A 137102-nucleotide genomic window follows, 5' to 3' on the forward strand; every position below is an offset into this window, starting at 1 on the left:
AAATACTGTTTCCCCTTGAAATATTTTCCATTTGATGGAAATAATAATTTCTTCTGGAAAACGATTTCTTTCAAAAGTTTACTGAAAGCCTATATTTAGGAAATGGTATTTTAAAATCCAGTGTCTTTAAAATAACAATAATATGTCAGGACACAAATTTGAAATAAACGACAGAAAATAGTGCCAATGTGTATGTATAAATGAATATGTGTGTCTCTCTCACATATGTATTTGTTAAGAGCACGGATATATATATGCATATACATACATATACATATATATACACATACACATGTAGGTAGCATACCTACATTTTAATACACGTACACACACATACCACTTCGCTGGGCCTAAACATGCACTAGCAAGTTATTTTAGGGCTTCAACTCTTCAGAAAATCTCATTATGTGAGGAGCGAAGTGGCTCTGCGGGGAGCATTATGGAAATATCTGGGCTTGATTTAATGAGGCTGTTCACATTGGTGGAATATCAACTTAACAGAGAAAAGTCTACCCAGGGCGTCCAAGTTACCAAAATGAAAATTGGCAATTGAGATGATAAGAACGTGGCTTTCTTCTGCGAAATCACTTCAGGTAACAGAGATAACATTAAATAACATACATTCTATGCACCAAGAACAATGTTTTATGTACCGAGTCTCTTATCCGTCTCTCCTAATGACTTCCCTTAGCGGGTTGTTAGTACTTGACAGCAGGTCTCCGTGCGGGGAACTTTTCTCCAATTCCACATTCAAAGGAGGTCCATCAGAGAGCATGATTGGCAATTTTCGTCATAATCTGCACATTATTAGCATCAAAATTGACGTGGCAGTTAACACTGGTGGGTTTTGATGTACCTTTCTTCAAGTTCAAGGAAACCCCTCCAGTAGCCGGGTTGGCAGAGCAGGTCTCAGCAACCCAGCGGTGGCTTTGCAGAGGCGAAGGCGCAATAGACATGCGACAGAAATATGCCAAGAACCATTTCACCCAAGGAAAAGGAAAGCGAAGAGGGAAGGGGGACGAGGGGCATAGAGAGTTCGAACTTAGAAAAGTGTCTAAGGGAATGCTTTAGGATAATATTACTATATCTAGAGATTCAAGTATTTCCCAGATGGAGTGGAACCCGGTAGTTGGAAAACTGAGCTGAAAACGCCTCTCCAAATACTACAGCGATCTATCAGTCTTGCCCCCACCCCCACCCCCACCCCCACCCTCACCCCCACCCTCACCCCCTTCCTGTCCCTTCCCTGGCCTGGCTGTGGCAACCTCTTTTGCCATCATTTTTTGCATAAAATATGCAAGATGCTTCCATTCCATCAGCACTGAAACCAAAGACCAAAAGAGGGAACGGTGTAGGACCGAGAAGGAAGCACGACGGCCACCCCTTCCCACTTCAGCTTTGTCCTTCCCAGGGAAGGCGGCCACAGCCCTACCCGCCTTGCTCCTGAACGCAATAAACAATCTCACAAACACATCCGCCACTGCCCACCCTCTCCATCTGCCCTCCCGGCCTTCTCAGACCTCCATTCTCCCGCTCTCTTCGGGCAGGGTCCCTAACGAGCTCAGGTTGAAAGAACATTTGCCACCTCCCCCACCCTCGTTTAAAGAAAATAAAGGAAATATGGAATAAAAAGAGCAGCAGCGAGAAACCTCCGGGACGACTCCTACCCCGCCTCCAAACACCAGCGCACAGCATCCCCCCCTCTCTTTGTTGTGGTTCTCCTTTGCTTCGGGCCACGCGGTGCAGCCGAGCAACCCGGGCCTGAGAGCGCACAGCCAGGACTATCTTAGGGGACAAGGGGGATTGTCTTTGGGGAGTCAAGCGCTCAGGACAGAGGTGGAAAGTGCGGCCTGGGAGCCAGAAAACAGAGAGAAGGGTAGACGGCTGGGTGGCAAATACAAAAATAGAAATAATTAGGGGGACCCCCACCAGCCTTTTGCGCCGGCTCCTTCCCCTCCAATTCGGGGAAGGTTCCCTTCGGCCTCCCGGGCCCTGGGACGCCCCCTGGCGGCAGCGGTAGCAGCGGGCAGCGCACGGAGGGCGCAGGGGACGCACAGGGGACTCCTGGGCACACTCAGAGCGGCGGGCGCGGCCCCCTGGCGGTGGCGACGTAGTTATCTGGTGAGCGGAGCCTCGTCCCTCTGGTCCGGCGGGCTCACAGCCGTCTTACTAAGCACAGCGGCCGAGTAGGGTAGGAAGCCGCTCTCGGAACGCGGCGCCGCCGCGCTGCAGCCGAAGTCCGAGCCTCCCCCGGCACCTGCGCCGCCTCCACCACCACCACCGCCACCACTGCCACCCCGGGAGCCCAGGGCTGCGGCAGCTGCTGCTGCAGCTGCTGCCGCCGACTGACTGCTGTGGCAACTGAGGCACGAGCAGGGTGCGGAGCCGCCGCTGGGGGGCGCTCCGGCCGCTGCCGCCGAGGAGGCTGCAGCCGCTGCAGCTGCCGCGGCCGCTGCAGCGGAGGCCGCGCTATTGAGCCCGGCGGCTGCCGCGGGAGCCTGGTAGAGACTAGGGTGGCGGAAGCTACACAGCAGCTCTGGCCGAGAGTAGGGGTGCGAGAGGGCTCGGAAGGTGTCCAGCGGCCGGATGGAAGTAGCGAAGGGCGACGAAGCCGCGGCTGCTGCGCCGGAGGCTGCAGCCGCAGCCGCCGCCGCCGTGACGCCCACGTGCGGGTAGTAGTGCAGCGGCACGTGCGAGTGGAAGGGGTAGGGCAGGCTTCCGGTGGCGGCCGCGTGCGTCATCATGTAGGTGTAGAAGCTGGGGTCGGCTGGGTGCGGCCAGGACATGGCCAGGCGCTGCCGCTTGTCCTTCATGCGCCGGTTCTGGAACCACACCTGCGGGGAGAGACGCGCCGCAGCCGAGTTAGGGAGCGCCCCATGTACACGGCCCCTATCCCGGGACCTCTGCCCCTCCCGGGCCTCGGAATGGCTTGGCCTACTTCTCTTCGACCACCCCAACCCCGAGTCCACTCTGCTCTCCCAGCTGGGAAAGTGTGGACGGCAGTGTGTGGACCGCGGTGGGCACACCGTCCTCAATGAAGAGAGTCTTCTCCCCCGCGCCGGGCTGCTGGGGCTCATCCGGCTTTTGCTCCCTTACTTCTTGCTGTGCTTTCTTGTCCCAACCCAACCTTTCCCCTCCCGCCACCCACCAGTGCCGGCCTCACCGAGCAACCGTCTCTCAATCCCAGGATTTGCACGGGGATTCTGGGCAGCCTTTGAAGAGAGGCTGCAGCTCAGTTTTTCTGAGAGGTCGCCGCGCGAAGTCTTGAGCCCTCCGAACCGCAAGGACCTGCCTCTAGGGGCACGGGTCCGATTTTGATATCGAAAGGATGATTTTGTTGGAATCGTTTGCCTTAAATGAGTGGCTAGACCAATGTCTCCATAAACGGGGAAGGGGACGTTTCCACTCCTCCCCACACTCTCTAATAAAGACATCATTCGTCACAACTCTAAATTAAAGAAAGCCCGATAAAACCAGAGGGAGACTTCCACACTCCCCCCCTATGCCGTGGAGTTTTTTCTTTTTCTGCAATGTGGAATGCTCCATGAAGGGCTCACCAAATCGCCTAACCTCCCGACTATCTCTGCCAGACGTATAGTAAAATTAATCACCTAAAGTTATATATATAAATAAAGACAATTTCGTTGTGCTTTTTCCCCCAGGAGGTTGCCCTTTTCCCATTGCCCAAGAGGAAAATGTTTAGGAAACTACTGTCTCAAACCAATCGATTTAAAAAATATAGTATCCTTTTCTCCATGTAACGATTTATGCGGAAAATAAATCTCCAAGATCAAGAGCAAATGAAAAGTTTCGCCTCTGGTTCCTCCTTGAGGAACAAAGACCAGCTGGGTTTGCCGCCTAGGAAAAAGTGGGGCCATGGGCATGGGCTGGGGGCATCTGGGCAGGCGTTGGGCACAGTGGAGCAGAGGCGAGCGTTTTCTGCATTGGAGCCACCATTCAGGGGCCTTCTTAGATTCGTCAGGCCGGACAACCGTTCGTATTCGGTAGCCAAGAAATAAATAAGCAATTCCTTTGGTGACTACCTCTAGCGGATTTCCAGACCCTCAGCTAAATCTAGCCACCCTGAAAGGGGAAAGGGGAAAAAGAAACAAATCAACCCAGATGCCCCGGGGGAGGCCAGGGCAGGCACGCACTGGAATCGATACCTTGATGGTGGTTTCGGGCAGGTTGAGCGCCGCGGCCAGCTCGCACCGGCGGGGCCGTGACACATAGTTCTCCCGGTAGAACTCCTTTTCCAGGCGCGCGATCTGCTCGCGGGTGAACGCCGTACGGTAGCGCCGCACTTGATCCGCGCCGGAGCCGGAGCCACCCAGCGCCGCGCCCCCGCCGCTGCCGCCGCTGCCTCCATGCAGGCTGCCGAGGCCTGAGCCCGACGCCGACGTCGTGGTGCCAGCAGCCGAACTGCTCTCTGTGTACCCTGGCAAACAAACGGCCAACAGCGCATGAGTCGCTGTAGGGCCGACAGCCCTGCGCTGGTGCTGCGCGCGGATCGGGAAGCCCCGTCAGGAAGGAGAGTCGCTGTCGGAATTGATGGGGTCTGTCATGCTTACAAATTGCTGCCGTTAATGGAATCAATAAAGTTTGGGGAGCCTTTCATAAGCAAATAATAGAAACGGAATTAGAAGGTTTCTTTTTAATAATTAGAAATTTTCAACCAAGGAGGAAAAGTGGCTTAGGGAAAATGCCTACCTCTGGGCGCAGTTTGGGAAGCTCTGGGTTTGCCATGGTCTGGAGAACGCAGGGCGGCTTTCTGTACGCTTTCTAACCTTTACTTGAGTCTTCGGGGTTTCAAATATTTTAAGATTTTCGAGACAGCAGCAGCTCAAACCCGAGCCATTAGGGGGTGAAATCTACTTTTCAACTCTTTCTCCCGCTGACCTAAGCAGAGACGCCTGGCAAGGCTTCCTCGGATTTACCCTGAAGAATGCCCCCTCCATCTGGCCCTGAAGGTTCAGGGTCAGCGGAGCTCAGAGCAGTTGCCCAGGGTACCTTTCTCAAAAGCAACTTGGCTGCTGACTAGGGGTCTACCGACTCGTTCGGACTCTTAGACACGAGCGCAGAAACGTTTTCTCGGACTCAGGAGCGAGGGCGGTGGGCCTGGTGTTCCAGCCTCCGCAGGCCTGCGCCTGGTTGGAAAGCTTAAGAAGCAGGACCAGAAGGCAGGGTCCCAGGCACACGTCCCGCCCCCGCCCGTGCTAGCTCGAAGTAGCTTCTTTTGGAGGGTCTGAGAGGGGCAAAGGCCCGGTGAACGGCCGGCGGGGGCCGCGGAGGAGCAAAGAGGTTGGGACTGGAGAGCGCGGTGCGGCGGCGCGGTTACCTTTGCCATTGTTTTCCTTGAGCTGAGAGGCGCCGAGGCCGCCGGGGGAGCGCAGCGCGGAGCAGCCCACCTCCACGTCGCTGCTCATTTCGGCCTCGGCGGCCGCCTCTGAATAATGACCCTGCTTCTTGCGGCTCTCGGCGGCGGCGGCGGCGGCGATTTCGGAGGAGACGGTAGTTTCGCTGCCCGGGTGCTGCAGGTTGAACAAAGTGTCTATTTCGAATTTGCCCTTGGCGGGGAGGTCTCCCAGAGCGCCGTGCAGGGGGGCAGACGGCAGGCGCGGGCTGAGGCGAGCCGGGTGCTGCGAATTTTCCAGGGCCTCGAGCACAGCATTGCCAGCCGAGTCGGACAAATTGGAGAATCTCTTGCCGGCCGTAGGGCTGTGCAGCCCTCTCTCCATCAGAATCATCTCTTTTCTTATTCTTTCCATCATCTCAGCTTTCTTAAAAATGTCACAGTGGCCCTGCTGTCCCGTCCTAATGATGGGCTGCGCCTAGGGCTAATTCTCATTCAGCCCCAGCGAACGCCTCTAAATATTATTATCTCTTTCGGAGAGAGGCGGAAAAAATGTGGGATGCCAGAGCGAGGGAATGACTGGTCAAAATGACCCATACATCCTTCCGAGCCCGAGATGTCATTCATCAAAAAGTAGCGCCCGCTCGTCATTAAGGTACGAATGACGCTGTTCGAATAATCATTTATTGTAACAGGTTTATAAGCAAATAAATACACGCTCCTGTCAGTGGGTAATGAAGGCAGCTTCAGAGCAGACAAATAGATCCAGGTAGGAGGCGAGAAGAGACAAGTGAGGAGGAAGGCTCCGGTCCTTTGCCCGCTCCGAGCCAGCTCTGCTCGCCCGGGGGTTTGGCCTCGGGGGTGAAATTGACAGTCTGATTAATAGAGCGCGCGGCGGCACATTTCCCCCTTCATTTAGGGGCATCATTACGCTCTCAGTTTGCTGGGTTGCCCCTTAGGTCCTAATCATGCAGCGCCTTCCTCATTTTTCCTCGGACACAGATAGGTATTAAATAATAGATAATGCTTTGACTTTCCAGAGTAGATCCTCAGGAATGGTTTTTTTTTTTTTTTTTTCTAACATTTACAAGCTGGGGGCGTAAGTGGGGGGGGACAAGGGGGAGGATGCAGGAAGAGTTGCGTAAGGAGAAGACCTTGCGCCTTTCCTGTCTGGATTACTTATCTTTCGGATTTCAGAACCAAATATGTATTTTATTTAACAAATAGGACGCAGGAGTTCTCTTCCTCCCTATTTCTTCATCTCAGCCTGAATGCTCTCCTCCCATCCCGAGAGAGAGAGAGAGAGAGAGAGAGAGAGAGAGAGAGAGAGAGAGAGAGAGAGAGAAATATATCCTAGAGTTCTGAAAGCGCTTTCTTGCTACGTGGCCGCGGAGGTGCATTGGGCCCGCGCCTCCAAACGGAAATCATTAGTTCCTCTCTGATTTTCTAACATCGTTTGCAGAGTGAGCTCTGAACTCGAAGTCCCGGTGTTTTACTTTTATCATCCTGCTGATAGGAAGCCTTCTAGCCTACTCATTTTCCCGAGGGGAAACGAACTAGGCTAGACGATTTGATAGCAGAATTCGACAGCTAACTTTAAACACAGTGGAGATTTACAGCGCCATACAGGCGCTCCGAATTCACTTTCACGTTGCCAGATTTGCCCCTCCCTCCTCAAATAGAATTATTTGCGGCAAAGGCGCTGGATTTGGAGGTCAAAAGAGGAAAGAGGAGACAGCCTTCTTCCCTTACCTCCCCGTTGCCCTCCCTTCCCCTTTGCTTTGCTTCCTTCTCTCTTTCCTCCCCTCATCAACCCCAGCCCTTACCTGTGGCCACAGGTATTCCCAGCGCTGAGTCCGGGCGCGGAGAGTTGCCGAACAGCCTTACTGCAGCTCCCTGCAGCCTGAGCTTGGCAGCTGAGCCTCTTGGCGATAACTTTGATAGTCATAATGACGCCGGTGGCAACCATTTTAACGAAGATCAATCTTCACTCAAGGCCGCTCCTCATCTCCCGCGGTTGAGCCCCACCCTTCCCTGACCCTCCAAGCACTGTGCCCACTCGCGGGCCTGTGGCCCAGCGAAGGAGAAATTCGCGGACTCTGGTGGAGGCGAGAGAGGACAGGGACGGGACGCGCAGATCCGCCCGTGAGCTTCTGAAGAGGCTGAGAGACCCTGACAATCTGGACGCTGGGCGCGGGTCCTGCATCCCCGCCTTTAGCGTCAACCCAGACCCCAACCAGGGCCCCCTCCTCTCCTCTCTCCCGACACACCCAAAACATTGGGGTGTGGAAGGGGCAAACCCGAGATCTATTTGCCCGTGGCTCTTGGCTCTTTCTTTTTAACCTTAGATCCGTTGGGGGCGCGTCAGGAATGTAAGGGGAGGCGAGGTGTGAAGTATATTTATATACACATATACACACATATAGTCGATGCCAAAAGTTTATCTTCTGTTCCCCTCGGCGCCAACTTATTTCAACAACGCAAGCTTTGCTTAGAAAATCAATTCCACCTCTTTAAGGTAATAAATGGAAAGCTCAATAGGCGGGTGGTGCCTGGTGGGGAGCGGGCACGGGGAAGGCAGCAGGGAACACAGAGTGGGCCTCCGGCACTGGGACTGGGACTTGACCCAGCGTCCCCTCCGCCACTACCCCATTGAACACCCAGCAACGAGCTACCTGAGTTCTCATTAGCGCGGCGGGAGCCCAGCCCTGTCAACGCCCCCACATGCTTCCTCCCTGCTCCACAGCCCGAATGCCCAGCTCTACTATTTATTCCTTGCAGTCGCTTCCCCCATGACCTGGAAAGTGTCCCCCAACCCAGTCCTCGCTTGCTCCAGGGACTGAATGGGACACCTTTGTCCAGGCTTCGGTCGTGGCGGGGGGCTGGGGTGCAAGACCCTGGCGGGGGGTGTGGGTGAGCCATGGCGCTGCTTGGGCGGAAATTCGTGGATGCCTTTATTGCTGTCGTTTGGCGCCCCCATCTGTTTTCCTCGCGGTTTTGGCTGCTGTAAGCTGGTTTTCAAGTCGAGAAAGCAGTCACTAGGGGTTAAGGTGAGAACTGATGACCCCTTCCTCTATCATCCAGCCCAAGGGTCTCCCACATCCTCCCTTCCTCTGGGACCCGACGCCTCTGGTCCCAAAGGCTGCGCCAAACCGGACCTCAGTCTGTTGAAAGGGAAAACACTATTTCTCAGCAACACCTTCATTCATTAGTGGCTTTGAAAACTATTTTTGCATCTTTTAAATAACACTGATATTGCATTTCTAGCACGTTTATTTCAAAAAGCATGTCAGAGACCACGTCAGCGAAACTATTCACAGTAAAAAACACTATAATGTTTCCACTAACCTGGGTGTAGCAGATAATAATGTTTCATGGGGTACAGTGAGCATTCCATTCCAATATTTAATGTCCCTTAATTTATTCAGAGATTCCACATCCACTAGTAGTAATATTGGTTAACTTATATTAAGCTCTTACTATGCAATTCCAAGTGCTTTTTACATGTTATCTTGGCTAAGGGTCACAGCAACTCCATGAAATTTAAACTATTATCCCTTTTCCAGGGATTATGAGCCAGAGGGGTTCAGGGACTTGCTCGTGATTTTAACTTATCTCTGATTATAAAGTCACAAGAGTTGTTTAAATCCTCAAGCAGCATTTTTTAGGTTAATACTCTCATTTTGCATATGTCTTATGTAAATACAGGCCTACCTCAAAAACCATTGAACCTATATAGAGAGTAGCAAGAAGAACGCAGTTCTGTTTACGTGTTTTGATGAAATACTAAAACTTGCACAGGTCCCAGAATGTGAAGGCCGAGGCTGGGAACAGGCCTGTCTAATGTTCCGGGTGGTTAGATGCAGCCTCTGGGAGCATCAAGGTCTCTTACCCACTACCAAGGTACAGGACCCACTAGATAAAAGAAGACAAGTATCCAACCCACGCCCGCATGCTTTGGCAGAAATTTTTAAGATGGGGCAGGAAGGACTTTTTCGCATGGACTGAAAAGCACTTTTTGTTCTAGAGGAGTAACGACTTAAAAGAGGCCTAATTTTTTGGTTAGGCTTCCAGACTAAATATTTGTTTCTTGAGCAGCAGCGGGTCCTCTGAGGTGAAGTGGTAAACACTTTTGGCCTATGGCTGCGGGCAATAAAAATCTGTCCAGGCTGCCTGAGGGGAGGGGCGCCGGTAAAGCCGGAGCTGCAGCTAAGCCCCGCGGCTGCCGCTGCCGTGGCCTGGCTCTCCGCTCACGCTGGGGGCTGCGGGACGCTGGGGCCAACAACCTGCGGGCCTGCCGTGGGATGCGTGCTCGCCCAAGAGCTGGGGCTGCAGGGTGCGGTGGGACGATAGGACCGCGAAAGCCTGGGCTTTGAGCCTCGGGCTCCCTGTCTTTAGGCAAAGTGAGGTTTCCACGGCTGCAGGTTTCGCTGCATAAGGGAAGAGCGGATTTGGCGATTCCAGTCCTCACCTCGTAGTGGCAACTTTATGCTGCCATCCCTCGGCAGGCCAGCCTCTAGCTATCTGTCCCATCCGAGTCTCTCCGGTTGCTTCGGTCTTTCCTCCTCCCTCTCCAGTCGCAATCCCGCGCCCCACGGAGGACGGTCGTGGTGCGGGCGTTGGGGAGTACTTTCTTCCTGAGTTCTGGGGCTTCGCAGACCCTAGCTCCAGGGCCCTCAGACGCCACGGGAAAACTTGCAGGGACATCTAGTGCCAAACGTGGGGAACTGCGCGCTGCCGGGCTGGGAAGCGGAGCCGAACACTGCCCCTCTGCCTCCCTCTAGGCTCCCCCTTCATGCTTGGGAACTTTCCTCACCTTCATCCCTTTGCCCGGCCAATGGGGACAATGTGGATTCCCCATAGAGACTATGGACTCTGCGGAATGGAGATAGGTAGGTAGACAGACATTTTCTTTTATCTCAAGCGGCCGACAGAGTGAGAATTTGCTGGACTTAAAAATAGTTTTGCTAGTGAAGTGTATTCCAAGGACAACCCCTCACCTTGAGATGTAGGATAAAACTACAGCAAATTAGGGACCCAGCTTTTATTTTTCAAAAAAGGCTACAAGTTACTCAGGGCCTCCGGCTCTTGCCACACCCTCCTGCTCCCTTTCACAGTGAGATTAGTGCTTTTCAATGGAAGAGATCCTCACTGTGTTTAATTCTCTCCAAGGCTAGAGAAGTCCTCTCCATCCCAAACAAGGGCCCGCCGTCCTGCATGAGGCAAACCTGGTTTCACCAAATAATGTTTCTGGTTTGGAGGGGGTTTGGGGTTGTTGTTGCTGCAAACGCTTTTCATTTGATAAAGCCTAATCGTGCTGTGAAACCCAAATGGAGTATGTCTCAAAGGTGGAAAGTGCTCAAATGCAGATTCCACTGTCTGGTTGTTGCTGGAGTCCCCTTTTTTCACCCCAGGTTTGGTTTGTTGTTGTTGTTTCTTTTGATTTCGCCAGCCTGAGTAAAACTGGGGTGTTCCCTGGAGAGGGAAAATTGGCTCCAAAGTTGGTGGAACACAGATTTGGTTAAGAACGATGTCCAGCCAGTTCTGCTACACATCAAGAGTTTACTTTGGAATTAAGACTCTATTTCTACATGGAATATTTGGCTTCTTACAAGTTAATTAGGAGGGTGTCCTGCACTTCCTGATCATGGCCATCAAGACAAATGCTTTCAAAGGAGTCCGCAGGACCCTACTCTGATAGAATCCTGTGATCCTGGCCTTAATGGCCACCGATTATGTGGTTAATTGAGCTCATTGCTGCCTTGGCAAGCAGAGCAACTTCAATAAATCTAAATCACAGCCTATATCTGCCCATTCCTCCAACCCAGGACAGGAGGAAATTTTGAAAGATAATCTACTAGGATGAAAAGACAGAATGTGACTTCCAGAACAGCACTGATGCTTAAAAAGGGTGCCTCTAGAGGAAAAGAAGGAAGAGAAGCAAGTGATGGGATAGTAAAGTGAGACTTTGGGTACCAAAGGGCCATCCTGAATTTTTCACCAAAATCAGGAAGAGTGGCAAAACTGGTTTCACTGAAGACATGAATGTTTGGAGACCTGTGTGTTCCCCAAGGATTTTCACTTAACAAAGCCTGTTTCTGTTGTTAAGACCCCTGCATCACACACCCACACACAAACACAAGGCTTAGTCTGTGCTCCTGGCCAGCTAAAGAAACTGATTCCTGCTAAGTTTAAACCAGAATGAAATGTTTCTGCAAATTCAGCATCAAAATTTCTCCCCTACCTGGCATCCCCAGCTTGTAAACTATGTGTCTTATTTGTTCATAAACAAAACAGTCTTGACTTTGCCTGGTACTCAACCAAAGACTTAGGATTCAACTTTTGCCTTGAGGTGCTGGGCTTGGGGGCCCAAATGGACAGTCAGACTCCCTATTCTAAGGGCAAAGCCCTCCCACAAAGCTGGGACCCCAAAGGCTACTCTGGAAGCAGGTTCGGCAGCAGAATATCCAGAGGCAAAGATCCTAATTCAAAATATTCCTGGCTTCTGAACATCCATTAGGATGAACAGAGAAACCTTTTGTCCTGCTGTGAGAAGGTCCCACAGGGATTTTTGGAAGCAGTGCCACCATTGAGAAATCCCTTTCAACCTGAGTAGTAATTCAGATTTTTCTCCCAGTCCTGCACAACTTAATTTGCTGAATGGAAAATTCAGCCAAAAGTGATGGACTGCTTGAAATCAACAAATCTTGTCACATTCTTTTCATTTTCATTTTACTTTCTTTGTGGTTAAACACATAATTGATCATCAAAATATACTTAGTGAGAAAATGAAGCAGAAGTCCAAGGCACAAAACCACAGATATTTAATTTTAAGAGACTAATAGTTTGTTGGTTCTAGTTATATCTTAGAAATATTTCAACCAATTTGCTTTTTGGAGTCATAAAAAAATTAAAACTATCTCCATGTTTTAACTCTCTGAGGAAGAGAAAAGGAGACATAGGGAAAATAAAAGCATTTCAGAGTAGCCCATGGTTGGTGGTTTGATATCATAATTGTTTGGTAAAGACTCAGCCAAACTCTTTTTAAAAGTTAGCAACCCCGTCGTCTGGCCACGGTTGGCCTTTTAAAAATGCCTGACGAGCTTTCATTGCTGACTTTAGCCTTCTTTTCCTAAATAGTGAGAAAATTGTTCTCATCAGCAAACTTCTATTCCTTATAATTTCCTGTAAAATTCAGGCCCCTCCCATCTCAAATTTGATCATGAACATGTCTAGAACTTCAAAAATGTGAAACAAAGTCTCTTGCTTTTCCTTTCCAACACCCCTCTCATAACTTTCCCCTTTATTTGAGCCTTTTATGGTTACTGCGTTTTGCGTGTCAACACTCCTAACACCAGCAGCCCACCCTGAAATGCCAGGCCAGGCCAAGGAGGGCCTCCCTGGCTCTCTTCCTCATCCTACTCAGGGCGTCTTTGGTCGGGGAACAGTGGTGCTGGGTGACAAGCTCTTACCAATCACAGGCTTAGGGGAGTGATTTTCTTGGAGATGGACTGGCTTGGGGAGTGTATGCCACAGAGCCAAATGGGCTGTGAAGGATCCCATATCCACCTCAGCACCCTGAGCTAATTGGATCTAATATTGTTCCCAAGGTAGAGCCCCAAAGTCACTGCAGGACTCTCATTAGTGCCCCATTAATTGCTGAGATTGAGGGATGGTGGGCTGGATCTCTGAGGCTGAGGAACAGCAGAAAGGGATGATGAGGGATAGGGCTGTAATCCCTAACACCCTGGGAGCATAGTTCCAGAGCTGGCCCTAGCCCCACCAGCACTGCCTTGAACCCACCTAACCCCTTGAAGTCAGACCGTTTCTCTGGGCTGCTCCTATCACAAGCTCAGAATTTGCTTGGAAAAAGCGCCCTCCTAATTTGCCCCTCTCAGTTCTCTGCAGTTGGCAGCTTGGAAAAGGAAGCGAAACAAAGGTCCCTGGGAAAGTGAAGTTTTCAATTAATCTGGTGTGAGGAACGGGCGGGAGTGGGTGGTGACTGCAAAATGCGAGGCCGGTAGGCTGCTAGAGAGACACAGAAGTTTCACTGCGGGCGGCTGAGTGACTTTCTCCCCGGCGCCCTTTACCGGGTCTTTCTGCCGACTGAGGAAGAACCCGGGAGAGCTGAGGAGTCCAGGTCGGAAGCGACTCCCGGCTGGCCCGAGAGTAGAGGCGAATGGCGTTAAGTAGGCATCCATGGACTTTTCTCTCTGGGACAGATTGTCAGGCTCACCGCGCGGACGCCTGCCTTTCATCTGTTTAAGTCTCTGCCGCCAGCCCCAAGGGCGCCTCGTGGGCATTTTCCGGCCGGACAGCCTGTGTGTATAGGAAGGGTCTGCTCCAATGGCTCATACCTTTGTGAAATGCCTTTGCCCGATACCAGTGCGCAAGGTAGGGCAAATTAGCTCACTCAGATTTGGGGTCTAGAGGTCGACTAACTGAGGGATTAAGCAACAGGATCAAAAATGGGCCTGTTTTCACATCATTCTGATCATCTCTGTCCTTCATCTTCATTTTGCTGTGCAGCTCTGGGAGCCGAGGCGAGGTGGCAAAAACAGCAGTTGCCGAGACAAGGCGCAGGCCTCGGCGCCCGCCTCGGTTGCAGAGAGGGTCCGGGATGGGCCCTCACGCAATCAACTCGTGGGGGTGGCTGCAACGCAAACGCCTGGGTAGGCGGAGGCGGGGGGAGGGCGGGAATGGGAGGTGGACCCTGCAAGGGGCAGAAGAGGGGTGGGGGCCAGGGTGGGTGGGTCCAGCCCTGCCTGGGCCGGGAGCCAGGGTCCCCCGCGCCCCCTACCCCCACGTGGCTCTGCGCAACCAATGGCACGCCCCCGGCGGGCGCCCTCAGGGCGGGAGGCGGCCCCCCGACCGGCCCAGGCCCCCTCCCAACCTGAACTTCCTTTTTATAAACGTCTCTCGATGAGCTAACCTGTTGGAGGGCGGGCCGGCGGGAGGCGGGAGGCTCACAGAGGGAGAGACGGCTAGAGGAAGAGGGCGGGAGCGAGCGAACCAGAGAGAAAGGAGAGGAGGGAGGAGGCGCGCCGCGCCATGGTGTCCTGCACGGGGCCGGGGCCAGGGCCCGGGCCGGGCCAGGCCGGGCCATGAGCCGCGCCGGGAGCTGGGACATGGACGGGTTGCGGACGGACGGCGGGGGCGCCGGGGGCGCCCCAGCCTCTTCCTCCTCCTCCTCCTCGGTGGCAGCGGCGGCGGCGTCAGGCCAGTGCCGCGGCTTTCTCTCCGCGCCTGTGTTCGCCGGTACACATTCGGGACGGGCGGCGGCGGCGGCTGCTGCGGCTGCGGCAGCGGCAGCAGCAGCCTCTGGCTTTGCGTACCCCGGGACCTCTGAGCGCACGGGCTCCTCCTCGTCGTCGTCATCTTCTGCAGTAGTCGCAGCGCGTCCGGAGGCTCCTCCAGCCAAAGAGTGCCCAGCACCCACGCCCGCTGCGGCTGCTGCAGCGCCCCCGAGCGCTCCAGCGCTGGGCTACGGCTACCACTTCGGCAACGGCTACTACAGCTGCCGAATGTCGCATGGCGTGGGCTTACAGCAGAATGCGCTCAAGTCATCGCCGCACGCCTCACTGGGAGGATTCCCCGTAGAGAAGTACATGGACGTGTCCGGCCTGGCGAGCAGCAGCGTACCGGCCAACGAGGTGCCAGCGCGAGCCAAGGAGGTATCCTTCTATCAAGGCTATACGAGCCCCTACCAGCACGTGCCCGGCTATATCGACATGGTGTCCACTTTCGGCTCCGGGGAGCCTCGGCACGAGGCCTACATCTCCATGGAGGGGTACCAGTCCTGGACGCTGGCTAACGGGTGGAACAGCCAGGTGTACTGCGCCAAGGACCAGCCACAGGGTTCCCACTTCTGGAAATCTTCCTTTCCAGGTAGGGGCGATGGAGAAAAGGGACCGACATGAGGGAGTGGGAGAGAGAAGGAGAAAAGACAAGACTAGGAGTGTGCGCCCCTACTTAAGAGTGGGTGCCTGTGCTCCACACTTGACCAGGGTTAATCCCGTGGAAGTTTGTCCAGTTCGTGTGAAATCTGTAAATTCCTCCTATGATTTCAACTGCCTCCGTCACTGCCCTTTCCTTTCTCTGCGCAGCGCAAACGCGTTTTTCTCCTAAAGTTGAGGGTCTCGGCATGCCCTTTGCTCAGGCCTCTCCCTTATTCTCCTAAAGAGGCCTTTAAGAAGCCTCACAGAGTTGGGCCCCCACTTTCAAAGACTTCACTACCCCAAGGTGACCACTGAATGCTGTTAGATCAAGCCCACGAGCTCCAAAAACAGGAACACGGGAAATCAAAATTTGAGCAAAATGTGTCTCATACAAAATGAGACACATTTGTATGTGTCTACGTATGTATGTTTTTATGCAACCGACATTTGCAGAAACTGTCCTCATGAACGTGCCCAATAACCACACCATAAAAATGTAATCTTGTTAAGATGCCGGTCTGAGAAACTGTGGTAATCAATCAAATTAAACTTTGTTGTTAAATGCAAATAATCTTTCTTTAATAACAGGTAAGTATTATGTCTATGTAAATAATAAAGACTAACAGCGTGGTTTTTTTTTTTTATTTCCTGCATGCCCTGCAAACACACACACACACACACACACACACACACACACACACACACACTCCTCAGCTAGGTGCTCCAAATATCCCATTCGAATTTTTCTTGTGCTTTTGTTTGTACCAGGAGATGTGGCTCTAAATCAACCGGACATGTGCGTCTACCGAAGGGGGAGGAAGAAGAGAGTGCCTTACACCAAACTACAACTCAAAGAACTGGAGAATGAGTATGCCATTAACAAGTTCATTAACAAGGACAAGCGGCGGCGTATCTCGGCTGCTACGAACCTATCTGAGAGACAAGTGACCATTTGGTTTCAGAACCGAAGAGTGAAGGACAAGAAAATTGTTTCCAAGCTCAAAGATACTGTCTCCTGATGTGGTCCAGGTTGGCCATAGACAGTTTAGATGCCCTTCGGTTATCTCCAAAAGGCCTTTGGAAAGACTTGAATATGTATTTAATTTCCCCCACCCCCTGCCAATGGTGGCAAATTTTGTGAATTGTTTTTCTCTCTTCACCTTATCTGGCTCTAAAATCTTCTGCTGCCCAACCTGACTTTGTAGTTCTGATTTTTACTTATGATTGGTTTTGTTCTTGCCTAGGTTATATATATATATATATATATATATTTTTTTTTTTTTTTTTTAATGTTCTGTTTCTCCCTCCAGGCCAGTATAAAGGGACTTGAACTATTTTTTGAATAATCTCCCCCAAATGAATTTGAGAAGTGCCATTCTGATTTAAGTGTTTTATTTTTAAAAATCACTTTACTTGCTTGTTCCTAGCACTGATTATCTTCATAATCCATTAGGGCAGAACGGTTTGCAGTCATTCATATCCTGTAATTAGGTAATTGAATCGTTAGCTCTCAGCAGTTGCCCTGAAGCAAGTGGAAACAGCTCTAGGCAGGCAGTGTTCTGGGGTCACCCGGAAAGTGTAAAAACAGGAGGCTGAAGGTACTGTGATGGATTTAAAAGTGGCCACCTTATTAAATAGGGTTTGTATCAATATTGAAATTAAGACAAACTTTCCAACTTTGGGAATTTCACTTGCTGTTTTAATCGTATATTTTTATCATTCTGTAGGTTTGTGTTCTGGTAATCTTTAATTTGAAGCTCTTGTGTCCTCGTGGATGCCTTCATTTTTTGAGCTCTCGATGCAGATATTTAAATGGCTGCAATCAGTAGAGTGAACCGTGAATGGCATACATGCACCTCCTTTTCTTGGCCTTGGATCAATGGGTCTGGGATTGTGGCCATCTCCTCAATCCTCAAAAAGAGGCTGAATCAGTGTGATCATGGGTGGAAACTTACATCCAGAACCCAATGAAGAACTTGACTGTCTGATCAAATGCATTGGTTGGGCCTCTCATGGAGTTATAAAGCATCCAACAAACATGAAAAATGTAGAACTCCAAGGTACAAGAAGAAAAGCAGTGATGTTTCTGAAAGTAATGATAAATAATTAAAGTGCTGCATATTTATACAATTGAGAGATTATTTTTGTAGATGCAATGTCTGTGAACTGGGATACGTGGGCAGTGCTTCAGGCATTTAAAAATCACTTTTTACTCCTAGGGAGATGCCAATAAACAGAACTCTCTTGTTTTTCTGAGTCCTTATACATTTGTTTCATTTTTTTCAAGTTTGTGTTTCCTCTTGAAACTATTTTTATTTATTATAAAATCTTGATATCTTGAACACAATTATGCTCTCTATAGATGAGGGAAACTCAACACTAATTCTGGTTTCTGGAACCTTCATGCTCTCCACTTTTGCCCCCCTCCCTCCTGTTTGCTGGTGACTTTAACATAAGTAATGATGTTTTTAAATGCGAATATAATTTGCAGTGTTTAAAATGATATTTTCTACTAGACCAGCTCAAAAAAAATTCTCCAATAAAATTTTACTTTTACTATTAGCAGTTTATTTATATAGTCCTACTTATTTTTTTAATCGATATATATTTGTGTGCCTTTGCTTAGGAAAACTCACTTCCTTGAAAATTTTCAACCTAGAAAGACCATTATAAATACCTGGACTAAGAAGGTTTTGAAATTAGAAAGACATATCCATATTTGGCAATCAAAAAAGAAACATTTCAGGCTTATCCTATATCGCCTTCTCCAGGCGGTCTGCACAGAGCAATTGACAACTGAAAACACAATTATAAAACCCAAACTTCCAGACGCAATTTTTAGACACTAGAACTTTCTGTTTGAGGCCTTTTTGCCACTCAGGGAAATGGCCGCTGAGGAACTGGATGACTCTTAAAGGTTAACTCGCCACACAATCATCTCAGTGGTTACTAACGTTTTCGTATGTAAGTCAGTTACATACTGATATTTAAAACTTCACTTAGTATGTAAACTCTCCTGCTGGGAGGGTTCCCTCACGATTTTGTGAGGGAAAATGCAGAGACCTAAGGCTGGGACCTACTTTCGTTTTCTCTGTCCCAGCTCGATTTCTTTCATATCTTACTGGCGAAAGTGGACTGCTAACTTTGTTTTTGAGGGAGAGGGACAGAGAGAGAGAGGGAGATTTGATCGCGATTCAATCTCTGCAGAAGAAATAAGCCATGTACATGGGGCCAAGCCGTCTCCAACCTTACACTTCGGGAAGTGTAGTTAACATTTTTGTGGTTTTTCTCAAAAGATGTGTTTTCAGCAGAATTTTTTTTTTTTTTTTTTTTTTTTTTTTGAGTCCCACACTCCAGGGCTTCACTCCATTTCCCAGTTCTATTTCTCGGGGTTTCCCATCTTGAGTAGGGGAAATTGCCTCGAGGTTTTCCTTCTATTCTAGTTTTCACGTCAGTTCTCCCGCTCCTCCCCCCAAGAGAAATGGGAGATTTGCTGAAGATTAAAACTGTGCTCCAATGCTCTCCGGCGGAATCTGGATTGAGGGCTAAATCAATAACAGAAGAAGGCTTTGTTATTTATATGAGTTTCCTTTGCATTCCAAATTGCGGAGAAAGGAGAGGAACTGATAAGTGGCGGAGGCACTGGGAGTGAGGCCCTAGGGGAGCCCGGAAGGCTAAGGGGGCTTGGAGAGAGGCCTTTACTTCTGCTGGAGACAGGCCGCAGGGAAAGCGCCTTAGAAACTCGGCAGGTTTTTAGCGCCGCGGGTGGGGGACCGAGGCCCCTGTGTCTATGCGTGATTCTAGCGGCTAAGGAAGCATTGGAGCCGGGACCCACGGCCAGACAAAGGGGCGACTGCAATGCTTCCTCGCCTCTGGCAACCTCCTGGTCCCTTCGGCTCGGCTGTCAGGGGCAGCCTTGCCGCCAAGATCTCTGACTTTCGGGGGCGCTCGGCTGCATCTGAAAGCGGGCCGTGACGGCGCGGGCTGGCGACCCCAGGGCGGCCGCACCGCCCTTCACTGTTGATCTTGACCGTGCGGCTGCGCCTCGAGAGGCATGGAGCGCGCTCGCCATCTCCTGGGCGTTGGGCGGCATTGGCAGAGCTCGCTGTTGGCTCCTCAGCCAAATCCTTTTCCATTCTCTCAATCACCAGCCAAGCCACCTACTGCCGCTACTTTCCACCCCTACCCTCCCTTGCTCCGAGTCCCCAGCTCGCATAAGACTTTGTCTGCCAGACCTCGAAAGTCATAAACCCGGGGGATGAAGTGGAACGGCTGGGCAGGGAGCAATGTAGGGAAAGGAGTTGTTCTTGTCTTTCCTGTTTCTCACTTAGTTCTATTATGCCTCTAGTCCTGAGGCGCAAACAGCTGCTGTAGGGCTGCCTAAAGCTGCGAAGGAGACACCCCTCGGCTTGGAAATAACGAGGACTCGTCATGCACTGAAACGTGAGGAGCAGAGACTGCAGGGACCCCTGAAGCTGGAGCTTTCGGGAGTAACGAAGCTGCAGCTCCTCGAAGATAGAATGGGTTCCCCAAAATAAGAGCTCTTAGGGATCTGAGGCTTGTGTTCCCTTAAGTATCTAGGAACTGGGGTTGCAGCTCGTGCTTGCCTCCACCTCCCAAGAGAGGACGCGAGCGAGTGCCTGAGCTCCTAAGGAAACGCTGGCAGAGCCAGAGGAGCCGCAGACGTCCCCACCCCCAAGTCGTCACCCCCACCTCGCCCCCCCCACCGCTGCAGGAGGAAGAGGCCGATTGCGTTCCCCAGAGCCACCCAATTGGTCGCCATAACTCACACAATAAAGTCGCAGCGCGGTGGTCAGCCTTGCCCTCCGGCGGCGCCTGTGTGGTCTCAGTGCGGGAGTCGGCGGTCTAACCAATTCCAGCTTGGCTTGGGGACCGAGGGGCCTGCTTCAGGCTGAGACTGGCTCCGGTCACCGGGTCTCCAAGGGTCTTGGGATCGGACACAGGAGGGGAGAATCCCTAGTCCGCTGGCCGGACTAGGCAAGAGGGCCTGCCGCGAGGTCTGAGCACAGCGCTCCCCGCTAGGAATTGCTGCCCTTCCCACTTCCCTGTTTGTCAGACCCTTGAGCTCTCTAGCCCCGACACCCCTGGGGGCGCTGAGGCGAGGAACTCTGCTAACCAGCTGCCTCAGAACGCCGCTGTTCCCAGGCCAGGTGTCTCTGGCTCTTATGCCTTTCCACACCCAGTCGCGAGAGTTCGTCCTGCTCTGCCCTCCACTGGGTGGATGGGGACACCTCGGAGTTCTGGTTTGCAGTGTGTAGTACCGGAGAGGACTCCAGACGATAAAGGAATGTAGCCTTTGGCCACGATTGGTGGATCGAGCTGCTGGGTTCCCTGGCGGACATTCTCCATGGACCTGGATGGCAACTGCCCCTAGGATCAGAGTTCTTAGCCATGGGAACAAACCAGGAATAGTGTGGCCTCCTTCCTAGATGCCAAACTTGGGCAGAGTTTGTGATGCCTTTTTCGTGTCTGCGGCCTGGGACAGAGAGCTCAAGCAGCGAATGGGTCTTTGCTGCCAGATTCCCCAGGCAGAGGTCTCTGGAGAAAGCCTTTCTATGGGAGTGATTGGGGCAGGAGTGACATTGTCAATCCCAGGGACAGAGCTCATGGTGCCGCCGGACCGCGCCCTCTCCGGACAAGTGGAGAGGCGCTGGTTAATGGAAAATGCCTCCGCTGCAACTTAAATCCGGTAGAAGCAAGTTGGGCCCAGAAAGCCTGCGGAAAACGGATCGCAAAGCCAATCACCACCAAGAAGAGTCCCAAGGGACACTTGGGCAAAGGCACCCTCTTGCCCGATGCCCCCAGCTCCTGAAGCCGGGCCTGGAAACCCTCAAAGGCTTAGTCTTCACTCAACATGATTTGGCTCTGCTGGCAGCCTCGTCCTTCGCCATAGAACATTGCGGGTGTTATCATAATACTCTGAAGGGGGGGAAAACGAGTCGGGGGGATGTAGGCGGTGCTGAAATGACCGGCTTTGAAGAACCTGCAGGCAAAGTTTCCTCCAATCGTCTGAGCCTGTCCTCTTATTCCCGGTTGTAACTAAATACTGTTGCGAGCGCAGCCGAAGCCCTTTGTTGGAGATGTGTGAGCGCAGTCTCTACAGAGCGGGCTACGTGGGCTCGTTTCTCAATCTGCAGTCGCCAGACTCTTTCTACTTCTCCAACCTACGGCCGAATGGCGGCCAGTTGGCCGCACTTCCCCCTATCTCCTACCCACGCGGCGCGCTGCCCTGGGCCGCCACGCCCGCCTCCTGCGCCCCCGCGCAGCCTGCCGGCTCCACTGCCTTCGGCGGCTTTTCGCAACCCTACTTGGCCGGCTCGGGGCCTCTCGGCCTGCAGCCCCCAACAGCCAAGGACGGACCCGAAGAGCAGGCCAAATTCTATGCACCCGAAGAGGCCGCTGGGCCAGAGGAGCGCGGCCGTAGCCGGCCGTCCTTCGCCCCCGATTCTAGCCTGGCCCCTGCAGTGGCTGCTCTCAAAGCGGCCAAGTATGACTACCCGGGTGTGGGTCGTGCCGCGCCGGGCTCCGCGACCCTGCTCCACGGGGCTCCCTGCGCTCCCGGCTTCAAGGACGACACCAAGGGCCCGCTCAACTTGAACATGACAGTGCAGGCGGCGGGCGTTGCCTCTTGCCTGCGACCTTCACTGCCCGACGGTAAACGGTGCCCAAGCTCCCCGGGCCGGTTTGGGCCGGGATGGGAGGTGGGGTTCAAGGGAGAGTGTAAGGGGAGGTGAACCGCCTGGGGGCGGGCAATCTATAGAGAACGGGCTGGGCTGACGTGGGTCGGGGCTGTGTTGCAGGCCTGCCATGGGGGGCGGCCCCAGGGAGGGCCCGCAAGAAGCGGAAACCCTACACGAAACAGCAGATTGCGGAGTTGGAGAACGAATTCCTCGTCAACGAATTCATCAACCGTCAGAAGCGCAAGGAATTGTCCAACAGGCTGAACCTCAGCGATCAGCAGGTCAAAATCTGGTTTCAGAACCGGCGTATGAAGAAGAAGCGCGTGGTGCTGCGGGAGCAGGCGCTGGCGCTCTACTAGCCGCGCGCGTGGCCAGGGCTGGGCCTGCCCTTTTGGACAGAGGCCTGGTGTGGGGAGGAGGAACTGGCGCTAAGGCTTTTCCTCCGGTTCCTTCTCCGCCGGTCCCGAAGCCACGAAGAGATTTAGAGACCAGGCCAGCTGGGCCGCCTTGCTTTCCTCCGTCCCTGAGAAGCCTGGGAGAAAGTGAGGAAGTTCCAAAGCAACCCTGGCCTTAAGGCTTCCACGTGTGGGGTCTGAGGCCACCTCTCCCTGCTCCAGGCTGGGGCATTTGCACCCACGGCTCATTCTTGCTCCCTGGTACATGGATTTTTCTGTTTCCATTCAATTCGTTCTCTTTCACCCTCTCTCCAGCCCCTTCAGCATTTAGCAGTCGCCCAGTTAGGGCTCAGAGGGAAGGCCTCCTGAGGGAATGGAAAGGACTGTGGGTACAATTAGGTCTCTGCAGCAGAAGCCCTTTGTGGCAAGGCCAAGATCTTCACTCTGGAAAAAGGAAAAGGCACCATACAACCAATACCCTCCTGTCTGCCCTGGCTGATTTGAGAGGACAAAAGCCACACTAGACCTTCAGACTTTGGGAGGAAAAAAGAGAGAAGGGGAGGGGCTGTGTAGTGGGGCAAACTTGGAGCTATCTCAAAATGTGAATGCAAGCTAGGCTGGCCCCTCCAGCTGGGTGGAATAGGGTGGAGTCTTCCTTCTCTGAGATGGGATGAAAAAGACTGGGGCTCCAGACAAAGTGCAATCTCCAGACATGACTGGCAAACATTACCCTACTCCCACCTCCTCATACAAGCCTAGGCCAGGCTCATGAACCCTGTAACTGGATCCCCAGAGCCTAGCTCTGGTGAAAGGAGCTGCTAGTCTGCTTTGAAGCTGTGGCACAGGGAGGAGGGAAAGATATCCAGGGGAGGAGAAGGGAGTGATCAAGAGGAGGAGGGTGCTACACTCCAGCTGTAAATATGGCTTTCCAGGTGAGGTGAGTAAAGGTGCTGACACATCTGACTTTCTTGAATAACCTTAATGGACCCCCACAAGGACAGGCAAAAGATTCTTCTCAAGGATCATGGGGTGGGGAAGGAGATCTCTTAGATTCTCAGCTCCTGCTAGCTGCTCTTGACAGAGCAAAGAGGACCAGAAGTTCCTCTCACCGTCTCCACCATCCGCCAAATCTACCAGTGGCCCAGCTACTGTGCCCCTTCTGAGGCATGTCTGGCTTGTCCCAGTGGAGACTTTGAGGCCCTGGGCCCTGCCAGGCTTGCCTCATGGAGGTGGAGTTGTTCTGGGTGTGCTGGAGTGTCCAGCCTTAATCTCAGTGAACCCAAGCCTCCCTCTGCTAGCTTATTCTACTATCCTCGCCTCTTCTCTCTCTCCTTCATACATGCAGCACCCTCCTCCACAACTCCTGGCATGATGTACAACAGCCCAAGGATTCAGGATTCCTTTCCAAAGTCAGTGATTTCTTTTCAGCGGAGGACCTGGCCCTAAACCTGGCGTGGGCACCTCACAGAGAGCCTGGAGGCTTAGCTCGGCTGACTTCAGTTGATGTTTAGACTAATTTCATTTTCTAGGCTATCTAATAGTTATCATGTATGTTTTGCTTTGATTTTGTTGAAAACAATAGCTTGTATATATCAGACACAATATATATAAATGTTTTGAGTGAAAATAAATATTGAGGTCCGAGCCAAGCTGTCAAGGGGCTGATGTCAATTTTTCAAAATGTTTTGGATTCCCCTCTAATGTTTTTCAAGCCACCAAATTCATTTTTCTTTTCTGGTTGTTGTTTCACTGCTGGTGTTGACTGTTCGTTAAATGAGAAAATGGCTTCCAAGGCGGTCAGGAAATGGTGTGTAAAAGCCTACCAACCAAATATGTTTGGAATATCCAAAAAGGAAGAACCATGGCGGATCTGAGTGTGTCTCACACATTAAGGGGACTCTCAGCTTGTTGCAGGCTGGGACTTCTGCACTTAGCCTAAATTCTCAAACTTTAACGTTTACTGTTATTGGTGGACTGTAAAGGTTTGAGGTTCCTCGGATTTAAAAAAAAAAAAAAGTCTGTCTCCACCAAGTTTTGCTCTGGCTTCTCTGGAACCAGCTATGATCTTGCTAAATCCTTGATTCCAGCAGGTTTACCAGGAGCCCAGCAGACTTCCTTGGGAAATGGGTCCTCAAGACTCCCTAGCCCATATGAACCTCTAGCTCAGTCGGGGAAAGCCAAGTCCTGCTTGCTACTCATCTTCTTGCAAACCCCAGCTCCTAGCTGATAGAGGTGGAAACTAGCTTTTAGCTAGAGGGAGAATTAACAAAATCACTAAATCACTAACACTGAATATTCAACATTCCAACTCCCTTTCCCAGAAGCGAATTTGGTGTATAATTAAATTTTTAATTGTTCTTTGTTTGCACACACATTTATATATACAATATATGTATATATATTCAATGGGAGAGAAAGAAGCAAGAGCTGCCAAAGCCCTATGGCTCAAAAGGTTTCCCCACCTGGCTGGGCACATAGAGGCGATAGTACCCAGAGCAGGATCTCCAAGTCTGAGTCTGCATTCAGAGGTTTGCCTCCTCGAAAACAACTGAACAAAGGCGGAAGCCTCCCTGAGCCCTCGGAAGGCTGGGGAAAGGAGGAGGAAAGGAGACGTACTCAGACTCAGGCCTTAAGACAGACAACACAGAGGCTGTTTCTTTCCAAAATACATCATTAAATCATCGTGTTCTTTCCCTTTAGCCTGGGATGAGTAGGGGGGAGTGGACATTCACGGAGATCACTCCTCAAAGAAAATTAAATTATTCTAAGTATAAAAGCGTATCTCTTGGTTCAGCAGTTTTTTCCAAATCTATCCCTTTTGCTAGTTCACACAAATACAAAGACTCTGGTGTCTCCTTCCACAGCACTGGTTCCGGCAGAGATCTGGAACCACTAGGAAATTCGTAAGAAACAAATGCTGAAGAGAAAGGACGCTAAAATCTGAGTGCTCAACATTCCCTGCAGAAAGACAAATGCGTCCTCTGAAATGCTGCAGTCCAAGCGGGCCTCTTGGCTAAGAAAACGATTTTAAAAGCAGAAAAAACAGCTTCGTCTGGCATTCAATCAGTTGCGAACTCAGAGGGTGGCGGGGGAGGGGGGACACTTTTAAGGCCTGGGAGTTCTCCCTAAGGGAGGTGGGCCGGGGAGGCTTCCGGGATGCCCGCGGGTGGAAGAGAAATCCGGAATCGTTGTAAATATTCATGTGTGTGTGGGAGGGGGAATGCCCCTTCACCCGCCTCTCCCAACTGCATTCCCCCCTCAGTGATAGTGGGGGAAGGCAAGGCGCCTGCCCCACTGTCCTAAGACAAAGGTGATCTCCCCATATTTTTGTTCTCCAGTCGCTTGACTTAAGAAGTCCATTCCGAGGTCTTTCCAGGGAAGGAACTGGCTCTGGGTGTTTTCCCTGCGTTTCTCTTCTTTCGTTTCTTAAAAGAGCATAAATAATTAAAGTTTGGCAGGGAGGAAAAGCTTTCTTGCAGAACTGTAGTGGCAATAAATGAAATGACTCAGAATCCCTTCCCCAGTCAGCTTTTACGAGAGCTGCCAGACAGTGTCTGTTCACGTTCTCCAGATACCAGGGGCGCCCTGACAAAGTTAAGGTCAAGTTAGTGTCTTATCTTGGGTGGCTCAAAATCACCGCATAGCGTCCCGGCGCTGTGCGGAAAGCTCTTCCTCGCGGAGCTGCTGGCTGCGCCCCGAAGGCCTGGTGCGCCTACGTTTCGGGTGGGGCCGCGCAGGCAAGGACGCCACAGAGCCGGGGTCTCCACGGTAGGTTCTCGAGCGGGATGCGCGGGTCCGGAGGCTGCGGTTTTCCCTGGGTTTGGGAAATAGGGGCAGGAACTAGGAGGGAGCTGGGGCCAAAGAGCCTAGCGGGCTGGGACTGGAACGAAAGCGCTCTGGGTTGTGGAGTGGGGAGTAGGGGACAAGGGTCCGCGCTAAGGAGCCGAGATGGGCCGGCCGCCCCTTCCCCTGTGCACAGGTCCGCCGCTGCAGATGGCTCACCCTCCCCCGCCACACTGCTGCTCCCGCCGGAGCTGCCGTCGCCATGTCGTTGAACTTGAATGGTTCGTCCTCCCCAGATCCCTCTTCGGCGGTCAGCAGACTCCACATTGGGGGCGGCGGGCTGCTGGCGCCCCACCCTGTGCCGCCGGTAGAAAGAAGGTGCGAGAATTTTGCGAACCCCCAGACACATAAAGACCCGGATTGAAGTCCTCGCCGCTGCCCTGGGTCCTGAGCTACCGCAGGGCCAGTGGTGCAGAGTCCGGGGAGCCATTTTAGGAGAGAGATCCAGGGGCGTCGACCACGAGCCCGAGCCCGAAAGGGAGAGGCTTGGGCTTGGGATGGAGTTGGGGAGGCAGATAAGTGTGCTTGGGGTCTGGGTTGAGGAGAAGGATGCCAGCTGAAATCTTGGCGGGGGTGCCAGCTGTGGGGAGGGGGCACACAGATGGGTAGTTCTAGTTGGGGGAGGCTCGGTGCCCTCCAGTCGCCACAGACCTATTTGCGCAGTGTTGGGGGAGGGAAGCAGACTGGGAAGGGGCGGAGGAAGGAGAGAGGAAGGGAGAAAGGGAGGGAGGAGAAAAAGAGGAAGGGGGGGGACATCAGCCAGAAAATAGATATTAGCTCAGACCACCCGCCTTTTCTCTGTCTGTCCGCACGGTGGGCAGAGCGCACAGCACCGGCACTGCAGCGGCCCGGGCCAGGGAGGGAACCAGCATCACAGCCAGCGCCGCCTGCCCTGGGTATAGGACTGAGGCCCAGGCCCCAGTGCTGGGATTGCCTGGGCGGAGGAATCTTGGGGAAAGGGGCAGGCTCCTGCCCTCGGTTCTGGGATTTGGGTTTGGGAAGAGACGGTTTACCTTTGAAAAGTGTCTGCTCTCTCTGAGGTGGGAGCCCAGGTCTTGGCTGGACCCATGGGCTAGGAGAGGGTCGCGGCAGGCTGGGAGGAGAGTGAGGCCTTGGGGGAGTGGATGGGGCGCCTCACGAAGAGTCCGCCTCAGTGCGAGGTGATACAGAGGGGCTCCAGTTGGAGAGTCAGGCGCCGCTGAGAGCCCGCAGAGAGGCAACCTATCTTGGGGGAGGGGCTGAAGTGACTGTACCGACCCAAGGGTGCCAAAGGAGCCTCGGGGAAACGCGGTGCGGTTACGCAGGCTTTGCCGAGGCTCCAAAGCAGTGAAGGGTCTGGGTATAAGGCGGACTAGTCCCAAGCCAGGCCTAAAAACAGAAGGGGTGAGGAGGTCGGAGGTGCGAGTGTGGGGGGGTTGTCTCTTGCGGGGGGCCAGCGGGAAGCCGGGCACCGTGAGAGTAGGACTTCAGATCCTTTTGTTCACCAGACTCCCCAGATTCTAGGGAGGCCTGAGGCCACGGGCTGAGCTCCCTCCTGGCTTTAGTGCTGAAGGGGAAGGGAGATGCAACAGAGAGACAGAGACAGTGACACACAGCTTAGGGGAAAGGAGGGGAGAGGATGAGAAAGCAGAGAGAGACAGAAGAAAGGAGACAGGAAAGCAAGAGGAATGAAGAAGGAAAGCAGAAAAGGAGGGGAAGGAGAGAAGTGAAGACAAGAGAGAAGGGAGAAGACTGAAGAGAGACCAAGCAAGGAGAAAGAAAGACAAGAACAGAGAGGGAAACCAGAGAGGAGGGAAGAGAGCCAGGTGGGCACGAAGGCCCTGGCCTGGGTGAGTGCCTAGGAGGTGAGTGGCTTGGGTTTTCCGAGGCCAGCACTAGCACCCCTGGGGTCAGAACCGGAAAGAGCCAAGTTACTCCGTGCTTAACGCGCTGGGCAGAGAAATATGTAAATCAGGGCTCCCTGCGCCCTGGAGAGTAGCGCAATTACTACCGGTGAACAAGAAGCAACAAGCTCCCAGGCGGGTGAGCTGCAGAGGGTGGCAGAGTCGCGGGGGAGGGAGCGGCTGCAGTAAGGGGGGTGGGTTTCGGAACCTCACACCCTCACACCTAGTCCCTAGCTTCTAGGGAGCCTGGAGCCGGGGCTCCCCCCCGCTTCTTGCTGCTTCTTTCCCTTCCCCCTTCCTCCCCCTCCTCCCCCTCCTTCCTCCTCCCCGTCGGCCTCGGTCCGCGTACTTAAAGCCGCGCGGGCGGGCGGACGCGGGCGGGCGGCCCGGTCGGGTGGTGGCAGATGCGCCCAACGGTGGCAGCGGCCAGCGGCGCGCAGGTGACCGGCCTGAGGCGCAGCCTGGTCAGAGGGCGCCCGGGGAGAGCTGGCGGGAGAGGGCAGCCGACCTGCCCCCAGCGCGCGCGTCTCGGCGCCAGGAGCCGTCCCGGGGCTTGTTGGCGAGCGCTGATATAGATATAAGGACATTTCTCTTCATGGCGTCACGTGACATAATTACCACCAGAATCAATCAAGATGAATTGCACGTCAGCGCCCGGTGGGGATTTTTGCTTAGTTGATCCTGGCCCAAGCCTCTTGTGCAATCGATGGCTCAGGTTGGCTGCGCGGGGAGCGGCCAGGGGCTCGCCGGCGCGCACGCCGCGGAGCCATGAACGACTTTGACGAGTGCGGCCCGAGCGCAGCCAGCATGTACCTGCCGGGCTGCGCCTACTATGTGGCCCCGTCTGACTTCGCTAGCAAGCCGTCGTTCCTTTCCCAACCGTCGTCCTGCCAGATGACTTTCCCCTACTCTTCCAACCTGGCGCCGCACGTCCAGCCCGTGCGCGAAGTGGCCTTCCGCGACTACGGCCTGGAGCGCGCCAAGTGGCCGTACCGCGGCGGCGGCGGCGGCGGCAGCGCGGGGGGCGGCAGCAGCGGGGGCGGCCCCGGCGGGGGCAGCGGCGGCGCGGGGGGCTACGCTCCCTACTACGCGGCGGCGGCGGCGGCGGCGGCGGCGGCAGCGGCGGCCGAGGAAGCGGCCATGCAGCGCGAGCTGCTCCCGCCCGCGAGCCGCCGGCCGGACGTGCTCTTCAAGGCGCCTGAGCCGGTGTGCGCTGCGCCGGGGCCGCCGCACGGCCCGGCGGGCGCCGCCTCCAACTTCTACAGCGCAGTGGGCCGCAATGGCATCCTGCCGCAGGGCTTCGACCAGTTCTACGAGGCGGCTCCTGGGCCCCCGTTCGCCGGGCCGCAGCCCCCGCCGCCGCCCGCGCAGCCACAGCCCGAGGGCGCAGCCGACAAGGGCGACCCCAAGACCGGGGCTGGTGGCGGCGGGGGCAGTCCCTGCGCCAAGGCGACCCCTGGCTCGGAGCCCAAGGGGGCAGCGGAAGGCAGCGGTGGCGACGGCGAGGGCCCTCCGGGGGAGGCGGGGGCCGAGAAGAGCGGCGGCGCAGGTAGGCACCGGGCGCCGGGCGAGCGGTGGGCCCGGGGGCCGCGGGGGCGGGGGGGCGGCGGGGGCCTCCCTCTGCTTGCGCCGTTTTATGTGCTACTTTATAAGCATTCGAAGAGGTTTATACATCCTATAAGATTTCCCGGGCCGTTGTAAAGCGCGTTTATGGTAGGAAACCAATTTAGGTGGGCTTAAGGTAGACTTCGAGGAGGACATTAATCGCTGTAGAGAGCTTTTCCCCAGTTTTGGGCAGGGAGGTGCTAGAGACCATGGAGGGAGGGAGGGAGAGTTCAAGCCAGTGAGAGTGCGTACACCCGAGCCTCTTGCTTTTAAGGGAGAGAGGCGGGGAGGGGGAGCTGTGGGGGTAGTTTGATCCTTGCACTGGACTTTATCCAAGCTGCTGGCTGACGCGCGCCGCTGGAGTCAGGCAGATGCTCCGGCGGGCACGCTTGTGTCTCTCTTCCCTCAGGTTCCAGTTCAGAGCCTGCCTTGCCCTCTGCTTCCCCACCTCAGTGCCAGGCTAGGGGTGTGTGTGTGTGTGTGTGTGTGTGTGTGTCCCGGGCGTGAACACATGTCCACGCCCGCACTCTCTCCTGTGCCCGCCCATATATCATTCCCCACCACGCAGGCAGGGCCTTTCAGCCGCGGCAGAGGACGTCTCCAACGGGGCCAAGGCCTGGCCCTCGTTCAGTGGCCGGGGCGGGAGGTTGGGAGCTGGCAGGAAGCGGCCTCTCTCACCCCTTGATCTCTTTGCCTTGCAGTGGCCCCCCAGCGGTCCCGGAAAAAGCGCTGTCCCTATACCAAGTACCAGATCCGCGAACTGGAACGCGAGTTTTTCTTTAACGTGTACATAAACAAAGAGAAAAGACTTCAACTCTCTCGGATGCTCAACCTCACTGACCGGCAAGTCAAAATCTGGTTCCAGAATCGCAGGATGAAAGAAAAGAAACTGAACAGAGACCGTCTGCAGTATTTCACTGGAAACCCCTTATTTTGAGAGCTCCAGGAAGCGCCCCCTCCCCCAGCCCCACTCACCCACCCTCCTCCCCACCAGCCTGCCCTCCGCAGGCCCAATGTCCTTGGGTTTAATGACGCCTCTTCTCTGTGGAACTTCACGATTCCTTCCCACGGTCAACTCGGGACCTCCCAGCGACCACTGCAGCCTGCGGACGAGGCCGGGACTTGGCCGAGCGGATCCTAATAAGGGGAAAATGGTAAATGCAAACGTCCCTTTACAATTTTACCGCCAATATGCTGTTGTTCCCCCTCCCCCTCTCCCAGTCCTCTTGGAGACGCCGCGGGGTCTTTAGGAAGTTAGGCCAGGGGGCTAGAAGGCGCTGGTGTTTTGCTCTGAGTTTTAAGAGAGCCCTTCCTTCCTCTTCAGTGAACGCAGATTATTTAAACTTTGGGAAATGTACCTTTGGTCTGTCATATGAAGGCATGGGTCACTGTCTTTTTGTGTGAATAAATGGTTTCTAGTAAAATGGAGGTTACAGCTTCAATACACTGTATGAATTCTCCTCTTTGAGGTTTAGTGCCTGATTAGAATATTTTAGTGGCCAGAACCCATGCAACTGAAAATCGAATGAAATACCTTTTAATCCCTCTAAAATAGGAGTCGTTCCCTCCCACCACCTCTAGGCTACATTGGTTTTAAAATCATGTTAGTGATGAATTTCTGAATTGACGATATGACCAAGCAATGCTGGCGCTGCCTTCTTCAGGCAATAAGCCTGGGGCAGCAGGAACCTAAGAAGCGAACTCCCACCCCGACCCCTAGTCTAGTGAACTTGGGATTTCTGAAAAGACAACAACCATTTTAAAAAACTGGTTAGAAAATCCAAATTATCTCTTACAAGGTAACGAGGAGCCACAGTCCCTTAAAAGAAGAAACCAAAATTAGAACCCTACACTGAAGGGAGAAGTTTTCAAAAAGGAAGTTTTATCAGTGGGTGGAGAGGGCTTGTGGTCCTCGCTGGTTCATGGTGGATCTGAAGCAGGGAAGGTAAACCCTCCCCACCCCCACTGAAATGGGGCCAGGAGCTGCAGACCCTCTCGCGGCATTTATCGCTTCAAGTTAAAGAATGTGGTGAGGGCTGCACTGCACTTTATGTTTCAGGGCCAGGCCAGGCTGTTTACAAAACCTTGAACTGTCTAGACAATACCATAAAAGTCAAAGTTCTAAACAGCTTAATTGGGTTATATTATACACCTTCTGGTGGGCCCAAAAGAGATTTCCGCAATGTGCAATAAACTGGAGAAGTGAGAAAAGCTTCTCTCTCTCTCTGAAAAGAGTGAAGTGAATCTTATGACTCAACCTCTCCTAAGCCCAAAGACAAAATATAAATCTATAAATGCAGGGTACCCCAGGCATCTTCCAAGGAGTCATGCATTTTAAAATACAATTTTTAAAAATTGCTAAGCTTTATTTGGAAAGGAAAAAATAAGTGCATAAATGTATGCCTTTGAACTTCCAAAATGTCAAGGTCATCACCTTTAACCTTTCTGAATAATTAGGCGCCTTAAGGTTCTTCTTGATTTTCAGCTGCCACCCACTCTCACACATACATGCTCACACATAGCCAGACCCACACACACATTTATGACCACACAGAATAATACCAGGAGCTCACCATAAATCTAAGAAAATTCCTAATTTCAGGATCAATAACCTTAATTTCCCTGCAAACGTTAGTGTAATGCAATAGTAGTCAACTTCTTTTTAAAATATTGGTTAGATTAAAATGCCTGCTAGCTGCTTTCACTACAGCTAGGAAATGCTGCGGATTTTTTTTGGGGGGGTTCTTAAATTGTGGTCCCCTTTGCTTTAATGAAGAACTGCAGTTTTTAAATCAGGCATTTGAAGGAGGAAGTTCTGTGCAGCTTTACACCTTCATTAAATTTGAAAGCAATTTGCCACCCTGTGAAATAAATTATTGCACTTTCTATAATAAGGAACAAAAGAAAATATAGTTATATTGCCTTTAAAAGCATCCTTTGGTGAAAGATGCAATGGAAACAAAGCCTACAATCGAAAAATTTCGTTAAGAAGGGGATTCCTTTGTTTGGAATTCTAGGCATCGGTTAAAACGTCAGTGCCCTAATAGTATGATCGTTTCAGGAGCTTAAACTGTTTTTTTTTTTTTCTTTCTGTTTCCATCTATTTTTTTAACTGCATCTAAACGTAGCAAGCTTGTGTGCCCACCACCCAAGGCACGCCGAACCGAGATACCATTTCCCGTTTGCAGGGGCCTGGAGATCCACACGAGGGCGCGCTCACGTTCCAGAAGCCGCGTTTGACCAAGAGGCCGCGGTACCTATCTGTCCAATACTGGATTCTAATAGGCGACCTCAACCCCTTAGTAACAGGCGGCAGCTAAGGTGTTTGCTAGTTTGTTTGTTCTAAGCAGCCATGAGGTGTGAGAAGTTGTATAGAGACAGAAAATGGAGCAACTAGATTGACGAAACAGATCACCTTGTCTCTTTAAAGATAAAGCTGCTGCAAAAGAGTACCTTGGTATAACTTGATAGTGTGGAGGAGAGTTTTAAAAGATAAATGTATGCATTTTGAAATATATCATAGTCACCGCTAATTAGTTAAATTAGGGAAATCAGTTTTCTTGGTTTCAGTGTGGAGAGCCTCGTCTAGGGTTGGACATTCCTCACTTACATCCCCCTCCCCCCTCAAAAAAACAAAAACCTTCATCGGTTTTGCCGGCTCTCAGACCGCCTGAGATGATTAAAAGGCTTTTGTTTATAACAGATCAGGGCGCGGGCAACTTAGCCGAATGTCTCTCAGAAAAAATAATAATAATAATAAGACTCATGGAGGATTGGGAGAGTCGTTCTGGGTTAGGGAGCCGGGGCCGTGCCTGGCGTGCGCGGCTACCCGTGGCGACCAGGAGGCGCCGGCAGGACTGTGAGTTGGTGTGCCCAGGCCAGGCTGGGCTGATGCGGCCACGGGAGGCAGCAGGCACTCAGGGGGAAACGTTTATACTTCAAGGCGTTCTGGAACGGGGAATGTATTTGAAGCAAACGGACTTTGCACTCAGGGGGAAACGTTTATACTTCAAGGCGTTCTGGAATGGGGAATGTATTTGAAGCAAACGGACTTTGCATTTGACAGAACACTGGCCACCCTTCCAAATTGCACGCCGGTCTTGAGGAGGGGAGTTGAATTTTGGCTCTCAAAAGCAGTTTATTTGTTGAGTGCCCTCCCTTCCCCAGCAAAGCCCCTGACCTTGGGGAGGGCCTGTGTCCCCGTCTGGAGTCAAAAAGAGAGGAGACAGGGCTCCTGAACATTGGCCTCTAAGGGAGGATGACTGCCCCCTTTCCCTCCTCGAAGTTCATTGTGAAGAGCCTCCAACCCCCAGAATTAGCACCGGCCTCGTTGGCTCCCCTGTGTGTCTTCCGCCCTCCAAACCCTGGACCAAAGGCCCTGGGGCCTGCCGCTCGTCTGCCTCCTGGAGCTGGCATCAGCTTTGGCGGGGAGGCTGGGGCGCCAGTGAGCCCCCGGCGAGGCGCCAACCAGTGGCGTGGGTGTTTCCCGTGGGCAACCTTGGCTCCACTAGTCTGACCGCCGGTCCAGCTTGGCTATAGTGAGTCGACCTTACCGGAGTCTGAACCGTACCATGGTCTTTGTGTAGTGAGAACCGCCCTCCCCAAATGTCGTTGTGTTCCCCGTAAGGCGGCCCCAGCGGCTGCACATCTGGCTGTGCGGGGGGCCCCTTGGCCTTGGCTGGCAGCCGCCTGCGAAACACCGCTTCTCAGCGGTCTGCAGCTTCTTTCCTCCCTGCGCCCAAGATGGGCCTGACAAGGGCCGGGGATCAGACCAGGGCCCCTGGGGGCTGAAGACCTCTCCCCACCCCCATCTTTCAGAATGTGTGGGGCTTGCAGACTGTGGCCTTGGATCCTGAGGCGCCAAGGTCTCAGACTCTGAAGTGGAAGGGAAATGCCCGAAGTCTTTTGTGTCTGTGCAGAAAGAGGCTCTCCGGCTGCCCGCCCTTGTCGCACGTCTAGATAGATCCCTTATCACATTGATGGTAGACTCCCCATTTGCCCCCTCGATTTCCTTTCACCTTGGCCTGGAGGTGCACAGTGCAATCCAGAAAAGCACCCTGGGAAGACAGCTTTTAACTGACCCCATTCCCTCTGTCCCCAAAGAGTGGCACAGCCCAGAGGCAGCTCAGGACCCTAATCCGGGGTTACCCTAAGAGCCCACAGGTCCATTCAGGCCCAGGGCTTCAACTCTTCTTCCAGGAGACAAGAGTGCAGCTGCAAGCCACTTTTTGATTACAAATGCTAATTTCTTGCTCAAGCTATCCTTTTAATTTTTCCCTGGAAAGAACTGTGGCTGGGAGAAGGGCGTCTTGGTACAGATATGGGTATCCATCTCCTTTATGGTGCAATATTGATTTATTATTAATGGTAACTGCTCCAACTCAGCTAAAGATGATCGAAAACAGCAGCTACATTAAATACTCATAAGCAAAATAAAGGCTGGCCTTTAGAGCACTGCCTTTTTATTCCATTTGTCTCATCTCAGCCTTTGAGTCTTAGGCACACTTTCCATCCTTTGGGGCCCAGATCATTCTTTTGTATTATTTCTATCTTGCTCAATTTTTTAGTAATAAAATCTCTCAAAATGCTGACAGTCTCTGGTCTCAAGGAGCGGGTCTGAAGGCAGAAATTTTAAAGAGAAAAAAATAGAATTTTGTGAGAACAGATTCAAAATTATATCTGATATACACATTTTTGTCTGTGAGTAAAAACCTATTTAACTTTAACCAATATGAGCGTGACTTTGAGCTCAAAGCCACTGAGAGCTGAAATGGAAAGGTCCCCAAATTCTGAAGACACATCCTGCCTATCCTGGCTCACTGCGGACCTACCCGCCCGCAAGGAATTGCTTGTTTTTAGCCTGGATGTTTTCTTCATGTATAAATAAAGATTATGAAAGGGCATTTGATGGGCATAAAATTCCCGATGAGATTGAACAGTCTTGCCTTGCTTAGGGTAGGGAGAATTGGGCAGACGAGTTCCCGAGGCAGCTCTCCTGGCGAAGAGGCAAAAGGGTGACACGCAACACTGCTGGAGCGCCAAGCTAGTGTCAGGGCGCCTGCTGCAAGTGAGTGCAGCGGGCACATTATCCAGACTTGGGCACGCTTAGCCCTGGCTTGGAACAGGATATCCACCATGTGAGAAAGCAAATTTCAGGGCACCGGTCAGTGGCTGTTAGCTTTGAACAGGACCTTAGCAACCTAGAGTCAAAAGTTATGGGTTTTTTTTTTTTTCTGCCTTCCTCAACCCCCACCCCTAAGCTTGAAAATAGCTACCGCTGTGGAAAGGTAATGTTTAAACCTTGGGCTATGCTGGGATGCCGCAGCCTAAGCTGTTAGAGGCGCCAGGCTTTTAACCTGACAATGATGTTGTATTTGAACAGCTGCGTAAAGGTTTAAAAGGTCTGTCTCATTGCCACCGAGGAGTTTTTTAAAAGAGGTTATTGTTTGGGCGAGGGCACTGAGAGGGAACAGGCGAAACGGTCCCAAGGCCGAAAATAATGTTCAACGCTTGTTTCCACCAGGCCAGGGGAGATTCCTTTTTGGAAAGAGGGACAAAGGGTTTGTTGGGAGAGGTTTTTGTAAAGGAGCGGGTGGGCTACTAGGTCCCCAAGAATGCTGAGGCGCTTTAATGAACATCAGGCCCCAAATAAATGTTCTGTTGAGGCAGAAACCCAATTTGCCCACAAGTTCAGTCTCTGGGCCTGAAATCCAAGGCCAGCCCATGCCCGGCGAGTGTGGGGAAAAGAGAACACACATGCCTTCCCGGCCTGAGAACTGGTTCATGGTCAGAGTTTCAGGGGCGGCTTTACTTTCTTGGCTGCAGGAAGGGAACCTGGCAGGCCGAACGACGGCTCCAAGCCCTGGCCGGCCCCTCACTCAGGGCAAATCTTTGGAAATCAAGGTTAAAGCTCCCTGCTGCTGCCCCGAGGCCCCGGCTTCCGCAGGGCGACTCACCCGCCTGCAACCAGAGAAGGAGGGAGGAAGTTGTTGAAGTTTCTCATAAAACTCTGAGTTTCCACTGTGGTGGTGGTGGTAGTGGTGGTTCTTTAATGAGCTGGACCACAACCCCAGACCATATCCTCTTTATAGAACTTGCCGTCACCAAAGGAAGCAGAGGACTAAGATTCGTCCACCTCCTTCCCCTCCCTTACCCAAGCAAAGCCTTGTCAAATAATTTTAGGAATTGTCCAAAACTATAAAACTTAACTTCTGACAAAAGTGTAGCTTTTAATATTTGACAATTTGTGTTAAAACAAAAATTGACCTTCTTGGTTAGCAGCGAAGGGACAAAAATCAATAGTATAATTTTCAATAATTCATAAAGCGAACGCCATTATGCTAAATTTAACTATTAATCTTATCCTTTACAAAGTCTCGATTGATTTGTTAATAAAGTATCTTCCCGTGTGTGGCAACAGTGGGCATAACTCTTTAAAAACCTTCAGAAGCAAGAAAATTACCAAGTAGCCCAAGAATGTAGATGAGAATTTTATTGATCGCCCTGATTCTTCTTAATATGTATTAATAAATTCCACAACCTTTTGTACCTTGCACTTGTCAGAAACCAATGCTTTTACAAAACCCATAAAAGGAAAACATATTTTTCTTTGCAGAAGAACCAAATGACACCTTTGCATTTCTTTCTGTCTTTCTTGGCCCAGTCAGTTTTCTGGAACTTCTGGATTCTGAGGGTCAACGTTTTCCCCTTTTCTTAAATTTTTTTTACCTTTCTTCCTTCCTTTCTGCCCTCTATTATCAGGGTGTGGGGAAGGAAACCTCGGTTTAGTTCTCCCGCAGGGAGCGGGAGAGACGCTTTCGCGGATAGTGAACTGCTGACACAGAATTGTCTCTGGGCTGAAAGCTCCCGGAGGCCCGGCTCCGCAGAGGTCAGGGTGTGGTTCCTCTGAGAGCCAAAGGCTAGTGTAGCCCGCCGGGGCGCATAGGGACCCGGAGCCAGGCAGGAGGACCAAGGGAGAGTACAACGCCGGGATCCGACCCAGCCACAGGGATCCGGGCCCGGCCGGCTGCTTGGCCTCTCGGCCCTCGCAGCCCTTTTTGCCTCCGCCCTCCGAGAGACACCTTGGCCGCTTCTTTGCCCCAAGGGATCTTTCCTTTGGACCCCTGGGGTGGGATGTCTGAGGGCCGGCGGAATCCGACTCACCTTCCCCGCTGGGCTGCCCGGGACTAAATTAATCAGCCTGCGCCCCCACCCTCTTGTCCTGGACCCGGCCCTCTTAAGCGCGTTCTGCCTGGGTGTGTGCAGGGGGGATGCTTCCGTGCGCTGGCGCCAGGGCACTCTGGCTTCCCTCCCCGTCCGTGCGTGTCCACTCGGAGGCTCTCTCGGGCCGAGCCTTTCCTTTCGCCGGCTGGGCCCAGTGGCCGAAGCGGGGTACGCGAGTGGGGCGGGCTGGCGGAGCGAGCCCTGGAGAGGCGGACAGGAGGGCGGCGGAGAGCGCTGGGCCGGTTGTCTCCAGCGCGCACTATCGCGGGCGCGTAGTAGATGTCGCTGTTGTCCGTGCTTACGCGGCCGGCCGGCCGGGCTCTGGAGCACGTGACCTGAGAGGAGGCTGCGGCTCAAGGCTATTTTCAAATCTCATTGGCTTGGTTGTCATGTGGTCGGCAGAGGCATCCACAATTACACGGGGAATGTTTTCCTAGAGATGTCAGCCTACAAAGGACACAATCTCTCTTCTTCAAATTCCTCCCCAAAATGTCCTTTCCCAACAGCTCTCCTGCTGCTAATACTTTTTTAGTAGATTCCTTGATCAGTGCCTGCAGGAGTGACAGTTTTTATTCGAGCAGCGCCAGCATGTACATGCCACCACCTAGCGCAGACATGGGGACCTATGGAATGCAAACCTGTGGACTGCTCCCGTCTCTGGCCAAAAGAGAAGTGAACCACCAAAATATGGGTATGAATGTGCATCCTTATATACCTCAAGTAGACAGTTGGACAGACCCGAACAGATCTTGTCGAATAGAGCAACCTGTTACACAGCAAGTCCCCACTTGCTCTTTCACCACCAACATTAAGGAAGAATCCAATTGCTGCATGTATTCTGATAAGCGCAACAAACTCATTTCGGCCGAGGTACCTTCTTACCAGAGGCTGGTCCCTGAGTCTTGTCCCGTTGAGAACCCTGAGGTTCCCGTCCCTGGATATTTTAGACTGAGTCAGACCTACGCCACCGGGAAAACCCAAGAGTACAATAACAGCCCCGAAGGCAGCTCCACTGTCATGCTCCAGCTCAACCCTCGTGGCGCGGCCAAGCCGCAGCTCTCCGCTGCCCAGCTGCAAATGGAAAAGAAGATGAACGAGCCCGCGAACGGCCAGGAGCCCACCAAAGTCTCTCAGGTGGAGAGCCCCGAGGCCAAAGGCGGCCTTCCTGAAGAGAGAAGCTGCCTGGCTGAGGTCTCCGTGTCCAGTCCCGAAGTGCAGGAGAAGGAAAGCAAAGGTCGGTATGAGCAGAGTTGCCTCCCCAGCGGGGCGCGCAGCCCGGGAACCGGCAGAGAGGGAGCGCCCGGGTGCCCAGCGCCGAGCTGGCGCCCGACTTGGCAAGTGCTGCTCCGCCTGGCTTTTAGAGGGGTGATCTCAGCCCCGAGATAGTCCCCGCTTCTCCCCTACTGCCCTGGCCCTCCCTGCCAGTCCTGGCCCCACGCTGATGGCGCCCGGGCAGAGGAAAATCTTGCCGGTTTTATTTTTCCTGAGCTAGACCTGAAACACAACAAAAGAGCGCAAAGGAGACCTGCGGCTGGTAAACACGACCCCAGAGCCTCCTTTCTCCTGCTCAGATTTGCAGTTCCAGTTTTGCCTTGAGCCCAATAATCATTTTAAGGTTACCGGGGCACCGTGTTCGTGTTCAAGTGTATGCACCCCGCATCCTGCGAGCTTGGGGGTGGTGAGGAGAACGAGATGGCTGGGCTGGTTGGTGCTTGGGCTGGGGAACAGGACTTCCTGCTTTTGCTGGACTAGGTAACCTTGGCTTTGTTTAGGAAAAGTGCCGCAGGCTTTGCAATCCGTCGCCAAAGAGGGCAAAAGCGGAGGGGGAGAGTGGAACTCGCATTGCCCACTCTGTAAGGCCAGCCTTAGGGCTGGGCTAGGGCAAAGAGCCATGGATCTGGCTTTCTGAGAAGGAAACCTACCCCTGCTCCTCTTCCCCAATGCTCAGAGGTGGGCCACAGTAGGGGGCTCCATTTCTGGGGGAATGCTTTTGTGTGGGGGCAAGAAGACATGAAAAATTCAGGAAATAATGGGGAATGCAGCAATACCCAGGCATGGTGGGGAAGGTGTTCTCGCTTCCCCATGTATCTTTTGAAAGAGAATGGGCACCTATAAACCTGACTGTGGGGCTCCCTGACTGCCTAGGAGAGGTGGAGAAGAAGCAGCAGACTTGGGCACCTGAGGCAGCAGTGGGATTGGTAGGCTTGTCCAGGTTGTGGCTTATTCCCCTCTGGCCCTGTCAGGAGCTGAACCCTTAGAATGTTGCTGGGGAGATCTGGAAAGTTTACTATTATACTAATGTTTTGTACAAGTTAGAAAGTCGAAAGAGAGAGAACCCAAATGCAATGTCCTCCCCATCATGTCATTTAAGTAATGTGACATCAATGTACGATTCCCTTCCATGGCCCACTTCATGTGAGTAATGTTTAATACTAGCATTTTCCAAAGCGGCCTGGCTGCCAGCAGGGTCATGGCCAAGGGTACGTTTGAACAGACTGAGAAAAAAAAAAAAAGTCTTGATTTTTTTTTCTTCTTCTCCCTTTAATTTTGTTAGAGGAAATCAAGTCTGATACACCAACCAGCAATTGGCTCACTGCAAAGAGTGGCAGAAAGAAGAGGTGCCCTTACACTAAGCACCAAACGCTGGAATTAGAAAAAGAGTTCTTGTTCAATATGTACCTCACCCGCGAGCGCCGCCTAGAGATCAGTAAGAGCGTTAACCTCACCGACAGGCAGGTCAAGATTTGGTTTCAAAACCGCCGAATGAAACTCAAGAAGATGAGCCGAGAGAACCGGATCCGAGAACTGACCGCCAACCTCACGTTTTCTTAGGTCTGAGGCCGGTCAGAGGCCAGGATTGGAGAGGGGGCACCCCGTTCCAGGGCCCAGTGCTGGAGGACTGGGAAAGCGGAAACAAAACCTTCACCGCTCTTTGTTTTTTGTTGTGTTGTATTTTGTTTTCCTGCTAGAATGTGACTTTGGGGTCATTATGTTCGTGCTGCAAGTGATCTGTAATCCTTATGAGTATATATATATATATATATATATATATATATTAAAAAACTTAGCACGTGTAATTTATTATTTTTTCATCGTAATGCAGGGTAACTATTACTGCGCATTTTCATTTGGGTCTTAACTTATTGTAGAGCATCCATCCATCCAGCAATGTGACTTTTTCATGTCTTTCCTAACACAAAAGGTCTCTGTGTATGGTTAGTACATGAACTCATGGCATTTTGAATACATCCAGTACTTTAAAAATGACATATATATTTAAAATAAAAGATTAAGAAAACCCACAAGCTTGGAGGGAGGGGGACTAAAAAAGCACATTACAATGTATCTTTTCACAAATGAATTTAGCAGTTGTCTTTGGTGAGATGGAACATTGACGATTTATGCCTTGTAGCCTTTCCCTTGTGGTGCATCTGTGGTTTGGTAGAAATACAACAGCAACCTGTCCTTTCTGTGCATGTTCTGGTCGCATGTATAATGCAATAAACTCTGGAAACGAGTTCGCTCCCTCTGCTTTCTGAAATGGAAATATCTTATGGTGGAAATGAAAGCCTATGGTGAGATTATCTACTGGTTAAACACCCTGTTTGGGACATTTGAGTGGGGGAGTGATAGACTAATAGGGGAAGGGAGATGGGCGAAAAAAGCTGGAGGAGGCCTAGGGTGTTGGATTTTGGCAGTGGTTGGGGGAGAGGAGTGATAAGCCAGCCTGAGAGTGCAGTTTTCATAATTGGGAGGAAGGGGAGTCTCCTGTTTCCTTTCCCAGCCCCCAGTGATAGTAACATAATTGCTCCTCTCAATGGGTGTGAGCTTCCCTCCGGCCTGAGCCTGGTAAGTAAGCCTATACCCCAAGCCACTTTCTCCTCAAAGCTTCCCATTTGTGTGTTTTCTCCTCTTTGGTTTTGGCTGTGTTGTTTTTAATGCTTTCAGTGGCATCTTGGTGATTTCTGGCTGGCGAGCAATCATCAGGGGCTAGGTGGAAGCTAGTCTTGCCCACCTGGAAGCTGCCGGCCTCCATTACAGGAGCAAGGACAAGCAGCAGTTTAGCACTGCAGCGGATCCAATTCTGCCCCCTTTCCCTCAGCCCTACCCCCATCCCAAGTGCAAGACAGCCAGACCTCAGAGAAGCCGAGGATGGGTGAGTTTTCCCATCCCACTTTGCCTTGGTCTCCTTGTGGACGGTTTTTGTGCTCTGTCATTACCTTTTAGTGGCCCACATGAAATTTTTTTAAAGGAAGAAATGAAAAGATTTTCCCCAGTCAGTCTTTCCTTGATTTAATTACAAGATGTTGGTTGGAGCTGCTGCATCTGGGATGCAAGAAAATGCAGAAAGGGTGACTGAAAATTTTGCAAATGAACATGACTTCCCATGAAGTCCAATGTTCCATTTGCTGCCATGGCCCGGGAGACTCCCACCAGCTTTCACCGGTTTCTGCAGGATCCCCACTAGAGAGCCCAGACTTATCTAGTCCTGTTGGGGGAGGGGGGAAGGGAGGAGAGGCCTTTCGGGGAAAAGCGAACAGAAAATTCGTTACCCTAGGTCCGGCCTGCGGTTTCAAACAGCTTTCAGCAGTTTCACAAAACACGTCCTTTCCATTTCTTCCTTTTTAAATATTTCCCTAAGAACAAACTATTTAGGTGCTCTAAGTCCTCATCCAGGGAGTCTCTGGGACAGTGGCCTTCAGAATTTTTAACTTCCTCCCCCAAACCAGGAACATTCCAAGGCAGAACCCTTTTAGGGGGCCATTTCCTGGGGGTGGGGGAGAGGGCTTGGAATCAATGCTAGATTGAAAACATTGGAATAGGTTTGCCCCAGACCTAACACCGGTTGGGCAGGCGGAGGGTAATTTTGACTTAGCCGTTTCTCCGAGCGTGTGGGGAACGCCATTAGTTGTTGTTAGGGGGCCATGTCTCGGAGGAAAGCCTGAGCTGCAAGGCAAAGGCATCCCCTCTGGAACAAAAATTAGAAAGCTATTGGCAAAGGTAATCAATCAGGCCATAAGTAGCCATTTACTCTCTTCCTTTTCGGGGCTGGAGGTGGGCCAGGAGCCCTCCAAGGATGCGCTGGACAACTTGTGGAACGAGGAACATGCCCTCCGCCGGCAGCGCCCCGGCGGCTTTTGTCTCGGCTCCCAGCCGGGCTTCCGAGGCTTTGTACCATGGATTTGGGAGTGACAATGGGCATTTCCTTCAGATTCAAGGCTGCTTAACCTCACCTCTGGAGGGAACAAAAATTCAGAAGGGAGTGGCCCAAGGACCTGGCCATTCGGCCAGATTTTTAGACATTTTGGGAGTCTCCTCTGAGGCCTCTAAGTGCGAACCGCGCGAAGCGGCCCTGCCTGGAGAGACTCACTGAGGCAGGGCTGGGGCGGCGGGCGGGAGCGGGCTGCTCTAGCATTTGGGTTCTGCCTTGTGGCGTGTTCTCTTCCAGGGCCTTTCCAGCAGCACCGGAGAAGATGAGGCACCGTGGCCGCCACTGTCCGTGCTGCACCAACTCGCCCGGCCGGCCGCCCTTCCGAGGGCCAGCAGAAGCCCCTTCGCGTCCGCCACCGCCGCGCCAGGCGGCCCGACTCGCCCCTCGGGCCGCAGCGTGTGCCCAGCCTCACGTCGGGGTGTGTGTGGCCGCGCGGGCGTGTGTGAGTGTGGCAGGGGGAGGGGGCACTGAGCTGCTCCATCCGTCCGTTTTATTAGGGACACATTAATCTATAATCAAATACACCTCATAAAATTTTTATTGAAAGGCATAATATCATTACAGAGGTCTTCCACCTGTTTTAAACAACACGACAAGCTGTGAGCGAGCGTGTGTGTGGGGATGTGTGAGGAGGGGTGGGTTTGGGTAGGGAGAGAGGAGAGGGGAGAACAGCTCCCCTCGGGCGCCAGGGGCCGCCCCCAAGGGCCCGCTTGCCTCGGGCGACACCCGGCCTTGCACGCCCCCGGCCGCCCCGTGTGCCCTGGACGCGCCGCCCGCGACTCGGGAGCTGGGGAGCCAGCGCCGGAGCTTGGACTGCAAGACCGAGGGCCGCAAGAAGCAGCGAACAAATAGTCCCCAGCGCCTCCTCCGGCCGCGGTCGCGTCTGTGGTCTTGGCCGCCGCTGGGCGGGCCGGGCCGAGCCGGGCTCATGGACCTGGGCCTGCAGGCTCTAATTGCGGCTCTTATGTTGATGATTTTTTTTTTTTTTTTTTTAATCACAGCAGCCCCCAGTTTAGCGGACTGATTTACTCCCGGTATTGGTAAATATGATCACGTGGGCCGCGCGACCAATGGTGGAGGCTGCAGCCTGCGAACTAGTCGGCGGCTTGGGCGCCGGCGGGGAGCGGCTCCGCGGCGGACAGTGTAACCTTGGGTGGGAGCGCGGGGCGCCTCAAAATGTCTTCCAGTGGCACCCTCAGCAACTACTACGTGGACTCGCTTATAGGCCATGAGGGCGACGAGGTGTTCGCGGCGCGCTTCGGGCCGCCGGGGCCAGGCGCGCAGGGCCGGCCTGCAGGTGTGGCTGATAGCCCGGCCGCCGCCGCCGCCGAGTTCGCCTCGTGTAGTTTTGCCCCCAAATCGGCCGTGTTCTCAGCCTCGTGGTCCGCGGTGCCCGCCCAGCCCCCGGCGGCGGCGGCGATGAGCGGCCTCTACCACCCGTACGTCCCCCCGCCGCCCCTGGCCGCCTCTGCCTCCGAGCCTGGCCGCTACGTGCGCTCCTGGATGGAGCCGCTGCCCGGCTTCCCTGGCGGTGCGGGCGGTGGCGGTGGCGGTGGCGGTGGCGGGGGTGGAGGCGGCGGCCCGGGCCCCGGTCCCAGCCCTGGCCCCGGCGGCCCAGCCAACGGGCGCCACTACGGGATTAAGCCTGAAACCCGAGCGGCACCGGCCCCCGCCACGGCCGCCTCCACCACCTCATCCTCCACTTCCTTATCCTCCTCCTCCTCCAAACGGACTGAGTGCTCCGCGGCCCGGGAGTCCCAGGGGAGCAGCGGCCCCGAGTTCTCGTGCAACTCTTTTCTGCGGGACAAGGCGGCAGCGGCGGTGGGAGGAACCGCGCCCGTGGCAGGGATCGGGGCCGGGAACGGGACGGGCGGCTCGTCGGAGCCCTCTACTTGCAGCGACCACCCGAGCCCTGGCTGCCCGCTGAAGGAGGAGGAGAAGCAGCATCCGCAGCCGCCGCAGCAGCAACTTGACCCAAGTAAGTGCAAAAGAAATTGCCCCCTGATTTATTGCTGAAACCTGTAAGGCTCGAATGTGCAAAACTGATAGTTTTACTAACCTATAAAAACGTCTAGACGCCTACCCAAGCCTAGGCGAGCAACACGCATCCATAAAAAAGCTCCCCATAACCACGTACCCTGGGCGCTCGGTTTGTACGGTAAACAGAGCGCGGACATTAAGGCTTTTATGATAATTCCCCCCAAGTTGTGAAAAGCGGCCATCCTTGGTGAAATTAATTTAACGACCTCTCTTCCCCACCCTGTCGTCTCTCCCTGCCTCCTCTCCGCCCCTCGCTCCCCGTCTCCAAACCCCCCTCTTTGTAGACAACCCCGCAGCGAACTGGATCCACGCTCGCTCCACCCGGAAAAAGCGCTGTCCCTACACCAAATATCAGACGCTTGAGCTGGAGAAAGAATTCCTCTTCAACATGTACCTCACCCGGGACCGGCGCTACGAGGTGGCCAGGATTCTCAACCTAACAGAGAGACAGGTCAAAATCTGGTTCCAGAACCGTAGGATGAAAATGAAAAAGATGAGCAAAGAGAAATGCCCCAAAGGAGACTGACCCGGTGTGGTGCTGGCCGGAGCGCTCAAAGGCAGCGGTTTTTGTTTTTTCCTTTGTGGGTGCTTGATTTCCAGAAACTCTCCAACGACTTGGACTTCTTTTTTTTTTAGGTAGAAGTGACTGTGTGGTTGGTCTCTGTGAGGTATTTGGGGGACTCTATTTGCTCGCTTATGTGTTGGAAAAACCAAGTGGCTTTGGGGTTTCACCCTATCCCACACCCTCCCTTTCCTGCTCCATTGGTTCCTTAGGAAATGCTATATTTTGTGAGTGCACGCTAGCTTGGGGAGCTCTCTCTTGTGTAAATGTCCCCCATGTTTCTGAAAAGTTCTGTAGTTTAGTCCCCCCACCCCCAGCACTGCCCAAACAGGGGCCAAGTGCACCCCAATTCCAAGAATGAAGGCAGAGCGACAACAGTGCGGACACCCCGGCTGCAAGCCCCTGCCGAAGCCCGGCCGGGTTGCACAACAGTTTCAAAAGCCCCTTTCCTCAGGGAGCCCGCGGCACCTCGGTGGAGATCTTCAGTGTGGCCTAGAGAGGAGCCCAGGGCCTCGGGTGGGTTGGGGTTTCGTCCTCAGTGCATTGGACGTGCTGCTCTCTTCCCCGAGGGCTGGGCTCGCGTGGGCGGCCGCGGGTGGTGGCTCTCCCAGTTCCTGCCCGAGGACCAGTTGTAAATGTTACTGCTTCCTACTAATAAATGCTGACCTGATCAATGGAGCCCAGACGCTGGCCCTAAACGTTGTGCGCCTGCTTTCTCTGCCTCTCTGCAAAATATCACACTCAGGATATTTCTCCTCCACCCCTGGGAGGGAGACGTTGTTAAAAATCCCTGGCCCTTCCACCTGACAGATCTCTCTGATGTGTCTCTGAGCTTCCCTTTGTGTGGGGAGGTGTGGCCTAAAGCACAGACCCTGGGGGGATGTTGGTGCCTCTCCAAGCCTTGTTCCAGCTCCTCTGGGAACTCCGTGCTTGGGCACAGTTCAGCCTACCAGCAGCGCCCAGAGGAGCCAGCAGGCCCCAGAAGCCAGGAACTTTCAGGCTGGGGCTTGGGTACAAAGCGCCATAGCCCTCCCTGGCTCCTGGAGCCCACACCGCCAAACCCCTTTCCAAACAAGGGAAAAGCCAACTCTGCACTCTGGAGCAACTCCTCCAGCTCGGCCAGGCTGGCTGGCTCCTAGAGGTCCCAGCCGGTCAGGCTGTGAGCTTCTGCCCCTCCCCACCAGAGCCCCAAAGTGACCTTAGCGATCAAAATGGTCAAGGCTCTCCTCCCCAGCCACCTCCAACCCACCGCCCCTTCCCCCCGACCCAGCTTCTGTGTATGTTTAGCCCCCAGCTTGGCCCTCTGGGGGCTGCATTCAGGGGCTAAAATGAAGGTCATTGTAAGTGAGGGTTCGGGTGAGCACAGCCTTTGCAGTCCGAAGAGGCAGCGGCGCCGGGTGGCCTGGGCTGGGCGGAAGGTGGGGGCGGTGGCAGAGATCTTGGGGGATCCTGATGAAAGAGGGGACTCGAAGAAAAAGCAGAGGGGGCTGGGAGGGAAAGCCAAGGCTCAGATCCGGCAGAAGGTGCTGCGTACCCCTGCCCCTGTGGTCAGCCCGGTACCTAGGGCTCTTTGAAAACAGGAAGAGCCAAGGTGTCATAAAGCCATCTAGCCGGCCAGACGTCTGGAGGTAATGAGTTTACGACAGGCTCAGCACTTTGCTTTGAAACCATCTCATTTTGATGTTTGTGTTTGTGGGAGGAAAGGAAAAATGCAGACAAAATTGGCTCTTAAAATCTAGACAATAAAATATAAACAAGACTGCGTTGGACCAAGAAGGCAGGGGCATGGGAGCCCCCGGTAAGGTGTGAGCACCTAGGAAATAAACATGAGAGATGTAAGAAGGAAGAGGTGATGAATTTCTGATATTGAAATAAACCGGGTGCTGGAAGTAGCCTAAGGCGGTGGGATTTTATAATATTTTAACTATGACCACGGTTTAGCTGGTTCTTTGGAAACAAAAAAAAATTGGCCTGTTATTTGGGGGTCCAGCGGTTAGTGATCTTAGGACATTTACCCAGGTAAGAGTCTCCCAGAAGTGTGGCTGGAGGGAAAAGATGAAGTTGGATGCCTATTAAGAAGAATTTCTGGCCCTCCACTCCAAACTTTGAAGGAAAAAGATTGTTGGGATGTATGTCTATTCACTTTTTAAAAATATGATTGTTACACCTAAACTGGACAAGAGCACTTTTGAAGATAAGTAAAAAGATTAACAGGGAACACTTAAGCCAATTGAATAGTCATATTTAAAAAAAAAGTTATAGTCAAATTCCCAGTCAATTCAGTTCAATGCCTTTTGATACACATTTTCAAAATCCCATTTATTGCCCGTAGAAATTCAAACGAACACAAACCCAAAGGGACTTTCCAGACAGCCACTCAGAGATCCAGCAAAAAGCTTTTGATTTAGTTTCAATTCCCCCCAAAATCGCCCAGCTAAGTGAGTCCAAAGCATTGAAGTTACACTGTTAAAATAGCAAATATTCATGATTTAATCCTAAAAGCAACAGCTGTGAGAGAAAAATGAAACACAACAATGCTTGACTTCTGTAATTTCTTGGTTGCCAAACTGTCTGGTTCCTCTGGAAAAGAAAAAGCCTCTTGGCAGTTGATATTTAGAAAGTTGTAGGTTTTGTTAAATCTAGCCTGTCCTATAATTGTTTTAAAAGGCGCAGCTGGGCACTTACAGCATGGGGACCTTAGGTATCTGGCAAAAGAAGGGCTGAAAGCTTTTAGAAAAGGCACTACTGGAAGCTGTCGGGAGCACACATTAGAATACCCTAGGCATGCAGGAGCCCCTGTTTGCTGCTCTTCACTTGCTGACAGTCACAGGAATGAAGCATTATTAGTGTCAGCAGTCCAAGCCCCAAACTAAAGAACAAGATTAGAATTGGTTTGAGATGAATAAAAGTTAAGTTAAATTCAGTGGACTGGAGGTGGCATTTGGCCACTAGAGAGCGCTGTTGCTCCACTTTCTGATCTCGTAAAGCCTGAATTGCTGCGGAGGAAGGTATTGATTAAAAATATTTACAATCTTATTTTTAATTCCAAATTAGGATAAATTTAACAAAAATAAACAAGGTGCACTAGTAAATTCTTCGTGTTTGTTGGGCATAAAATTTTGGCTCAGTCAGTGCTTCAGAAAATTTAGACTATGGCACAGCTGAGCCTACAAAACATGATAATGTATTCTAGCAAAACAGAAACCTGTAAAAAGCATAGATCTTTGCTTACTAAGGTAATCGCGCTCTTTTTCTACTCATATTATAAACGGAATGCTTAAATACATGTTAAAAATTGTTTTGTCCAAAGAGGAAATGTTGTGTTGTAATGTTTTCTAAATTTGGCCTGACTATGTATGAATGAATTTTCTGGTGTTCGTTTCTTTTTTTCCCTAAGGAATCACGCAGTTCTAGAAGGTGCCTGGTATTGTTGAGATCCTGGCTCTCTCTTTCATTTTTCCCCCATTCCATTCCAAAATCCTCTCATTTATCCAGGGCTCAAATACGCACACACACACACATATGCCAAACTGAAAAAAGGGGCACAGTTACAAAGGTAGCTCCAAGGCTTTATTGACAATAATAATCTCCATTAGGTATTTGCAAGATTGAAGGACAAATCCTTAACTGTCAGAATCAGTTCGTTCGCCTTCGGATTTAAAGAAAGTGATTATACTTGGCAGTAACCAGCAGAAAAAACCCACAAAAACAAAAAACAAAAAGAAACCCTTGCTCTCCACCTCAACTCTGCATTCCCTACTAATTTAAAATTAAATAAAGCACGTCTTTATCATCTCCAGATTCATTAACGATTCCTTTACCTTAACCACTGTCAGTCATTCCCAGTAGAAATAATTGAGTCAGACATTATCACCTCACTACGTCTGTCCGTCTCGACTTCATTTTCTCCATTTGTAAAAACGATATTTCAGTCCACCCGGACACACGTCAGGATCGCGCTCGCAGGCTGGGCCAACCCACAAGAAGCGAGGGGTAGCTGAAATCGCTCGCCGGCCTGCGGCGTCTCAGAGGCCGTCTGGGGTTTTCGGAAATTTGCATTTGGTGTGGAAAGCCGGCGTGGTGCGTTTAGCTTGAGCGGGGGCGCCTTCGAGGTCTGTTTCCAAGGCTGTGGGCCTGGCGCCCTCACGACATTGTACCTATCCCGAAGGAAATGGGGCTCAGTTATCCAAAGAGCCCACGAAAAAGGCCGGGCAGGAGAGGAGAAGACACACACACACACAACAAATAACCACTGAATTTATTGGACATTGAAACTGGAGCAGAGAGGGAAAGGAAGAGTGTGGGAGGCGGTTGGAAGTGAGTGGGGAGCCAGGGAGCTTTGGAGAGAGCTGCTAAAATCAGGAATACTTTGTCGATTCACATTCGACTGGCCCACATGACTCGGGCTGCTTTTCTTCATCACTGCTCACAAACTAGGCTGAGCCTTCGCTTTCTCTGCTTTGGTAAGAATTCGTAACTTTGAGGCCCGCGCGCTCTCTCGGCAGTAATTTCACAGGCTTGGCGGAGGAAGGAGCGTTAGCAGAAGATGGGCCGCCTGCAGCTGCCTGGAACCGGCGCGATCTGAACGCCGGCCCTCCTGGGGTGATTCGCGGGCGTCGGCCCCCCGCGCTCCTCTAGGAACCGCAGCCCGCCCTGGTCCGCTGCGCGCTGGGGCTGAGACCCGGGAGCCGCCTCCTGCCCGAGGAAATGTCACCCTCCCCAGCGTAGGCCCCCTTTCCCGCCTCAGAACGTTTCTATCCGCTCTTCTATTCACTCTCTCAGCAAGGCTAATGCCCCCTCCTGCATTCTTCAGCCTCCCTCTGCGCCCAGTGCTGACGTCTATCAAGGGTGAAATGATGGAAACTATATTCATGGGCATGATTTCCATTAAATATCAATTAACCTGGGAGCCTCGGCCAGGCATGCGGTGCGTCAAGAGTAAATGTACATCTCATTTCCACAGCCCACTCGGCTGGAAAAGAAGGGTTTTGATTTGATTTGATAACGCCAGGATCTGGGGCCACACTAGCGGCTTTTAATCCAACCACTTCGATATGCCCCAACTCAAATGCACGGTCCAGTCCGTCACACCTCTTGTCCACGTTCCCTGGGTTTTGCCGCGTGTCCAGAGCTGCAAAAGCCACGGGCAACCTCTGCTGGGCTGCCCTAGGAGCTCGGGGAGGGAGTCATTTGCTTCGCAGCCTCCTGGGAGTGGCCTCCTTGCCTCCCCCAAGTCTAAGGCTCCGCCGCGCCCCCTCCCTGCCGGCTGCGGCCCGCGTTCCCGCGGCCCCGGGTGCATAAGGAGCCCTTGGCAGTGCGGTTTTTTCGGCCCCCTTTAAGGCCGGCGGAGGCATCTCGGGCCGGGCGCGGCGCTCCGTACGTTGGGAGCAGCGACTGAAGTGCGCGTGGATCCCTCCGCGGGGTTCCTCGCCCCCGGCACGCTGCTTCTCCGTGCAGTGCTCGGCTGCGAAAATGTCTCGCCGGTGCGCACCGGGGCGGCAGCCTCGGCAGCGGGGGCGAGAGTGGCGGGCAGAGGGCGCGGGGGGGGCGCGGTGAGAGGTGGCAGCGGGCAGAGGGTTTTTTTTTTTTCTTTTCCCTCCAGAGCGGGGGTTTGTAAACCGAGGCCAGAGTGTCCCCGTGGGCCGGCGCACTTTTTTTCTTGTCCCGGTGCGCTCAGGCCCTCCTGGTGCCTGAGAGGAAACAGTGGAGGCAGCGGGGCAGGTCGCCCGGGGCGTCGGCGATTATATTGCGGCCGAGCCGGGGCGCGCCGGGAAAGGCCGGGAGGGCGGCGGCGTGCGGGGGCTGGGCGAGGCCCCGCGACCCGCGAGGGAGGCGGCGCGACGCCGAGGCGGCGGGCGCAGTAGCCGGGCATGAGCGCCCAGTAGCTCAGCGCCCGCGGCTGCCTGGCCTCAGAAGCGACGTGGGCGCGCGGGCGGCAGCATTGACGTAGCCCGGCGGCCCAGGCGGCGAGAGCAGCCGCCCCAGAGGCCCCCGCGGCAGTGCGGCCGAGCAGAGGCGCGCTCCCTGCCTGCTTAGCACCGCCCGGGCCGCCGCCGCCGCCGCCCCAATGAATTCGTACTTCGTGAACCCGCTGTACTCCAAGTACAAGGCGGCGGCCGCGGCGGCGGCGGCGGCGGCGGGCGAGGCCATCAATCCCACTTACTACGACTGTCACTTTGCGCCCGAGGTCGGCGGCCGTCACGCCGCTGCCGCAGCAGCCCTGCAGCTCTATGGCAACAGCGCCGCCGGCTTCCCGCACGCGCACCCGCAGGCGCACGCGCACCCGCACCCGCACCCGTCCCCGCCGCCCTCCGGGCCGGGGTGCGGCGGTGAGGGCGGCCCGGGCCAGGACTACTTTCATCCCGACGGGGGCAGCCCGGCCGCTGCCTACAAGGCCGCCCCCCCTCCTCCTCCGCATCCTCTGCCTCCGCCGCCGCCTCCCCCCTGCGGCGGGATTGCTTGTCACGGGGAGCCCGCGAAGTTTTACGGATACGATAACTTACAGAGACAGCCGATTTTTACGACCCAGCAAGAGGCCGAGCTGGTACAATATCCTGACTGTAAATCGTCCAGTGGTAATATTGGCGAGGACCCAGACCACTTAAATCAGAGCTCGTCTCCTTCTCAAATGTTTCCCTGGATGAGACCACAAGGTTGGGATGCAATTTTTTTTTTAAGGGGAGAGGGGGAGAAATCTGCTTTCATCTCACGTTCGGGCTTTAAAACTCCCCGTCCCTCTCCGTCTCCCCCTCCTTTTCCTTCTTCTGTAGCCACAGTGGCTCTTATTCATAAAGTAATACAGACTTTAAAAAAAAAAAAAAAAAAGTAGAAACCATGTAAAGATGATAGGGACAGAATAATTGTGAGGACCTTCTCTCTGCCCCTCTTGCTTGCACACCCTATATATATCGGAGCCTGTAGGCCCCTCGTTCCACAAACCTCCAGCAACATGCAGAGCCACCATTACATTTTTAAAACGTTTATTTCTCCTGTTTTTTGTTTTAATCAGCAGCTCCTGGTAGACGAAGAGGAAGACAAACCTACAGTCGCTTCCAAACTCTAGAGTTGGAAAAGGAATTTCTTTTTAACCCCTATCTGACCAGGAAAAGAAGAATCGAGGTTTCCCACGCCCTAGCCCTCACGGAGAGACAGGTAAAAATCTGGTTCCAGAACAGGAGAATGAAATGGAAAAAGGAAAACAACAAGGATAAATTTCCCGTTTCCCGGCAGGAGGTGAAGGACGGGGAAACCAAAAAGGAAGCCCAAGAGCTGGAGGAAGACATAGCCGAAGGCCCGACAAATTAACTTCTACCTTTAAAATTTTACCACAGACTATTAAAACTAATGATCACCATATGCTGTGGACACCACCTATTTTCTTTGTTGAAAAAGACTTTACCTGTGTTTCAAGCTACCTTCATATCATTGCTCTTGAGGCTTCTGCGCTTTGAGAGGGATTTGGGTGTTTTAAAAAGTTTCTAGTATCACATAGTAGTCCTTGAGCTGTCCTATGGAAGGGTAATTTGATACTGACCTTGTAGCTATATTTTTATAATGGTTTTTAATGTCTGAGCTGGTGATTTTCCTGAACAACGTAAACTTCCTAATGATTAGCATTTAATAATTGAATATAAAATGCTTTATTAATCAAACAAGTGCACTTGAACATTTAATCTTTATGGTGAGTAAATTAAAAGGAGTCTATTAATTTTTTTAAAAAATTATGTCTGCAGAATATTTACTTTATATTATTTGATTACAATGCATTATTTATGGATTTTTTTTCTTCTTTCTTTTATAATGAATGGTTCGGGTGCCTTTTGTTTACTCCTAAGAAGTTTCTTTGTGTATTTTCTAAATATAATATCTCGGGGAAAAGGCTGGGCCAAATATATGAAAGCACACGTTAGCTGAAGAGTGTAACGTGTAGTCCAGCTCTGCAGCTTCCTTAAACTTCAGGAGAAGATTGGGCCAGTGACAAGAGTTTAAGACAATGTCAAAGTTGATAATTATTTTTCTATAGTCCATACAAATTAAATAATCTAGAGTGAATAAATACTTGAAAAAATTAATTATGACATTTTTACTCATTAACTTTTCACTCTGGCAAGTCGCCTTGTAGAATGCATCTCATTTCTTAACTTGCTTTCGTTTTGAACCGCCCTTGTAATCGCCTGAAATCTCTAGCTCTGTATGCCGTGGCTGCTGCTGTGTTCCGTTTTTTTTCAGTAGATGCCGTATTTATATTGCCTTCGCTTTGTTCGCCTGCTGGTTTTAAACCAGCTTGCTGTGTGCGACGTCAGTTGGTACATCCTCTGCTGTTCTTCAGAAAAGCAATAGCTTCACCTATTTGAAACAAGCCCTGAGAGGAAACGCAGAAAAATCTGAGTGTAAACAACCACTCCAGAATGTCTCTAGCTCCTTAATAAAGAAATGAATGTCTTTCTAGAGTTAGTGTCTTTGAGCGCCGCAAATACCCGTTTTCCCTGAGTCACAAGGCTTCTGTTTAATAAGAAAGGGGTGGAGTTACACACATCTCGAGCTGTTAAAAAAAAAAAAAAAAATGCTGCAGGGGCCCCTTCTCTTTCTGAGAGGGCTGGCTAGTCTATCTTGCTCTAAATAATCTTGCTAAGATACTCTGAAATCTTTGAACCTCTTAAAGGACTCAAGTTGTAGGCCCAGTGGGAGACGACCCAGAGTCCAGGTTACACCACAGCTTATTCCACTGAGCCAGTGTTGATGCTGGGTTTTGGCATCTGTTATTAACAAGATATCCATTTTCCATTGGAGGCTGCTCCTGCAGCTGCCATTTTACAGGGGAAAGTGGGGGGCAGGGAAGAGGAGCAGGGAAAATAGAGGAGAGATTCAAGTAAAGTAACATTTATTCCCGAAAAAGGGAAAGCACCTTTATCAGGTGGTCATCAAAGAGCTCTCTGCTTTCTCTAACCATGTTTGTTTTCAAAGGGGTACATTTTTATTTCCAGAGTTGCTTTTATTACATAGGTAAGAAAATGGAATCCTATAGTTTTGGGCCAGGGTCACCCCATCGGGTTTTTTTGGGCCGTTTGCCTGTGGCTTCCTGGGCCACAGAAATGTTGCCACTGGCCAGGTCAGAAGGAAAGCACTACCTGGCTTTCCATGCTGGAAAGAAGTGATGGCTGTGACATTGTCCAACCTGAATCAAGAAAGATAATTTTAAGTCACACGTGGCCCAAGACTTAAAACATTTGCACTCCAAGAGACAGCTGTAAATGCATATGCTGGATTTGAGAATGTTTTGCTCTGTGCACTGCTTGAGACTCTGCTGTCGGCTGATACAGAGTAAGGATACCAAGGGCCAAGAGGCTGGGGAACAGCCTCCAGTGTAAACCATCCAAAGACCAGTGCTGGCTGAAATCCAGCTGCCATGGATTTAAGGGACTTGGGACTCCTTTGTATATTAGCAAAACTGGCTGTCTCCTGCTCAAGGATGCTCATCAAATGCTTTTAGAACCTTGAAATGATTTGGGCAAGACTGTCACGTGGGAGCCCTAATGTATGGGTGGGTATGGAAATCAAAGAAGGAAGGGTAGGTAAAAATGTCATTTCTTCAGCATTCTGTGCTGGTCTGGAAGTGTACCTTCTGGCCCCACTGGCCCCCTAATCCATGGTAAATTCATAGCTCATGTACAGACAAAGACTGTTGCAATAGCTGGTGTATTTTAGAATATAAATTTGGATGTATACATAGCTTACACACATGCCCAGAGTGTTGATTATAATTGTAGGTAAATGTTTCCTTTTGTAGCTAGGAAAGAGCATAGATTTGTGTTCAAATAAAGACCTTGGGGAATTACACATCACACACACACTCGCCACCTTCCTTCTTACACTGACTAGACATCCCCACCCCCATTATGGTGTTTGGTGCAGACAGACTGGCAGTGACTTGCGCACAAGGTGCCCTTCTAATTGGCTTAAATGTGTCAACATCAGAGCGTTGAGGCAACAAGCAAACATTTTTTTGCTGCAGAAATTTGCATAAACCTTCAGAGAATGCTTTGCCATCCCAGGCAGCACTTTTCAGCCCTGGACTGCGGCAGTCTGCCTGGAGAGGTCTGTAAACGGTTTAGAGAAAAATAGTACTCTCCAATGTTAATGCTGAATGAAAGAACCAGGCCTTCTGAGTGATTTAGGCTCTTGGTTTGCAACGACCAGAAACATACAAAAGAGGGTGTGGGTCTCAGTGGTTTTCAGAGAAGTCAGTTCGAGGATGCCATTTTGTGAGGTTCCACAAAGCCCAGTACATCGCTTACCTCCACACAAGTGGAGAAAATGCAAATATGCCTGCTTTTTCAGTGCAAAGTCTCTTCACGGTCCTCATTCCCCAAGCTGAAAAGGAGAGTAGTAAAGCTCTGCTTTTATTTGGGTAAGACAGGGAGAGGATAATCAGGCAAATTGACTATTGAGATTACTTCTCAGAAAATTTTGGAATTGAACAAGTTATTTGCTCAATTCCATACACACACACACACACACACACACACCAGTATACCAGTGTGAAGTCTTCTGGGCTTGTGAGGGCCCAGTATGAAGCCTTCTGGGCTTGTGAGGGCCCAACAAGCCCCATCTGCTTGTGTAATTTAAAATATTGTTTTCTTCTGCAATACAGAAGGTAGTGCTATTTCACATCCAAGCTTGTGTTCTCTGCTTCCCCGGTGTTTGCTGAATCCTTGGGCATCTGGGGGTGAACATGGAAGGAGAGAGAACATTTTAATTGACGCTGGCTGCTACTGCAGTTCCCTCCAGCAAAGTTAGGGCCCACTGGATTTTTTTCTAGAAAGAATATGACTTTTGCTGACAGATGGCAGCAAAAGTCCTTTAATCAAAAACATCCAAGGTCATCAGAACTTTTTCAAGGGATAACAAATGGCCTGCTCCAGAGGGTGCTGTGCTGCTTCCTGCTTCAGTCCACATATACTTAGGTACTTACTGGGTGTGAGGATGTTAATAGCAGAGAACTTATACACAGATATCCAATGTAAATATTTGTAACATAGTATTGTAAGTCCAAAGATACTGTCTTTAATAGGATGGGGGGTGGTGATACCTCTTTCAGGCAGGTTCTGAAGGCTGGATGGCTACGCCCATGAGGGGAATCTGGAGGCCAGCCAAGGACATTTACCTTCAGGGGGCGTTCTCCAGAGTAGTTCCTGTGAAAAATATAAAGGGAATGTGACACCAGCATTCGAGGAAAAGGAATTATTCTTTTTTCTAGGCTGATCTGAGGAAGTCACTCTTTTCCTGAACAAATGTTACCCCTTTTCTTTTCAGTATTGCATTGAACAAATTTTTCAATGGGGAAACATTTGGGGTCAAGGAGAGAGGGAAGAACTAGAATTAAATTCCATAACAATGAGAATTGTTCTTAGAGGGGGACGTAGACCAAGGAGTTTCAGAAGGAATCCAGAAACCACCATCCTGTCTGTCCAGAAAGATGTTTCTGTGGAGAAAGACCAGGCAGTGGGCTTTCAAAAGGATATTTCGGTGAGATTGACAAGTACCTAAAACCATTTCCAGCCTTTAAGCTGGTTGGTGATTATCCTACGGCAGAACCTCCAGGGAATGGGAGGGACCCTAATTTACGTTGGAGTGGAGGGGGGCACACTTTCTTGGCCTGCAGAGACCGGGTGGGTTTTCTTCCCAAGATCACTGGGGCTAGCTTACAAGGAGATGAGTGGGAGGGGAGAAAACCGAAAGTGGTTGACTGGCTTTGGGGACAGGCCTCTTCCTGAGGGGAGAGGAGGAGAAGCCAAGTGCCTGGCACAGGGTAAGAAATGGAGGGATGTTGCTGTGGGGATCGCTTCCCCAGAGCATGAGCAGTACATTGAGTTCATTTTCCCTCCTTCACAATGGCCAACTGCGCAGAGGTTTTGAGCCAAACCAAAGAAAAGAACACACACACATACACACACACACACACACACACACACACACACATATAATTCCTAGAAAAAGAGAGAAAGAGAAGTGGAGGAGGGAGGGAAGAACCACGAAGGGAAGAAAAAAGGGAAAGGTGAAGAGGAACAGAGAAAGAAAGAGGAGGGAGGAAGGAGAGAGAATGGAGAGAAAGATAGAGGAGGAGGAGAAGAAGGAAGAGAGGAGGCGGGGGAGAGAGAAAGCAAGAGAGGAAAAAACATGGCGCTTGCGAGCTGTATGTGCAAAATCCGCAAGGAATTGCAGTAAATTCCTTTTTGTTTGAAGAAAATTTACAACTTGGTAATAGACCTTTTTATGACCTATTTGCGGTCGTCATTGGCTGCGGCTGGTCATGTGCAGGCGCCGCTCGCCTTCACGGCCTTTTTCCTGATTTCCCAGGCGAATTTCCCCCCGCATTCTGCTGTCCCAGAGCCTCACCCCCTCTTTTTCTAACCTTTGTCTCTGCAGAGGTGGGCTCCAGTCGCCGGCTGCGGGATTGCTGAGTCCGCGGCAGCCTCGGCTCCCGCCCTGGCCCCACCGCCTCTCACTCGGTGTGCACCGCTACCACCTCTGGAGCTGGTGGGGAGCCTGGGGAGGGAGGGCCTGGAAGGGGCCCTAGGCGCCGAGCCCCCCGCCGGCGCCGATACCGCCTGCCGGGAGCAACTGGCCTGCTCGGGGCGACTACAGCCGCGCGGTTCCGACGCGGCTTCTTCTCCAACATGAGCGGGTCCCTGCTGCCGAGAGTGCACGCCTCGGGGCAGCGCCTAGTGGATTACAGCAGCCGCCCGGACCGACCGCCGCCTGCAGCAAGGCAGCCTTCGGGTAAGAGTCCCCTCCTCCCCGCGCCCCAGCATGCCACCAAGAAGCCTAGGGCGCCGACCCCCTTGGGCAGCTCGGGGAGTCCAGCTGCTCCCCTACATTTCCCGGGGAACTAGGGGTCGTTGTCTAAGCCCCTTCCCCCAATCACTTCGTTGTTAGGGCGTCCCCTGGGGCCCCGGGTGGGGTCCAGCTAGCTTCAGAAGTCTAAGGGGATAATAGTATTTCCTCCAGAGATTCTGAGAAACGGGTAGCCACAGACAGGATCCCACTGCCTAGATGGAGAGCCCCTCAATCCCACCTTGGGAAAGTGTGTAAACGGGTTACTCCTGAACATCTGCACTTTGCTGGGGGTCACTAAAGGCATTTTATTTAGAGCTGTGGTTTTTACGGTGGTACCTGGGAGGCTAACAGGTGTTTTTTGAGGGTTGGGGCTTGGGTGGGGGTGGGGTGAATTCTGTGTTCCCAGGATGTGCTTGGTGTTTGAATCTAGGCTTTGGTGACTGATGCTGGTTTATTTCTATGGTTGATGGTTTATTGGGCCTTGTGTTGTATAAGATGGAATTTTAAATATTTTTAAATTTTTCTCTAGTTCTTAGAGAAATTTTTAAACAACTCAAGATAGGTTCTTCCCACATATGATAATCTGTCAGGTTAATTTGGATTACTTTATATCGCAAAACGAATGCGTGTTTTCGGAGGTAATGGTATCAGAATATCCGGTGCAGGTCTTGGAAAAAACCCAATAGGTCTTTCAGAAATACAAGGCATCTCTGTGTTCAAACATCGTGTGTTTCTTATTTGCCAAAGTAGGAAAAGAGTAGATCTTTTTGCTTTCTAAATGTATTGATAGGTTTCTCTCTCTGTGTTTTTTTTTTTGTTTTGTTTTTTGTTTTTTTTTTTGCCTACCAATAAATATTACATTGCAACATCCTTCCCTTGACTTCAAAACTACTGAACTGAAACAATATGCATAAAAGAAAATCCTTTGCAGAAGGAAAAAAGCTATTTTCTCCCATTGATTTTGAATGGCAATTGAGGATGCAGTTCGCAAATCCTATTGCCTATTCCCTCATGAACATTGTGAAATGAAACCTATAGACAATCTGCCGCATTGCGCATGAGACTGGCCTGCGCAAGCCGAGGGTATGGTCCCCAAAGCACCCAGTGGTAAATCCTAACTTATTTTTCCCTTAAAATTCCAATGTAACAGCATTGGCCTTAAAAGCGTTTCTGAACAACAACAACAAAAAATGTCATCTTTGTGAAAATTTTTTTTTTCTAATTAATGATGGAATCATGCTTATTTCAAAATGGAGGTCCACGACTTGTGGCCAGTTGATGCCTGCAAATTCTCCTGGATCACTAACTCTGATCACTTACAAATAAGAAACTTGTGTGATTTGGTTTTTAATTTGGAGTGTTTGTATTTTGTAACTATTTCTCTACTACAGTTCAATGGCCTTTGAGATAATTCTTTGATCGGAGTAAAAAGATATTCCCCATTGAAAAGCAGGCACCTGGATCATGGCTTCTAGGCCCTGCCGGGTAGATCCGGAACAGGAAGAGTCCCTAGATCGGATGGGACCCAAGTGGGGCGTGGGGGTGTGGCCCTGATGGCCAAGCTCTAGGTTCAGAGCTTCATTGCTTTTCCCTGGGTTCTGTAGCCTAGCGCGCTTGGGTAACTGAAAACCTGGGTTGGCTGCTGGTCGGATTACACAGCACAGGTTGATGTCATGGGCAGATGTGGAAGACTGAAGGGCTCTTTGTAAGCCCCGTGGTAGCATTAATTCTTATTGGAACGAAATGGTCGATTGCATCTAAGGGAAATAATCCGCAAATCACAGGAACTTGGGCCATTAGTCCACAAGGAGACTAGTTCGTGCTGTTGCCACTGGCGGAAATAACCCCATTGTTTCTGTTAACCTAACAAAAAAACAAAACAAAACAAAACGAAATTTTAAAACGCTGGGACCCTAAGAGCTGAGAAGCCCGGAAGTGTAACTCGCAGCGTCCTTGGCCCAAACCTCTGTCCTCGTATAGATCAGGGAGCCGATATCATGTCCCGGCCTTGGTGACAACGGGTCAGGCCATGAGCTGGGCTTGAGATCTCTTCGAGGACCAGGAGAAAGCGAAGCTCGCAATGATAAATGTAGCCAACCACGAGGGCTGAAAACGAAGCGTATTTTCCCGTCAGATGTTTCTACAAATAAATACATTTCGCCAGAGTTCTGTTTTCTGAACCCGAGAGCCTAGGGAAATCGAACAAAGACAGTATTTCACCCTGGGCTGGCAGGCAGCTGTTAGAGGTATTTACGGCCTTGCCGCAGTGCGGCGACCAGGCAGCGGAGTAGGGATGCGGGGGCACCGGAAGCTGGGAAGAAGCCACCAAGAACTCAGAATTCCAACTGAAATTCAATTTAGGGTCATGTTTTCTGAAATGGCGTGAACAGATGCCCTCTTTCTAGGGACTGGTCCTTTAGATTTCATAGTTTTGCAGAATAAGGGAGAAGTTGTGCTCTCTGGATGTAGGGTGGTTTTCCCCGCCTTGAAGAACGACTCAGGGGAAGCAGTGCCCTAGATGTGACATTTCTGATCCAATGACAACGTTTAGAGTGTTCATTGGCAACGAGGAGATGCTGCTTGTTCGGCGGAATAGGGTTTGCAAATCAGAAAGGACAGTTGAGGCTTTTAATACAGGTTTTCCAGAAAAAGAAAAGTATGCTTCCTGCTTCTTTGAGATGAGGTTCTCAAGCTCCTCTGCATCCAGGCCTAGAAGCGGCGCGCGGTGCCTCATCCGCACTGCGCAGTGCCCGCCTCCCGCACCGCCCAGGGCCTCACAGCACCCTCCGTACACACGCGCACCAGGCATCCAGCGCATGTGCAGTGAAACGACCCAGCCCGGGGATTCCATCGGCCAAGCGCGGGTTGGGGGAGTGGGCGAGTGGACTCGAGCAGGAAGGTACACCCGATCTTTCCATTCCCCCTCGGCCAAGGCTCGCTAGTCAAGGCTCGCTACTCATCTTGCCTTTATTTCAGCCTTCCCTGTATAGCTGAACTGTTCGACCTTTGGCTGCATTTCCAATCATCATGACTTATCACCTCACCCCAATTTAAATCTGTATGCTAGACACAGGCTGCAAATACGAGATAGGGGCCAAAGGAAATACTCTTCTTTCCAGTTGTTATATATACACACACACACGCATGCACACACACACACGCATATATCATATAGTATATATTTGACCCTCGGGGAAGGGTCTAGATATTTTTTCAGCCTGGTGCTACTGCTTTGGGAAAAGGCCTTTCCTTCTGGCGCCTGCTCAAACAGCCAAACTTCAGGCCAGTCCTTCAGCTCGACCATCCCCGGATTCTGTTACGCCAGCACAGCACGTTCGAGGGATCTGGGGAAGGGCGGGGGGGTGGCAGCGGCTCGGCTAAGAGCAGTCAAATAAATGAACAAACAAGGGCTTCTTCCGCCTGGGCTCGCTTAATTAATGGGGGACGAGCGCCTCTGGGCGACGGGGTTGTTGTCTGTGCTGGGGTGGGGTGTAGGGGATGAGAGGCAGCCTCAGGGCCCTCTCGCTCATTCCAGCCGCCCCAGGGGACATTGTAGGAAGAGCCGCTGGTGCGTGGAGACCTCGGCCCGCCCGAAGTCCCTGCCTCAGGTTTCAGGGGCTGGTGGTCTCCTTGCTCTGCTGTCTAGCATCTCGTCCAGGAGGAGGCGCTGTAGGACAAGCGTCTCGCCGGCTGCGGCGGGCCGGGAGGGCGGGAGCGGAGGGCTCGCCACTCGCTCCTCCCTCTCCCCCGCCCTCTACCTCCGCGCTCAAAGTGTGTGAGGCCTCGAACTAGGGTCGACGGTGCTGCGCCCAGCCCCAGGGGTTTCCTTCGCCAGATCGGCAGTGGAAGCATCTCCGAGGCCAGGGAGCCTAGGGCCGTTCCGGGTTGGCGGGCCACTTCGCTTTCTCCACCCTCCCAGAGGGGGCGCGATTTCCTCGTGCTGCGCTCCTTGAATCCTGTGTGGGGCAAGCTGCGCCCAGTCCTCGGATCCCAACCAGCCCCTCCCTCCTGCCGTTTACCTTGGCCCGGATTCCTGGTACCCAGAATGGACAGACTTGAAAAGCACATCCTTTAGTGCCACCTCGAACAGGCTGATGGGCCTTGCCTTTCCTCACTTAGAACAGGGCCTGGTTCCTGGGAATCACTGGAGACTCTTAGAGCTTGGGTAAATCCTAAATCCTATTTGCTCAGCAGCTTGAGAGAACTAGCCAGATGCTCATGTCTACTTCACACCACCCACCCACCCACCCTTCTACCACCACTTCGCTCATTTCAGGCCTTTTGTGGGCTCCATTGGGCATTTCTCGCACCAGCTTCAGGAGCCAGCGACACCTTACTTAAATAATGCTCTGACCCAATCCCACTGATCCTCTGTTATCTTTTAGCAATGCAGTCTTTTGCTCCACTACCGCCCCCACCCTTCTCGAGGGCAATGATTCTCAGTGAAGACCTGCATCAAATCTCTTGTTTATAATGCAAGTTTCTGGGTCCTATCCCAGACCTACTGAATCAGAATATCCAGATATGATACCCAGAGACATGCATTTTGTAAGCACTCCTCCCCACAGGGCAGTTAGGCTGCAAGCTTATGTTTGAGAACCACTGGTCTATTATTTCTCCCACTCCTTTAATGATTATTTGTTCTCCAAAGATCAAGTTCCCTCTACCTCTACAACTAGGCATCCCCCAGAGCTCCTAGGGTTCCACCCAGGGTTGTGTTTTTCATGTCACCACCCTATGGGCTGAGTACTTTCTCCCATTTTAGGGAAGGAGCCATGGATCCCTTACTTTTGGGTTGGAGATTTCAAAGACAGCAGTTCTGGGTTCAGACTGCCATGGTACCACTTACCTGTTGTGTGACCTTAGGCAAGTACTGCAACTCTCTATACCTGTTAATTTCTTTGAAAAGGAGGGATAAGAGTACTTTCAAGAGTTTCTATGAGAATTTTTCCTTACTTGCACTACTATATGTCAGGCACTAACTGCTTTACATACTTTAACTCACTGGTTAAGTACTTAAACCAGTTTTGGCACATACCAAGTATTCATTACATATATATTTCTTATTATCCATCCCCCTTTTGCTGAGTAATCAGGCCTAGACTTTTAGAGCAAAAGACACCTGGTTCACTCACCAAATTCTTGAATTCTATGGAGGACAAAACAGGTTTGAACACACAGTAAGTAGCAGACTCAGGAGAACATAGTTCTGGGACCTAACCTATTGCTGTAGTGGGTCACATAGTTCTGGCCCGCTGGGTCTCAGTGTCTGGCACCTAAATGTTTAGGGTTACACCCAGGCAGAAAGTGGCCCTAGCTCCTCAGTGGGCCGGCGTCAGGGAGGGGAGTTCTCACACCCACACAGGCACATCTTCGACTCCCACAGATAGACGGCTTCAGGTCTTTCCCAAGAGCAGGCCCATTGATCCAGCTCCTGCAGTCACCTTCTCCATCACCACCCTGTCCTGTCAGTCACACCCACTGGGCTGGTTGTTCCTCTTGTTCTCCTACAACCCCAGGGCAAGGGCCCTCCTTAATCTCTTAAAATCTAGGGCAGGATAAGAAAGCAAAAGACCAACAGCAGCCAAGGAAGCCAAGAAGCCCCACCTCCACCCCCAACCCTTCGCACCCCTTCATCTGCTTGTGATCCAGGATCTGTACTCCAGGGCTGTAGCTGAGCCTCAGCCCCCAACATGTGTGGGGGTTGTAGCTGGAAAGAGTATTTTTATAATGCATCATAAAAGATGTACAGAATTTCAAAGAATTGGAAGGGTCAATGGAGAATTTGAGGGATAAGTCCTCATCCTTAGCTCTGGATGCCATGACTTCTGTCTACAGACTTTTTTCATGAGGGCCTCTGTAGCTCTTGGACAAGCTGCTTTGCTTGGCTTAACCAGGAAGTCCTCCTGGGTCAGATTTTCTCTCAAAACATACAGTTTCTTCTGCTACCAACCTTGACAGGCAGTATTCTGCCTATAGCCTAGGGCAGCACTTAGCTCTCTAGCCACTGCCATCTCCTGTTCCAACAAATCTTGCTTCTCCTAGTACTTAGTTGGCCACCTCAGCCTCTTCTGCTCTTCTTGGGACCACTGGAGGCTTTTCTAGCCTCCACCATGCTCTCAGACATCCTGCCCTAACCCTCCTACCCAATTGTTTTGGTCTCATCTCTCACTATTGCCGTTTTCTTCTGGGGTCACCTCTTCCTCCCAGAGGTCCTCAAGCCAGAGCACCAATGAGTGACTCCATTGGGGCACGGGGAGGTGGGCAGGGAGAGCAGTGTTTCTCTTTTGGTGATATAGTGCCAGGAATATAGAGTTACATTTCTCTCATGCTTGGGACTCCCTGCTCAGCCCTTCTCTGGCTACATGCCCAGACTATATCCTTAAGTACCAGCCCTGGGCAGTCTCCTTTCTGCACCTGTCTCTGGCCAGGAAGTACATTCAAAGCCCCTCTTACCTCGTCTAGTTGTACAACCATTTAGTTTAAGAGGAAAGCTTCACCCTCTTCAGGCAAAAGGCCTCTTAAAAGCCAAAATGAAAACATTCTTTCCTGGAGCCACCTAGTAGGGGCTATTAAGGTGGGTAGAGGGCTGACTTTCATTACTTTTGGAGTAGAGCTGCTGCCTCCCAGGACTCCATCTCTCTCTCTTCTTTACTGTGAGCTACTTTGGCTCCCAGGGATCAGAGGAACCTACAAGGTGCCCTGTCTCATGGGAGCTTTCTAGGCTCTTTTTAGCCACATGGGGAGGGACAGTACCCAGAGTCCCACTTTACCTAGAAATCAATTCCTTCCAGGTTTTTAAGAAGACTCAACTTGTCCTTCCCCACTGTCTCTTCCATTACCTCCATTGCAAGTTCTTAGGAAGCTCCCCAACGAACTGGCACATGCTAGCTCTGCTCCTCCCATCACTCAGCTTCTCTTCCCCATTCCACTCTCTTTCATCTACAGAAGACCAGGAGGAGGGGAGGAGAAAAGGAAGACGGGGAGGAGGAGACAAGAGAAGATTATGGGAAGGTAGACACTTACTCTCTTTACTCACTTTGTCTTGCTTTCCTAAGATCAAGACATAAATGATGTCTGCTTCAATATCTTCCTTTCATCTCTCCTTTTCCTTACTCACAGCTAAATATACAGATAGGCTATGTAATTTTATCTTTTTATGTAGGCCACAGTAAAGGTTGCAAGCATGTCTCAGTCACCATGCTTCATCACCATTCTTTCAAAGAATGTCTCTCTAGCCCCGACTAGCTACCCATCACTGTTTCAAACACCATTTCTCCTCAGTCTTATCTTCTCCTTACCCATTCTCAAAAAAAGCTCATCACAATCGCCTGGAAAGTAATATGTACTGTGATTAATTTCTTTTTTCTTTTTCTTTTTTTTGAGACAGAGTCTCGCTCTGTACCCCAGGCTGGAGTGCATGGTGTGATCTCAGCTCACTGCAACCTCCGCCTCCCAAGTTCAAGCAATTATCTTGCCTGAGCCTCTCAAGTAGCTGGGTTTACAGGCACACACCACCACGCCCAGCTAGTTTTTGTATTTTTAGTAGAGATGGGGTTTCATTGTGTTGGTCAGGCTGGTCTCGAACTCCTGACCTCGTGATCTGCCTGCCTCAGCCTCCTAAAGTGCTGGGATTACAGGAAAATAAAGAAAGCTCTTCTCAACCCCTCAAACTATTATTATTATTATTATTATTAATTTGACAGCTGCTCATTTAGTGCTAATCAGAATCAGAACTGTTTTGAAGAGTTTATCTTTATCCATTTTTAAAAACAGATGCCATCAACCATAAAAGAAAAATACATGTCTACATGCCTAGTGGAACAAAAAAAAGAGAAATGGATTCCTTACAATCCAGGCTAACAGCCCCCTGCTCTCTAGCTAATGACAGTCAAATCAGGAAATGGGTTTGGAAGTGCATGTAGAATGGTGGAAAGTGGGATGCAAAGATATCTTTGTATGAAGGGTTTTTTTTTTTTAATGGGCTTGTTGGGACTTTCTGATGGGAACAGTTGCAACTGAATTTGATTTAGAAATTGTATGTGTGTGTGCTCTACAAATCTCCACAGAACATCCATTATTTTCATCAGAATAGTCAAAAACACACATGTTTTTACACTGTTTGGTGGCAACTCTGGTGGGCTATTGAAGGGTGCTGGGGGGGTCAATTCTCTTTTTATTTATGCTCCTTGGTGGGAGCTGGGGGCATCTTTCTCTCTCTCTTACCCCCACTCAGCCTCCCCCAAGCAGAGAATGCCACATTCCCTAGAGAGCGGCCTCAGGCCCAAGCTCCTTTTCTTGGCTTTCTCAGCAGGACAGAGGCAGTGTACTCTCTCTTCCTCTCTTAGGCTCTCTCCTTGGTGGGGGCAGCAGTGTGGGTGTGGGAGTAGTCCTCCTAAAAATCCCACCCAGTTTTGAGCCCCCAAAGCTCCTGAGCCCTGATCCCTGTGCTTGGGGGCACTGTGGGAGTGGGGACATCTGACTTCCTAGGTTTGGATTCTTTGAGAGTCTCGTTTGCTTCCTCACACCCTGTCTCCTTCACACCAGGGCTGTTTTATTGTTTTATAACCTTCTTTAGAGCTTTAGTTGCCAAAGATTCTGATGGGGCTATTCTCCGCTTTCTCACTTTACCAAATACCAAGTCTTGATGTTTTAAGCAGTTTGGTCACTTGCAAACGCTTCCCTTTCAGATCTAAGCAAATTATAAAAACCTCTAGGCATGTGGCTACCTTCAACTTTCTCCAAACTCATCCACAACAATACAGAGGGAGCCAAGTGTTAATTCCAACTGCCACTCCCACCCCCAAGCCCACCCAGCCTCTCTCTAACCACCCTTTCTCTATTGAAACTTGAACAAAATCTCAAATTTCCAACTTCTGGTATAAGCAAGTAAGAAATGGCTTTTGACTTTCCTCTTTATCACATCTAGAGCTAGGAAATTATTGAAATAAAGAGGTTGATGGTACTCACAGTAAATGCAGCCAAAGAATCATAAGACATGCCCACCAACCAGCCTTTTCCAAATAGCACTATCTCCCAACTTAAACAGCTTCTCTGAAAAGATGCTATTTGAAAAGCCTAGGTATTGATATGAATATGACCTCCCTTGCATCTTGGATATTTGGAACTATTTAAATCTGAGGGAACAGTTGCAGCAAACCTTTATTTAGTGAATAAAAGTTTAAAGCCAAAGGTTATTTATGGTTCTGCAGAGATGAGACCTGAGTGGCTATTTACGAGCACGTGATTCCAATAAACTTTGTTTTATGGCTTGAGAGTTGACAAGCCAAAATATAATTCCCACCATAAATTAGGTTAAGAGCATACAAGTGCAGATGCTGGGTTCCTGGAGCAGCAATAGGAACGTGAGAGGCTCCAGCCAGCACCGGGCTAAGAAGGAGACAGCTCTACTCAGCTCCCCTGCCCACTAGGAAAGAAAAACAGTAAGTCACTTACTACTTTTTCCACAACTTCAGAGGTACGGGATTTCTCTGTTTCTGAATTTTCTGCTTAGGATGGGGAGAAGTCTCATCGAAGTTTATTCTAATTTTAGCCTAAACCTAAATTAACAAATAGAATGAGCATCTTGATCTGTCACACCCTCCCTTCTGGATAGGGACAGTTAGGAATTGAGGGTTCCCACCTCACAAGAGGGACTTACTGTCCCTCTTCTTCCCATAAGAGCATCTCCTCCAGAAGTGGAATAAAGCAATGATATTCCGTGTGGGGAAAGAAAGAGAGGATGAGGGTGAAGATGCTTTGTCCCTGAGATTTCTGATATTGATTTCTTATAATAATATTAGGAAAGACTGAAAAGTTAAAACTGGACACCAGCCTCTGGGAGGACCATTGCTTTATAAGATTGTTTTCTGGGCTTTCCAGCAGCAATCCTGAAAAATTGATGTCATACCCGTAGAGCTGGATAACAATCTAAAGCATTGCCATTTACCTTTAAACCCATTGATTTTCCTCCTTGGTTATCATTTGGGTCCTCATTTCCCCCTGGAAATTGCTCTTTGTTTTGAATTGGAGTAGAAGTGGGAAGGCAAGTCCCAGCCATGCCTGATTCTTCTTCGAGGAGGAGAAGACAGGTTTTGGGAACACTCGTTGGGGCTGAGGATTTTGAAATCAACCTGAAGCTGCAAAAGAAGGCTGAATTGCTCCCAGGGTGAGAGAGATAGGAAGCTGGGGTGAGGGGCAGATGGAGCGGCTACCCCTCCCCAGTGGACCTGCACCCACCCAGCCGATTGCGCAGAAGGAAACACACAAAGGCCCATTTTCTCCTCGCTTCCCGTTTTCCCACTGGGAAAACCCTGTTACAAGCGGCCTGACTTGGGCCAAATAACCAGTGAGGTTTTGCCCAAGGGTGCATGGAGTGGGGGAGGCAATGGAGACCGAATTCTCTCATAATCCGTCGCTCTGCTCTTGAGGGACTGCGGTCTCCAGCTCCGCGGAGAACTTTGCGCAGTTCCCGGGGACGGGCACCTGCGCGGGGAGGTCTGGGTATTGGTGGGGTATCTTGGCCTTGTCATTTTTCTGTGTGTCATATGTTTCTGCTTTGTTATCCTGTGAAATTTAAGTGACCCCCCTTTTCATTGCAACAGGTTCGGGACCATGAGAGAGCGCCGCTGTAAGTACCTTCCCGTTTCTTCCGAATCGCGAAGAGGCGGTACCGATCGCGGGGAAGTGGTGGGCTTAGGGCCGAGCCTGCGGAGTGGGCGGATGAAGAAAGGCCCTGCCTCCCCCACCCCACCCCAACCCCCACCCCGGGCCTAGCCTTGGGAGGTTAGCTCGCTTTGGGAGGTGGAGGCTCTAAATGCAGCTCCTGGAAAGCTTTTCTTGGGCCTGGTTCACAGACACCTGCCTGAGGGAACGGGCCGCAGCGTCCCGCCCTGGTCTCCTTCCTGGACCTTCGTGGCCGTTCCCTGCTCAGCACAGGTGCAGCTCCGCCAAGGCGCTCACTTCTGTTAAGAGCTTGCTAGTTAGCAGCCTGTCCTATTAACGACCTGCGGCATCAAACCAAAGCAATAAACACCAAGGCAATGCGATCCTCTCCGCAGTCCAACCCTTCTTAACCCGGTCCAGCCTGGCCAACCTTCTGTTTTTAAAAATATTAACTGAAAACAAAACCTCAATCCTCTGTGGCCGTGGGTGTGTTAAGTTGCCCGCTTCTGGGAAGGGCTGTGAATTCTGAGCTTTACTGGACATTCCCTTCCCCAACCCTCCCCCGATCTAGTTGCAGCCTTGCGGGCCCTGGGCTTGGGACACTGACTGAACGAGGAGGGATATGGTCCTTCTTTTCACCTCTGCTTCTCCGTAACTGCAGTTGGAGGATTTCCTGCCCAGAGTCGCTGTTGCTGCAAAGAGACATAGGAGGGTGGGGCGGGGTGGGGTGGGGCCAGAGACTCCTGGGGCCCTTGGCTTGGATGTCTGGATCTTTCTGAGTTGCCTGTGCCGCGAAAGACAGGTACATTTCTGATTAGGCCTGTGAAGCCTCCTGGAGGACCATCTCATTAAGACGATGGTATTGACGGGAGAGTCACAAAAAGAAATGTGGCCCCTCTCTCACTGCAAAACGGAGGCAATTTTATTTTAATGGGAAATAGAATATGAGAGGGCTGCAGCAACCAGGCACCTTCCTTCCTTCATGGTTGGAAAATCTGGGGCTGGGCTGAGGGGCAGGTTTTTTGGCCCCACTGGGCTGGGCAGTCTAGTCGACCCTTTGTAGGCTGTACACACCCCTAGAGGAGCAGTTACCCTCTATACACCAGGCTGATTCAAGTGAAAGGGGCTCTGGACTCCAGTCTGGAAAACCTGGTGTCCTGGGGACCCCCTGATCTTGCTTCTTTCCTCCCCTGCACTGGCTTTGGGTGCTTATCTCTGCGGAAGCTGCTTGCTAGCAAACCCACATTCACTGCCCGGTAGCTGAACACAGCACAAAAAGCCCGAGAGATCAAAAGCGTTAGTATGGGCAGTTGAGCGGGAGGTGAATATTTAACGCTTTTGTTCATCAATAACTCGTTGGCTTTGACCTGTCTGAACAAGTCGAGCAATAAGGTGAAATGCAGGTCACAGGGTCTAACAAATATGAAAATGTACATTCACCCCGGTCCCCAGCCAGCTCAGCAGGCTCCCCCAATTTGTCTGGATAGAGCCTAGGCCCAGTGTCCCAGGAAGGTGGGTATGTGGGAGTCCTTGGCATTCAGGGAAACTGGGGAGACTCTTCAGGGACAAACAGATTCTGCAGCCTCATAGCCCTCATTAGAATGGGCGCCCAGAAAATCCCTACGAAAGAGGTAAAATGATGGAACCAAAGGATTAGGGGTGTGTGCAAAGTGCCATGCTTGGAGGGGTAGTATTCCTGCCCCACCCCACCAGGCCCAGGCCTAAGCTCGAAACTAATGTTTGAATTATGTAGGAAGTAGGAAGGGCAATTAAGACAGAAAAAAAAAAAAAAAAAAAGGAGCACCTTCAGCCCACAGTTAGGCATTCAAAAGCCCCACTTGAGCCAGGGCATCCCTGTGCCCCTGAAATCCATCCAGGCCCTGAGTGAGTCTGCGCTCTCCATGCCCTGAACTGAGGGGCATGCCCTGCGCAGTGCCGAGGCGCTGGGGCGGGTGAAATTTGTGAACTTTTGTACTCTTGTGTGCTGCTGTCGGCAAAGCAAAAATAATGAAACTTTGTGATACGTTTGTAAATGATTTCGAATGACCCCTCGCCCTGCCCTTCACCATTAGCGCGCCGGCCTCAGCCCAAGGCGGCTCGGTGCCTGGAGCAGCGCCTGCCTCGGGGTCTGCAGCAGCCGCGGAACGGAGAGGCCAGCCCGGCTCAGGGCCCATGAAGGTAAATGCGCGACTTCTTGGAGAAGCAGCTTTGGCAGACAACCTGGCTTGGTCAGGCAGTAGGAAAAGCAGTGGACAGAGGATATTCTCCTCTTGCCTCTTTTCCTTCTGCCGCTGAGGGCATTTGTTCCTTTCTGGAAAATACCACTTGATAAGGAGGGGGGGTTATTTGGATCCTGAGAGGTGGGTAGTAAAGCTGCCATCCCTGGGATGGATTATTTTTATTTCTTTTTTTTCCCCTTTCTTTCTTAAAAAGAATATTCTGGTTGCTAGGCTGCTTGGTAACCCTGACCCTGGCAAAAGAATGAGGGAACTCGTTGCTTCAAATTGTCGCCAAGCCCATCAGGCTACCTGAACTGTTTCAGAAAGTGCGGGTGGCTGCGTCGGGCGGTGGTGGCTCAGAGGAAGAGGCTGGGGCTGGCAGCGGCCTAGGCACTTCACTCTGGGTGGGACCCAGAGGTTGTAACGTTGTCTATATATACCCTGTAGAACCGAATTTGTGTGGTATCCATATAGTCACAGATTCGATTCTAGGGGAATATATGGTCGATGCAAAAACTTCACGTTTCTTCAAACTAGCCAGAGACCGAAGTGCGAAGTGGAGACTAGAAGCAGCCGACACTGGTCAGCCGCCTCTTTCTGTTTTATTACCTTGGACTCCAGGAGGATCAGCTGTGCCTGGTGACACAGAGCAGCATTTTCCTCTCCAGAAGCTCTTCACCTTTAAACAGAGGATCCTGTGGGTGCTGAAAAAGAAAAGGAAAGAAAGATAGAAAGAGAGAGAGAGAGAGAAAGAAAAAGAAAGAGAGAAAGAAAAAGGAAGAAAGAAAAGCCTAATTGGTTGCATGGATGCAAGACCAAAGGGCTAGGTTTGGCGGTACTAGGGAGTGAGGTGCAAGGCCAGCTTGCCCAGTCCCAGCTCTGCCCTCCAGGGACATGAGGTGCAAAGGAATTCTAATGGGGCTCGCTGGTATTTGGGGCCCTCCTGTGGGAAGAAAGCAAGCTTCAAAGAAGCCCAATGGGGAGCTCTGGGGTGCATTTGAGCGAGTTGAGGGTACCCTCGCCACCATCCCAGCCCACCCCCAGCTACATGGGCAAGGGCAGCAAGGGCCTCTTGCCATTTCGGCAGGGCCCAACTTCGGCTGGGAACCCCCGGGCCTGGGCACTGGTAGAAAGCATGGTGGTTACTCATTGCTAATTTGATTCAAGCTGGCCAGATTCTGGTAACTTTCGGGTGACCCTGATGAAGACAAAGCCAGGACGGCAGCCTTTGTATGGCAGAGTCCCAACTCCCGCCGGCCGCAGGCTGGGCGGGCAGGCAGGAACCCTCCCCGCCTGGGGTACTCTGCCCAACTCATAGGCGACTTCGCCCACCCACCTTTCATTGCTCTGCACCCCAGTAGGAGGATTCATTCTCCCTTGAGCTGTGTCTATTTGGCTTGTGTGGGGGGGGTTGCTTTCAGCTGGGGGTGATTGGAGCGGGGCACGGGAGGTTGGCAAAATCAGTGACAAACAAAAGCTGGGATTACCTGAGGGGAACGGGGTGCTGGGAACTGGAACTACATTAATATCTGGCAGGGGCTCTCCAATGTGCCACAGCAAGCCACTTGATTACACGTATGTTATTTAGTTAAATTTGTAAAAATTATGAGATGCTCACCAACCCGGTGATAAACTTGCTCCCTCGCCATTGGCTGGCCTGGTCACATGGCCGCCCAACTTTATTCAGTTGACAGCAAGTAGGAGGGCCCTATGGAAGGAGAAAAAAAGACAACACGAGAAAAATTAGTATTTTCTACCTTCTGAAATTAATGGTCATGAGTTCGTATATGGTGAACTCCAAGTATGTGGACCCCAAGTTCCCTCCGTGCGAGGAATATTTGCAGGGTGGCTACCTAGGCGAGCAGGGCGCCGACTACTACGGCGGCGGCGCACAGGGCGCAGACTTCCAGCCCCCGGGGCTCTACCCGCGGCCCGACTTCGGTGAGCAGCCTTTCGGAGGCGGCGGCCCCGGGACTGCCTCGGCGTTGCCAGCGCGGGGTCACGGACAAGAGCCAAGCGGCCCTGGTGGTCACTACGCCGCCCCGGGAGAGCCGTGCCCAGCGCCCCCAGCGCCTCCGCCCGCGCCCCTGCCTGGCGCCCGGGCCTGCAGTCAGTCTGACCCCAAGCAGCCGCCCCCCGGGACGGCACTCAAGCAGCCGGCCGTGGTCTACCCCTGGATGAAGAAGGTGCACGTGAATTCGGGTAAGACTTGGGTCTAGCAACCTCTCTGCCGGCATCCCAGCCCGTTGGCCTGGGTCCCCTTGAAGGGGGTGCGAGTGGAGGGGGCGTGTGGCGCTTCCATGGGCGCCGCAATTACTCTCCCCATAAATTTTTATAGCTGAGGGAGCAGGCCAGGACCATGTGGCTGGCTGCTCCGCTGTGGGCTCAAAAGGGGGTGGGGATGGGGGTGGGGTGGGGGAGGACTCCATTTTCAGAGCAGGGGGAAGGCTGTGGAGGAGCAGGGGATTTCCAAAATGCTTGCTGGGGTGGTCCGGACCTGATGGTGGGCCTGGAAGAAAGAGCACATTTGGGGATCCCGCCCTGCAAGCCTGGGGTGTGTGGGTGTGTTTGAGGAGGTGGATGGGAGTGAGCGTGTGCGCCAGGGAAAGGGTGGGAGGGAGGAAGCAAAGTGAGCTTGGGAGCACGCGGGGAGGGCCGCGGGCCTCGGGGCGCGCCAGGAAGTGAGCGGCGGAGGCTAGGGGCCTAACTAGTGGCCGGGCGCTGACCTGGCTGTCCTGTCTGTTTTGTCTCGCAGTGAACCCCAACTACACCGGTGGGGAGCCCAAGCGGTCCCGGACGGCCTACACCCGGCAGCAAGTCCTAGAACTGGAAAAAGAATTTCATTTTAACAGGTATCTGACAAGGCGCCGTCGGATTGAAATCGCTCACACCCTGTGTCTGTCGGAGCGCCAGATCAAGATCTGGTTCCAGAACCGGAGGATGAAGTGGAAAAAAGATCATAAGCTGCCCAACACCAAAGGCAGGTCGTCGTCCTCATCTTCTTCCTCATCTTGCTCCTCCTCAACCGCCCCCAGCCAGCATTTACAGCCGATGGCCAAGGACCATCACACGGACCTGACAACCTTATAGAAGTGGGGACCCTGGGCCCATCTCTCCCTGCACACCAGGCTGAGCCGAAGCTGCGGGGGCAGGCCGGGCCTGCTGTCACCTTGCTGGGCTCTAAGGTACTGTGGGGTGGACCTGGGAGTAGCAGGCCGCCCTCGGACTAGGTTAGCATCCTGCCCGAGGGCAGCCCCCTCCCTAGAGCGGTATGGGGATGGGAGGGGGGCGGGATTCTCTCTCTAAGTATATTATATGGCAGGAGCTACTGAGAACATAAAATCTTGGCGAGTCATTAAACTCATGAAAATTACCGCTCTTGGATTTTGAATTTTCAAATGAAGGTTGGATGCTTTATCCCACTGTGAATTTGGACTTTCTCCCCCACTCCACCCCTCCAGGGAGCTTTGTGGCTTAATAATGTGGGGGAGTGGAGGCAGAAGGTTGGCCACCCTTGTGCTAGGTGCTTTCAGTGGAAGCCAGAGAGCTGGGTCAGGATTTCTGAACTTTCTGGATTGTCTATGGAATTTCATGTGATTAAAAAATATATATTTTGCTCCCAGTGGCCCTATGTCCAAAGAAATGGGTCTAAGAAGGAAGTGAAAACGGGTTATGTTTAGATATTTGCTTAAATATTTATTTGTTGGGAAATGTGGTACAGAAAAAACTGACACCTTCATGCCAAAAATCTTAAAAAGGTGAAAGGGGCCGAACTTCAGGGAGCAGAATGAGAGATATGTGCACTTACTTCTGAACTCCACCCACCCACCCACCCACCCCCTACTCTCTGGAAGTGTGTGTAGGGGCCCTTAACCCTTCCAGAAGGAAGCAAAGGATCCACTCAAAGTTGGGTTCCTGAAAATATATTTCCACATGTGCTTTTTTCAGCACTGTGCTTACCACCAGTTCTGGGTGATTAAAGGAAAGGGGAAAAAAAGCAACAAATGGTCTAACATTTTTCTTCTGGGGAAAGAAAACAAAACCTCTATGCACTGGGTTGTTAGATAATGACTGAATTTTCTGTTCCAACTGGATTTCAAATGCCCTGAATACCCCCACATAGCAGTGTTTTACAGGAACTGGTGTATGGCCTGTGTAGGGGAAGAGCTCTGTGGTGGGGAGAAAGTGGAAAGGCGAGGAACTCTTGCTTTAAGAAAGAAAGAAAAATAAACCTAATTGAATCTAGACGTACAGAGGTTTTTTTCTCCTGAAGTTTTAATTTTTAAAAAAACCAAATCTAAGGAAGATTTCCTCAGCCCATTAATTAGAAGCAGAATATGTAAAAGTATAAAAGTTTTCAAGCACTCATCTTTGCCTTGAGAATAGTGCTTTTTTTAAATATTCACTCTCAACAGGAGAGATGTTCTTTAGTCATTTTTCTTCTGCCTCGCCTGGGAAGGGTTCAAAGTTCATTTTTCTAAAATGCTGACCCTTAAGCATAAGGAGGAAAAAGTCAAAGGTAATGACCAGAGTTCATATACTTAGATGAAACAAGTCTTCCCAAGGCCTCAGGCTTGGAAAAAAAGGGTTGTAGCTATCAAAAAGTGACCAAAGTGAAGGAGGGAGAAAGGGTAAGCTTAAAACTTAATTTTAAGATCCAGAAAGGGGATATATTTTCAGTGCTTCAAAAACACTTTAGGAGGTTTCTGTGGTAATTTAAAAAATATATTTAAGTGGGAGGGAAAAAAGAGTTTCTCTGTAGATGTGTTCTTTGGCTGTGTCTCCTGAGAGCTGAGGGCAGGTATTCACTGCAGTCCCTAGGCTGAAATTCCGCTTCTCTAAAGTGTCTTCCAAGCCTTGGTCTTTTGTATTAGACCCTGGGGACTGCTCTTTGTTCCTCCTTGGGGTGAGCCTGGCTCTCAGACTTGCACATGGCAATACTTGAATATCACCACGTCGAGATATTAAAGATGGATATTCCTGCATTATTCACATCATTGTTTCTATGACAAAAAGCACAGAGTTCATACATAGTCAAGACGTCTTTTTTCTGACGCCCTCACGTAGAGAAGCTGAAAAGGTATTTTACTGAAGTTGGGGTAAATTACAGAATCAGGTTCATCCAGAGGACAAATTTTCTATTCGATTAGCTGTATTTCAGCCAGGAGGACTGACCTCTAAACCCTTAACCTTTTGGACTCTAACTACCCTTCTTTTCTTTTTTCCTCTCTAACGTGGAGAGCAGTCTTTGGATGTACCATTTGAAAGGAGCCGCTATCCTTAGGCAAGTTGGAAAGTTGCTAAGATTCTTTCCTAAAACTTTAATCTGTGTATTCATTAAACCTTCTCCTTGGGAAGGGGAAAAAAGTATGTTTTCACAACATCCAACTACATATGTATTATAGAAATTATATAGATTTTCACCCACCTCAAAAATTCAGGTTATTCACCCCCAGCTTCATAACAAATGCCACAAACACTTAACTGACTTCATCCCTGCCGCAGAGGAAAGCCAAGAAACATGTTTTCATGAGGAAAACCCAAGCTCCTTCTCAAACAGCCCCACTACTTTGGAAAGTAACTTAATCAGAGAAACTTCTTTGTTTATAAGTCTCAGCTCTCCTTCTCAGCTTCGAGGGATTCTTTTGAAATGTTAATAGAGCTTGGATGGCCCAGAGGGCAGCCCCCAACCCTGAGGTCCCAGCTGGACCTCAGCATCCATTTGGGCCCACAGGAGTGAGCCAGGGAAGGGGTAGGGCCCCCCAATCACCTAGGGCAGGGAAGGAAATGGGTTTCCATCTGGGAACGTGCTCTGGAGAAAGCTAGGTGTGGAAAGGCTCCAGTGCCCATTTGCTATTATTTGTTTCCAGTTTGTTTCTTTACATTTGAGCCAGAAGTGTTTGTGTTGGTGTTTTTTTTTTTAAGAAAAAAAAAAAAAACAAAAAAAAAAAAACGTGGTGGGGTCCTGACTAGGGAAGGGGGAGAGTGAAGTGTTTGCTGAGGACGTTGCTCCTCTGACTCCCATCTCACTCTGTCCATTGCAGCCTTTTGTTGTGAGATGACATTGTCAGTCAGCCCTATGGTATCTGTTCACACGAGATGCTTTTTTAATAGAATTGACTGATGTTTTGCTGCCACCGATTAAAGTATTATTTATACTAATTGTTGCTTGTAGTTTTGATGTAATTCATTGATCTATATTTAAAATAATAAAAGGCGTAGCAAATCTCCCTCCTGTTTGGTGCCTTAACAGAAGCATTCATTCTTTGTTAAGTCTTCTAGAAGCTAACATTTAATATAAACAATTTATTATTTTCTGCAATAAATTAGGCACCATTTTTGGGGGGTGGGGTGCCTAAGGCGTGAAGGTTAAACCTTGTAAGGCTTAGCAATTCTCTTATTACCCCCTCCCTCATATACACACACTCCCAATTGGCTATCACATTTTGTGAGCATTGGGAAGCCTGGAGTTGAATTCAGGGTACAGAGTGTTGGGTGTTAATTTTTTGAAGAAAAAGAAGTAATTGCACAGGTTAACAGGGGGATGAAAGTTGGCATTCTGCTGGGCCTGGGCCAGCCCCCAGATCCTTTTGGTCTGGAAGCCCTCAGAGGAAGTCTTTGTGAAGTGGTGGATGAGACACCTTACCGGTTTCCCACCCCCAATGCAGGGAGAGCGCACTGGGTTCTGGGCCGAGCCGAGGCTGCTGGGTGGCTGCTCTGACCTGACCCCCTGGCCTCCACTCTTGGGCTCCTACTTTTCCGGTGCGGTGCCGCTCAGCTCCTGCGGGGACTCTAGCACCTGCCCCTCCTTCTCCTGCGACCCCTCCACCCCTCAGGCAACAATAAACACTCCCCGCTATAAAAAGTGCCATGCATTACATTTATCGCAAGGGCTTCTTCACATCTTGGCCTCGCCTTGAAGAAGGGGCCAAGACAGGAGTCCCAAAATAGATGGGGGGCTTGTTCCAGACAGGAAATGAGCAGAATGCATAAAATCAGACATGTGTCCTTAATATATGGAAGGGCTTGCCCCAGACGCGTGGACATGTGTATTTATAAGTGCGCAGGCAGAATTTTAAATATTCAGACACATTTTATGATTGTCCTCTGCCCGTCTTCTGGTTAATAGCTCCTCCCGTGCCCACCAATACATCAATACCGTTGTGTGTATTGAGTCGTGGGCAGGGATGAGGAGGAAGTGCGTCCATAGCAGAGCCCGCTGAGTACAGTACAGTAAATCGGTACCCTCGGCAGACGGCGCTTCCCACCCGCCATGTTGGGGAGCCCTCCCTGCCCCCCGCGCCAGGCTGGGCGGCCAGGGCTCGCTGGCAGCCGGGGGAGGGCCTTTCATAACCCGCAGAATTTTCAAAGTGCGAGGAAGATGATAAGAATAGATTTCTACAAGTCCCGACCACGTGATTGGCGAAATAATTAATTCAGCACGTCCCTTAAGAAACACGGAGTCGTCATTAATCTGCCACGCAAAGGGCTCTCTCCGACTTGGAAAGTGCAGGGATCCCAAGAATATCACCCGCCCAGGGGGGCCGCGCGGCGCCCCCGGCCCTCCACCCCCGGCCCTCGGCGGGTGCGGGAGCCTGGCCGGCAGGTAAATATTTTGGCAACTTTTATTTCATCAGATTTAAATCCTTAATGAACTTAGTTGTCACGGCTGCTGATAAATAGTTCCCTTTGCTTCCTGATTTGGAACTGCAAGCCGGCGAGTTGTTAGTGGCTTGGATGGTGACCTTTGATTCAGCAAAGCTTTGCACTTATGAAAAATTACTGAGCGGCCGAGTGTGTGTGTGTGTGTGTGTGAGTGTGCGTGCGTCCGCGCGCGCGCGCGTGTGTGTGTGAGAGAGGGAGAGACAGAGACAGAGACAGGGAGAGGTGTTTGTGCGAGGCGCTAGGGTGCTAGGGGGCGAGGGGTGAGGGGTGAGGTGCGCGCGGGCTGCTGCAAGACAACAGGAGTTGTCAAAAAAAAACCGGCCCGGCTGGGGACGCGCCTGGCGCACGCAGGCCGAGGTTGCCCGGTCGCCTGTGTCTACCGGGAACAATAGTCGCTGTCACGGCATCTGCCGCCTATTCTTAAACCGGTGAGAAAAGGCCCTGGCCCTCTTTTCAAGCGAGGGTCGTAAATTTTTCTTTACGTCATAATAGAAGGCTATAAAATCGAGTTGAAATTTTACCCCAGGCAGGTTTTAACCAACAGATAATGATTTCCGAGTTGCTTCTTCCCCGCTCCGCTCTCCCCACCCAAGCTCTGCTGCCTCTGTCACTCCAGCGAGTTTCCCCTTCTTTCCCCTTTATTTTTGTGTATTTTTTATTTCTATTTTGGAAGAGCTAAAATAAACTCGAGGAGAAGTCCCTGCAGCCCGAGTGGGAGACCCCGAGACGACGAGAAGCCTGGGGAAAGGAGGATGGGGAGAGGCCAGGGCGGGCTGCAGAAGGCTGTCTCTCTGCTCTCTCCCGTTTCTGCCTTTTTTCACCGGCACTCCAAGAAAATTCGGTGTCCTAAGAGCCACTCCGCTCCGTCCCACCCCACCCCCAGCTTGCCAGGGACGTGGACTGGGGCAGCAGCGGGCATTCTTTTCTTCCAGCTCACAGCTCCGACCCGGGTGCCTCTTCAGCCGCCTCCTTCCCTCTTGTTTCTGTGAGATGCCTCCATTGGCTTTCAGAATGATTTCAGCTAGCCGTGGCTGGCTGCGCATGGTGGTTGTTTTGGGATTGTGTTTGTGTGTGTGTGTTTTCATTTCTTTTTTGGTGTATGTATATTTCCCCGTCAGGACAGAACAAAGTTTCCTCCGTTATGAATTATACATTCAAACAATAACACATTAATTCAATTATTCAAAGATGACAAATGTTTATGTGCTTTGCGAGTGACTCGGGCGCAGATTCCGGGCGCTTTCTCTGAGCTGCTTGCATTTTTCTCAATGAGAATCGTCTCTCCTCCCACCCCCACCCACTTCAACCCATCTAGATACCCCCTTGTAGGCCCAGAGAGAAACCCACAAAAACTTCCCCAGCCCTGCTGGCGGCCCGGCAGCCAACAGCCTCCCAAGGCCCCGGCTTGGCGGGCACCGGCCCGGGCTATTTTATCAGTGTGACAATTGCCCGGGTTGGTGTGATAAATCATCGTAAGTAATTCCTGAAAGGGTGCGAGACTGTTGGGGGCCGGGCGAGGACTGTAAATCTTTCCGGTTTATTGCTCTATGAACATATGCTCCGATTGAAGAAGGCTTAGATCCTTTCCTGGAGACAAATTCCCGCAAAGCAGCCCCCCTCTTTGGCTGGGGATTAACACTTGCTGCGGGGCCACCGGCTCGGCCTCTGGCAGGAGGCTAGGGGGCGGAGTCCTCCGGGTCGGGGGTGGGCTGGGGGCACCCAGGATCCGGCTTTGAGAGACGCCCCGAGTGGGCGTCTGGCGGTCCGGCCAGGTGAACAAAAGGAGGGGCTCGTGGAAGGGTCGGGGGCTCGGGCCTCCAGGACATTCCTGAGCCTCTGTAGTGGGGATGCGGTGGACCTTACCCACTCCTCCCGTGCTCGTCTATGGCTGCTGGGCGCTTTCGCCGGTCTCAGACCCTGCAATCAGCAACAGACCATTTTCACTGTGCCTGATGCCGCTGAAAAGCAGAGTCGGCAACGAAACCAAGACTTCGGGGATAGGATGGAGAGTTTCCAGTGGTGCGGGATTCCCGAGTGCGGGCCTGGCTTGGGGAGGGTCTTGGGCGCTCATTACAGGCCAGGAGGTCGGCTGCTGGCCCTGGCACGATTAATTCTTTTTCCCACATTGCAGAATTGTTCCCACCAGCCACTCGGAGAGTGGTGGGAATCTGTCTTGATTGAATATTTCTAAAATAGAAGTTGCATCGTCCCCCAGTTTAGCCCAGCCAGGACTCATTCCGCAGTCCTCCTTGCCTTCCTGGAGGCGCCGCAGGAAGCGGGAAGTCGCGGCTTCGCGATCGCTGGGCCTACGGGATCTGCGGGTCCTGTCCAGATCTGGAGTCACACAGATCTTGGCGGGCAGTGGCTCAGCGCCTAGTCAGCTCCAGGCCTCGAAGGACAAGATTGGGGTGCTCAGGGGTCAGAGAGGGGAGGTCGTTCTGGGTCCGGGCCGCCTGCCGCGCGCCTTCTCTGTCTCAGAAGTGGCGGCGACTTGGCTGCAGCAGACCGAGTCCGCAGAACGAGCCACGAAGTGGTGGTAGTGGCAAGATTTTCTGAGGTGACCGCCAGGGCTGAGAGCCGCGGCTTCCACCTTAGGGTCAGAGCAGGTGTTGTGCCACCACATAACCACCTCGCCCTGGGAGGAGGAGAGCGGGGCGTCGGCCTAGGCGGCGGGGAGGCCACCTTGCCAGGGTCCGTGCGGACGCGGAGTACTCTGCGGGGCCAGGGAGCTAGGGGTACCCTGAGCCTCTGCTGCTCCACAGCCGTCTCCAGAGACGCCTCTAAGAGAGGCAGCCTCTAAAATTTCCAACTCCCGGACCAGTCTGGCGGAAGGCCCAGCCAGGGTCAGAGGTCGTTGTGGGGAGAGAAGCTCAACGCCCCCAACCCACTGCGGGCGTCCAGGCCTAGACTGAGTCGGCCAGGAGCAGCGAGAATGAGTTCTTTCCTTTAGCCCCACACCCATCCGCGTCTGCCCCAGGGAAGGGGCCCAGGTCCCAAGCTTCCTGTGCCTCCCTTCCAGCCCCCAGGCCTGGCTGCGCTCCGGGGCTGGGTGGCGTGAAAGTTTCAACCTCAATCAGTACAATCTTCCCTCAGGGTCACGTGAACAAATATGCTTGCATTTGAAGGCAGCGTCCGTATTTCCCGACTTTGAGGGGGTTTCCGGGGCTCTCTCCAAATCCAGAAAGGACCACGTTCCGCAAGCAAAACAAACCCCAAGCTCTGGGGGGCCTGGGAGGGCTGGACAGAAACCCAGGAGTGGGTGGGGGCGCGGGTGGCCGCCGCTCTGGGTCCTGGAGCGGACGAGCGGGCGGGCGGGTGGACCGATGGGCGCGCAGCGCAGGCGAAGCCAGCTCGGGGACTAAGAACTCGTTCCTCCTGCGTTTATTGGTAGTTGAACCTCAGCCTGGTTCCGTTCTACCGGGAATTCCGTGTGCTCGAGTATATGGCCGCGTCTGCAAGCGCGCAAGACCAGGGTTGGGACAGTGTTGTCTGCAGACAAAGGGGGAAGGCTAGCTCTGCCCCCCACTGGCGCCCACTCTGAGGCCGAGGACACCAGGTTTATGATAAATTGGGATCCAGGTAAGCAATTGCATGACAAAATGGAAATCTTTGGGCACGGGGCTGCTTGCTGCCCTGAGCGGGATACTAAATATGATTTATTTTGTGTAATCTGTGATCTTGATTATTGCCAATTGGTGAGGCAGCCCGCGTAGACCTAGATACACTGCTACATATACATCTAGGACGGTGATTAATCGTAACAAGGCGCGCTTTGTGGGGACGTTCCCCGCCTACCAAAGGGTTAGGAGGACACTACCTTTCCAGGCTTGGAGGGTGGCTGGCAGCATTGGGGGTGGTAGTAGCAGTTTAAGGAGGGGACCTGGTGAGGTGAGTGGGGGCTGGAGGAAATATTTGGGGGCTAAATGTGCAGTTAGGAGAATGGACTGAAAAAGAAATTTAAAAAAAACTTTTTTACACGGTCACTGCCAAAGTAAGATGGAGCATCATATTAATTGTGTGTCTTCGGCTGCTGGGCTGAGTGCAGTCGGGTTGATTTATATGAATTTAAAATAAACTCGGTGGCCAGCCAGCTCCCTGCATTGTTCCGGTAGCAGCTCCACACTCAGGCTTTACCTCTTGCTGCTGGCTTTTTTTCTTGGGAGATTAAAATGCTACTGTGCTCCCCCTCCCATATTTGAAAGAACCCCCAAACTACCCAGAAGAGTTTGGGAGGTTCCTCCACACTTCCCTTTATCAAACTAAGCTTTTGATTGCCATAGTGGCAGAGAAAAGGTTTAGGGTTTCTGGGTCCTTCTCCCCAAGGAACCCTGAATGAACGCTAAATCATATATTGGTTCCCGAATCCCATCTCTCCTTTTGTTTACTTGCTCCCTGTGACTCCTGGCTGGGAGAGGAGAAGACAACCCATCCTGGGTCGTTCCGGGCCAGGGATGGAGTGAGCAGCTCCATGAACTCCAGTGAGTGGTTCCATGCTCATGGGAATGCCACTGGGCCAGACCCAACTGGACCTCTATGGGAAAGGAACCTCAAAAGCAAGGAGGACTCCCTTAGCTTAGGTTGGGACAGGCCCTAGCAGGAGAGGAACCAACTTCCAGGCGCTTCGCCATCAAAGGACAGCAGTAAAGTTGTTTTGTCAATTGCCTGCCCTTGGCTCCATCAGAACTTAAAGTCGCCGGACATTTTTCTTTGCTAGCTGCCTTGAAGCTGCGCGCCTGCCAGATTAGTCAGCTGAATCCAATTACCGCGAGCAGCATTTCATTTGGCCCCATGGAGCACTCACTTATAACTTCCCCCGAAAATTTCAATAATCCCCACCAAGGCTCCATGCTGGCCCTATCCTAAAGAGTTTTCCTGGGGTGCTGCTGAGGGATGAGGTGTAGGATTGGGGCCGCTTGGACTCAGCTCTTCCTTGAGAGCTCGCTGATGCGGCTTGCTCCTGCTCTCCCCGTTTTTGGCTCCAAAAAGGGCACCAGTACTGGTGGCCCACAGCCAGCCCGGTTAAGGCTGAGATTCTGGGCAAGCAAGGAGACAAAGTTGGGCCCGCGTGGGATGGTGGGTGGGCAGGGTAGGGAGCGTGGGAGAAGGTGCTGATGGCTTTTCTAGTGGCCCAACTTTAGTCAACTTGGGGTCCTCTTTCCTTTCTCCTTCCCAAGCCTCCTATGCCAACAGCTCACAGCGCACCGCGCACCCCGGACGCCCAGGCGCAAACTTACCCTATTCCTCCGTGGCTAGAAAAACAAAATCTAGCTAGAGGCATAAGGGGATGGCGGCCCCAGGCGACCTCCCAACTTAGCTCTTTTTTTGAGGGGATGCACCTACTTCTAAAGAACTCTTTTTTAAAAAAATAAATAAATAAAAATAATCAAGCGGCGAAAGTTGACGTCCGCCCACGTGAATGTATTATATAAAGCAGCTTCAGGACCAGCTGGCTTGAGAGCCCTGGTACCTCGCGCCTCCTCCGCACCACCCTCAGGGCCCGGCCCAGCCAAAAGGGCTTGCGGGAGAGGGGCGGGCGAGTGGCATGTCCCCCTGGGTCGGGGCTGGCTGGGAAGCTGAAGCCACTGCGCGAAGTTAGGAGCCCTACCGGGCTGGGATCTCTTCGAGGCGCTTCTCTTGGGTGTTCATTAAGGGGTGAGTTATTGCGGTGCGAGCCAAAGGTCACTTCAAAGGCTTATGGCTGCGCGCTCTAGTCTTTAGAAGCGCCGGGAACGCTTTGTGTGAGGCTTTCCCGGGTGTAGTTTAGTGTTTGCAAACTACTGAGTCGACAAATTGCACAGGGCAGATGCAAGAGCGGGACTCTGTCTCTCTTCTTTCACCTGATGGGGGTGGGCATCCGCTGAGTGGTGACAGTGGTGGGGGAGCTTGGTCTGTGGCTTTGGGTGTGGGTGGAAAGGATGTTTGTTTCTTAGGCGATTTGCAGTCTGATCCTGACCCAGAAGTGGGCAGCCCAGGGCCAACAGTGAGGTGGATACTTACCGGAATAAATAAACTCAGGGAAAGCATCAGATATTTAATGTACAAACCAGGAACTAGCTAGTGCCCAGCATCCTCTTCACTGAGGCTCTGTAGAGCAGCCCCTGAGCAGGATCCACCCAGGCCTGTTTACCATCCTTTCCTGGTGCCCTAATCTGCAGCCTCCCCTGCCAAACCTCCACCTTTATTCTCTCTTCTGCCCCTAGGAGGGTGTTTGGCCTCCAGGATTGGGACCTGGAGGAGCATTTAGAGTTTGGAGGGGGCAGGAGGAGAGCAGATTAGCTTCCCTGCACCTCTGACCCACTTGGCTCACCCCCTGGCTGGAGGGTCTGGCTGCTTTCCTCAGGTCCGGGCTCATCCCTCCCCCATCCAGCCATGGATTTTGGCATTAAAGTGGCCCTCGCTCCCTAGGAGCCAACTGAGTCTGCTTTCTGCTGGGGAGAAGGCGTCTGGATGGCCACGGTACTGTATACAATAGTAATATTGACCGAGACAACCTTAAAGAGGGAAAAGCCCTTCAATATGTAAGTGTTTGTAAGCAGAACCGGCTGCTACTGAGAGTTTTCCATTTTGTTCCAGATCTGCCTTCACAGATATCAAAAGAAACCTGAAGAGCCTACAAAAAAGAGTTAAAGACAAAATTCAAGAAAACACACACATACATAATTGTGGTGAGTGGGCATCATTTTAAAAAATTTCCACTACATTTCCATCTGTCCTGCAACTCAAGGTAGCCATCTCAAAATTCATACATCAAGACATAGAACAAAGGGCAGCTTTGAAGTGGATCACTTCAGTAGGAACTGCAGCCCGTTACATGAAAACCGATTATTGGCCTTCAAATTTATGGCGCTTTAATGGGGCTAGCCCAGTGCCTTCAATACAGGGTGCATTACAGTATTAAGTTATCTGGGCTAAATAAGAGTGATTTAGAAGGCGCATCCAGGGCTCCTGATAGAGCAAAAGAGGCTCAAGCTTAGAGATCAGGAGAACTTGGCCAGAACGTAAAGTTCCCTTTAGATCAAACCCGAAAACCAGCGGTTTCGAATCCCGAAGTAGCAAAGCCAACAGGAAGGGGAGAATCGTTTCTCGGTTCCAGTGAATGCATGGGGACGCTCAGCAAAAGTCTTGGCCGCCAGAAAGATCCGTGGGCTTCTGACCCTGGTTTAGGCAAAACAGGGAGAGGCGCTGAGACCTACTTGAGCCCTAGCGGATTTTGAGAGAAACTGACCGCAACCTCCATCGCCTTTCCCCTCTCTTTCAACTTGCATGGGCTGACTTTACCCGTCGGTGATTTACGATGATTGCAGCCACAGCTTGGCGCCTGGCGCCCCCTCCCTTCCCAAGCACCCTCAGCCTTTCCACCGCCACTGGCACAGGAGCGAGCGCCGAGCCGGCCTCCGAGTCGGACGAGCCTCCCGGCGTCTGAGGCCACTGCGGGCAGCAGATTTTTGATCCCCGGCGAGGCTGCGCGCGTTCATCCCTTCTCGGCCTCGGAGCAGAGCTGCTAGCAGAGGCAGGCGCCGGTCACTTTATATAATCCCGCTGCTCGCAGGGTACGCGAGCGAGAGCGAGAAAAGTGCGGAGTAGGGAATTCTTTTGCTGCGCTGCCTCCTACGCGGAGCCTGCTTTCCACTTCTGAAAAGTGCCGGGCCTCGGGAAGTGTTTTTCTTTTCATTCCTTACTGAAGCGTTTACTGCCGCCGTGGTCGCAGTCATAAATTTTGCTACAAACCACAATGACAGGTGCATTGATATGCACCGTGAGAGCTCCAGCTGCTTAATAACCCCGTCCCCTGGTCGCTGTGAGCGCCTTTTATTTATTCGGTATCATATTAGGTATTGATCTCTGGTAGAATTAAGTGCGGTGAGCAAGTATCAGGGCTTGGCTGTTGGAGGCGCAGCGGGCGCGGCAGGTCGGCGGGGCCGGGGGAGCGGGCGGTGGCTGCTCAGAGAATACCATCCTTCCAGGGGGAGACCGTTTGGCCCTGTATTCCGGGCCTGCGGTTGGGCCTCCAAGCTAAGTTGGGCAATTTCCCATCACCGCAAGAAAGGGCGAGCCAGACCTATTTGGCACCCCTTTCCCAAGAGGAGCAGAGGACGGCGCCAGCAGGGTTTGGGGAGGCTGCCCTGGCCAGTTCCCCGGGTTAGAGGGTGAAGGAGAGGAGGAGGGAGAGGAAAGGGCAGCTGAGGACTTGGAAGAAATAAGGTGGCCCTGCTCTACCACCCCTCCCCCACACTGGTTCATCTTCACCCCAAGGCATTTTGGTCTTGGAGCCCAAATGAGCAAAGGTACCAAAGGGCGAGAAAAGAAAGGCTTTTAAAAAAAAGGGTGAGGGGGTGATCGAAAAGATGAGCCACTGAACAGTTGACCATTGTCCAAGTGATTTATGACCCGTTCCTGCTTTTTAGGTTCAAGCAGAGTTCACAAGGAGTAGGGATTTCTGAAAAGAAATAAGCCTTTTTTACCAGTTTTGTAACTATATTCTTAGGTTTTGTTTTAGGAGGGATTACCTTTTTGGGAAGCTGTATTTTGGGGGGACTGCAAAGCCATTTCCAGTAAGGACAGCACCGCCACTGGCTCTTGCTTTTGGGGAAATGGACATTAAGGTAGTGGATTGTCAATGAGTGGGAAATTTCTTAAGACAATGTGAACAGTCAGGAAAACAGACTCTGGGTTTTCAGGAAGCTGCCCAATGTTTGTACTTTCGAGGTCTGTACACAGAACTTTTTCTAAGAATATGCCATAGGAGCAAATATGTATGTAAAGCCTTCTGTCCCAGAAGAACTGGTCAGTTCCTAAATAAGCTATTTCAATGTGACTGGTTCACCTATCTAGATAAACTTTGTCAAGTTGGGAGGCAGGAGTGGGGATCTTTTGCTTCCACAGTTGTAAATGGCATGACAGAAGCAGAATGTTCTGGTGGTCTGAGTTTCCGATGTGACCATTAGGCCTCCAGAAGGTTAAGACTAGAAGCAGGATACCAGAAAAGCCTGAAACATAATCAAATCCAGAGTGCCTCTTTCTTTAGCAGGGAGGCAAACATATGTGAATATTAGTCACAGATTGAAGATGTAGCTGTCCATTTGATATTCAGTAACTTTTAACAGATAATGATACATAAAATTAATCAAAAGAAAGATTAAGTCTAGTTTTGTTAAGTAGATATCCTAACTACCTACATTTAGGAACACTAATGGAAACAATTCCTACAACATAATATCTTGGTATTAAGGGCCTGTCCTCATCAAGACAAATGGCATACTCACTTGTATTCTAAAACAAACCAAAAAAATGGGCAACAAAACTACTTACCAAACAAAGACTAATTAGGAGAATTTTAAAAATTAGATTAGGCTTTTGGTGAAGGTGGAGGGGAAAATGAGTGAATGATTTTGGTATCGGTGGTCAAATTCATTAGGTTACATAAGCTGTCTAGATAATGTGGTCCATCATGATGACCAGGATGGAAGCCAGGGAAAGTTTCTAGGAAGGAAAGTTGCCTGAAAGACAGATAAAGAATTGCGACCAGGGAGCTGACCTGTGAGTTTTCTTTATCAAACAGACAAAAGTGATTCAATGGTATTAGTTATACTTTAACTCTTTAGGAGCCTTTCAGAAGAAGTAGGGAGGGAGGGTTGCGAAAGGAAACCCCCATCAAGAAGGGAATACAAAAGGGGTAGAATTTTTCTTAGCTTTTTTTCTTCTTCTAATTCTGGGTCCATTCATCATATCATGAAAGGTCCTCTCATTGGTTGTGGTTTGGGTGGCAGGTGGGGTAGAATAGATTATTCAGAGCAGAGGTCAATAATAATATCTATTATAAAATAGATTAAAGGCAAAAATGATAAATTTATAAAGGATTCTCTATTCATCCATACATTTCCATGCATTTCAAATTCTAGATGTCTTTGCCCATTTCCAGTAGTATCCATTTAAAAGTAGTAGAAGGTCAAAAGTGAAAGGTCTAGAAAAATATAGATGAAAGAGAAGAAACATTTTCTAGCCTCAAAATGAATCTGGAAGTCTGCAAGTCCCCTTCTTGGTTTTTATCTCCTAGTTTTCTACATTGTAGATTTCACACTGCTGATCCATAGAGCTAACTCAGCTGACTTTCCCCCTGTCGTCGCTAAGTGGACTATGTGAACTTTCATGAAAGATGCTGTGATTTTGAAACCAGGTGGGGGAGACACTTTTTTTTTTTTAATGTTCTGGCTGTTCTGGGTGTGTTATAGGAATTTCATTTCCCATCAGAATTTTGTGCTGACCCAATGATTGACTGATTGATTCACTTATTAATTCACGTATTCAACAAACATTTATTGCACTAACTACATGCAGGAATATACAGACAAATGACACAGCCCTTGCCTGCAAGGAGCTTACAGTCTAGTGGGAGAATCAGCCAATAAAATGTCTGAGGCTATAAGTGCTTTTCCACACAGAATAAAGGCTAAATGGACAATCTTGAAGAAAGTAAACTGTATCTGTAGGTGGGGGAAGCCCCTTTCCTCAGCTAGTGTTTAGCAAAAAAGAAAGAAACATCTTTTCTTACATTTAGGAAAAATTCCTTCTGATTTTTCCAGAGGTTCAAGTAAGTTGAACTTCATAATCTGCCAGGCACAGTGGCTCATGCCTGTAATTCCAACACTTTGTGGGACTAAGATGGGAGGATCACGTGAACCCAGTAACTCAAAACCAGCCTGAATAAACATAGTGAGACCCTGTCTCTACAAAAAAAGTAAGATCCAGGCGTGGTGGCTCACGCCTGTAATCCCAGCACTTAGGGAGGCCTAGGCGGGTGGATCACCTGAGATCAGAAGTTTGAGAACAACCAAACCAAGATGATGAAGCCCTGCCTCTATTAAAAATACAAAAAATTAGCCAAGCTTGGTAGTGGGCACCTGTAATCTCAGCTATTCAGGAAGCTGAGGCAGGAGAATTGCTTGAACCCAGGAGGTAGAGGTTGCAGTGAGCTGAGATCATGGCACTGCACTCCAGCCTGGTCAACAAGAGCGAAACTCCATTAAAACAAAATAAAACGTAAGAAATTAGCCAGGCATGGTGTGAGCCTGTAGTCCTAGCTACTCTGCAGTAGCTGGGACTCTAAAATACTATGAAATAGCTATTAATACTAGGCTGAAGTGGGAGGATCACTTGAGCCCAGTAAATTGAGGCTGCAGTGAGCCATGTTCATGCCACTGCACTCCACCCTGGGCAACAGAGCAAGACACTGTGTCAGTAAACAGATAAGTAAATAAACTCAGATCCAGCACCTTGCCAATCTCCCCACCATGAAGTGGGTGGGAAGCAGAGAGCATGGGCTAGTCCTATATTGACTGGTCTTGCCAATGACACTCCCTCTTGGGACTCTTGCTTTTCTTCTGACAGGTCACCTGGAGTCTGGGGGCTTGTCCAGCTTTCTCAGGATTCAGCAGACATTGGAATTGGCAGTGAAGGATACAGTGGTAGTCAATGTTATTTGAGCAGGGTCAGCAGGCCCTGGAGCTTCCTGAGTGCACAATGCAGAAGGCTGCTTACTATGAAAACCCAGGACTGTTCGGAGGCTATGGCTACAGCAAAACCACTGAAACTTACGGCTACACCACCCCCCACCAGCCCTACCCACCCCCTGCTGCTGCCAACTCCCTGGATGCTGACTATCCAGGTTCTGCCTGCTCCATCCAGAGCTCTGCCCCTCTGAGAGCCCCAGCCCACAAAGGAGCTGAACTCAATGGCAGCTGCATGCGGCCTGGCACTGGGAACAGCCAGGGTGCGAGTGGTGGCAGCCAGCCTCCTGGTCTGAACTCAGAGCAGCAGCCACCACAACCCCCTCCTCCACCACCGATCCTGCCCCCGTCTTCACCCACCAATCCTGGAGGTGGAGTGCCTGCCAAGAAGCCCAAAGGTGGGCCCAATGCTTCTAGCTCCTCAGCCACCATCAGCAAGCAGATCTTCCCCTGGATGAAAGAGTCTCGACAGAATTCCAAGCAGAAGAACAGCTGTGCCACTGCAGGTAGCTCTCTGAGGTGGCTCACCCCCAGACCAAGCCCCTCCAGACTGACCCAAGGAAGCCCCAGTCAGGGCTGGAAATGCAACCTTGGAGGTCATATGTCTGAACTCCTACTCATATCAAAATGTTTTTCCTTTTTAGCGTTCCTGATTGGTGTTATGCCCTTGCAGTGACAGGGTGCTCACTTCCATTCCAGGCTGCAGGTGCTATTGCTGGACAGGTCTTATAGCTATTAATAGAGAGTGCTTCCTTATATGGGCATATCTGTTTTCCTGGGCTGCTAATCATAACTCTGTTCCCTTTTCCACCCAACAGGTCTTCAAGATTTGAAGACAGGTATAATCCCCAAGCCTAGGTGGTTATATAGCCCATATCACATGAACCTCATTCCCTTAAACTCATAAAAACTAAAGTCTTGGCCAAGCATGAATCTCAGCACTTTGGGAGGCCTAGGTAGGCAGACCACCTGAGGTCAGGAGCTCGAGACCAGCCTGACCAACATGAAGAAACCCTGTCTCTATTAAAAATACAAAATTAGCTGGGCGTGGTGGTGCATGCCTGTAATCCCAGCTTCTTGGGAGGCTGAGGCAGGAGAATCGCTTGAACCCAGGAGGTGGAGGTTGCTGTGAGCCAAGATCGTGTCACTGCATTCCAGGGTGGGCAACAAGAGCAAAACTCTGTCTCAAAAAAAAAAAGAAAACCTAAAGTCTTAGAAAGTACCATACATACTAAGTACTTTCTAAGCATTATCTAATTTAATTTTTCAAAGAATCTTTTGAGGTAGGTATATGATAACATCCCCATTTTACAGATAAGAAAACTGTTAGAGATGATAGGCAACTTGCCCAAGATGACAAAATTGTAAAGTAGTGAATTTGAGTCCAACAAGTCTGGCTTTAGGGGCTGCTAGGCATAACCATGAGTCTCTATTTGGCCCACCTCAGCCCAATTCTCCTGCTCCAGCAAATCCATAATGGGGAGGTGCCTGTCCTATTAGGAGAGGATGTTCTGGGAGACAAGACCAGCCTTGGATTTCTCTAACTGGAAGGGGAGACCCTCAAGTTGGGGCCTTCTCTAGGTCCACCCAGGGCATGTAGAAGATAGGCCTGGCCAGGAGCTCTGAGGCCTGCCCCCTTTCTCTGCTTAGACTGGTTGGTTCTTGAAATTTTCTGACCTTGTGTTATCTGATGTGATTTATCTTCAATATGAACTTGCTTCCAGGTCCAGGGCAAGTTTGGGGCCTGGGGTGTGCTTGTTATCAGGGCTCTGGTTTGCCTGATGCTTTCTGGGGTTGCTCCTAGGGGGAAGGTATTATCCTGCCTGCAAGCTTCTTTTCCTGCCCCTCCCTCCTCAGCTACAGGCTCAGGCCCTCCCTCCCAGGAGAAATCCATTTGTCTTCCCTGGGAGGGAGTGGACAAGCAGCTGAGAGGTGGCAGGGTAGTAAAAGCGAGTGTTGAGGCTGCTGCTCCTAGCACTGTGAATACTCAAAATGCTTCTAGCCTGGCCTTGGACTCCCTGAAACACCCATGCAGTGTTTTGTTTGTTTTTTATTTTTTTTATTTTTTGGTATATCACCTCCCTGGCTTTGGGTGCAGTTGGGCTGCAGTGAGGTGCCAAGATCTCCATCCCCACACTTTGCTGGGGGTTAGTGGGGGCTTTGCCCAGGAGCCAGCAAGGAAGGCTGGAGCTAGTTCCTCCCCCTTTCCTTCTCCAAACCCCATCCCTGGCGGCAGAGGCTGGGAGGAGTGTTTAAAGGAGTCTGACCCTTCTTTGACAGGGGGAGGCCTTACCAGCTGTTCCTAGTCTCTCATTAAACTCTTTCATGGCCTTTGGGTGGGCGTGGGATGAGGGACTAGGCTGTAGGGGAGAGGGTGGGCAGAGTGAACTGGATCTCAGAGGGCTGATGGAGGTTTCAGGTGCGACTGATAGGTAGGCCTGGTAGGGGATTGGTAGGTAGGTGAATTCCCTCTCGGAATCATACCTCTCAAAAGGCCCTTCCCCACTCCAGCCTGGATTGGAGGTGGAGGAAGGGGGGAGGAAAAGAGAACCAGGGAAGCACCCCTCTTCAGTCCTGAGGGTACCCACACCCTCGCTCAGCGCCCTCCCTCTTTCCCTCCCTGCCCAGGAGAGAGCTGCGAGGACAAGAGCCCGCCAGGCCCAGCATCCAAGCGGGTACGCACGGCGTACACAAGTGCGCAGCTGGTGGAGTTGGAAAAGGAATTCCACTTCAACCGTTACTTGTGCCGGCCGCGCCGCGTGGAGATGGCCAACCTGCTGAATCTCACGGAACGCCAGATCAAGATCTGGTTCCAGAACCGGCGCATGAAGTACAAGAAGGACCAGAAGGCCAAGGGCATCCTGCACTCGCCGGCGGGCCAGTCCCCTGAGCGCAGCCCACCGCTCGGCGGCGCCGCTGGCCACGTGGCCTACTCTGGCCAGCTGCCCCCAGTGCCCGGCCTGGCCTACGACGCGCCCTCGCCGCCGGCATTCGCCAAATCACAGCCCAATATGTACGGCCTGGCCGCCTACACGGCGCCGCTCAGCAGCTGCCTGCCACAACAGAAGCGCTACGCGGCGCCCGAGTTCGAGCCCCACCCCATGGCGAGTAACGGCGGCGGCTTCGCCAGCGCCAACCTGCAGGGCAGCCCGGTGTACGTGGGCGGCAACTTCGTCGAGTCCATGGCTCCCGCGTCCGGGCCTGTCTTCAACCTGGGCCACCTCTCGCACCCGTCGTCGGCCAGCGTGGACTACAGTTGCGCCGCGCAGATTCCAGGCAACCACCACCATGGACCGTGCGACCCTCATCCCACCTACACAGATCTCTCGGCCCACCACTCGTCTCAGGGACGACTGCCGGAGGCTCCCAAACTGACGCATCTGTAGCGGCCGCTGCCGGCCCGAACTCGCGGCGCAATTACCTCTCTTGCTGTAGTGGTGGGGTGGCGGGCGGGGCCCACGGGGCAGTTCGGGAACCCCCTCCCCCGCTCTTGCCCCGCCGCCGCCTCCCGGGTCTCAGGCCTCCAGCAGTGGAGGCGCAGGCGACCGAGCCTCCCCCTCCATGGGTGTCCTCCTTTGGGTGACTCGCCATAAATCAGCCGCAAGGATCCTTCCCTGTAAACCTGACAGTGCCACATACTACGGATCGAGGGACTCTAATCTGGTAATGGTGTCCCAAAGGTAAGTCTGAGACCCATCGGCGGCGCGCCCTGCAGAGGGACCAGAGCCCGGAGAGTCTTGGGCCTGGCCCGCGTCTAGCTTAGTTTCGGAGACCTTAATTTATATTCTCCTTCCTGTCCCGTAAGGATTGCATCGGACTAAAATATCTGTATTTATTATTTGAAGCGAGTCATTTCGTTTCCCTGATTATTTATCCTTGTCTGAATGTATTTATGTGTATGTTTGTAGATTTCTCCGGCCGAGCTTAGGAATTCGCTTCCAGGCCGTGGGGGCCACATTTCACCTCCTTAGTCCCCTTGGTTTGAACTAGTTGAAAGAGTAGTTTTGAACAGTCGTAACGGTGGCTGGTGTTTGTAGTTGATGTAAAGGATTTAAGACCGCAAATTGTCCTTCATGGGTAGAGTCAGGAAGCCCGGTGGTGTGGCACAACACACGTTAGTCATTTCTCAAAAGCCACAGCCCTTGCCACAGTTTATTGATTTCAAATTGTCTGGTACTATTGGAACAAATATTTAGAATAAAAAAATTTCTCAGTTGGAAGTGTATCTGTGTTAATCATGCACACTTGCAAGCAGATCACTATGCCTTTATCTCGCACAATCCCCATGGAAGGCCCCGAAATAGACTGACACTTGAAAACATTATTTTATTTATTTGGAGTCTAGTGCAAAAATTGGTTCTGGGGATACTTGATTACTTTCCAGCTATTGAAATTAGGCGAGGGGGAAATGAGGATGCAAACCTAGAAAGGTTCTACGCACGATGATTTGGATAGGGCTTTTTGAAAGTAGCGCCTGCTTTGCTCTTTTTACTGCCCTCTTTCTAGACACAATCGACTTTTACATTGGGGAGGCCAGAGTTCACTTTTCTGCATTAAGTAACAACAACAAAAAAAAACTTTGAAAGAAAACTGACAATCAAAGAAAAAAACACGAGAAGTTGTAAAAAGAATTGAGCTATGAAAAAGCTAAGGTGTAGAAAAAGAAACCATCATTTGGAGATGCACACCTAAGCCTTTTCTCTAGGAAATGCTGTCATGAATTCTTCCTTTGTAGTGATCATTAGTCCATTTCTAAAGAAAACAAACATTCCCCATGATGTAAAGAAATAACAGTTTCATAAACGAAACATAACAAGTATAAACACCTTGTTTACTCCTGTTTCTTTGTACAAAATGGGCAAAAATGTCTTCAAGGATTTATAACCATTTTGTAAATATTAATGTGGCTTCTGCTAGGGGTGGACAACTTCTCTGCTTCTATGAGAGGGGCCACTTAGAAAACGCCTTCAGATAAGGTTCAATTCTCTTGTATTTCAGCAAAGTCAGCCCACGCATCTCTATTTGGTTTGACAAATAATGCAACTCCCACTACATCCCTGATGACATGAGGTGAAATTCCTATTGTGTGGAAATAATTTAACTTCTCATCTTCTGGTGGAACAACAATCGTTTCTATTTGGATGTTTGTATTTCGCTAAGTAATGATGGCTCAAAATAATATTTAGTTTCCTTGTTCCTTTGTGCTGTTTTTAAAATGGCATGTTAGATTGGGGGTGGGAGGGGATATCCTTTTGCTAAATTTCACTTTATCTGAGCAGGTTTAAAATATATATGTTGTAGAAGTGTATCAACAGAATAAATGACTTCAATTGAAGGCATATTTTACCCACTTTCAAGGCTTAACATTGTTTTCTATGAAATTTGCATCCGTAGGCAAAATTTCTAATTGTCTTGTAAGAAATTATTTTTTAAGCTATTAGAGAAATCAAAGAAGAGCTCACTGCCTTTCAGGGATTACAACCACCTTTCTTAACTGGCTAAATATTAAATAGCTAAATTGTCAGGCTGCTTAGATTCAGCCCAGTTTTCCCTCATCTCCTCTTCCTACCATAAATAATAATAAAAATACATAATGTATCATGGCTCCAGGCGTTTTCCAGCACAGTGTGTTACCGCAGAAGTATCTGCTGAGTCTGCGGGTGTCTGCAAAGTCCCAAGTGTCATTTGCGGTTTAGGGTTTCATGGATTAGACTTTAAACTGTGTCTAGCCCGGCTGACATCAGCTTCCTCTCACACTCAGGCTCCAAGGAAGTGAGGGATCTGGGGCTCCCTCTCCAGACAGCCGCAGCCTTCCCCGAGGCCCTCCACTGGAGTGGGCTGAGGGCTTGGACCAAATCCGCTGCCTTCTCCCACCTTTGGAGGTTCCCGAGACTTCTAAGAATGGCTCGAATCTGTTCCTGCCATTGGCGTGAGACTCATCTGAGGGGCATCGGTGGGGGTGGCGGCGAGCCATGAGAGGGCGCGTTTCGCGCGGCTGCCAGCCCAAGAGAAAGCTGGGGCCCGCGGCACAGCCATTTAAAACTTCATAAATTATAAACATGCCGCCTTAGCCTTCGCAATAAATTCCGCTCCTCTTGAGCCTGCAATTAGTGTTAGAAAGCACCCGAGTCTAAACACAACCAAACGCCCTCTGAAGAGCCCAAATGCCCGAGGTTGCAAACGTTTATTTCCCAGTGTCCCCCTCTGCGCCTGAGGTTTGCACACACAGTCGCCTCCTCCCCCGCCACCGCCGGCCGCACACTCGGCTGGGTTCCCGCTCTGCAAGGGAAGGTCACAATAGCTGCTCTAGTGGCGGCGGAGGCGCCTGCTGCCTCCCTCGCGGGTCTCAGAAGCAGAGAACAAGAGGATGGGGGAGGGGAGGCCTCAGCAACAGCGCCCTTTGGGGGAGGCAACCTCTACCCTTGCCAGGGTCTTTTTCCAGGGACGGGTGCTCGTGAAGGGTTGCGTGGGGGAGGGCAAAGGGAGCGCACCAAGACCAGGAGACTGCTTCAGTCCTTGCCGCCAGGTGCCGGGTTGAGGGTGCCAGGAGCAGCCGCGCCATTGTGTGCCAGGTTTTCCCATGGGTTCCATGATGGGGGAGGCCTTGTAAAGGGAGCTCGGGCCGGGCCTCTCCGGCACTGGTCTCTGGGAGGGTCCACCTTATTTGACCAAGGGGAAGAAATGGCTGTCTCAGGCCTCAGCCAGCTCTGCTTTTTTCCTAGAGAGACGGCTTTGGGGAAGGTGGGAATCAGGGAGATTGTGAGGCCTTCTGAGGTCTGAAGAAAGGGGTCAAGGCAGGAGCTCAGGCCCATGGCGGAGGGGTGGTAGTCGTCTGGACATTCTTGGTGGTTTTGTCCAGGCAATCAAATGGGAATTAAGGCAGGATAGCTGTGAGGCAGCCGTAATGGCCAGCTGCAAAATGGGAGGTGGGGGTGGGCAAGGAGATGCAGATAGTGAGAGCTTACCCTGCGAAAAACTCAGGATCCAGCCAGGAGTGGAAGTGCTGAGACCCAACTGGGCTAGTCAGGAGGGACGGGGAAGTGGCAGAAGAAAGGCCTGAAGAGTAGCCTTGGCCACTGGTAAGCAAGTCAGAAAGGGCGATTAAGGACATATTCTGCCTCCTGGCTTTCAGACCTCTGCCTCATCTGCGGACCTGACAGAGAAAAATCTGCCTCTGATGGAATCATTAAGTTAACCATCCATTTGTACCATTTCTTTGTATAGGTTTTCAAATGAGAGAGAGAATATAGAAGAAGTAGTTTCCCTTGATGCAGCCCCAAGCTCCCTATCAGAGACACATCAGCCAAATTAGTTTCTGAGGCTCCAGAGGCTGCTAACCTTGCTGAACAAGATTTTTCGAATATCTATGTGTTAGGAGTATTAAAAGATAGTGATTACCTATACTAGCTGCCTGTGTCCCTTCTCCCTTCCCCAGTTTGTACCAGGCCACTGGCCCTTGAGTGAAGTGCATCTTCTCAGCCTGCCGGCTTAGGAGCTCAGGCTCTCCATCTGTTGAGGTTTTTCATTAGGGAGACTAAAGAGGATGTGTGTGGGTGTGTGTTTGAATAACAAAGAAGTAACCCTTCATTCTAATAAAAAGTGTTCCTCTGCTTGACCTGGGGGAGCCAGAAGCTTGTTTATACTTTCAGTATTCCAGGGACAGTCACAGGCCTGTTTTGACCTTTTCCTGAGAATTAGCTGAAACTTCCTTCTGAAGTCAGTAGTGAATCTGTTACAGGTCTAAGGAAGGTCCTCTTCATCTGGGAGTTCTTGACATTACTTTGGTCCTTCTTTTAGAAACTGAAAGAAAAGAATAGGAAGAAGAGAAGTTTGTGAGTAGGCAGGAAGAGAGATGGAAGACCCCAGTCTTCACAGGCCTATGGCCTGATCACTTCAAGGCACTGTAACTTCCCAGAGAGAGTATGTATGTAGAGCCTGGGTGAGTGGGCCTATTTCTAGACACTTGGGCATAGAGAGCTGAGACTGGGTTGTCACTAGCCAAGCCCTTACCATCTTGGAGAGCTGTTTCTTAGATCTCTCTTGCAGAAGGCCTGGATAGAAAGAAGAAAGACTGGATATATAAGTCCTCCGCATTTCCTGCACTGGTGATGCTGAAGAGGAAGGATGGTGAATGATGAAGATTATCACAGAGGATGAAATGTTAGTTCTCAGTTCTCATTGTTCCCTGTTTTGTTTTGTTTTGAGATGGAGTCTTGCTCTGTCACAAGGCTGGAGTGCAGTGCCACAATCTCAGCTCTCTGCAACTTCCACCTCCCAGGTTCAAGCGATTCTCCTGCCTCAGCCTCCCGAGTAGCGGCGACTACAGACATGCACCACCACGCCAAGCTAATTGTTGTATTTTTTAGTAGAGATGGGGTTTCACCTTGTTGGCCAGGGTGGTCTCGATCTCTCGACCTTGTGATTCAGCCACCTCAGCCTCCCAAAGTGCTGGGATAACAGGCATGAGCCACCGAGCCTGGCCCTGTTCCCTGTTTCCTATTCCAGCTACAAAAACCCTTATCTTTGGAGTCCAAGGTTGAAAACAAATGGATTTAGGTATCTAGCCTAAAGCCTATTCCTAAAAACTTTTCCCAGGTTTCACACCCACCTTGGCAAGTTGGAAAGTGCAAAGACAATATAAGGGCCCATCTTCAGGCCATTCCAGCATGAAACAGAGTGAACAAAATATTTCCACACATGAGGGAAGAGCCAAGGGAGATGAATGTCCAGTCATCTGCAATAGCAGAGGCGGGTGAAGGGTCCCCAGATCTGTAAGGCAGGAGCTATTGCATGAGTCTTCCTGTCCTAGATCTTGGGCAAAATGTCTTGATTTGTTCCTGTAGCTAGTCTGGATTATTTTAAAGAAAGAATAATATGTGGAGAATCATAAAAGCTGAGTTTTAACATTAGTAAGGGCCAGAAGAATTTAAATCCCAATTTAAGCCAGAATTCATGAAGAGTTCCGGTACAGACAGTGTTTTTATCTGGGAAGCAGGGCTCAAAACCAGGTTAGGAGGGCTTGTTGGGCCAGGAGTGTCCGTGGTTGGTGAGGAGGCTGGGAGAAGGCCTTTTGACCGCTCCATTGTTCACAGTGCTGCCCTACATATACCATACCCCTCCCCATCTCCTCTGCCAGGGCCAAGGGGAAGAGTAGATCCGGTGAACTGAGCTCTAGGGAGCTGGTACCAGTGTCCCTCACCCACCCTCGGCTACCCCTTGGGGCGGCAACGATGCCATCCCTGCCCCTGGTAGAGAACAAACAAAGGAAGCCCCACCCGTCCTTGGACCTGAAGACACGCTGGGGAGGGGGCTGGCGTGGACCCCGTTTCAGGGCGCCCCCATCCCCTGCGGGAAACAATAGCTGCCGCCTCCTGGGCGGTCTGGCGAGCGCAAGGCACAAAGGTCCGCGCCGCCATGTGATGCGCAGGCTCGCTCCGCGCACGTTCTCCGCGCCCCCGCGAGCCGCCGGGCTGCAGGCAGGGTGGGCTGATGCTCCTGATCCACCTGGAGCACTTTCGCAAAGACAAACGGTGAGTTAATCACCCTACCGGCTGGCGACCGGGTCTCCTCTCGCCCGCAAGGAGGACTGAAAGGGGGCTGGGGTGAAGGATTTCTCTGTGTGTCTAGGGTGGGGGGCGGGAGAGGTTAGTCCTATTAAGAGTTCATCAATCACCCGGTGTGCACTTTTCGCTCGACAGCGGTTCCTCCTACTTCAGAGCAAGTCTGGGCCAGCTGGGATCCGACCAGAAACCGCAAGCGGAGGTCTGCAGGCACACAAGCTGAGCGCTAACGGAAGGCGCGACCTGAGCCCCGCGCCTGCTGAGGAGCCGCGCAGCCAGGACAGCAGTCGGCAGAGCAGGGCCTGGGCGCCAGGCCGGCCGTCGCCCCCTCACGTCCGAGGCTAGCAAGGCTGCCCGCCAGCCCCGCCGCCCGCCTTCGGACTTCCCGGGGCACCCAGGGCCCTCCCAACGCGCCTGCACCCACACCCGCCCCTGACCCATAGTGACCCTGCATTCCCCGCCCCGCCCCCCCCCGCCCGCCACACCTCCTGCGTGCCTGAATGTCGCCCTTAAACGCTGCTCTACACCCAGAGAGGGACGAATCCACCTGTGAAGGCAGGGCAGGACTAATTTCAATGGGTCAGAAGGTTCTTGCAGGCACTGTTTTATTTAAGAGTGTCTATTTACTGGCAGGAGTATTTGTGTGGGAGGAAGTAGGCTAAGACTGCTGTTGAACTTGAAGCTAAACTTGAATGCCATTTAAAATACAATTAAAATATACTTAAAACACCAATCACAATGATATGACTCACCTCTCCTTTCCAGTGTGGAGGAAACACTCCAGTATTTTTACCTCTGTTCTTTCCAGCTTATTTTAAGAACACCCTCAAGGGATAGACAGCAAGTTTCTGAGGGTAGTCATTAGCATTAGAGCTGTTTACAGCAGGAGGGTTTGATGGAGTTAGTGGTGAAGCATTTTTATAATACCTCTGGAGTGGTCATGCTGTTCTCCTTATAAATCGTAACCAAATTCCGGCCTAGTTTCCCTTTCCCCCTTTTTTGCTGGGGGACATCAGCTGAGATGTTTCTGAAGTTAGTAAATGTGTTGCCTTAGCCCACAGGAAAGAGTCCCTAAAGGACAGAAAGCCTCAGCTTTTGCCCCCTCTTCCTTCAGCCTTCTCTCCTTTCATCCTCTTGGGTGGAAAATGAACTTGCTTTGGAAAAATGTTCTACCATCTTGCTTCAGATAGATATAAGCTGAAGCATTAAGCCTCACACAGGGTCCTGAACTCACTGAGCAATGAAACTACTTGTCCTGCTGCCCTTGGTTCAGCCTGTCCTTCCTCCTTGCCTTTCACCAATTCCTAGTAAACAGCTCCTATGCACGCTGTGCTGGGCTCCGGGATACAAAGATGAGTCACTGACGGTGTGTGCCCTTCAATCTAGTGGGGAAGAGAAATAATCCTGAAACAATAATGATAGATGCTGTAACAGAGGTGTGGTCAAAATGTTTCTATAATAAAAAAGGAGCCACTAATACTACTATAATGTCAAAAAAAAAAAAAAAATCAGAGGAGGTAAATTCGGGTTCCTGAACTATAAGAGTTTTTCAGGCCAAGAAGGGAAGGCCATACCAGGTAGAGAGAGCAACTCATGCAAAAGCAAAGAGGGAAGAAAAAGCAAAGTCTGGACTTGGAACAAGGAGCATACTTTGGAGTGTGGGCATCCTGGCTAAAAAGGGAAGTTGCACAGGGTTTATGTGAAGGAGTCTGGACCTACTCTGTAGAGCGCAGGGAACCACAGCAGGTTTTAAGCTGGGATGTGAAGTTATGTATTTTGAAGCTAACTCTTAGGAATGCTGTATCTGACTGGAGAAAAGAGAGATATGCAAGAAGAAGAAAAACGGAGGTGACTACAACAATACAGCAGTTAGAGAGGAACTAGTTCCAATCAGAGAGGAACTCATTAATAAGAATGAAGAGAAAACACATTTAGGAGGTAGAATTCACAGGACTCAGTGATCAACTGGGCGAGTAAAAGAGGAGTTGTGGATATTAATCTCTAGATTTGAGGAGCTGAGTCACGCTACTCACTAAAATAAACAGAGGAGGGAGAAGAGAAGGCTTTGCAGGGAAGCTAATGAGTTTGGTTGCAGTCTACATTGTATTTTCTGCTTTGCTACTAACATACTGTGTGGCCCTATGCAATTTACTTAATCTTTCTGGTCTTCTGTTTCAGCAGTGAGAGTCAATAAAGATATCTACCTCATAGGTTTATCATTAGAGTAGTATGGGTATGTGTATTAGGTATTAGTATCTTCACCAGGTCCAGGTGAGTATTCTATAGAAAGCTAAAACCTAAAGAAAACACACCCCCACTCACACCATGCTGATTAATACTTAGATCCTGGGTGACCAGTGAGAAATGCCTTAGAGAAATTAAAAACAATGCTTTGTAGATATTGAATCCAAGCTAATGTTTAGGACTAGGTTAGATCAAATTGCTAATCAGAGACCTCTCCTTCAAGAGCAGTGCTTGCTGGAGGAGTCACGCAGAAATGTAGTCTTGGTATCAGACCACTAAAGAAGAGGTCTTTTAGCCTATCCACGTTTTGTTTTGTTTTAATATCACCTGTCTTTCAGAGAATGCTTGAAGGCACCTACTCTCTTTTGAACCTCCTTAAGCCCTGTGTGGAATGGTGTAGTACAGGGAATAGTGCCGAACATCTGACTCGGCCATTTACACTGGGTGTGATTACAGCAAGTTGTTTGTCTTTTCTGTGTTAGTATTATCATTTGTAATACAGATTTATGAAAGGCTCAAGATACGGAAGAGAGAGATTTTGGGAGATGTTATAAGGGTAAGTAAAAGTAGTATTATTTTTCACTTATCAGATTGGCAAACATAAAAACTTCAACATCCCATTAACTTGGCAAAGATGTGAGAAGACAGGAATGCTCATATATTGCTGATAGAGGTATAAATTGATTCATTTCTGTAGAGAAATGTATTAAAACTGTCAGTACACATACCTTTTAACTAAATCATTTCACTTCTACAAATTTTTCTAATAGGTAAAAGCTTGACCATGTGTTTGTAATAGCAAAAGGTTGAAAACAAGCTAAATGCCCATCAATAGGGAATGGCTAAATGAATTGTGGCAGGTGTATACAGTAGAACAGTATGAAGTTATAAAAGTAAACCAGGGCCAGATGCTGTGGCTCACATCTGTAATCTCAACACTTCAGGAAGCCAAGGCTGGCAGATCACTCAAGCCCAGGAGTTCAAGACCAGCCTGATTTTTGTAGCGATGAAACCTTGTCCCTACAAAAAAATACAAAAATTAGCTGGACGTGTTTGTGCATGACTGCAATCTCAGCTACTCAGAAGGGTGAGGTAGAAGGATCACCTGAGCCCGAGGCTGCAGGGAGTCATGATTGGACCACTGCAATCCAGCCTCAGCAACGAAGTCAGACCCTGTCTCAAACTACCACCACAACAACAATCCAGGAAGATATGTGTGTATTTATATGAAGATCATTTATATGGAATGATCTTCAAGATACAATAGGGGGAAAAGCATGGTGCAAAAAAGTCTGCCTAGCATGCTACCATTTGTGTAAAAACCTGTGGAGTACACACTCACACGTACATAAATTGTGCTAGTAAAAATTGTCTCTGAAAAGATACCCAAGTTGGTTGCTTATGTGAGGGAGAACTAGACAGCTGGGAAAAAGAGTGGGAGGAAGACTTTTCACTGTATACCCCTTTGTACCCTTTGAACCTTGAATCAAGCACATTTAAATTTATTACCCATTTGAAAAAGTAAAAGAAGCCAGGCATGGTGGCTTTCACCTGTAATTCCAGCACTTTTGGGAGGCTAAGGCAGGATGATCACTTGAGGTTAGGAGTTCGAGACCAGCCTGGCCAACATGGTAAAACCCCATGTCTACCAAAAATACAAACATTAGACAGGGGTGGTAGCATGTGCCTGTAGTCCCAGCTACACAGAGGCTGAGGCAGGAGAATCACTTGAACCCAGGAGGTGGAGGTTGCAGTAAGCCAAGATCATGCCACTGCCCTTCAGCCTGGGCAATTAGAGCAAGACACTGTCTCATAAAAATAAAAAATAAAAAATAATAATAAAAGAACAGAGTAGAGGGTGGCGGGAGGGAGAATATCAGGAAAAATAACTAATGGGTACTAGGCTTAATACTTAAGTGATGAAATAATCTGTATAACAAACCCCCATGATACATGTTTATCTATGTAACAAATTTGCACATGTACCCCTGAACTTAAAATAAAAATTACAAAACAAAACAATACCATTAAAAAGAAATGGAACTCACCTTGAGTAAAATAAGTAAATAAAGGAACAGCAACAACAACAAATTGTCAGTACAAGTGACCTGGGTGTGCCTGTGTGTGTTCATATGTGTTCTTATTTATACTTGCTCTATCCAGCAAAATTAATCTTGGGATACCTCTTGTTTTGTTCCCCCAGGGCTCTGATGCTGATCCACCTCAACAATAACGAGGGGACCCTTTACTCTTGCTTGGTGGTGGGGACCTAGGTCTGTCTCTGCCCTCTCTTGTAGGAGTACTCAAGATGAGGCTACAGACGTCTGGGGCAGAGCAGCAGGCCTCTCAGTCAGAACCACTGACTGTGTGGCCTCCCGGAAATGAGTACACCTTCTTGAGCACTGCTCTGCTTGCTTGGGATCGAGGCCTGCCGCTATGCCAAGGAGTGGCTACTGTATTTCTTTCTCTTTGAAGACTGTGAAAAGGCAATGGACTGTAGAAAGTCAGGAGACCAAAAGTGGTTTCATTTTTTGCAGGATGGCTTTGCCTTTTAACCTCTGAGTAAAGTGACTTCCTCTCTAAAATTAGGGGTTTGATGTAACTTATCTGGAAGGTGTTTCTAGCTTTGACATCTTAGGCTGTGAAAAGTCGGCCTTTAGCCAGAGGAAGAGTTAAAGCTTAGGCTAAGGGACATTTGGCCCCCTCTGGATTCCTGGGGCTCAAAGGCATATTCCAGACAATTTGAGAAACAGAAAGAAAAAAGGGTGGAGTCCTCTCTCTAGAGATGCCCATTCTCACATCTTTCTTCTTCCCATTGCCTCAGGACCACTCTAAATTTTCTCTGAAGAGACTGGAAGAGACAAATCTCTTTCTCTTCCCACCCCACTGGCATCATCAAAGCCAAGGTAGGGAAGTGGCAAGAAGCAGAAGTGAGCCCAGTCTCTGGAAATCACCAATGGCCAGCAAAACTTGGGAAACTTCCAACTGACCACTTCTTAAGGATATGTTCTAAAACTTCAGCCCAAGTAGACTTAAGTTTGACCTTGACATTGACCTATCTGCAACCCAAGAGACCTCTGGACACTTTTTAGGTATACTCATGTACCAGCTAGCCATGACCTCTCATCATTCATGACCCCTCCCATAGGAACATCTCCTTTCTTCCCACACTGCCCCTTCCCACCCCAACTCCTACAGCAGAACTTTTCAAAGTGTAGTTCCAAAGAATCTTGCTTTAGGATCACCCCAAAGGCCTTGTTAAAAAAAAAAAAAAAAAAGGATTCCTAAGCCAGGCACAGTGGCTCGCGCCCGCAATCCTAGCACTTTGGGAAACTGAGGTGTGTAAATCATTTGAGCCCAAGAGTTCAAGACCAGCCTGGCAGCAGAGTAAGATCTCTTCTCTACAAAAAAAATTAATTTTTTAAAAAAAGTATTCCTGACTCAGACCTATTGGATAAAAGTCTCTGGGGGTGACCCAAGAAACCTCAACTTTTAAACAAGGTTCTGTGGTGATTTCTACCCACACGATGTGGTTTTGGGAGGCAACAATCTAAAGATATCCTTCAGCCAGTATTAGTCATGGTAAAGACACACCATTCTATTTGTTTTTTTTTTTTTTTTTAGACGGAGTTTCACTCGTTACCCAGGCTGGAGTGCAATGGTGCGATCTCGGCTCACCGCAACCTCCGCCTCCTGGGTTCAGGCAATTCTCCTGCCTCAGCCTCCTGAGTAGCTGGGATTACAGGCATGCGCCACCATGCCCAGCTAATTTTTTGTATTAGTAGAGACGGGGTTTCACCATGTTGACCAGGATGGTCTCAATCTCTTGACCTCGTGATCCACCCGCCTCGGCCTCCCAAAGTGCTGGGATTACAGGCTTGAGCCACTGCGGCCAGCCAAGACACACCATTCTGTTCACTCTGCTTATGTCCAAGAAACATTTGTCAAATGCCTCCATGTGCAAATCACTCGCTTGACCAGTGAGACTTTCATTCACAAAATTCTCAGGGAAAGGCACAGTACTTTAAAATGTTTTCCTCAGGGAAGGTCATATTGTCAGATTTCCAACAGGTTTAGAATTCTTGTCCTTAGGACTCCTTTGCATCCCTACCTCCATCCTAGGATGACTGAAGGATGCTACAGAGAACTGTATTTTAATCTGCACTTTCTCTTAATGTGGCTTAAGAAAAAAAGACACCCACCCTTTTTTACCCCAACAAAGACTTTCTGTGTCTTGGGGTTAGGAAGCCAAGAGTTTGAATGTGCTCAAGTGTCTCCAAATGGTAACAGTGGGATTTGTCTAAGGGGCTTGCACAGAGCTTCTTGAAAACAACTTTAAAAACACAGCAGTAATCCCCGCACTTGGGGAGGCTGAGGTGGGCGGATCACCTGAGGTCAGGAGTTCAAGACCAGCCTGGCCAACATGACAAAACCCTGTCTCTACTAAGAATATAAAAGTTAGCCAGGCATGGTAGCATGTGCCTGTAGTCTCAGCTACTCAGGAGGCTGAGGCACGAGAATTGCTTGAACCTGGGAGGAAAAGGTTGCAGTGAGCCGATATTATGCAGCTGCACTCCAGCCTGGGTGACAAAGCGAGACTCCATCTCAAAAATAAAATAAAATAGACACACAGAAGACCAGACTGCCACCCTCCATCACTTCTGTCTGCAGAAAAGAGGCTAGTTATTAGAAAGGGAGAGAAAGGTAGTCATAAAAGGGATAGGGAATGGGTAGGGAATCACTGCTGTAGTGAGCAGGATGGGAGAGATTTCAAAGCATTCCTACATCAAACACAACCCGGCAATCGGGGCCCCTCTGCTGTCATCTCCCATGGAGAACTCAGCACCAGGACCCAGCAGGGCAAGTGACCCTTGGGAATTCATGACTTGACAAGTAATAAAATTAGTAAGACATTTCTCCCATACTCTGTGAACATCTAAGAGACAAACTTTAAAGTTACTCAAAATATGCTATATTCACATCTTTCTACATTTCCCCAAATAATATCTTCCAATCTCTCCTTAGATAATTATAAATTAAGATTCTTTTAGAGTAAATTTATAGTATAGCTAAGACCTGTGTTAGAAATTAATCTCTAGTTCCTTTGGTTTGAGAATGTCTTTTCTCTAGCCTAATTTTCTCCTAACAAAATGTCCTTACATAGTAAATCCTTGGTAAATATCTGTTGAATTTGAGTATGAGATGACCAGAGTCTTGACTTCCAACCAGAGCAAGTCAAGAAGCAGCCCAAGAATGGAAATATCAATTCCGAGCCTCAAGGTGTGGAATATTCCAAGGATCTGGAGATTAAGGGAGTGGAGAGAAGGGTGAACAGAATGTACCTTTCTTTATGCAATTACCAGAGAAATGCTACTGGGTTCGAACAAATATTGAACACCTCCCCCTCACTCTCACCCACAATTGTGAAAACAAAACAAAACAAAACAGTATTTTTAAAAACTTCACTCTATTTTTAAGACATTTTCTTCCCTCAGAAAGGCTAAATCTCCAAAATTTTACTTGATGGAGCTAGTGTGGATAGCTAATGCATGCATCAAAATCAAGGTCTAATTATATCAGGAAGGACCTAGCCTTTGCCCTAGATGCTCAGCAGGAAAAACCTAGTCTTTGTTGCCATGAAAGCTGCCAGGACACCCAGGCAGCCTGATTTTTCTGAAACCTTAGAGAATAGGCCCTTAATTTGAGAGGTTTTGGTCAGACTTGCCAGACAGGCTGACTTTTCTGCCCTAAACCTTGGGTTGCAGTCAGCTCCATGTCTTCCCCAAAGAGGTTTACAAAACCAATCTTCCTTCTTGACCCACGGGACCTCTGGGCTTAGGAGTTATGATAGGGTAAGTATCATGTTGGGGAATGCTGTGAAAGCTGGGACATGTTGCAGATAAAACTGGCTATTAAAATCTAGCCAGAGGTGGAGGAGGGGACATTGTGAACTCAGCAGCATCTTAGTTGCTGATACTTTTGCATAAACAGCACAGAGGAAGAGCAGTGAAGAAACATGTCTACATTTTAAGGCTGACCTAGCTCTAAGAGCTCTATCATTTCCTAACTAGGGTGCTAGGGAAGAACATTTATTTTTCTCTTCTTAAAAATTATTTAGGACCTTTGTCATCTGACTGGCTACAGCACAAAACTGAAATAGCAAAATCAAGTTTGAAGGGCTATTTTCAGCACAGGGATTCCATTTCCAATCAAACTCAAGAACACCAGCAGTGCAGGAACCACAGATGCCTGTGGTTTAAATTTGTGCTCATTCCTAGGCATCCACCCTCTGCCGGCTCCCCTCAACCTAGGGACACCCCCTCAACCTAGGGACACCCCCTCACCATCTTGCAGCAAGTTCAGGTCCACCAGTAGTCTACATTTTGGCAGGGCTTTGTTTATTCACAAGTCCACATCCCTGGAAGGAACTGACTCCCTGGGCTGTGATGGCTCCTATTCTAAAGACTTCCTCAGAGTGGAATTTTAGGCAACAGCTCAATCACTCCTTTATGACAAGTGGATCAGTAAAACAATAATAAAACCTCGGTTACCATAACTCAGGCTGTAATAGATTAAGTTTTCAAGGGTACTTGATATAAGCTCTGAGTAGACTCTTTAGAATCTTTATTCACACAGGGTTTTAGGAAACCACCATTTTTCATTACTTCCGTGTGTAAATAACCTCTGTTTATCTAATTTGTTATTTTCCTACAGCCCCCCAAAAAGGGAAACATTAAAAGAAATACTCAAGGAAGTTGTAAAGTTTGTCAATGTAAAGCTGGTCTTTGTAACCTTTCTACTCTTCATTTCCTGTGCCAATTGCACTTTTATTTCCCGTCTCTCTACACTCAGTAAACAAAACCATATTATCAAGGGAAAGACGTGAGCCCATTAACATCGTGAGCCTTCACATTTCACTCGCAAGAGACGACGCAGCACTTATCTGATGGAGCAGAAGCTCTAATTGCTTCGAGGTGCAAGTCCATCCAAACCTCTGAGATCTCACCCGTCCCCGGGAAGCCTTTGCGCCCTCCAGACAAGATCCTCGGTGAAAGCAAGCGCCACACCTTGCCTGTCCCAGCCTCCCAGAGAGGTTCCACTACCACCCTGGATGCTTTATTCCAACAACCCAGCCGGAGGGGAAAATCTGCTAAACTTCCCCACAAGGCAGAAACTTTATCAAAACCTGGCACTACAACACTGGCCCTCATCACGCCGCCACAAATTGCGAGGGCTATACAAAGCTGCGAAGTCACGTGAAAAGGAAGCCTAGTCAAAAGGTGAAGATGTTGTTCTGCCCTAGGCACACAGCACTCACAGCATAAAATGTAGTGCCATGAGTCACAGGAAAGAAAGAAGAAAGGGAAAAAACCAAACATCTTCGCTAGGTTTAGAAGAAGGATAATAACATTAGTGCCAAGAAAACCGAAAGCGCAGAGGACTCAGGAGAAGGGAAGAGGAATAACTTTACCTATCCTGGAGGTGGGCGAAGAGCCGTCTCCACTTGCCGCGCGCCACGCGCCCGTTTAACCCTTTCCACGCCGCAAGCCCACACTCCGCCCCAGAGGGACTAGCCCCCCACGATCCAGAGCAGAAGCGGCTCGCGCCCCTCCATCCCCTCGCCCTCACCCAAGCGGCGGGTCCCTCCTTTCTCCCCTCACCTCGCCCAATACCTGTCCCGGAGCAGGCGTCCTGCGCTCTCGCCCCGCCGTTGCCCAGGCAGTCCCCGGCCGCGCCGCCTCTCCCCGGGGCTGGGGGGCGCCAGGCGGCGGCCCTGGGCGGCTTTGGCTAAGTTGGCGGCGGGGCAGGAGCGGGGAGCGAAGCGCCAGTCGGGACCTGGGCCGTGCGGGGAGGCCGCCCATTGGCCGGCCAACGCCACGTGGCCGCCCCCGCCGGTATATTAGGCCACTATTTACCTCCATCTCGCTCGCCATGGCTCGGCGACGGCAGCTCGGGTAGAAGGGGTAGGCGGAGCGCCGCAGACGGCGGCGGTCCTGCCCAGCCTCTGCCCGGCTCCGCACTCCGGCCCCGGCCTGCGCCCTCAGGACATTGGGGCCGGAACCATGAGCTCCTACCTGGAGTATGTCTCGTGCAGCGGCGGCGGCGGGGTCGGCGGCGACGTGCTCAGCCTGGCACCCAAGTTCTGCCGCTCCGACGCCCGGCCCGTGACTCTCCAGCCCGCCTTCTCCCTGGGCAGCGGCGACGGCGCCTTCGTCAGCTGTCTGCCCCTGGCCGCCGCCCGACCCGGGCCTTCGCCCCCGGCCACGCCCGCGCGGCCGCTTGCACCGCCGCCGGCCGCGCCCCAGTACGCGCCGTGCATCCTGGAGGGGGCCTACGAGCCGGGCGCAGCACCTGCCGCGGCGGCGGGGGGCGCCGACTACGGCTTCCTCGGGCCCGGGCCCGCGTACGACTTCCCGGGCGTGCTGGGGCGGGCGGCCGACGACGGCGGGGCTCACGTCCACTACGCCACCTCGGCCGTCTTCTCGGGCGGCGGCTCCTTCCTCCTCAGCGGCCAGGTGGATTACGCGGCCTTTGGCGAGCCCGGCCCCTTCCCGGCGTGTCTCAAAGAGCCGGCCGATGGCCACCCCGGTGCCTTCCAGACCGCATCCCCGGCCCCAGGCGCCTACCCCAAGTCCGTCTCTCCCGCCTCCGGCCTCCCCGCCGCCTTCAGCACGTTCGAGTGGATGAAAGTGAAGAGGAACGCCCCTAAGAAAAGTAAGTCCGCGGGCCTTGGATGGGCCATCTGAGGTTGGGGACGGAGACTCCCCCGCGGAATTGCGCTGGGAGCGCGGTGCCGCTGCCTCTCCAGACAGCGGTTGGGGTTTTGTGGAGGAGACGCACTCCCGGGCGAATTCCATTGAGCGTTCCTCGAGAACAGACTCGGAAAATGTGCCAGGCATTGAGAAAATTTCAGGAAGGAGCTCTCCGTGGAGTTTCTCCTGGCACAAACTGTGTTCCTAGGGACCCCGGAGGGCTGCGCTGGGACTTTGATTCTAACCAACTCCACTGCTAGCCCACGTTCTGTCCCTGGCTTCTGGCCCCGCTGACGCCCTGTCTTTACGTTTCAGGCAAACTCGCCGAGTATGGGGCAGCTAGCCCCTCCAGCGCGATCCGCACTAATTTCAGCACCAAGCAACTGACAGAACTGGAAAAAGAGTTTCATTTCAATAAGTACTTAACCCGAGCCCGACGCATCGAGATAGCCAACTGCTTGCAGCTGAATGACACGCAAGTCAAAATCTGGTTCCAGAACCGCAGGATGAAACAGAAGAAAAGGGAACGAGAAGGGCTTCTGGCCACGGCCATTCCTGTGGCTCCGCTCCAACTTCCCCTCTCTGGAACAAGCTCCACCAAGTTTAGCAAGAACCCGGGCAGCCCTTCTCAGTCCCAAGAGCCTTCGTGAGGCCGGGACTTGGGGCCAAGAAACCATGGCCTGCAGAAGTCCCAGGCCACTTCCGATCCTATCTAGACTTAGGAGCTCAGTTTGGGATGGAGGTGGGAGAACAGAAATGAGTAGGGATTTCACTTGGGAAATGAAGTACTTTAGTTGGCTTCTGAGTTCCAGACTGTATGTCCAGATATGGCTGTCTCCTAAGCCACTTGTTTGGTTATGATTTGTGTCTTACCAGGGAAAAGGTGACCAGCTGCCAGCCCAGCTCTGCTGCTGTCTTTGCCTCAGTCGTATGCAATTCTTGGTGCAGAGTGGCAGACCATTAGTTGCTGAGTTCTGTCAGCCCTCTGATGTGCTCAGAAGAGCACCTGCCCAAAGCTGTTCTGGTTTTAATTGAAAGGACAAGGCTACATGTATTCAGCTTTTTGAGATGACCAAAGCTAGTTAGGGTTTCCTTGATATATATAGCTAAGCTGCTTCAATGATCTTCACATTTGCACTCCAGTTTTTTTCTTTAAAAAGTGGTTTCTACCTCTCCATGTGCCTAAGTGAAGATACAATCGCTGTTTAGTTACTAGCTGAACAGATCCACAGAGTGGGTAAAGAGTAGAATCTGAACTGTATCTTGACATCAGTTATTCAAACTTGAATGTAAATATATACATTATGTATAGTTTTTAAAAGGTTTGCTTGCAACGACCTTATAAGTGACATTTAATGTCATAGCATGTAAAGGGTTTTTTTAATAATAAAAATTATAGAATCTGCTGCTCTCTGCTTTCTTACACTCTTTCATCATGATTCACTTTCCTTAAAGTTGATTCTGTTTCGTGTACTTGAATTTACTTGACTCTACTATGAGAATTTATGTTGATAACTTTTTTTTTTCTTTGAGACGGGGTCTTGCTCTGTTGCCCGTGGGCTTGAGTGCAGTGGCACAATCTTGGCTCATCACAACCTCTGCCTCCCAGGTTCAAGTGATTCTCCTGCCTCAGCCTCCTGAGTAGTTGGGATTACAGGTATGAGCCTGGCTAAATTTTTTGTATTTTTTTAGTAGAGACAGGATTTTACCTTGTTGGCCAGGCTGGTCTTGAACTCCTGACCTCAGGTGATCTGCCCACCTCGGCCTCCCAAAGTACTAAGATTGCAAGTGTGAGCCACCACACCTGGCTGATACCTTTTAAAAATAATATTTCTTACAGGTTATGTACACACCCAGCAAGTTATGGACAATTATCTGAGTAGTTTAAGAGAGAAAACTACTCTGCCAAATGTCCCAGTAACTATGGGAAATACTTTCCTTACCTACAGTGTCCTAGTTTTATGGTAGGTGTGTAGTCTGCACATTAACTCAAGTATTGGGTGCCTACTGTGGAATGTTGTAAAGAAAAGGAGACACTTAAGGGATATCTTGTTCATTTGTCTCCTGTCCTCACAAAAGGAAGAGGAAAGGTGACTTGAAGACTTTGTTTCTTGGTTAGTGTTCTCTGAGAAAGGCAGCTGCACATTAAAAAGTTCTCAATGGCTGAATTCCCATTTCCAAAGTCAAGAGTTACAAAGAAGGCTGGAAAAGGCTAGTGGTCACAAGTTTCTACTTCCTGTAACCCAGACTGAGCATCTGACTGAGACAAAGCACAGAAGGTGTCTTTCTGATTTCAAAAACGTAATATTTTCAAATAGATTATTTCAAAGAAGTACAAGCCCCCAATTTGAAAGTTGACAAGAGAGTATGTGGTTAAAAAAAAAAACAAAACCTCTTCTCTGTTTCCACCCTAACTCTCATTTCTCATTTCTGGAGGCATTCGTAGTTGACCAGGGTTTATGTAACCTTGCAGAAATATGAGAATAAAAAGATGCAATATAAACACAAAATCAAGTGGATACCTGGGATAATTTTTGGGAGTAGATAATTTTCCTCATTTTATAGCTATATCTTTTTCTTTCTATAGTTCAACAGAAAGGCTTAAATGCACAAATAATTCAGATAAGAATCTCAGCTCTTTCAAGCTAGATTTCTAGATTCCAGTAGAATGCTTCAAATCTAATCATTTATAAATCTAAGCAACTGTGAAAAATTACCTTTCCTATAAAACAGCAATGTGATCAATGTGATTAGTTCTCTTAGAAAATTGAAGTTATACTCAAGTTCTCATTCTTTGCACCTATAGTTGAATGGAGTTCAAGAAACAAAATGATCAGCTCTAACCAACTCAGCTGATCAGAGGAAAACGATATCACTTAAAAAGCAGGTCTGTCAATATTATTCTTATGTTTCCCCATCTGCCCTTCAATAACTTGATGCTAATTGAATCTTGTTTGAAACAACGGCCCCCCTCTGAGCTCTGCTGCTATTTGAAAGAACTTGTTAAAGGACTTGTGATCTGCTTGCTTACAGCTACCCCTGGGCTTCCCCTGCAGGGGTCTTTGACATGACAATGTTTCCTTTTTGATAAGCATTTAAATGTACACCTAAACAACAACAACAAAATACCAACGTGCTTCGTCATTTCCTTAATCTACCACCCTTTTCTCTGAGAAAATAAAGTCTTTCCTTCTGAAGCTAGTACTAGCACTTAGCCCTGATGGATGTCTTCCTTGATGAAGGTGGCTATTATGACATTCGTATAATGCTGTTCTATGAATCAGGCCAATATTAGCTATTTTTTGCCCAACCCCAGGGATCTTTAAAAGCTTTCTTAATGCAGATCACTGTATAGCTATATTCAGTATTAGGAAGAGTCCTGGCTGGAGATCGGGATGAACTAGGTGACCTCCAGAGGTCACTCCCAGCAATGAAAATGCTACAATTCAATGACTTCTGTATACTTTATTTTAGACTTATCATTTGAAGAGAGTTAGGTTCTAAGAGAAAGCAAATGTACTCTCTAGGATTACAGTGATACTGTGTTTATACAGGAAAAGAGGATTTTATACAGTATCAAATACATCTTGTCAGTGGAGATACCTAGGCAATATGGACCATTTACAGAGCATTCCTTTCCCCATTATTCTGAGCCTGGTGTTATTTTGAGTCAAATCTCCATGAAGTATGAGGTTACTACATAAACTGCAACTACTCAATCCCATTTCTATTTTACAAGATTTCAAACTAAATATGCTAATTTACCCTCCAGCGATCTGTTGCAAGAATGAATACACAGTGGACAGTTCTGGCTGTTATATAACTACTCAATGTTCCTTTGTCTTCACATAATGACCATGTGTCTACTTTTCTGGATCAGGATAATTGGGAGTGAGGAAAAGGAAAGCGTTTAATAATAAATAAAATTCCCATAACTTGAGTACTAGCAAACAACGGCTTTGCTGATATAAAAACCGAAAGCATTGTCACCTAGAGTTTCAAAAGATTAATTGTGTGTGATTTATGCTGCCTCAATCTCAAATATGGTGAGGCCCAACCCCAGAAGAGGTTGTCTGATTATCATGTCATCAGAAAAAAAAAGCAGCAGGCTCAGGATAGTTGCATTAGCTCTGAAGTTCTTAATTATTTCTTATGGCCAAAGAAATGATCTATATTTGCTGAATATTGAATTTGAAAACCTCAGGATCTAATCTGGTTCTGAGAGATGTTTAGTCTGACCACAGACCTCTCAACAAGAAAAATGCCCATTGTTAAAACTTTATTTGTGGTTTTAAAGTAAAACCATCCTGGACATATCTCACAAATAATGATAAATATCCATCTAAATAGAAATGAAGATGTTCATGGTTTTTACCTCTATCTAATGTTTTCAAGTCATGAATGTGCAACAAATCTGCAAAATAACTCTATTTCAACATCTCATTTTTAATTGCTTATTAAGTTTACTTGTTATTCAGAAATAAAATTTCAATAGAAACTGTTTAACTAAATTCAATAATGAATCAAGAGGACAAAAATCCTAAATATTGGTGTGGAAGGAAGGTCTACTACTGAGCTTGTAAAGATTTCAACACAATCTCTTCTCCTTCTAGAAATCTTACTGATGATATATTTTGGAAAGAAGGGCCGAAGAGTAGTCATTTGGACTTGTAATAGCTAATAAACTGTTGCAAGTTAAAATTGACACTTTCGAGGCATTTCTAGAAGGTACTAGACTCTTTAGCACACTGAATTCTTAGGAGTTTTTCAGAGTCTAAGCTTATACAATTTGAGGACACATCTTAAGGGAAAAAAAATACAAAATTGTCAATACAAAATTCCCAGGATGTGGAATGGTTCAAGTTAGTGAAGTTTAAGTTTCACTGGGTTCATAGTAAATCCATATCTGCCCCTTCCCTGAAACCATTGCTTTTTCTTCACTGCCATCATTGCCTATGAGATGATAGCAATGATTGCTTTTCTCTAATATCTTGGAGTCAAGAGTCACTGTTTGTTTCTCTTCAGATGCATCAAATTAGTGGGGGACAAGGGCGGGTTGGCACTCTGTTCTACTCTCTTAGCGTCTCAATCTCACTGTGCTCTTCTGGGCTATACTGGCTGGCTGGCTTTAGCCAGTGGGCTTACTTCACTGCCTTAGAATGGGAACCCTATTCTAAGATTCCTAGAGGTTCTCTTCTGTTGTGTTTTCCTCTCAAAGATATAAACAGAAGAGAAAGATATAGCTGGAGACAATGCAACCACATTGTTAGTGTCTAAACATTTCCTAGGTTGGAACCGCTAAGGCTGAAGTAAAGGACCCTGAAAAAATAACATCATTATTTTTTTCTTTTCTTAGAAATGGGATCTTGTTTTGTTGCCCATGCTGGTCTCGAACTCTTGGGCTTAAGTGATCCTCCTACCTCAGCCTCCCAAGTAGCTGAAACTATAGGCATGCATCGCCACACCCAGTAAGAATATTACACTTAAGGGAGGAGACCTGGATTTCAATTCCAGCTGTGTTTTCTGATTAAAAGGAAAAATAATTTTCCTGATCTCGAATTCTCCTATAAGACAAAGTGGGTTGGTATGGATGATCATTACATTCCCTTATCACCTTAGTATTTCTTCACAATCCTTTACTCTGCTGGTTATTACTGAAGAGTTTATTTAGTAGTACTGTAGCTCTGTAAGAATAATGTCAACAAGAGGCTGGTATTGAAGTAATATCTGAGACCTTTAAAAATTAATCTATCTGGTTTTAAAATCTATGTGCATATGTATATGTGAACTAGGTAATGTTCCTCATTAGTCGACCTGATTAACTAAAAGCTAACTATGGTGATAGCCTCCAAAAAGACCACTTCCCTTTGAACAGATAAACTAGATTCTAACAAGAGGCTTTTCAAATGGGTGTCAGCACTTCCCATTTGGATTCTCAATCTCCTTCTCCTTAATTCCATACTTCAAAGTTGACAACTTCCAAATAGAGAAGTGGTATTGAATCTTTTCTCTTCCTTTCAGATAAATGGGACTCTGTTCTGTTGAAAAAAAATATGGATAAACAAATCTCTCCTCCTTTCCATTAGTCACCAAATCCTGTCTATTTCTCCCTCTCCGTTAGCTCAGTCTTCATCATTTCTCACTCAGCAATGCAACTGATGCCTTACTGGTCACTTTGCCTCCAGTCTTCTTCCCAGTCAATCCATTTGAAAGCCCTGCTTTCATTGTATCGTTCCACTTTGAACTCTCAGTAGCTCCTGGTAGCAAGTAGAAGAAACTCAGATGTCTTTAGCTTGGGATTCAAGGCCCTTAACACATGTATCCAGCCATTTTTCCCCTGATCATCTCCCACCATTGCCTGACACAAAAGCTTTACCCCAGTTGGTGTGGACTGTTTATTCTCCCTGCAAGAAGAAACGTGCTTTTCTGCCTCTAAACCTTTTCTCATGTCATTCCTCTCTCATACTTACTCCTACCTTCTCTCTATCCAAAGTCATCCTTTGTGGCATAGCTCAAACCTCATGACCTCTATAAAACCTTTTTCACATCATCCTAATTAATTAATTAATTAATTTGAGATGAAGTCTCACTCTGTCACCCAGGCTGGAGTGCAGTGGCGAGATCCGGGCTCACTGCAACTTCCACCTCCCTGGTTCAAGTGATTCTCCTGCCTTGGCCTCTCGAGTAGTTGGGACTACAGGCGTGTGTTACCATGCCCGGCTAATATTTTGTATTTTTAGTAGAGATGGGTTTCACCATGTTAGACAGGATGGTCTTGACCTCCTGGCCCGGTGATCTGCTCGCCTCGGCCTCCCAAAATGCTGGGATTATAGGCATGAGCCATCACGCCTAGCACATCATCCAAATTTAAAGCTAACTTCTCTGAGCTGCTGTAATATTTATTGTTTGTATCACCTGCTTAAGCATTTAGAATCTCCTACCATATTATGAGAATTCTCCTGCCTTAGCCTCTCAAGTAGCTGGGATTAGAGGTGCCTGCCATATTGTGAGAATTCTCCTGCCTTAGCCTCTCAAGTAGCTGGGATTACAGGTGCCTGCCACTACACCCAGCTAATTTTTGTATTTTTAGTAGAGACACGGGTTCACCATGTTGGCCAGGATGGTCTCGAATTCCTGATCTCAGGTGATCCACCCTCCTTTGCCTCCCAAAGTGCTGGGATTACAGGCATGACCACTGCACGTGGCCAATCTCTTTTATTCTTACAAAATACAATTTATAATGCATTTTGTTTGTTGTTTGAGGTTTTTTAATATATTGTATTTGTTACTTGTTATAGTTTTTGGAGTACCTTATGGAAATAGAACTCCTGGAGAAAGATCATTGAAACCAAAGGAGGTCTAACATAGGGTTTCTGTAGTAGTAGAAACTGCAGTTAAATATAGTAGTTACCATGGTGAACCTTGGAAGCAGGTAGTCTTGGGCACAAATCCTGGGACAGATGACTCAATGTCATTCAGCTCTACATTCCTCCCTTAAAAATGGGAATATTAATGTCTCTGCTTCATTGACTTGTGAAGAAGAACAGAGATAACACATGTGGATCATTTAGCACAATGTACAGTGTAACATTTGCTAATTATTAAGACAGAATGGGTGATGAGCATTGTGATAGGCATCTAGGATGGAAAGACAGGGGCTGAGGGAGAGAAATATTTACATATATGACAAATATGTATTGAGTTCCTAGGTGCCATGAATAAACTATTACCAACTAGGATTGAAGAGATACTGGGGAAGAATCATTACAGGGAATATGGCTGGAGAGAATAAGTAAAGGTCTAGGGTTATCCTTACATTTAGCAAAATACTGGTGGTACATAATTACAGAGGAAAGAAAAATGCCAGTTAATGAATGCTTGATGAGTGCAATGGCTGGGCACTCACTAAATTAAGACTCCTAGACCTTAGAAGAAGCCCAAGAGAAATAAAGGATGTAAGGGGTGTCAGGCCATTACCACTGCTTCTAGTTTACTGACTCATTCTGAGCATCACAGAAAACTTAAATCCATCACATTTTCATTCAGTTCTTTCCTGTCCAAAAGGACATGTGAGTTCACATACATGGCATTTTGGGAGTCAGGAGCCATAAATTAGAATGCAGTGATGATTTACATGTCTTTGCTACATTGTAGCACCTCCCCCAGAGTTGAATTTATCATTCTTTAAAATAGAGAAGCTCAGGTTGTTGTGTTCTGTGGACATCAAAGTTAAAACAGGAGGGATCAACCACATTAACGCTTGTTGCTGCAGAAAGGAGAAATTCTTCCCTCTACCTACTTTGGCAGTAGGGAATTGTGAATTTCCTCAACTATGCATAAAAGTGTAACTATTTCCATTGTGGGTTTATAAAAACCTACTCTTAAACTGAAAAAATAAATAAATAAAAGCTTGCAAAGGACACTTTGGGGTCTAATTAATGGCTGAAGGACAGTTCTAAGTAAATGGAAAGTATTTTATTTTTCCTGATTTCTTATGACCTAACTGTCAAAATAGTGTTAGTATTCAATTGCCTTTATGAGTAATTACTCTATCATACATAAATTTTTACACCTCCTATTACATTTGAAACTTGAGTCACATTTCGAATATGTTAAGTGTGTTAGCTTTATACAGGGGGCAAAAAAAGAGGCCGGGCGCGGTGGCTCAAGCCTGTAATCCCAGCACTTTGGGAGGCCGAGGCGGGTGGATCACGAGGTCAAGAGATCGAGACCATCCTGGTCAACATGGTGAAACCCCGTCTCTACTAATACAAAAAATTAGCTGGGCACGGTGGTGCGTGCCTGTAATCCCAGCTACTCAGGAGGCTGAGGCAGGAGAATTGCCTGAACCCAGGAGGCGGAGATTGCGGTGAGCCGAGATCGCGCCATTGCGCTCCAGCCTGGGTATCAAGAGCGAAACTCCGTCTCAAAAAAAAAAAAAAAAAAAAAAAAAAAAAAGAAACTATTAGCTTATGAAAGAATTGTAGGCTAGGCGCAGTGGCTCACGTGTGTAATCCCAGCACTTTGGGAGGCCAAGGTGGGTGGATCACCTGAGGTGGGGAGTTCAAGACCAGCCTGACCAACATGGAGAAACCCCATCTCTACTAAAAATACAAAAAATTAGCCTGACCTGGCGGCGCATGCCTGTAATCCCAGCTACTTGGGAAGCTGAGGCAGGAGAATCACTTGAACTGGGAGGTGGAGGTTGCGGTGAACCAAGATCCCACCATTGTACTTCAGCCTGGGTGGCAAGAACGAAACTCCATCTCAAAAAAAAAAAAAATTGTAGAAAAGATAGATTCAACATAAATATATAAAATGAGCTCCAAATGATGAATTAAAACTATAACATTTCTTATTCAGACAAAGATAGCATACTATTTGTCCCTAAAAATCTTAGAATTTAAAATTTAAATTTCCTTGGGTTAACCTGCCAAGAAAGTCCAATACTCTTCTGTTTTGACAATAAATAAAAGCACACATACAACCAGAATAATCTATCTTACTAGCAGCATATGGTTCCTTTGGAAACTTTAGAAACAGCTGTGTTTGTATCTCTCAAGATACTTCAGAATTGTCACATGGGGAAGCTATCTGAGAATTGTCAAAGTCTGTTTTTATTAAAGGTTTGTAATTTTTGGCTTGGCCCTTGATTTTTAAAAAATTATATATTTTAGAGGACAATGTTATCTCAACTGGTTCCATGTAAACACAAACAATTGCAACTTAGATATTTTATTACACTGATGAACTGAATTAACTTTGCTCTGAATGAACTAAGAGGAATAAAGGTATTGCTTTGTACCTGTCCCTAATTCAACATGTATCACAATGACAAAGGTAAGCTAGCTCCAATTCATATGTAAATAAAGACTAAAGGTTTCAGATGTTCCATTTCTGCCTCCTTCCGATTTTAGTTATAAAACATAATTATCATTTGGAGCTCAAAATGAATAGATTTGGCTTAAGGCTTTCTCAATTAAGATTATGTAGTATTAGGTTCGCTTGTTTATTTATGTACTTATTTATTGTTTTAAAATTAAAGACAGGATCTCACTATGTTGCCCAGGCTGGAGTGCAGCGGCTATTCACAGGCACAATTATAGATGACTAACTACAGCCTCTAACTGCTAGGCTCAAGCCATCCTCCTGCCTCAGCCTCCCCAATAGCTGGGACTACAGGTGTGTGCCATCATACTCAAATGGTTTATTTTATTTGTTCTATTTTTAATTTTAGGAACACTTTAATAAAGTTCAACAACACATTTAGGTTGCTAAAAAATCCAAACTTATAAATGGTTTTCTCCTATACTCCTAGAAGGCTTTCTTAGAGGTTGCTCTGTTAGTGAAGAAGAAACAGTTATCTGTTAGTTTCATCTGTTTCTCTCTCTTATTACATTTAATTAATGTAAATTTAATATTTTTATTTAAAAATAGCATGCATGATATGTATCCAGTTTTATAAAATTATTTCTGTGTACCAAGTTATCTATGTATCTGTCACTCCTGATATCTGAGTATCTACATAGAGCTCAAGAAAATGTTCACCTAATATTAATGATAGTTACTTCTACATAGTCAGATTTTGTTGACATTTTTTTCTTTGTAGTGATTTTCTGTTTTGCTTAAAATTTAAATCATTAAATGTAGAAATAATAAAGTCATTACTTTCAAATATAAGAAAAAGGGCAAAATTCATCTGGTAGCCACAGTCATTGCATTTATTTTTGCCAGTGGAAAGTCCCAGAGGAATTAGACAATGCTTCTCATGCGCCAATTCTTGAATAATTAAATAAAAATGTCTGTGATATACATGGGTGTACACATGAGTCAAATAAATGATAGATAAGGTCTACCATTCATTTCTTCAACAGGGAATTGAGCATTTGAGTGTCACATATGTTCAATTTTCATCCTACCAGTTGGAAACAAGTTCTGAATTGTGCTGATAAAAGCAGAATTCATGATTAGCAAATCAATAAGAAAAGTATACCTTTAGCTTAAGTAAAATGGAGAATCCAAGAAATGTGGGAAACTATTCTGTTTATCATCTTTCTATATTTATAATACAAAATTAAAGAAATGTTAAAAGCAAGTTTATAAAGATATAGGCAAACTTTTTAAAGAATGCATATTCTCAGTAAGCTTTGCAGTTTTCTGGGGAGTAACACTAAAATATTCTTTCATTTTTGTTGTAGTAAGATTTATAAAATTTGAGAGTTGTCTGTGAGATTAACACACATAAAAACACAAGTGTAACTAAGCCTCAAGAAGGTTAGTAAGGGTTAAGTAACCATGATAAGAAAATACTAATCATGTCGCTAGTTTTATTTAGAAGTTGGCTTATTTCACTAGCAAATCCCTTGAGGTATTCCTGAGAGGACTGAAAACAGACTTTTTCTTTTTTCAGATTGACTCTCACTTCATTGCCCAGGCTGGAGTGAAGTGGCGTGATCTTGGCTCACTGCAGTCTTGACCTCCCAGGGCACAGGTGATCCTCCCATCTCAGCCTCCTTCCTGAGTAGCTGGAGCTATAGATGCGCACCACTACACCCAACTAATTTTTTGTAGAGACGGGGTTTTGCCATGTTGCCCAGGCTGGTCTGAAACTCCTGGATTCAAGTGATCTGCCTGCTTCAGACTCCCCAAATGCTAGAACAAGCCTGACTGTCAAATATGTCCTTTTTCTAATGGTATTAGGTATCTTCATTTGGCTGAAATTGTTTAAATCCTGTGGAGGATCTACCATATAGTTGCCACTGTTTTGGCTTGCCCAGTATTCATTTTCTGTCCCTCTAACAATCTGACACTTTTTCTGTGGGAAAAGGAACAGCTGATTCCCATGCCCATGATGGTAACACCTGCTCTGGAGCCTGTGCCAGAGTTACATTCCAGGTGTTGCTGTTGTCTCCTGGGTGTGGAGTACCCTCTGAACCGAGTTTCCTAGCCCTCCTGGAGATAACTAACATTAATCATTTTTCTTTTTTAAGCTACCTTTAGTGGGTCCAATGTTTGCTACTCAGAGCACAGTGTGATGCACTGCCCTCAAGGAACTTACAAACTCAGTAGAAAGGGAAATTAGATAAGTCCAAAAATAACGTTAAGTGCTTTATTGGCGCTTCACATGCTTACGACTGTGTCCACGCAGCACAGAATGAAGTGGCAGGATGGCAAGCATCCAGTTGCTTTAACAAATTTGGCAGTGCATTGAAAACATAGGGCTGCAATGTCAATCATAAGATCTCTGCAGAAGGTAACTCCACAGCTTCTACTGGGAACTTGCTGCTAGTTACTTCAGAGATTCTGGCAATGGAGAAATGAAGTCATTTTTTCCCCCTCCATCTCTTTTGGTTCCTAAGGACCTTCCTTCTCAGCTCAAAGTGGGAATTTTAGACTAAGTGATGACAAAGATCCCAATACTGATTGCTCTGGCTTAGTTTCATGGTTGGATTAATTTTAATTCCTTCTGTTTCCAAACCCTTCTGTGCTCCACATTGTACTTTGTATACCTCTTTATTATAGAACAATTGTTGTTTATTGCAATTATGTGTATCCACGTCTGTCTCCTTCAGGGCAGGAGCTATAACATATTCATCTTCCTAGCTCTAGCTTCTGTACCATATTCACTTTTGTATGTTGAGTATTATGCTCATTTTACATATTGTAATTACTGAAACGATTTTTTAAAAAGACTTGCCTGTGTGCCCACTTTGGTCCTGCTAGAAGGTACTGCATCCCATGCTTGGGTTATAATGATGAAGTGAGAAAGCCTATCTCTGTCTCTTCTTTTTCTGAGACTCTTCCGGCCACAAATGGCCTCTCTGTAGGCCTACCCATTCTGTCCAGTCAGCGGTGGATAAGGCAGCTCTAGGTTCTAATGAGCAGTGTTCTATCTTAACCTCGCTGCTTTTTAAAACTATACACAAAGTTTAACGTACTCTTTTGCATGTATGTTACATTTTACAATCAAAAGAAGTTAAATAATGCACATTTAAAAATATGACCTCTCCTAAACATACCAGGTTTCCCTCTGAGTGGGAGATAAGGCTGGGTCGATATGTTTCAAACTTCTTCTGGAGACAAGAGTGAGACACTGAGAGTGTAACATCAGATGACATAGAAAGCAGAATCGTAAGATGGATTAGACTGGAAGAGGCAGAAGTCAGAGAGGCCAGTTAGGGATTCATTTCAATGGCCTTGATGAGAGATGACGAAGGCTTGAGGCAATGAAGACAGAAAAATGTAAAACAGGCACTCTGGAGGAAAAATGGGGAGGAGTTAGTGACTGATGCAAAGAGGAGAAATTTATCGTGAAAATACATACAAAATAAAACTTACAATTTTAACCATTTTAAAGTGTATAACTCAGTGGCATTAAGTTCACCCAACATGGCACACTGCAACCTCTCCCTCCCAGGTTCAAAAGATTCTCCTGCCTCAGCCTCCTGAGTAGCTGGGACTACGGGCTCATGCCACTATGCCAGGCTAATTTTTGTGTTTTTAGTAGAGATGGGGTTTCACCATGTTGGCCAGGATGGTCTCCATCTCCTGACCTCATGATCCACCTGCCTCAGCCTCCCAAAGTGCTAGGATTACCAGTGTGAACCACTGTACCAGCCAATATGATTCTTCTTTTAAGCAAAGTGGGTACAGCTTTGAAACTCTTGACAAATTTCATGATAATCACTGTTATCTGACTGGGCAGCAGTTTTAGTGGCTGCTGCCTCTTCCAAGTTACTGTGTGCAATAGCAATGTTATCTCCTTGTGATTTCCTGTCTCCGTCTTCAGAATGTATTGAACAATATTAATTCATGTGGTTGTTTTGAAAAACAGGTTTGTCATTATAAATACGATACAGGTTGGGAGTGGTGGCTCATGCCTGTTATGTAATCCCAGCACTCTGGGAGGCTGAGGCAGGAGGCTTGAGCCGACCAGGAGTTCAAAACCAGCCTGGTCAACAACGTGAGACCCTGTCTCTACAAAAAATTAGAAAATTAACCGGGTGTGGTTGTGCGTGCCTGTAATCCCAGCTACTCAGGAGACAGTGGCAGGAGGATCCCTTGAGCCGAGGAGGCTGAGGCTGCAATGCACTGTGATTGCATCACTGCACTCCAGTATGGGCAATAGAGAGAGACCGTGTCTAAATAAATAAAGAAAAGAGAATAAAAACAAATATACATTATACTTATTTTCAAGTTCTTATTTTGCTTTAAAATGTTTATTAGTCTGTTTAAAAGCTAGTGTAAGATCCTCATAGATGCATTAATCAACACATTCACTTGCTCATTTTTCTTTTAATTTTAGTTTTCAAAAACACCCAAAGGCTACATTCATTACAAGGTAATGGGCTGCAAAATCTTATTTAATTGCAATGAACATATTTACTGGAGTTACAGAAAAGGAAAAATATGTAATTCTGTACTTCTATCAATTTAAAAGAATCAAAATAACCTCTGGTAATGAGCAAGAGAGTGATTCTCCACTCTCCTTCTCCGTCTCTTCTTCCTTTCTCTCCTCACTCTAGCTTTGCAGATTTTAAGAAAGCAAGAGACCCTGGGCCAGAACATCTTTTGTACTCAGAAGACCCTGGAGACCTGTGGTTCAAAACTCTTGGAAGATGGATGCATCTAACACTTTCCTAGCTTGATTCTGATACAGGGCTTTAGAGTGACTCACTAGTAGCAATTTCTAGAGCCTTCTGAAAACTAAGAATGCTTAGCAGCTTAATTGTGCCAGAGGCATCTTGGGCCCTGAGCAGTTGCAATGGCTGTGAGTTATTCTGGTGCATTTTCTACTCATCTCTAAGATGGTGCAAGCCTTTTTTGAGGTGACTAACTATGGTCTTACTCAAACTAATGGTCTTATTTATGATTCATGAATGGTCTTATTTTAACAAAATATTTTTCCCAGAAATTTAAAAGCAATAATTAAAAATAGACAAATCATACAAATTCAGGAACACTTTGTACATTCCAAATTTTCTAGCAGATCCTTATACCATTACAGATACAACTATATTTAATTCAATCTAAGAGGGTTACTTCAAACTGAATTTTCCTGTTGTCTATTTCTGGTTCCTCAGGGATCCTATAAAAAAATCCAGGGAAATTCCTTGCTGATTGCAGAGATATTAGACTGCAACATATGGTCCACACATGTCATTAGTATTCCTCTAAGGAAAAATGCAAAGGATTATATTTAGAATAGTGGGTATGTGTTCAGTGGTTTGGGATGACCCAGGAGATTATTTGATTCTTCTTGTGGAATTTTCTATAGTTAAAAATGAATCCAGAATTCTGACTGACTGGTGTGGACACGAGTCTATCTGTAAGTTTTTGCAGGTGTGAAGGCCTGCCAAATTTTCATTACTGGGTGGTGTCTTAAAACCTATTTGTCCTCCTCTTAATGGAGAAGATTTTCTGAGTTTTGCAGATATATTTTAGAGGAATCTTTAAAAAATTTTATTTCTTTTTTATTTTTTTAGAGACAAGGTCTTACTCTGCCACCCAGGTAGGAGGGCAGGGGCATGTTCATAGCTCACTGAAGTCTCAAACTCCTGTGCTCACATGATCCTCCCACCTCAACCTCCTGAGTAGCTGGGACCACAGGTGGGCACCACCATGCACAGCTAATTTTTTACTTTTTTTTTTTCTAGAGACGGAGTCTCGCTCTGTCACCCAGGTTGGAGTGCAGTGTCACGATCTCGGCTCACTGCAACGTTTGCTTCTTGGGTTCAAGTGATTCTCCTGCCTCAGCCTCCCGAGGTTCACAGAGATGAGGTCTCACTATGTTGGCTAGACTGGTCTTGAACTCCTGGGCTCAAACAGTCCTCCTGCCCTGCCTCCCAAAGTGCTGAGATTACTGATGTGAGCTACTGTGCCTGGCCTAGAGGAGTCTTTCGATACAGGTACCTTCTAAAATAAAAAAGTAATTATTCATAAATTATATGTCATTGACCCCCAAATAAAATGAGTTGAGCCTATGATAGTATTACTAGTTTTGTATCTACATGAAATAATTTTAAACTTCATTTCTTCTTGTCCTGATGCTTTACCGCAATTATATTTTACCACATACGATGGTGATGGTGGAACTAGAGAATGGGTGTCTTAGTCCATCCTGGCTGCTATACCAAAAGTGCCATAAACTGGGTGGTTTATAAACAACAGAAACTTATTGCTTACAGTCCTGGAGGCTGGGAAGTTCAGAATCAAGGAGCTGGCAGACTGGTGACTGATAAGAATCCTCTTCCTCACAGGTGGCGCCTTCCTTCCAGCTGTGTGGTCAGATGGTGGAAGTGGCGAAGAAGTTCCCTCAGGCTTATTTTAAAAGGGGATTAATCCCTTCACATGGGCTTTGCCCTCATGGCTTAATCACCTCCCAATGGCCCCACCTTTTAATACTATTACATTGGAGATTACGTTTCACATAGGAATTTGGTGGCGGGGAGAAGAGGGGCACAAACATTGAGACCATACGGATGGGACACGATTTCTAATGAAATTCTGACACAACCTCAATCCTGGGAGGCCATGGCTGATAAGCCAGAATCACTTGCTGCTTTGGTCCAAGGCCTTGGCTAATGAGGCCATCTCAGAAACTTCACTGTATCTTCCCCATCTTCTGGTAAAATGCCCCATTCTGCAATATAAACTTGTTTTGCATGTATCCAACTTAAACAATTAACGTCCTGAAGAATGTAATGCCTTCCAACAGGCTATACTTGGCCTTTTCACCTGAATATCCTACTCTCCACTCAACATCAATATCTCTTGCCCATCTCACCCCTCCAATAAACTTGGACCCCTTCCCAAAATTGCCAGTCTGCTGTCACTTGAGTGACAACTATTTCTGCTCACTTCTGGTCTCTCAGGTGGGAACTGTGGGGAAGAATACTTTTCTTCACTCTCTTACGCTGCTTCTTTTTAAGTCCTTTTATTTTTCTCTCAACTGTCTGTATTTGCTTTCCGTTTTCCTCTTCTTTGACATCACATGTGAAGTTTTAATTCTAGCTATTTTCCACAACGTCATGTCCTCATCCAATTCAGCCTCAGTCCCACTGCCAGCGATTCGTCATAAACCATTTCCTTCTCTCAATTTTGCTGCTGTCCTGGACTCTAGGCATACTACTGCAAGCTTAATTTATTTTATGTCACTCTCAAGGGTCCCTTCTTGTAAGAATCTTCTCAATCTGTCCAGCCTGATTTCTTACTACTGCCAAAATAAATCTTTTACTTCAAAGTGAAGTTATCTTTAAGAGATGGGATCTCATAGTGTCACCCAAATTGTAATGCACAGTTATGGTCATAGCTCACTACAGCCTCTGACTCCTGGGCTCAAAGGATCCTTCCTTGTAGCTGGGACTACAGGCACATGCCACCACACTGGCTAATTAGAAAAAAAAAAATTTAGAGATGGTGTCTTGCTATGTTGCCCAGGCTGGTCTCAAACTCCTGGCTCAAGCTGCCTAGACCTCCCATGTTGCCTGAATTTCAGGTGTGAGCTACAGCACCCAGCTTTGGTCAGGTGGATTTTCCGTTGCCTTTTATTCATATTGAACTCTTATTTGATTCTGATTTTTAAGGCTTTTTTTTCTTTCTGAAATATTTCTTTTCCAATCCTCCAAATCCACAAATTCAGACCTCTGACTATCCTTTCTCACAGTAGTTTCTTCTTTCCATGCACTTCAAATCAACAAAACAGATCAGAACCATAAAAATGTATTTGTAAGGTTTGTTCTCACCGAGTTTAAAAAGAAGAAACTGAGGCCAGCACAAGAAGATCCAATGCGAAGGGTTTATTCAGGCTCCCGGGTAAGGTTCTGTGGTCCAACAGGAGGGGCCGGAGAAGTTGCATGGACTCCTCTCAGACATGGGGTTTTATAGGGAGTGAAATAGCTCGATTGGTTTGGGATAGCAGGGTGTGGGCAAAGCAGTACTATTATTGGGTATGGTTACAAGCCTTTGTTTGAAGGCCAGGCTGTGCGAGAAGGGGAGAGGGAACATGTTTGAGCATGTCCGAGCTTGTCTGAGCATGTCCGAGCTTGTCCAAGCATGTCCGGGCTTTGGGGAAAAAAAGGAGGGGCTGTGTGCGTCCGAGCTCCCGGCGAGGCAACCGGCCTTACAGTATTCACATCCTTTGATCTAGTAATTTCAGTTCTGGAACTGTATCCTAAGAAATTTACAATTGACAAGTTAGAAAGAGCTCTTATGCACAAAATTTCTCCTCCCATCCAATATTATTGATGATAGTGTTGAAGAGTAAGAAACAAATTACATGTCCAATAATGGAAAGAGATAATTATCATACATCACTCTATGAAATATTTGAATGCACAAAATAAATATGATAGACTATGTGATTGTATAAATTTAAAAAACATAAGTTAACTCAAAAGTAGAAACAATGTAATGTTGTATTTGTATAAACATTTTAAATCATGGAAATTTTAAACAAGCTTGATTATTCCCCTTTTAAAATGGTGAATAAAGATAATTTAACAGTAGAGACATTTTTGACAAAAGAAAAACACATCCATAACAAATTCTTTAAGTAAATAAATTCAAATTTTTGTTTAAAATATTTAAGATCTCTTACGTGCCTATAACATTCTAGTTACTTTATATGTCACTTAATTCTTACAGTTTACCTGATGAGACAGGGATTATTAGTTATATTGTACTAATGAAAAAAAAAAAAAAGCAGGCCCAAAGAAGTTTAATTTGCCCAGGATCACATAACTAGGAAATCATAGGTTCAAAATGTTCCGCTGATTCTGCTGCCTGACAATCTGAATATGAAATGAATTTGCACACATCTCCATTCCTAGTGAAATGTCCATTGTTGAGAACTTAATTATTAAGTAGTGTGACGATTATAAACCCTAAAAAGTAGAGGACAAGAGAATATGGAAGAGAAGGAGAGAAAGAGTTTAGAATTATTTACATGGACTTCTTCCTAAGATTAGTCAGAAACACTTGGTGAACAGGTTGCCTTCTGAGAGCTCTGGTTCACCGTTTTAGCTTAAAGTTTATGATTCAGAGGTGATAATGACAAAACTGTTCAAACCCTTGAGTGATTTGGTTAAGACATAACCTATCCTCAAAGTCAGACAGAAGATTAGATGCTACCATCTTACTCCTGTAGACCAGCAGTTTAGCTTGGTACTTTGTGACAGTTTGGTCTTAAGTAATCTTTCAGCTCCAAAGGTAGTTGCTTGTCCAGTTTGGGGGTGCTTCTGAAATGGAATAGCTATATTTTATGTATGGATCATAAGAATCTATGGGATTTTGGCAATCTTTGACTGCAAATAACACTTTGATCTGCAAAATAATCTTACAAAAATAATGTTGGTAATAAGCTAATTTTACTGAATTCATAGCACTGCTAGCAACTTGGAAAAGAGTATTTTAAAGATCCATGCATTTTCCTCTGAGATTTAAAAACACAGATTCCTGATTGAAGAGAAGAGAACAGGTGAAATGTTGTTGATTTTCTTCCATGCACTTCTAGCTGTAAAAGATGGCCTAGACACCATAGATGAAGTGCTAGTGAAAATCTGGATCTCACAGTAATTCAGATATTAGGTCAAACTTTCGTCATCCAAACCGTACCGTATTTTTCAGAGCTTACTGACAAATAATGCCATTAATCAAAAAGATAAGGTTGTGCATGCCTAAGAGACTCAAAACTTATTTCACACTGCTGTGGGCAGAAAAAAGTTTGGTGGTCAATTTAGTTACTCATCAAATACCAGTAAATAATCCTCAGAACCATCCCTGGGGGTAGAATGAATTGGGGCAATAGTTCTTAGAGAGCCCTTTGTTGCTAGCGTGACCAAGATGGGCAAGGAAGGAGTGGGTATCTGTTGTGTGAGAGGAAGGCTGAGTTAAGAAGGTGGCACTGAAGCTCATGTACAGCCAACTCTTACCAAGGTAAAGGGAAATGGAGCTGCCTCTCTCCCTTCCCCTGCACACGATGCAGGCTTCCTGTTGCATTGTTCTGACTTTTTTTTTTTTTTTTTGCTCTCAAGTCTCTCCACTGGGTGGGGAGGTAGTAGGGAAATCTTAACTTTGTCAGAGATGATCACAGATGTTGTCGCGCACTTTGGAGAGGCAATGCACTAGTTAAAATGGGTGGTTTTGTGAAAACCTTTTCTTGGCACAAAGTGAGAAGTCCGAGGTTTGGGAATGCCTCATGCCCACCAGCACATCTTAGTACTGTTACCAACACCTTGTTAAATAATTCAGTTGTGAAGTATTTGCTAATGTGGCATTAAAATCCCAGATAATTTTTAAAAAATGAACCACTATTTAAAAACTAAATATGAACTACTGATTTTCAAAATGACTTTCTTCCTAATGGTAACACCATCTATATCTATCTACCCAAGTTTTTGAAATTACGTTTCATTACAGTTGGACAATCCATAAGTCCTGTTCAAGACAACCTATATTTTAGAGAGACTTACTAATGCCACCATTTTAGATATTCCTTCATTTTAAACTAGAGACCTTTTGATTTTAATTTACAGTTCTTACTGTGAGCCGTTTCAGGGGACAGGAAATAATAAAATTCGTAAGGGTGCACAAAATGACTAAACATTCACCAACTCTTCTGTCTGAAAATCTTAACTCTGTGGTAGACAGGGGAGGATTGGGTCTTTTTCTTTACTTTTTTTTTCTTTAATACATTTAAGCCTACCTAAAGTCTATTTATCTATGACAATTTAAAAACAAATATGGATTCTAAACATATTTTGAGAATTCGACTCATTTGGATAATTTTCAAGCTAGATAAATACTGATTCAACTCAGGGGTTTTCTTAGCTCATGTTTGCTAAAAAATCATGCAATATTTTACTTTTGATATATAGCACATGAGCAATGTATAGATTACAGGCCTAAGTATGCTATTTGGTGACTTTATTATGGAGAAATTTTGGTTTTTCCTGTCATATGAGTTGAAACATTGAATGATGTTATTTTTAATAAAATGATGACTTCTGGCTATCATTTTATTTCCCCTTCACTAGGATATAAGCAGAGTCAGATGAATTTCTTAAGACTGTAAAGAAAAAACCCTATTATTCTATCACTGACCTTTGGCAAGCAACTGATCTCTTGAACTCCTCTTGTCTCTAGAGTGTTTGACCAAGAATTTTTCTGGTCAAGCCATCGACAATCCAAATGTCAAACAACAGTGTGGCCATTTTTCATCTCTAGATAAGTGTTTCTCCAATAAGATGATCAATTAGTCTTATTCACATTACAACACACTTCCCTGTGTGTTTTATGTCATACAAAGATCTCTATAGTCCTATTACCTTCTTATTAAAAAGCCTCTTCATTTAGATTTCAGGCTATTGGAACACATAATCAATCCAAGCCCACCTCACATATGACCTATGTGTATTGACATTTTCATTATACCAATACATTCTACAAAGGTGGTATTATTTTCTAAAAAATCTCTGTTCTCAAGGATATGAACTGAAGTCTTTCATAGAAATGTCACATACTTGATAAAAAATAAAGTTCTAGGAATGGTGTTTTTACTGAAGCAAAACTAATTACATTACAATTCCTCAGAATTCTTTTTTTCACTTGAAAATAAAGCAAGTGAAAAAGAGAATTCTGAGGAATTGTAATAAAATTAATTTTGCTTCAGTAAATGCTATATAAGACAAATTTGTCTTTTTTTTTTTTTTTTTTTTGCTAGAAAGGCACTTAAGATACTGTACTTTCCTCTAGAGAAAAAGCTAATGTGGGAAATATTAGTTTTACATTTTGAGACAGACTCTCCGAACATCACTCTGCATTACTTTTGGAAACTTTTGACTCCTCTTTGGGATTGTGTGGATACAGCTAAAACCACAACTTCAAATCCAGCCTCATTTAAAATATAAACTACTAAAAAAAATTCTTGTTAATGGTAACATCATCCACATCTACCCAAGTTTTCAAATTACTTTCTATTACAGTTGGGCAATTTATAAATCCTGTCCAAGAGGCACCTACATTTTAGAGAGGTCTATGAATACTATCATTTTAGAGATCTCTTTATTTTATTTTACTTATTTATTTTTTTGAGATGGAGTCTCACTCTGTTACCCGGGCTGCAGTACACTGGCCGATCTCAGCTCACTGCAACCTCCGCCTCCCGGGCTCAAGCAATTCTTCTGCCTCAACCTCCTGAGTAGCTGGGATTACAGGTGCCCACCACCACACCCGGCTAATTTTTTTGTATTTTTAGTAGAGATGGGTTTTCGTCATGTTGGCCAGGACAGTCTCGAACTCCTGACCTCAAGTGATCTGCCCACCTTGGCCTTCCAAGGTGGATTACAGGTGTGAGCTACCGTGCCTGGCCTTCTTTATTTTTAATTAATGTGATTTTGGCCAATTGCAGTGGCTTACGCTTGTAATCCCAGCATTTTAGGAGGCCGAGGTGGGTGGATCACCTGAGGTCAGGGGCTCAAGACCATCCTGGCCAACATAGTGAAACTAGATCTCTACTAAAAATACAAATTTGGCCAGGCATGGTGGCACATACTTGTAATTCCAGCTGCTTGGGAGGCTGAGGTGGGAGAATTGCTTGAACCTGGGAGGCTGAGGTTGCAGTAAGCCAAGACCATGCCATTGCACTCCAGCCTGAGTGACAGAGCAAGACTCCATCTCAAAAAAATAAAAAATAAAAAATAATTAATTGACTGATTTTTTTTTCTTGGAACATCTTGCTCTGTCACTCTGGCTGGAGTGCAATGATGTGATCTCACTCACTACAACCTCCACCTCCCAGGTTCAAGCAATTCTCCTGCCTGAGCCTCCTGAGTAGCTGGGATTACAGCCCAGCTAATTTTTTGTATATTTAGTAGAGATGGAGTTTCACCATTTTGGCTAGGCTGGTCCCGAACTCCTGACCTCGTGATTCGCCCTCCTTGGCCTCTCAAAGTGCTGGGACCACATTTGGCCTAATTAACGGAATTTTAAAATACTCTTTCTGAGAATGTTACTGGATAGGTCAGAGTGCTTACACCTCTGAATCTGAACTGTTTCAAATCATTTTTGGAAGCGTAATACAAATATATGACTAATATATACGTATGTGTGTTATCTGTGCATAGTGAGAGAGAAAAATAGTTCCATGTTCATGTCTTTCTTAACAGAAGTCAGATATTTGAAACATTTAACATATTCAAAGCAGCTGGCTTAAAATAATAACAGAACACTTCCTTACATTTAAAAGTGAAACAGCAGTTCCAATGAGCATTATAAATAGAACAATCTTCACTGGTTCACTGGTTTATTAATTCTTTCTTTCCTATGATGAGCCAGTGACAAGCACCTATTCTGGGCCAGGTATTGTACAAGGCCCTGGAGATACAAAGATAAATGGCAATTTGTGCCCTCCTGGAGATTTTTTCCTCCTGAAGTTTTAATGTTTAATTTCATTAGCGCTTTTATTAGGAAGGAAAGGCAAGAGAGGAGAGGAGGAAAATGTCTAAAAAAGCATTGGAAGCTTGAGTCAAAAGCTATTCAGCTTTCCTTGGGAGGTTCCCAACCTATTCCATTATTATAATTGTCTCACTTCTTTACTTATCCAACTGAAATGAAACATACCCCTTTTCTCTTATATCAAGATAGGATTAATAATCAAAAGACAAGTATGTGAGACCTGGTTTCAGATGGGTATGGGCAGAATGTTGATTCTGCTACCAACTCAATTGTACCTTTCCTGAATTTACATAATTAGCCTGTCTGTGTATTAGTTTCCTCATCACAGAATGAGAATAAAAATATCAGTTGGTCCTTGGTAAAGGCTGATTCTTTCCTCTTCCAGTTCCTTCTTTTCCCTTCGAGCACTGAATAGCATTGATTTGAAAATAAGGCTCTAAACAAAATTGGAAATAATTGAAACCTAAGAATTGTATCTTTCAAATGATGTAGCATAATTGCTAATTTTTATGTTTTATAAGATACAATGAGATGAGAGAAGAAAATAGTTCCATGTTCATGTCTTTCTTAACAGAAGTCAGAAATTTGAAACATTTAACATATTCAAAGCAGTTGGCTTAAAATAATAACAGAATACTTTCAGGAGTAAAAGTGATGTCAGGGCCTGCTAAACCCTTGGTCTGGCTGTGAATTTTTGGCACTGATCCAGACTAAATATAGCAAGTCTTGCTTCTTGGGTCAATATAATTTCTAATCCTTAGGTTGAATGAGCCAACCTTCCCAGACAAGATTTAATTCATAAATGCATTTAGGTAGACATTGGATATATCTAACAATGCATCATCAAGTAAAAACAGGTCATCAGCATTAGCTCAGCTAACTAAAAGGAAACTTGCATTAGGAAGCCAGCAATCTCACTAACAAATCCTGCTGGGGATTGACTAAACATAACTGTTAATTGAAAAAAAATTAAAAATAGAGTATTAGGGATATATTCTCCCACTGATAGTTGCACATAATTCCCCTAAGTGTTAATGGAAGCTGCGCAAGTCCATCACCGGAAGAATATACCTCTTAACAGCCACAGTCATCTGTCAGTCTTCCAATTCACAGACACTTAAAAGTGAAAAAGGAAAGAAAATATTGCAGCATTTTCAAAGCTTTTTAAGCAAGAGAAGTCCATCTCTTTATACTCACCAGTTCACCACACCATAGCCTTAGCTTTAAATGGCTAACCTGTTTGGAATCACAGGTTCTCATTCCTGGAGAATAGATTTTGTTCTTTATGTTTCTAGATAATATTAATGGGATTTCATCTAACTTATTCTATGAAGGACAAGCTTTAAAAAGATAGGCCTCGATTACCAGACATCCTTCCTATGTAGGTGTAGAGAAGAAGGCTGAGGGACCCTCGCACCAGATTTCCATCCCAGAGACCAATACGAGTGCGTCCATTCCTGTTACCAGCCCCTGCGCCCGCTGGACTAACCTCAAAAATCAGCTGGTTTCTAAATATTTGAATCACATTATGGGATTGCTAGACAGACTTTCAGTCTTGCTTGGCCTGAAGAAGAAGGAGGTTCACGTTTTGTGCCTTGGGCTAGATAGTAGTGGCAAAACAACAATCATTAACAAACTTAAACTTTCAAATGCTCAATCTCAAGATATCATTCCAACAACAGGATTCAGCATTGAGAAACTCAAGTCATCCAGTTTATCATTTACGGTGTTTGACATGTCAGGTCAAGGAAGGTACAGAAATCTCTGGGAACACTGTTATAAAGAAGGTCAAGCTATTATTTTTGTCATTGATAGTAGTGATAGATTAAGAATGGTTGTGGCCAAAGAAGAACTCGATACTCTTCTGAATCATTCAGATATTAAACACCGTCGAATTCCAATCTTATTCTTTGCAAATAAAATGGATCTTAGAGATGCACTGACATCTGTAAAAGTGTCTCAATTGCTGTGTTTAGAGAACATCAAGGATAAACCCTGGCATATTTGCACTAGTGATGCCATAAAAGGAGAAGGATTGCAAGAAGGTGTATACTGGCTTCAAGATCAGATCCAGGCTGTGAAGGCATGAAAAGATAATAGTTGGAAACCTCAGCAATGTTCAATTCAAGGAATCTATCTAAGGCAAACAGAATACTTTACATTTTTTAAGAGATGTTTATGCATCTAAAAATATAATTTTCTGCTTGCATTTATGGACTCTGATTGAGTTTTTTACGAACATAGGACTTCAGGTATGCTAATCTGGCCATTAATTATTTAAAAACTAAATCTTCCCTCAAAAGGGCTCCCTAGAATTATCAACTTCTTAGTGAAGATCTACAGTTGATTGTATGTAGAATGTTTAAAAGTCAGAGTTACAAGCCATCTCATCCCTTCATGATTTATGATATGTTTAAAGTATTTTATTTTTTAATTGTCTTTTTTA

At 48.6% G+C, this 137102-nt stretch overlaps 12 protein-coding genes and 2 long non-coding RNA genes across 18 annotated transcripts; 11 read left to right on the forward strand and 3 right to left on the reverse strand.

The window, feature by feature from the left end:
* Positions 1 to 2114: 2114 nt before the first annotated feature.
* EVX2 (even-skipped homeobox 2) lies at positions 2115 to 5771 on the reverse strand. Its single transcript, XM_012471909.2, has 3 exons — positions 5339 to 5771; positions 4167 to 4438; positions 2115 to 2834 (listed from the first exon to the last, which is right to left on the reverse strand). The coding sequence occupies exons 1-3, from the start codon at positions 5769 to 5771 to the stop codon at positions 2115 to 2117; spliced, it is 1425 nt and encodes a 474-aa protein (XP_012327332.2).
* An 8516-nt stretch (positions 5772 to 14287) lies between these two features.
* On the forward strand, positions 14288 to 17552 carry HOXD13 (homeobox D13). Of its 2 annotated transcripts, XR_001110517.2 has the most exons (3): positions 14458 to 15241; positions 16060 to 16930; positions 17019 to 17552. XR_001110517.2 is itself a non-coding variant. In XM_012471906.2 (2 exons), the coding sequence occupies exons 1-2, from the start codon at positions 14458 to 14460 to the stop codon at positions 16308 to 16310; spliced, it is 1035 nt and encodes a 344-aa protein (XP_012327329.1). In that variant the 5' UTR covers positions 14288 to 14457; the 3' UTR covers positions 16311 to 17552. The 2 variants fall into 2 exon arrangements, 1 of the variants encoding a protein (XP_012327329.1); XM_012471906.2 differs by having other exon boundaries at positions 14288 to 15241; positions 16060 to 17552.
* A 3765-nt stretch (positions 17553 to 21317) lies between these two features.
* On the forward strand, positions 21318 to 24036 carry HOXD12 (homeobox D12). Its single transcript, XM_012471907.2, has 2 exons — positions 21318 to 21966; positions 22113 to 24036. Exons 1-2 carry the CDS (start codon positions 21393 to 21395, stop codon positions 22349 to 22351), a joined length of 813 nt encoding a protein of 270 aa, XP_012327330.1. The 5' UTR covers positions 21318 to 21392; the 3' UTR covers positions 22352 to 24036.
* A 3285-nt stretch (positions 24037 to 27321) lies between these two features.
* On the forward strand, positions 27322 to 40576 carry HOXD11 (homeobox D11). Of its 3 annotated transcripts, XM_021668969.2 has the most exons (3): positions 28806 to 29662; positions 30420 to 30872; positions 40496 to 40576. In XM_021668969.2, exons 1-2 carry the CDS (start codon positions 28882 to 28884, stop codon positions 30653 to 30655), a joined length of 1017 nt encoding a protein of 338 aa, XP_021524644.2. In that variant the 5' UTR covers positions 28806 to 28881; the 3' UTR covers positions 30656 to 30872; positions 40496 to 40576. The 3 variants fall into 3 exon arrangements, 1 of the variants encoding a protein (XP_021524644.2); XR_010341456.1 differs by lacking the exons at positions 28806 to 29662; positions 40496 to 40576 and adding an exon at positions 27322 to 28074 and having other exon boundaries at positions 30420 to 30496; XR_010341455.1 differs by lacking the exons at positions 28806 to 29662; positions 40496 to 40576 and adding an exon at positions 27322 to 28252 and having other exon boundaries at positions 30420 to 30489.
* Positions 38175 to 41459, forward strand: HOXD10 (homeobox D10). Its single transcript, XM_012471944.2, has 2 exons — positions 38175 to 39175; positions 40496 to 41459. Exons 1-2 carry the CDS (start codon positions 38431 to 38433, stop codon positions 40771 to 40773), a joined length of 1023 nt encoding a protein of 340 aa, XP_012327367.1. The 5' UTR covers positions 38175 to 38430; the 3' UTR covers positions 40774 to 41459.
* Positions 41460 to 44146: 2687 nt separating this feature from the next.
* Positions 44147 to 46453, forward strand: HOXD9 (homeobox D9). The gene is made up of 2 exons (XM_012471905.2): positions 44147 to 45131; positions 45478 to 46453. Exons 1-2 carry the CDS (start codon positions 44330 to 44332, stop codon positions 45717 to 45719), a joined length of 1044 nt encoding a protein of 347 aa, XP_012327328.1. The 5' UTR covers positions 44147 to 44329; the 3' UTR covers positions 45720 to 46453.
* Positions 46454 to 49303: 2850 nt separating this feature from the next.
* On the reverse strand, positions 49304 to 52116 carry LOC135273580 (myb-related transcription factor, partner of profilin-like). Its single transcript, XM_064372767.1, has one exon. It carries the CDS (start codon positions 52114 to 52116, stop codon positions 51091 to 51093), a length of 1026 nt encoding a protein of 341 aa, XP_064228837.1. The 3' UTR covers positions 49304 to 51090.
* HOXD8 (homeobox D8) lies at positions 51823 to 54197 on the forward strand. 2 transcript variants are annotated; one of them, XM_012471939.2, is made up of 2 exons: positions 51823 to 52408; positions 52765 to 54197. In XM_012471939.2, the coding sequence occupies exons 1-2, from the start codon at positions 51823 to 51825 to the stop codon at positions 53058 to 53060; spliced, it is 882 nt and encodes a 293-aa protein (XP_012327362.2). In that variant the 3' UTR covers positions 53061 to 54197. The 2 variants fall into 2 exon arrangements, with proteins under 2 accessions (XP_012327362.2, XP_012327363.2); XM_012471940.3 differs by having other exon boundaries at positions 52768 to 54197.
* Positions 54198 to 56290: 2093 nt separating this feature from the next.
* Positions 56291 to 58638, reverse strand: LOC105730611 (uncharacterized). The gene is made up of 3 exons (XR_001110522.2): positions 58168 to 58638; positions 56845 to 56947; positions 56291 to 56475 (listed from the first exon to the last, which is right to left on the reverse strand). It is a non-coding gene; the product is annotated as an uncharacterized LOC105730611 (long non-coding RNA).
* Positions 58639 to 71893: 13255 nt separating this feature from the next.
* Positions 71894 to 75233, forward strand: HOXD4 (homeobox D4). Its single transcript, XM_021668966.2, has 2 exons — positions 71894 to 73678; positions 74232 to 75233. Exons 1-2 carry the CDS (start codon positions 73246 to 73248, stop codon positions 74564 to 74566), a joined length of 768 nt encoding a protein of 255 aa, XP_021524641.2. The 5' UTR covers positions 71894 to 73245; the 3' UTR covers positions 74567 to 75233.
* HOXD3 (homeobox D3) lies at positions 74573 to 94032 on the forward strand. Its single transcript, XM_021668965.2, has 3 exons — positions 74573 to 74661; positions 90527 to 91151; positions 93274 to 94032. Exons 2-3 carry the CDS (start codon positions 90611 to 90613, stop codon positions 94029 to 94031), a joined length of 1299 nt encoding a protein of 432 aa, XP_021524640.1. The 5' UTR covers positions 74573 to 74661; positions 90527 to 90610; the 3' UTR covers position 94032.
* A 6057-nt stretch (positions 94033 to 100089) lies between these two features.
* On the forward strand, positions 100090 to 100938 carry LOC105730612 (uncharacterized). The gene is made up of 2 exons (XR_001110524.2): positions 100090 to 100175; positions 100344 to 100938. It is a non-coding gene; the product is annotated as an uncharacterized LOC105730612 (long non-coding RNA).
* Positions 100939 to 110378: 9440 nt separating this feature from the next.
* HOXD1 (homeobox D1) lies at positions 110379 to 112935 on the forward strand. Its single transcript, XM_012471898.3, has 2 exons — positions 110379 to 111164; positions 111518 to 112935. The coding sequence occupies exons 1-2, from the start codon at positions 110513 to 110515 to the stop codon at positions 111850 to 111852; spliced, it is 987 nt and encodes a 328-aa protein (XP_012327321.3). The 5' UTR covers positions 110379 to 110512; the 3' UTR covers positions 111853 to 112935.
* Positions 112936 to 136016: 23081 nt separating this feature from the next.
* On the forward strand, positions 136017 to 137047 carry LOC105730582 (ADP-ribosylation factor-like protein 6). Its single transcript, XM_064372854.1, has one exon. It carries the CDS (start codon positions 136185 to 136187, stop codon positions 136743 to 136745), a length of 561 nt encoding a protein of 186 aa, XP_064228924.1. The 5' UTR covers positions 136017 to 136184; the 3' UTR covers positions 136746 to 137047.
* Positions 137048 to 137102: the final 55 nt, after the last annotated feature.

The sequence above is a fragment of the Aotus nancymaae genome, unplaced genomic scaffold (assembly GCF_030222135.1).
Source record: "Aotus nancymaae isolate 86718 unplaced genomic scaffold, 86718_ANA_hifiasm-v0.15.2.pri h1tg000008l, whole genome shotgun sequence".
In the NCBI taxonomy this organism is placed as follows: Eukaryota; Metazoa; Chordata; class Mammalia; order Primates; family Aotidae; genus Aotus; species Aotus nancymaae.

What these genes read in the sequence shown, in the direction of transcription:
- HOXD1 (XM_012471898.3), top strand. Translation starts at nt 110,513, where the DNA reads ATGAGCTCCTACCTGGAGTATGTCTCGTGCAGCGGCGGCGGCGGGGTC. An exon ending in GAGGAACGCCCCTAAGAAAA is followed by an intron (nt 111,165 to 111,517) that starts GTAAGTCCGCGG and finishes TTTACGTTTCAG; the next exon opens with GCAAACTCGCCGAGTATGGG.
- LOC105730582 (XM_064372854.1), top strand. Translation starts at nt 136,185, where the DNA reads ATGGGATTGCTAGACAGACTTTCAGTCTTGCTTGGCCTGAAGAAGAAG.
- HOXD10 (XM_012471944.2), top strand. Translation starts at nt 38,431, where the DNA reads ATGTCCTTTCCCAACAGCTCTCCTGCTGCTAATACTTTTTTAGTAGAT. An exon ending in GCAGGAGAAGGAAAGCAAAG is followed by an intron (nt 39,176 to 40,495) that starts GTCGGTATGAGC and finishes TAATTTTGTTAG; the next exon opens with AGGAAATCAAGTCTGATACA.
- EVX2 (XM_012471909.2), bottom strand. Translation starts at nt 5,771, where the DNA reads ATGATGGAAAGAATAAGAAAAGAGATGATTCTGATGGAGAGAGGGCTG. An exon ending in CAAGGAAAACAATGGCAAAG is followed by an intron (nt 4,439 to 5,338) that starts GTAACCGCGCCG and finishes TTTGTTTGCCAG; the next exon opens with GGTACACAGAGAGCAGTTCG. An exon ending in TGCCCGAAACCACCATCAAG is followed by an intron (nt 2,835 to 4,166) that starts GTATCGATTCCA and finishes CTCTCCCCGCAG; the next exon opens with GTGTGGTTCCAGAACCGGCG.
- HOXD3 (XM_021668965.2), top strand. Translation starts at nt 90,611, where the DNA reads ATGTTATTTGAGCAGGGTCAGCAGGCCCTGGAGCTTCCTGAGTGCACA. An exon ending in GAACAGCTGTGCCACTGCAG is followed by an intron (nt 91,152 to 93,273) that starts GTAGCTCTCTGA and finishes CTCCCTGCCCAG; the next exon opens with GAGAGAGCTGCGAGGACAAG.
- LOC135273580 (XM_064372767.1), bottom strand. Translation starts at nt 52,116, where the DNA reads ATGAAAGTAGTCCTGGCCCGGGCCGCCCTCACCGCCGCACCCCGGCCC.
- HOXD4 (XM_021668966.2), top strand. Translation starts at nt 73,246, where the DNA reads ATGGTCATGAGTTCGTATATGGTGAACTCCAAGTATGTGGACCCCAAG. An exon ending in GAAGGTGCACGTGAATTCGG is followed by an intron (nt 73,679 to 74,231) that starts GTAAGACTTGGG and finishes TTTGTCTCGCAG; the next exon opens with TGAACCCCAACTACACCGGT.
- HOXD12 (XM_012471907.2), top strand. Translation starts at nt 21,393, where the DNA reads ATGTGTGAGCGCAGTCTCTACAGAGCGGGCTACGTGGGCTCGTTTCTC. An exon ending in GCGACCTTCACTGCCCGACG is followed by an intron (nt 21,967 to 22,112) that starts GTAAACGGTGCC and finishes GCTGTGTTGCAG; the next exon opens with GCCTGCCATGGGGGGCGGCC.
- HOXD13 (XM_012471906.2), top strand. Translation starts at nt 14,458, where the DNA reads ATGAGCCGCGCCGGGAGCTGGGACATGGACGGGTTGCGGACGGACGGC. An exon ending in CTGGAAATCTTCCTTTCCAG is followed by an intron (nt 15,242 to 16,059) that starts GTAGGGGCGATG and finishes TGTTTGTACCAG; the next exon opens with GAGATGTGGCTCTAAATCAA.
- HOXD11 (XM_021668969.2), top strand. Translation starts at nt 28,882, where the DNA reads ATGAACGACTTTGACGAGTGCGGCCCGAGCGCAGCCAGCATGTACCTG. An exon ending in CGAGAAGAGCGGCGGCGCAG is followed by an intron (nt 29,663 to 30,419) that starts GTAGGCACCGGG and finishes TTTGCCTTGCAG; the next exon opens with TGGCCCCCCAGCGGTCCCGG.
- HOXD9 (XM_012471905.2), top strand. Translation starts at nt 44,330, where the DNA reads ATGTCTTCCAGTGGCACCCTCAGCAACTACTACGTGGACTCGCTTATA. An exon ending in GCAGCAGCAACTTGACCCAA is followed by an intron (nt 45,132 to 45,477) that starts GTAAGTGCAAAA and finishes CCCTCTTTGTAG; the next exon opens with ACAACCCCGCAGCGAACTGG.
- HOXD8 (XM_012471939.2), top strand. Translation starts at nt 51,823, where the DNA reads ATGAATTCGTACTTCGTGAACCCGCTGTACTCCAAGTACAAGGCGGCG. An exon ending in TCCCTGGATGAGACCACAAG is followed by an intron (nt 52,409 to 52,764) that starts GTTGGGATGCAA and finishes TGTTTTAATCAG; the next exon opens with CAGCTCCTGGTAGACGAAGA.